The sequence below is a fragment of the Chaetodon auriga genome, chromosome 4 (genome assembly GCF_051107435.1).
Source record: "Chaetodon auriga isolate fChaAug3 chromosome 4, fChaAug3.hap1, whole genome shotgun sequence".
In the NCBI taxonomy this organism is placed as follows: Eukaryota; Metazoa; Chordata; class Actinopteri; order Chaetodontiformes; family Chaetodontidae; genus Chaetodon; species Chaetodon auriga.
In genome coordinates, this window is record NC_135077.1 from 16,623,759 (window position 1) to 16,761,309 (window position 137,551).

The 137,551-nt window shown below is 42.1% G+C and overlaps 8 protein-coding genes across 9 annotated transcripts; 3 read left to right on the top strand and 5 right to left on the bottom strand.

Annotated features, from left to right (window-relative positions):
• Nucleotides 1–16,892: 16,892 nt before the first annotated feature.
• LOC143319045 (uncharacterized) lies at nt 16,893–22,261 on the bottom strand. Its single transcript, XM_076727612.1, has 2 exons — nt 21,384–22,261; nt 16,893–20,177 (listed from the first exon to the last, which is right to left on the bottom strand). Exons 1-2 carry the CDS (start codon nt 22,259–22,261, stop codon nt 19,181–19,183), a joined length of 1,875 nt encoding a protein of 624 aa, XP_076583727.1. The 3' UTR covers nt 16,893–19,180.
• A 35,903-nt stretch (nt 22,262–58,164) lies between these two features.
• Nucleotides 58,165–67,398, top strand: LOC143319084 (beta-1,3-N-acetylglucosaminyltransferase lunatic fringe-like). Its single transcript, XM_076727677.1, has 8 exons — nt 58,165–58,684; nt 62,570–62,618; nt 63,068–63,170; nt 63,252–63,405; nt 64,237–64,322; nt 64,425–64,584; nt 64,701–64,786; nt 65,779–67,398. Exons 1-8 carry the CDS (start codon nt 58,316–58,318, stop codon nt 65,843–65,845), a joined length of 1,074 nt encoding a protein of 357 aa, XP_076583792.1. The 5' UTR covers nt 58,165–58,315; the 3' UTR covers nt 65,846–67,398.
• Nucleotides 67,399–70,210: 2,812 nt separating this feature from the next.
• On the bottom strand, nt 70,211–97,100 carry ttyh3b (tweety family member 3b). 2 transcript variants are annotated; one of them, XM_076727675.1, is made up of 15 exons: nt 96,537–97,100; nt 95,052–95,237; nt 87,721–87,917; nt 83,049–83,160; nt 82,736–82,956; nt 81,948–82,043; nt 81,720–81,792; nt 81,510–81,585; nt 80,229–80,284; nt 79,988–80,080; nt 79,677–79,769; nt 79,447–79,583; nt 76,810–76,983; nt 74,977–75,052; nt 70,211–73,300 (listed from the first exon to the last, which is right to left on the bottom strand). In XM_076727675.1, exons 2-15 carry the CDS (start codon nt 95,175–95,177, stop codon nt 73,166–73,168), a joined length of 1,665 nt encoding a protein of 554 aa, XP_076583790.1. In that variant the 5' UTR covers nt 95,178–95,237; nt 96,537–97,100; the 3' UTR covers nt 70,211–73,165. The 2 variants fall into 2 exon arrangements, with proteins under 2 accessions (XP_076583790.1, XP_076583791.1); XM_076727676.1 differs by lacking the exons at nt 74,977–75,052; nt 76,810–76,983 and having other exon boundaries at nt 96,537–97,079.
• Nucleotides 97,101–97,606: 506 nt separating this feature from the next.
• Nucleotides 97,607–103,570, bottom strand: LOC143319082 (uncharacterized). The gene is made up of 4 exons (XM_076727674.1): nt 102,839–103,570; nt 101,947–102,687; nt 99,030–99,770; nt 97,607–98,945 (listed from the first exon to the last, which is right to left on the bottom strand). Exons 1-4 carry the CDS (start codon nt 103,077–103,079, stop codon nt 98,857–98,859), a joined length of 1,812 nt encoding a protein of 603 aa, XP_076583789.1. The 5' UTR covers nt 103,080–103,570; the 3' UTR covers nt 97,607–98,856.
• An 842-nt stretch (nt 103,571–104,412) lies between these two features.
• Nucleotides 104,413–107,056, bottom strand: LOC143319086 (uncharacterized). The gene is made up of 3 exons (XM_076727679.1): nt 106,806–107,056; nt 105,999–106,655; nt 104,413–105,830 (listed from the first exon to the last, which is right to left on the bottom strand). Exons 1-3 carry the CDS (start codon nt 106,975–106,977, stop codon nt 105,700–105,702), a joined length of 960 nt encoding a protein of 319 aa, XP_076583794.1. The 5' UTR covers nt 106,978–107,056; the 3' UTR covers nt 104,413–105,699.
• Nucleotides 107,057–109,045: 1,989 nt separating this feature from the next.
• On the bottom strand, nt 109,046–119,928 carry iqce (IQ motif containing E). The gene is made up of 21 exons (XM_076727673.1): nt 119,517–119,928; nt 118,966–119,007; nt 118,770–118,821; nt 118,534–118,683; nt 117,883–117,984; nt 117,557–117,627; nt 116,529–116,642; nt 116,398–116,448; nt 116,238–116,308; nt 116,080–116,152; nt 115,735–115,775; nt 115,447–115,598; nt 114,566–114,621; nt 114,248–114,477; nt 113,927–114,034; nt 112,595–112,871; nt 112,389–112,475; nt 111,638–111,765; nt 111,447–111,538; nt 110,558–110,656; nt 109,046–110,251 (listed from the first exon to the last, which is right to left on the bottom strand). The coding sequence occupies exons 1-21, from the start codon at nt 119,586–119,588 to the stop codon at nt 110,127–110,129; spliced, it is 2,193 nt and encodes a 730-aa protein (XP_076583788.1). The 5' UTR covers nt 119,589–119,928; the 3' UTR covers nt 109,046–110,126.
• A 4,248-nt stretch (nt 119,929–124,176) lies between these two features.
• Nucleotides 124,177–130,440, top strand: LOC143319696 (fascin-like). Its single transcript, XM_076728840.1, has 5 exons — nt 124,177–125,217; nt 127,198–127,354; nt 127,466–127,587; nt 127,830–128,000; nt 128,962–130,440. Exons 1-5 carry the CDS (start codon nt 124,398–124,400, stop codon nt 129,165–129,167), a joined length of 1,476 nt encoding a protein of 491 aa, XP_076584955.1. The 5' UTR covers nt 124,177–124,397; the 3' UTR covers nt 129,168–130,440.
• A 4,306-nt stretch (nt 130,441–134,746) lies between these two features.
• LOC143319856 (ras-related protein Rap-2b-like) lies at nt 134,747–135,730 on the top strand. Its single transcript, XM_076729100.1, has one exon. The coding sequence runs from the start codon at nt 134,836–134,838 to the stop codon at nt 135,466–135,468; it is 633 nt and encodes a 210-aa protein (XP_076585215.1). The 5' UTR covers nt 134,747–134,835; the 3' UTR covers nt 135,469–135,730.
• Nucleotides 135,731–137,551: the final 1,821 nt, after the last annotated feature.

The following is a 137,551-nucleotide window of genomic DNA, read 5'->3' on the forward strand; positions in this document are numbered from 1 at the left end:
CCTCTTGGATGCCCTTATGGTAGATAAAAGAGGATGAAGTGTACTTCCAGTATAGAAATTGTGATCATACCCTGACTCTTCCCATAATGATGCATTTTTACATCTTACAGAGAATAATATGGATGTGAAAGCCACATGAAGCCATTATCTGGGATATCTGTGCGGTGCATTAATGAGGAGACTGAAATGTAACAGAAAACACTGAAACATGTTCTTCCTGTCGGTAGGTTCACATTCATTTCCAGCAATGACTCTGGGATGACAGATGAAAGTAAACATATGTCTTATGTCCTTACTTCAAGTGTTGTTTTCCTATGAACTACCAGCTGTGCTTTGTGTAGCTGCAGATTCATCTTTGTTACTCGTTGACATTACTCAATAACAACAGGTTTTTGTCAGTTGTACTGATGCACCTGCAATAACCTTACCTTGAGCTGCTGTAGGAACATATGCTTTGTGTTGTCTGTCTTCCAGCTATTAGTGGGCCCACATTAGTGAGTCAGCACATGTGCAGCAAAGCAATAACTGTAGTTACACCCAAGAGGTTATCTTGAGACTTTCAGAATGAAGATGAAAAAAAAAAAAAAAATTTTGCTTGCAGGTGTTTGCATTGACTTTGCTAGCAAACAAATTCAGTGTGGAGAATGAAACTTTCAGAAATGTGGGATCTCTCTCAGAACTTAAGTGAAGTCAAAGTAAATGGGAGAGTTAGCTCACTTTTTTCTCACTGCTATTCCCTCTACTGTCTCTCCTGTCAGAAAAATGGACATTGACGCCACCACCACTAATAATGGTGACCCCATTTATGTCCTGGTGGCACTGGCTTTGGAGAGTTAAACAAAACATATTTTCTGATGACTCAGCCTGCACTAATGAATGACCTGCTGCCCTTTGAGCCCTGTTGAGTCAGCAAGCCAGGATTAACCTGTTAGGGGGGACCTATTGGCCCCTCACTGCCACCTGTATGTACCCTGTTACCAAGTTCTCATTAAGATCACTGCACACAGCAGCATAGCAGCTTACGTATTTTCACAGAAACCAACCACTGCTGCTGTGCTGGAAAACGACCAGGCCCATGCTTTTCTATGTGTCTGTCTGTGGTAATTTGATAGAGCACTTTAATTTAGGAATATGTACCATGTGAACACAATATCGACTCAAATAAATAAAGCTGCTATAATCAATATTTTTATATTAACTATGGATCAAATGACAATGTGGGTGTGAAGGATGCTGCGTATAGTTACAAACCTGCAGACTCTAATGGCTGCTGGCAGTTTTTAGCTCTTTCTGTCTTTCTTTCTTTATCTCTTTCTTTCTCTTTTTGCTCACCCACCACTCTCAGCAGCATCGTTACAGACCCAGCTGACTGTTTTCAGTTGAAAACACCACATGTCCAACAACAGCCAGCAGACAATAGTGGAATATTGAGATGGAGATCAAAACAAAGTTAATATTTGACTTACATTCAGCATGTAAACTCAAACAGTGCTCCACATGAATGTTAATGTTGTTCCATGTTTGCTGGATGTGTGAATAAACCACTGGCTGTTCCTAGATTCACTATTTCAAAAGGTGATAATATCTCAGTGTTGTGTTTCCCAAAAGTACCCAAACAAACTGTTATATATTTGATTTCTAAGATGCCCTAAAACAAGACCTGTGTTGTATATTTTGTTGAGTTGTGTGCTTAATTATCCCAAATGTTTCCAACAATATTCAAACCAAGGGAAATGATTATTTTTATTCAAGGTTTTATTCAGGTATCATTTAGTCGGAAACACCACATGATATCTCAGATGAATGTGTTTACACATTACCTTTCCGCCTGAGTTACGTCAGGTAGTTTTTCACCAGCAGTGGTAGTTGTTTAACAGCGAAGACAATTGCTCCCATGATCCCACGGTACTGATTGAGAGGCCCTTTCCGGCAGAAATCACATACTGTGGATACAAATACAGGTAATACAGGTTGAACGTCTTAAAGCTTGATTTTGGTAGTGTGTTCCTCACCGAGACAAGACATAAGATTAAGTAATAATGCAAGACTCACCTTAGTTAATGAACTTATGTGGCGCATTTAATCAAAGTCATTGATTTTTTAGCATCTAGTTAATGATGACGTAATAAGTTAATCTGATTATTATTACTGATGACTTACACCATGACTTGTGATATCTCAAAAAATAATTTATTACTTACAATACTGTATGTAAGTTATTTCCAAAAAATATTATTTCATCATTAATAAGTGACTCTGTGTACTATTTCGAACAGCTCGTGAATTTAATGGATGGAGCCACATTTAACCCCAGTACCCCCCCCCCCCCCCCCCCCCCCCCCACACACACACACACTTTTCCTCACACAAAGACTGGCATGTTGCCAATTGTGAAGAGCTTTAGAAGATTGGTTTGAACGAAAGCCAATTCACTCCAAGCTAACCTCTTAGGAAATTCCTGTGAAAGATGGTGATGGTGTGCAAATTAGTACATTCACCATACGATCTATATGCTTAATACCAACTGCCTCTACTGTACTTCCTTCTCACATGTATGTACTTCATTTCAAATGTTGCTAAATATTCTAATACAGGATTACACGAAATCCCAATCACTCGTACACAGGAAACAGGAAACGCATGGAAAGATTAATGCAGGCCCACTGGGGTGTGAAATTACCTCAGTGTTATTAGCTAAAAATGTAAAAGGGGCTTGATTATTTTCACTTTAAAAGCTATAATTTTATTCTTGTCTGTGAGTCTTTCATGAAGATCACAGTTGAAAACCACGTGACTGTGGGGTTTAAATCTGGCCTGGAAGGCTTGTCGCTCGTCTTTCTCTTCCACTGGTCTGTCTTCATGAATGTTACTAGCATTAAAGCTAACAAGGCAAGCACACACGTCAATCACACCTTAAAGAAGGCATAAGGTAAGTCACAAAATGGTGTGACGACAGAGAAATCAGAGTTTGAGTGTTTTCTTTGTTTACTGAATACTTTAACTTCTCAGTCCAACCACAACAGATTTACAAAATGTTTATTGCCAGTGTTTTTCAATTTAATTCTTGCTCTTCATCATATTATGGAAGCAAAGAGTCGGCGACTGGAACCGCTTTCAGATAAAGGAAAGATTGCTGCATGGTTAAATAATTCATAAGTCATCTAGACATGGTGACATTTAAGGGAAAGTGTTTAATTTCCTTGTTGCCAAGGGCTAAATGAGAGGACTGATACCGCTCTGATATGTCCACAACATAGCTGTGGCCTGGCTGTGTAGCATGCCTTACTGTGGTAATTAGCTCAAAATGTTCTAAAAATAACACAAATGCTCCAGTGAAACACTTATGCTAATGCTAAATGCTAAGCTGCTATATTTAGCTAGACTTGTGTTTAGCATTTACCATTTTAACAGTACAACAAGTAGAGACAAGGCTCATAAAGTCAGCAAACCCGCTCAGAAATGTTCATCATATAAAAACATATAAAAGCTAACATTAGCTAACATTAGCCACCGTGGGCTAATAGTCATTCCAGACCAACTAAGGTTGCAAAAGTGTATTGAAGGGAGCAAAGATGTTTTTTACTGCTTATCAATTCAACCTTTTATTTGAAAGAGAAAGAATGAGTTATTGCTCAACATCAGAACTCATACATTTTTATCACCCAGGGATAAATAAAGTACAGAGAGCCAGGAGAGAGAGGGTATCCATTTTTGATGTGTGTTTGTGATTCAGAGCCTGTTACATGTTAAATCTGTTCTATTTCTTCTATTCTTGTAAAGAGCACCTGTAATGAAAACAATTTCCCCTCGGGGATCAATTAAGTATTTCTGATTGATCTGATTTCTGATTCTGATTCTGTATCTACTTCAGTATAGTCTCTGCTATTCTTACTGAGTGCCCAGGTAGAAAAAAAAAAAACACAAAAAAAACACAAAACACCCAACTACATTGTATTGATAGTGATCTGTGTGAATTGAGGCGCTTTCTTTATTGTGCTGAAGTCCTTTTAATGCTGAGATATGGTCCAACATGGCTCAGGGCAAGGGTGTTTACACCTCCAGATATGCACACACGAATACTTTACATGCCCAGCGGCAGTAACAAAGAGCAGATTAAATGGGAGGATAATTGAGCAGTTTTGTAAGAGCTTATAAAATAATAATAAGATTTTTCTTATGAAACGGCAAGGTAAATTGCAATAAGTGATGAGTCAGAATATAGGAGGATGAAAAAGTGAGCGGTGTGGAAAAGATGATGAAGGGAATAAAACGTCTTTGAGATCCAGAGTGTGGTACAGGACGCTGAGCTCAGGGTAAGATGACACAGTCTGAATCTAACACAGGTGCCTTGAATACACAATGACCATGAGTGTATCATCCATGAGGGGCAGGAGGGACATGTCCACCCCATTTTTACAAATCACATTTTTGTCCTCACCACTTTTTTTAGCGCGAGGAAGCGCTGCAGTCACTCTCCAGTGTCCTGTATTCTAACACTGACTCCACTTGATCAGTCTGAATACTCCGGGGCAGTGGACTTATCAAGTCACAGATGTTCTTATTTTACATTCATTTGATGGGAAACTTCACCCAGCTGATGCCCCACCTGCATGCGGCAGAAGAGTAATGAAGTGGACCCACTCTTGGGCTGTGAGTCACAGACAATTTGTGACTGGAGTGGTAACGTTACTGGTGCAGTTTTAAAAGTCGTGCTATAAAGTAAAGCTATAAAGTTTTAGCCTAGTTCACCAGCCTGTCACATTCAAAGAGGAAGATCAGGATGAAATGAATGACGAATGAGAACAGGAGGCTTGTGTCTGCTTGTGTTAAGTGAGGAGAAGAGAGTGGGCAGCACGAAGGGATTGTTTTGGGTTCATTATAACATGTTTGAAGGGAGAGATTGAGGAACCGAAATAATCTTTCTTTTTTTTTTTTTTACAATAAAAGCTAGATAAACTGACGTCTTTTAGCATCTTAAAATGTAAAAGGTAAGTAAGGACACATGAAGGTAAGAAGGATTATGTTCCAATATACTTTAAGTTTTTCAGGTTAAGACTTTGCTGTACAATGCTTTTGTTATGTTTATATTTTTTAAAAAGGCATGTCTTTTGAGTTACAGTGAGATGGTATAATTATAATGTGCTCCACACAGTTTCACAATGTGTTGCTTTTACATGTGAATATGATCAAAGCATGAAGAATTACAGAAAGAGAACCTCCACATTATTGTGTCTCCCGCAATTTTCAAATAAATGTTAGGCCCTTGGATTAATCTACACCAGGAACGAGTGCTGATATGCAGACCACCTGAACAGCCTGGCTGCCTCCATCAACACACATCTGTTAACTAAGCTGGCTGCATGGGCAGCTCTCCTCTCCAGGGTTGTGCATGGCCGGTGTGGATATGAAACAACAAGAGGGAAAACATTAAGCCTGTGTTCAGACAAACATTAGCACTGCTTCAAAAAACACAGCCAACAAAACCCAGAGCTCTGGCACAGCAGGAGAGCAACACAGACGGCTGAGGCAACATTAAATAGCTGAAGTTTTGCCACACAAATGCCATCACTGTCTCAATTGGATTACCTTGGTATATACCATAAAGCAGTGTGTCACCTCTGCTGTTTTCCTGACATGCATCATGATGAAGGAGGAAAGTAGAGGGGGCCACACAGCATTTTGTGCGCCGCTTCAGTGTCTCATAAGCCTTCAAACTGGACTTCCTACAGTTTCTATTCAATTTTCTTGCTCATAGCAACAGACCTACACCTGCACAGACTGCTGAGATTTTTAATAGTGCTATTTTGGTCTGAAGGCAGCCTCGGGGAGAGGGAGTGGAGGACTAGAGGGGAGAGACAGAAACAGGCAGCTGTCACCTTTTTCTGAACAGCAGTTTGGATGGATGACTGTCTGCCGGGGTCACTTCTGCAGCCGAGGCAGAGGGCTGGTGGCGTGGACCCGGGCCAGGAGTATTATACCTTTTTAAGGATCTCCTCGTCATTTAACAAGCTGGCTGCAGCCACAGTTCAAAGACATTAAAAGCTGCTTATAGAGGATGCTACCAATTATCATACTGCTGTTGATAATGGCGGGTTCAGACTCATCCTCTTCTTCCACAAAGACTAGGAATGATGGCAGTAAATATGAAGGATGTCAAGAAAACCGTTAGCTACAACCTGTGCTTTCCCAGAAATCACCTCTTTGGCTTTTTCAGGAGATTTCATTCTCTGCATCCTGTTGCTGCATTTTCACAATAATTTATGTATCCTGTATATGAGCGGGATGGAGCCGATCTAAATAATAACCTCAGGACCAGCCAGTCCCAGGCTCCGTCCTCTTACATCCGTTCATCCATCTTTTAAACCGCTTGTGCTGTTCAGACTCACAAGGGGCTTGAGCCAATTCCAGAATACACTGGGCAAAAGGTGAGACATGTCACTGCTGCGTCTCAGTGCTCTACACATGTGGACTAACACTCTCAACATTAACTCCTACTGGCAGTTTAGAGCTGCTGCTCGCCTGGAAGAAGTGCTGCACCTGCTTGTATGACCTCACATACAGAAAATGAGTTTTTCTGCAAATATCAAAACTTCATGGAAGCAAGTCAATAATACAAAGAAACCAGCTGACCTAGTGTGCAAGTTGAGGTCCTGTCAACAGTTCTGCAAATGAATCTCATCCCAATCACCACACCCACTGTACATAATCTAAAACTGGATTGTGCACGACTTGTAAGGACATGAAAGGGCAGTCCCACCAATGCGACTGCGTGGGAGGATTTTGTCCCGACAGTGTGATTAATACAAACGCATACAGAAACAGACAGACTTTCACACGCTGGTGAAGTAGTCTCAGCCCACTGTGTCACATTCTGTGAGTCAGTGGTGAGTTCATACAGCAACACTGGACAGGAAACTGAACAAAGATAAACACACACACGCACACAAAGGCTCATAAATGTACACTCAGAAAGCCATGTTTGATCTATGTGTGTGTGTGTGTGTGTGTGTGTGTGTGTGTGTGTGTGTGTTCAATCTTTGTAGCAAATTGAAAAACCATTGATGCAATGGTGGTAAATCTCTGCAATATCAAACCAATAAGTGAGACAAAACTGTCTTAAGACCTAGAGTCTGACATCTCTGTTTACACACTAAATCGTCTTATAGGTTGAGGTCATTGTGAGCAATTTATACTTCTATTATTTCAGCTTTCTTTCAGTGGGAATGAAAACATGGTCCCACAACATTATAAAACACTGTGAGCATAATGGGCCATATGGTTGGTTCAGAGCACAATAAATCACATCAACTTAAGACTATATCCAACCAGGTATTCCATAACATTTCAACCTTTATTAAATATCTGCTTATTCTGAATTTGATGCAAGCAACACGTTTCAAACAAGTTGGGAGAGGAGCAACGAAAGACTTGGAAAGTTGTGGAAGGCTCCAAAAACACCTGTTTGGCCCCTTTTTCACTGCAAACAGCTGCCTGCTGACAAAAACGACACCATGATGGGCAGAACTCAAAAAGGACTCAAAAGCAAGAATCACATACAAAAACAAAACTGAATTCGAATCCAAAAGTCTCTGTGGTTATTTAATAGCTTGTGATCATCATGAGTCATAAACTGAGAAACAACGAGGCAGGTGTAACGGCTGGAAAGCTAATCTGTGAGGAGAACTAAGACAATGTGGCAAACAGGTGGTGAACAGCCAGGAGTCTAAGCACTGGGAGGACTGATTAGACAATAGAGGACATGTGAAACTGGGGACAAATTGAACAATGTCAGGAAGTAAAACAAACTGGAATGCAAGGTGGTAAGTTCTACAAAATAAAACAGGAAATGAAGCCACGAGTGTGGTGATTGCTGCAGGTGTATAAACAATGACACTTTTCAATTATCCTATCCTACCTTCACACAGAGCACCGTTAGAGTCTTTCAATCCCATTTTGGGGGATTTTCCAGTCAGGACAGAATTACTGCATCACTACTGCAGGAAAATATTTTTCAGCTTTTTTTTTTTTTTTTTTTTTTAGTTGAAAAACAGGAAACAGCTATTTCTGGAGCTCATTAGTCTCCATTACTGTATGAGGATTGACTGCAGCTCTATGACCAAGCCAATCTCACCAGATTGTCTCTTTCTTTTGGCGCCAAGTCGGAAAATCTTGTGGTTTCTGCTTCACTTGGTTTGGATATTGAGTATTGGAAATCGGTGATGGAGGTGACACACAACAGTATTCCGCCAGAGCCTGCGCCATCTGGGGAGCACTGCCTTTCACTTCAGGCTACGGTGAATCCATCAATGAGGAAAAGCTGTCAAATGTCTGAAAAACGATTTTTATCCCTCCTAGTAGCCCCTTGATCCTCAGATACAGGCACAGACATATGCAGACACACACACGCATGCTGGCACAGCATCCACCTCAGACCTTATCTGCTCATCTCAGAGTAACGCTCCCAGTGCCCTGCTAGAAATACATTTTAAGATTTCACTTCTATTTATCTCTTTGTGCTGATGAATGCGTTGGCAGAGTTTGCTTCCTTGACCACTTATGTCCTCCGTGTACCAGCTTGTTCTGTACACTTTATGGAATCATTTCACACACGCCAAACACCTTCAGGTCTTTTGTGTTTGTCCAGACTATAAATTGGGAAGAGCAACAAACGGACAGCTAAAAGGTTGACTGCTGGCTCTGCTGATATGGTCTAATGCTCAAATCAGCTTCGGATGAAGTGAAAGTAGACCTGACAGTGTGTGGAAAAAAGGAGAAAAGTGAAGCTGAGAAAGAGAATACGTACGTGGGTATGCAGAGATAAAATACATGTGCGTGTGCTTCTGTAATGTGAGCAGTTTGTACACCTGTGAGGGCTCAGCAGACCACTGTTTCTGTGTGTGTGTGTGTGTGTGTGTGTGTGTGTGTGTGTGTAAAGAGATAACAATTACAGGGCAGACCTGTCCACCAGAAGTGTAGCCTTGAAACACCTCTTACTTTAAGATTGCAGTAACTACAGTTTGTGCGTTAGCAAAGCTCGAGGTGATGTGTTTTGCTCTCAGTTTTTCCTCAGTTTGTTCACTACAGCAGCCGCTTTAAATGAATTGAACAGCAGTGCTGTCAAAGCCTCTGCTGGTCGCTGGAGAGGTTCAAACACTCTTACTACAGTCAGATTTGCCTTGGGTCTAATGAAACACTTGTCACCTAATCAGAGAGTCATTTCACAGGTCTGACAAAGGCAATGAGGAGACAATGAGCAGAGCGATGCTGCAGTGCGCTGTTGTACAAAACAGGGTGACTGACCGTGGCCAGAGTCAGCGGCTCCTCCATCCTCAATCATCACAACAGCATCGTCGTCACACCTTTTGGTGAATTTGGTAAAATTGGTAAAATTGTGTGATCTGAACTTTGACCTGATGGAGCTCCAGCTGAATTTGTCTGTTGAGTGATAAATGCTAATAAATTTTGAAAGAAACGTAATGATTAGAGAGAATCCTGTGTGGTTCCCATGGGAGTCATTTTCACTCTTCATCACATCACTGGAGAAATAATCAACAGGAGCCGGGAATCAATATATCAATGGGTACGCTTTTAAACATATATAAACATTCAGTTCTAACATGAATAAATGCTCTTTTCTTTATTTTTAACATAATGCTAGTTCTTCCATTGCCTCGTTTTAATTATGTCCCTGTGATTTCTGTGCAGTATAAGAACATATGTGTCAAACCACTGAGTAGTAGTACACATCATTTTTAGAGGACTGTGAGTCTTAAGTCCCGTTCAACTTTCTGGGCTTTCAAGTCATAAAAGTGGTCATTTTCATTGTAACAGAGGATATTCTGACAGCCTTTCTGCATTCAGCTGTGCTCAGTGAAACATGCCCCAGTGAGTAGGTGGGAGGCAACAAGATTTCAATTCCAGTCCCAATTTTATAGCAGGTTCAACCATGATCCCCGGGAACCTGGACAAACGACAGACATCCGTTTTTGTATCATCAGGTAGAAGAAGAGAATAAACAGGCGAGTAATGAATTCATGTGTTCATTGCTTGAGAACTAGAGCAGAAAAGCACAAGGCCCAGAAAATTTAGAGCAGCTTGTGAATCACTTTCCTCAGAGTAAATCTATGAAAGGCTACCTCTTCAGCCCCAAAGCCAGGCCTAACCCATAAAATGTTTAGATGGAACAATAAATTTCATTTAGTTGAAGACACATCAATCCAGGACATCTGGTAATGGCCCTGTAATGGCTTTCCTGCCCCCGTGTTTCCTCAAGGATTCAAAGTAAAACACCTGAACTAGAAAACACAAATGGTGAGTTGCAAAACTATCAAAGGAGGGATTTTATACAACATACTTAGTTTGTTTTTTCAATACTCATTTATGAAATACCTGCTAAAGTGACCATCCACAGCTGTACTTTCTCTTTAGAGTTAATTAGCACGTGTTAGCATGATAAAATCAGATGATGAGCATTAGAGCTGCTGAACATCAGCATGTTAGCATGCTGACGTTTGTATGTGGTGCGGTGCTGCTAGCACAAGCTGTAGACTCTGCAGACTCACTTGTCATGTTTACCAGATAGATAAACAAAAGGGGGATTCACTTAGCTGATCGGCACTGGGTTAGTATCGGCAACTGCTGACCTTGTGGTGCCGACCACTGACTCCACATCAGTTCAAAAGTTCAACTGAATTTCCATCCCAGTCTGTCAAGAGCATTCAGTTTAATTCATTCACCGCTCATATAACTCCAAGACTTCTTAAATTGGTAAATTATGTTAGTTTACTGGCATCAAGGGAAACTAACAGGGGTGTTTTGGCTCAGCTTTAACCTTACTACAGCTGTGTTGCCTGTGTTGCCGCAACTTTGTGACTGTTGAGGATTATCTGTTTCAGAAATAATGATGTGAAAGTTAAGGGAGCAGCTGGGAAGTGCAGTTATGATGGACGGATCCACAACTGCAACCTCTGAAAATTCAGGATCCTGAGTTTTCAGGATCACAATCCTTGTTTTCAGAATGACAGATTACATGTAAAGCTGCCAACTGAGTGAAGCTGCAACCGCGACCTGCAGTTTAAGAGCTGGCTGAATGTCTGAGCCAAAGCTGGCAGAACGCTTTCATATTTCAATTGTTTATAATTACTATTATCATAATGGTCCTGTGTAATTATAACCCATTTTTCAGTAATGAAAAAGTGGCATCAATACGGTTAAATCCATTTCACACTTCTTGGCTTCCCCTATGCTGCACGAACACACGAACACACAGAAGGGATTTGGCTCAGATTCAACAATTAGGCCAAATAAAATGGTTATGGAGAAAGTTACAGATTTCAACCGTGCCAGACTTACATTAGCATCCTAAATTTAGCAGGATAATGTCGTCTATTTATTTGGGTAAATTACATTTGGTAGAACAATGACCTTCTGCACGTCTGGTCAGATCTCTCGTGTCTCAGTAGTGGCCTATTAAATTTGTTTTTTGGGGGGATGATGTGATTGAGGAAGTCCAGAATAGGATTGTTTCTTTCTGAGGTATTAAAAAGTTATTCCAGCCATTGCTGTGTTCATACCTCCTGAGACTTCTTCAGCATCCTGCCACGTTTATCCGCCTGCTGAGCCTCTCACGGTTTGATGAAGTGCTCTTTAAATCTGGTGTGTCAGCTGTTTCAGTCAGCATCAGGGTTGCTGTTTTGGTTTGTTTTATCATGTGGAGTGCATCAATACCACAGCAGCATTTGACTTGGTGTAAAGTGAATGTAAAAACAACTAAAATCAACAGCAACAGCATAACCAAACAAATGATTCCCAATAATTGCCCAAGCAACTGAGTACATGAGCCATGAATAACAAAGCTCAGTCCTGAAATGTTTGAGAACAAACAGATATTTGAAGTATTTGATGCCCTATTTTTAAAAGCTAATTCTCTGGTTTTTGTTGTAACAGCCCAAGTCCCAATATTTTAACATTTACATATAGAGCTAAAGTAATTAAACAACTGATCAATTAGTGGATTGACAGAAAAAAGTGAACAGCGACAGACATATTTCACTCTTTTATTACATTAAATAGAACAAAATGATTAAGCAAGAAAATAATCAGCAGATTAATTGAGAATGAAAACAATCATTAGTTCCACTACTTAAACACACTGATATCCAGTGATGTTTTTTTTTTTTTTTTTGATACTTTTTAGGATAAAATGTACATAGCTTTTATAGTTGATTTTCTTTTGTATCTTTTTTTATTGATCTGTTTTTTTCTCGTTGTTCTGTTTTCTACCCCTCCTTTTGTATTCTGTTGTTGTAACAAGAAAACTTCCCAGAAATCAATAAAGTCTTATCTTATCTTACAAGTTCTTTTAAACCATGAGCAGTGAGTGGAGAGGGGCGACCTGCTGGTGCCAGCCATGAAATAAAAAAGCCCCAAATTGAGTCTGAACTGGGACCTTTGTTGTGTCATGAAAAAGTGGACAGAAAATGTAGGGATTTGGGTGCAGAACAGCAAAATCCAGATGGATTTAGAAACTGGAGGTCTGGTCAGTCTGAGCTTCAGAGCTCACACACATGTGAGCATCTAAAGGGCAATTGAGCCTTTTTGACATGTCAAAGCAGGAAAAGTGTAAATAATAACTCTGACTTACTGACTGAGGTCTTGCCTACAACATTTTTAGATTCCAGTATTTTCCACTGCATATTGTCCACATGCAGAGTTTTTGCATCACTAAAACTGAGATATTTGAAAACTCAAACAACAACAACAACGGCAGACCAAATCTACACTTGGTTAGCAGTTAGGCCGTGTGCCAGAAAGGTGTTACATAAACGGGAAGAAATAGATGTCAAATAACTAGAAGTTACTACTGCCAAAGAAAAATAAGCTCACCCCACATGCTCTTCTCTATGTCACGTGTGGTTGATGTAGACTATCGCCACCTACTGGTCCGGCATGATTGTTGTAGTGTTTTTGCTTTCCTGTGTGTAAACACAGGGGCAAAATATCCTTTCTGAAAAAAATGTACATATATGTAGACAATACCTGAGTTCTGGTAGTGTTCATGCTGGCTCATTGTCACACATACAATGTTAATATTAGTAGTAACACCTGAGCTTTTTCCACGAGTCAAACAAGCCAAGATTTCTGCTGTGAGAAGGAGCGATCTCCTCCTCCTACGCTCACTTGAATCTACCAAAATAAAATGTTACTGTTGTTATCTTTTTCACACTGAATCAGTATTTATGTAAATTTTCATTCTGTAGTATGTATTAATCCATGCAGGTAGGTATGGCAGGTCCAGGCCAGATCAAATAGATTATATACCATGGGAAACAAAATATTATATGATATGATTATATACCATACTGTGTGTGCAGAAGAACCCTCTGGCACCAGCCTTTGCAGTACAAAAATGAGCCTGAGCAGATGGGCATAGCATTAAAAAGCTTTCAGAAATGATCTTGTCTTCAAGCAACATTAACAAACTGTGAACCCTGTGATGAGACACAGCATTTCACAGTCTGTTAATAATGTTTTTTTTTCTTTTTTAAGTAAAATCAATGTGACATGAACAGCAGAACATAGTTTCTGTGCAGAAATGTCCCTTCTTTTATCAGTGTTGTCGATGAAATATGTGTATATTATTATTCCAGCATTTTTAGTTCACTGTTTCTGTGCCTTCAGTGTGCATTGCATCCCTCCAGCTATGCTCTCTAGTGTTAAATGGCCCTTGTCTTGTCGCCAAAAAAGGAAATATGAAGATGGTAATGAAGGAATGGGAAGAGAGAGAAAAGCAGGCTATTGTTAGCACAAGTTTCTGACACTGGTGCAGCAGTGACGCAAGGAGAAAAGAGATGACCAAAACGGAAAGAAACCAAAAAAGAGAGGCAGAGAGGTAGAGAGACAAGGCAAAGGGGGGAGAGAAAAATACAGCATGATGAGAGGACACAGTGAAAAGATCTGAGAGAATCAAAATGGTTGGATGACTGAAGAAATGAAAGCAATCATGAGTTGAAGTGCCTCATCATGAGTCCTGGGGATGTCTGAAATTGTGGACTAAAATGTGTGTGCATGTGTGTGTGTTTGTGTTTGCTCATCACATCCTTGCAGGTACTTCAAGAGTCAGATGGCAATTCACAAGCGGGGACATCTGCAGTGAACTCAGGTCCCTACAAATAATACATTACATGCACCTGGGATGATGAAACGTAATCAAACAAGCATTGTGGCTCATATACTCTGTGGATAACAGGAAAAATATGCAATGAGGAGGGAGAAGAGGGAGACACATTCAGAACCTGATGATTTCATACTGAAATAATGTGCTGGAGGAAGAGGTTTTTGACCCGCTCTTTATCAATGATGTGATTCAACACTCTTTGTAATAGATTCTTCATGTCTCCGGCATTCTGCTGGAGAGATGAATACCATTATTGCAAAAGGCATGTCGTCATTTGGTGTGAAGGTCGCTGCTGATGACGTTAATGTCGTCCTGAAGGAGATCGCCCTCTCAGACATGTTTAATTAAAAAATTAAAGCGATCAGTCAGAAATCTTTGCATTGATTTGTAGCAGCACCAGTTATTTCAGTAATTATCCAATGCTGGACGTTAATGCTGAAAGAGTGGGACCGGCTGTAGGAGTTATGACTCTTGTCGATTGGACGCTGAGGGAGCAGTGTGACGCTGTAGAGCCACAGAGGGAGGAGGTCGTGGTGGGTGGATGGGTCAACAACATGTCAGCCGTGTTGGCTTTCGTTTCCCACAACACTCAACGTTGGTTTCTTTTTACCGTGGCCACAGCTGTTGGCTATAACCTCAACTCAATGGTTGAAAAGCAAAAATAGATTACTAGCAACTGTCTGAAATGGGTGAATTAATTAGTTTTCATTTTTTAAGCACTTTTTCATATGACTTAAAATGAAGCTACATAGTATGAAATTAAAATGAAATTAATCTATTTTGTATTCGTTCTACCATCCAAGCCGTGCAACATGCACTAATTTAACCCCAGTTCCACCTGATCCCGCCTCCATCCAAAACACGTAAATGGGTACAAAAATGACACAGAGGGCAGAGTCCTGAAACTAATAAAACAATGTGATTCATGAGTGATTGGCTCGGTAGCCGTAAACTAAGCAAAGTGTGGGCAGAATTATTTTTGCAGCTGTGATTTGTAACAGTTTTCAAAGCCGCAGACAAATTATGTCACCCTGCCAAGAGGCACGTCCAATCTGAAAACCCATTTAGGCCTTGTTCTGGAGCACATTTAATTTGGAGAACTTCTTGGCCACACATGTACTCACCCACTTGTCGAGATTATGGCAAAAAAAAAAAAAAAAATGACTCAGCTGACGATATGACTTTTTTTCTTTGTGACTGAAGCTCCTGCCATCTGTGGCCTAATTATAAATCCACTTTTAAAGTGACTTGGATCTTTTCCTCTTGCCATCCTGATCCAGAATCAAGTATTTGCATGCATGGCCACAGCATAGTGACTGTTACATTTCGGCCCTCATTTACTCAGGTTTTTCCTTCACTCGTCACCTGTATATGTTTATGTTGATAATGACATTTTTGGTGATGATTGAAGAAGCATTTTTCTGAATATTTCAGTTTGAATAAACATGGTATCATTATCAATATTATCAATTAATCCCAGACCATATGTGGTCTCATATCACACTATCCAACTCATTGCCAACTCATGAAGTTTACGGCATTATTAAAATTACCCCGTGAAGTTTTTGACCACTTGGCTACAGAGCGATGTTGTGATGAGTAGGTGTCCATTTTGTTTTGAGAACATGGGTAATGTGATGCACATTGCAGCCACTGGCCTCACATCCTTCCACTGATCAACCAGTTGTAGTAATGCAATGTAGTAATGAAAGGAAGCTACTGCGGCAAGCAGGGATGCAGTTAATGCAGGTTGTTTTTTTTTTAACCAGTTAGGCCTCAAGGAAACACACAGCGCTTTTAAGTGAGAAAGGGTTAATGTTAACAGAACTTTAAGAAGAAAACTTGGGCCAGTGAATAAATTTCACCTGAAACTTGACAGATTACAGTACAACCCTGAGATTCCACTGGGCGCGTCTCCATGACCTCGAGTCTGCATCCTCCACATGGCTGGAAACCCCAGCAGATGCGTTTCAAAGACGTTTGCTTGCCTGTTTTGTTGACTTGCTCAGATTTCACTGATTTGGTCATTTTCCTTGATATTTGTCCATGGGTAAGTAGGCTTCATAGTTAAATGATTGGAAATTGATCAAGAGACTGCACGGGGTGTTTTATTTTGAAAGTTTGCCAGATCTCTACACCATTCCTATGCCTCACTTTCCGTTTCAGTCGACCTGCTCTGTGCAGACTGACGATCGATTACTTGTCCCTCTTTTTTCTGCGTATGGGCCTGAACTTAACTTAACGTTCATCAAAGTGGTTTCATTGTCTGAAATATGCAAGCTAACTTCCTTATGAAGAACAAGTCAAATCATCATGCCAAACTTGTTCTACAATCACTAATCAAATTCATGGTGGAGCGATGTCCATTTCACAAGTTTGATGAGGCTGTCTTTGAATCTCATCCGCCCTCAACTTCTTTTGTAACTCGTTTGATAAAGGAATGAGAGCTACTCATAACTAAATTCAGACCCCATTAAGATTTAATCGTCTGCAGGAACATGAGGAGAATGGACAAAGGGTCCAGGACCTTTTAGCTGTCTGTTCCAGGCTTTCTTATGAACTAAAGGCAGCTTAAACAATCCTCAAACTTCTTTTAGGAACCACTGTTTTGAAGGCTCTTTCAATTGTGTGTAAACCCTGGGACCTTTCAGTCATTGATACACGTGACCACAGACAAAGTTTTTCGCTTTTTTAATGAAACACCAAATGCGCCTTATTTAGTACACATGCCCTCCATTGACACGGTGCAAAACTGAGAAAGAGAGAGAGGTAGATGAAAGTAAAGAGAGAATTAGAGATGAAAGACACAGTCACAGCATAATGGCATTGAGATTTTCCAAGGTAGAAAGCAACCTTATCCAATAGCATAAATAGGACAGTTTCAACACTGTTTGATGCCTTGAGTGTTGCACCACTTCACTTTTGCTGCAAGGACAAGTGTGATGTCACAGCAGTTCATGCTGTTCACCACCTCTGTCTTGCACAAAACTGGAGGAAGCCTGAGGGTAGATTAGATTTTGTTGTCTGTGTGCATGCATCTGTGTGTGTGTGTGTGTGTGTGTGTGTGTGTGTGTGTGTGTGTGTCTTATTTCTTTAACCTTTAAAGCTATTTTTTTGGCACCCTGTTTCAGTCCTTAACTCAACAAGGCATGAGCTGGTTAACAGGCAGTGTCTCTGGTTGGGCCAAAACTCTCCTGTTATCAAATATTAAAATAGTCTTATATGTCTCTTGTATTTTTCTGTAGCTGTTCACACTACAGTTAATGTGATATAATCAACAAACAAAATGGTTTAAGGGTCAGCTCACCACAAACATTTTCTCTGACCTTTAGCGGTATCTAGCATGCAGCTTTGTCTTGGTTTTGAGATGTCTGTGCCCCAACAACTACGATCCAGAGAAGCAAACACACTCATATCCAAGTTATGGATCTCTGATTTATTTACGGTTTCAGATAGGTTTGGTGTTGCACTCACCGACACTTGTTGCCATGGTTGGAAAAACAACTATACCAATCAGAGCTTTGTAGGGGAGTGAAGGATTTCCAATATTGGGGCATTCACTGTGCAGATATAACAGCTCTTCGAGGGTAGTTTTTGACCACTCACACCAATGAGTAATGTTTTTATGAATAGCTTCCCATTTTGTCTATGCCTCATTCATGCACAAGAGCACTCGCACGGTGCACATTCCTGCCAGTGGTGTCACATGAATGCACCGAAAAACACAGCAATGTGTCAGCTAAATGCGGGGAAGAAGACCGCTAGAAAGTAAAGTAAATGTGGATGCAAGCAATGCAGAGACGAGCTTTGCCTTGTGTGGAAGGAATATTTCAGCATATTTGTTAGACTTCAAGGACATACAGTGCATTCTGGTGAGTAACACTATGACTGTGACTTAAAAGAAGAAACTAAGAAAAGAAAGAAGAAAATCCACAGGGCGCCCTTAATTGGAAAATGATGTTGGCAGGATGAATCTGTCATTCAATACGTATGTGGGTGGCATCAGAAAAGTCAGAGATGGTTAACTCAACACCAAGGCAAATTAAACCTCAGCTATCTTCATGGTTAGAAACCACTTAAGGTATACAAGAATATATATATGTGGTTATTTGGGTGAGCCGACCCTTTTGATTTCCTCTTTATAATGCAACCCTGCTTGTTTTGGTCTTATTTCAGATGACCTGGTCTAGCTTACAAAAATCTGATGAACCCGAAAAGTTATTTCATACCAAATAGCAATATCACAGAATGCATGACAAAACCATTTTCTGTATTCTGAGTTTTCATTTTCTGCTTCATACTGCAGTATGTCTCATATTCTTTGCAAATTACCTGTATGACTGCACACATGAACACCTGCTGCTACATAACATTTCTTGCTGCAGACATTGATGGTGGCATTACCCCGCAAAGACCCGTCAGAAACTCTCTACACATTGGTGTGTGACACATTGCACTGTAACAAAGGGTTTGACCTTTTATGTGAGCAACAAATACAAACAAAACCATTAGCAAAGCAGTAAGAAAGAAAGAGGCAAATGCAAAGAAAAGATTTTATCACACAGATATGTCCTGCTAGGTTACTGTCTCAAGCATGTTAGACACAACCATGACGGGCAGCTTAATCACTTATTATATGACTTGCATGTGATGGCGCAGTGCTGCAATCCATCCTTCTTACTGATAACTGGATTTCCAGCGCAGGACTAAATAACACTCCAAGTCTTCCCCTGCAGGGTTGACTCCATCATTGCTCACTCCACCTGCCTTCGAAAACCTGACCTTGTCTTGCAAACACTGTCCCAGGATGCCAAGCTTATGATGACACAAGAGAATACTACACAGAGAAGACGGACCATAGGCCACGTCGGTTTCGCCTCAAGACAAACAATGGCTTCTGCAAGGGATTAACTCACACGGTCAACTGCAAACTGTGAATCAGGAGCTGTATGTGACAAAAAGAAATGATTCCTCCCTGCTGGTACATCAGATTTGCTGCAGGTTTCATAAGCTGGTTATATCGGTTGTTTCGTCCTCCCGACTGCTTACCAGAGAGTAGGTTTGTAATGTTTTACTTCTGTGCTGTCCAGTATTACAGAGAGTGTCTCTACCCATGGTAATGATGTCTCTCTTATCAGTTGACAGACCATATATTTTGTCCCCTGAATGCCTCCTCAAAGGCAGCATGTCTATTTCCACGGACTCCATTCTTAAAGGTAAAGGTGCAGCGTTCTCATTCACTGAGTGTCTTCTTGCAGGCAGGAGGTCTGCTCTTTGTAAGGAGTGCTGGAGTGTGTGGAGCTGGCAGGGGAACAAGGAGTTGTCACACACACTGGCATTGGACCGACACCAGTCTGAGATACTGTGGTCAGATCCTGCTCGGCTGTCTGAACTGTCTCCGACCTTCTGCCCCAGTCCCTGGCCTCGAGCCAAGCTCAGCAGCCGAGGGAGCGTAACAATGGGTGCAGACGCTGCCACAGCAGCGGCAGCAATATGGTGGCGCTCAGCTGCAGTCACTTTGGTGTCTGTAATCACTGCAACAGGAGATGCCACTGCAGCTGAGCTGGAGAATGAGGAGGTGCTGAAGAGAGCGGCGACTTTCTGGTAGTATCTTGTCCGTATCACCTTTGCTGAGCGGTACAGATCCCCAATGAAGCAGTAACAGATAGGGTTAAGGCTGGAGTTTGTCAGGCCCAGCCACTGGGCAAATGGCCGCGTCTGCAGGAGCCAAGATGGTGGCCTTTGCTCGCAGTCGATCCAAAGGTCAGCCAAGTAAAGCGGCAGCCAGGACACTGCAAACAGCAGCACCAGACAAACCACCATCTTGGCAATCTTCTGGCGCGTCTTGAGACGCGAGACGTGCAGTGCTTGGCTGCGAGGATCAAGATCAGCGAAAGTGGATTTCTTCCCTCTCCAAAGCCGCCTGCCGGTTAGGAAGCCGATGGTGAGGTTAAAGGTCACTGGCAGGCAGTAGAGCATCACAAACAGCAGCACATTGTATCTGTGGAAGAATAGAAAATGAGGTGAAACACTAACAAAGTAATTTTACGTTGCTGGAGCCGTAAAGTCTCTGCTACTTAGAAATTTGAGGATATTTTTAGAATAACAGCAGTCTTGGAGTAATGGACTGCAGCCTAAGTATAGTTATCAGGGACACAGTGGACTCCTTTCAGTACTTTTTAATATGCTCCTGTTTTCATCAACAACATACAAAGATCAATATGACAAAATTTTAACCAGCAGGCCTGTATTAGCACCCTCAAGAAAATTTGATTTGAGCGTATCTCTGGATGATTAACACAATGTGCTGATGCTTTTCAGCACACAGTTGCGAAGTGATTGAATAGACAATGAAGCAATAATGCCATATCAGCCCAAATGTACAGAGGCTGCACAATCCAAGTCATTCTGAGACATTTGACAACACAAAATTAAAGATGACAAAACAGGGAAATTCTGAAAAAGGATCAAATAAAGGATAAAAAAAATGAACAAGTGTCTCTAAAGCTGTGTTTTATAGTAAAGAAGATTGGTGCTGAATTTGAATGCGAGCTCCCCAGCACAGCATTTAAGAACCTCACAGGTTTGAATGGCAAGTGGGTCCCTGTATGAGAATCTACTGGCCTCTGATACGCCAAAGGAAACTGTAAGAACAAGCACAGGCAAATGCTAACTGCAAGACACTGCAAAGACTACAGACAACAAAACAACCTGACGGCCGATGCAAGTTCTTGTTCTGGATCTAAAAAAACATCTCAGAAAGATAGTGTACATCTTTATGCCACTGAAAAACTTCATTATATTCTCACAACTTCAATTAGTATGTGAAAAAAGTCTCAACTAGCACAATGAAGTTTGACTTTGTTTTGTCCTTATTTCACCAGTCTGTGGTCTTTCATCTTATGAGGAAAAACCCAAGGAGAAAACACCTTAAAATTATGCAATTACAGATTCGCTGGACTGAACATCCAATTAGAGAGCTCTCTTTTCATTGACAGCCTCCTCCAACTCCACATGCTCAATTACTGCTGACAGAACTGGACACACAAAAACTACCGATGATGGAGGGCCATGAAACACTAACCATGGCCCAACCAGTGGCTCGCTGTCAGCTTGTCGTGTCAAGACCCTCAGGCTGCATCATGGATTGTAAGTGGACGTTCATAGTCTAGATCTAAGAACCCTGGCAGTCTGTCAGAGTACCTACCCCTGTTTCAGGCGATGCTGAGGCCACTCCTCCTGACAGACCAAGATGGCAAATGTCCCAAAGCTGATCTCCCGTCGCCGGTTCATCACTAAAATAGGAGCGCATATGATCGAAGACACTATCCACACTACGGCGACGGTCGCCAAGATTCGACGGCGGGTAAACATGGAGCGAGCTCGCAGTGGTGATCGAACACTGTAGTAGCGATTCACACTGATCACTGTCAGCGTTAACACACTAGCGGAGACTGAAACAGCCTGGGTGAAGGGTACGGCTCGGCACAGGAGGTCGCCGTAGACCCAGGCAGTGTAGATCTGGCTTCCCAGGGTGATGGGCATGCACACACACACTACAGCCAGGTCACATACCGCCAGGTTCACCAGGAGACTGCGCGTGGCGCTGACGCCAGCAAGTCGCCGGCTCCGCCTGTTGGTGAGGACGCGCAGAGACATTAAATTCCCAACAAATCCCAAAATAAAAGACAGACAGTACATGATGGTCAGAGCGATTGTGCCAGGCTCATGAAGAGTCCAGAGCAGCATGCTCTCCAGGTCCGTCAAGTCATTAGAAGAAAAGGTGCCCAGGGACAAAGGGAAGGAGGAAGAGGAGGGTCGGTAGATAAACGTGGATGCTTGTGGAAAGGATGAGGTGGCGATGGTGGAGAATAAAGGGGAGGAGATGAGGGAGGAGGGTAGCAGAGAGGGCACTGGCTGATGGAGGGAGGAAGTAGGTGAGCTGAATGTGGAGGGCAGCATCATAGCACTGTGGAAGCTGTAGGTGTGGTTGAGTCTTTCCTGAGAGCCGTCGTACTGTAGCAGTGTAGAGAAGCTGGGCTGGACTGAGCTCCAGTTCGACAGCTGGTCCTGGGACAGATCCATGCTGCTGTCCCAGTGGGAACAGAAACACAGCAAGAGGGGCAGCAGAGAAGGAAGAAAATCTCTCGACTGTCAGGCTTACAGTGCAGGTTTCCTTTGGTCCTCATTAAAATCCATTCATAGACACGACTGAGAAAAAGCAAAACACCACAATCAGAATCCACAGAGGCAGGAAATCCTTACCAAAAACATCAGGTTCCAGCTTCCAGTCTTGAGGTCTGCGGCTCCTTCGTTTCTGTGTGGATAGAAATCTTTGTAGAAAATGTAACTCATGGTTCCCCCCTATTTATGCCACATCCTATGAGTCCGATGATGCTGGTGCCAGTGCTGTCCTTATATGTACATTCATTCCTCCAGGGAGTGGCTGTCCGTCAGCTGTTAATAGACTTTCTCACCTCCAAGCAAAGCAATTCTCACGCAAACCTCCCACCTCCTCCTCCTCACTCTGTCTTCCTCCTCACACCTTTAGTCCATCAGAGGGATGCAATCAGATCTGTTTAAAGAAACATCACAGATGTCAGAGGCTGTCCCCACCTGCAGCTGCAGGAGCAGCTCTGTAGCAGACCAAACAACAGCAAATAACACACTCCTGGAGAGAAACAGGCTGAAAAGCTTTTCACATCCCACCACCATGTGTTTGGATCACAACTGGTCCCAGTCAGAAACATTTAGTAAAGAAGAAAGGGAGGAAGTTATCTGATATTTATGCTAATTTTAAGAATATAGACATGGTAAAGGAAAACATCTGCAGTAGAGCTTTAATATTAATTATTCATTCATTAAGTACGGTTAGCAGGATGTCATTCTGAACATATAGTATTTCGTAGATGTAGTATTTTTTTTACATTTATGATCACAGCCGGTTGCATCAAATTTTTGCCACTGGAAAAAGGGGAAAGTTGCAATATAGAAACTTAAAAATGTCACCCCAAACACATCCTCCTATGAAAGGCAAAGAGAAGTAGCTGTTTACAAGGAAAAATATATGAGAAAAACACCTTAGAAAAAAAAAGCAAATTCAGCCAAATATCAGTTGGGCTGTTGTTTACTGACCGTGCGCGGCTCATTTGATGCTGAAAGCCTGAAGATGTTGAAGATGCTGCCAGGTGCTGCCTGAATCTGCGCAAAAGAAGAAGAAAAACAGCCGAACACAGTGATAAAGTTGATCCTGAATCGCTCACAGGAGGTACACGCGCTTTAAAATCCGTCTTTGAGGCTCAGAGGGATTTTTTGTTGGAAGACGCTCTTTGTGTTTCCGTCTGCGTCTCTTTGACACCAAGAGGCTCCTCAGACGTCTGCGCTCCTGCCTGCGGGAGCACCGAGCCCATCCGCCACTGCAGGACTGAGCATGAGGGAGGGATAAAGTCGGGGAGGGAGCAGCTGCTGCCGCACGCACGCACACGCGCACAGCCACGCGCTTAACCGCACAGCACCTATGGCACTTCTTAGACAGGATGATCAATCAGAAAGTGACCATCACTTCACTCCGTTGGCTTCTGCTTCACTCGATGTTTCCGTTGCGAGCCGACAGACTGACGGATGCTTCCTTTCCTGACGCTCAAAAATCGGGATAACTGGATTCTTCTCTCTTCTCCGATTGATTATGAGACGCTGATAGAGTATTGACTCAAAGTTTATTGTTCTGCCATCGTTTTCTCAACACCGACGACTTCAATCAAATACATCAGTGATTGTAAAAAAAAATGAAGACATGAGAAAATTGACCATATTTAATGTAGAAATACACAGAAACCATGTGTGCTGTAGAATGTATTTTGTATATTTTATACAATATGTATTGATAGTGATGGAAAGAAAGTAAATTTACCTAGTAAGCAAGTACTTTCCTTGCGCATGTACTTTTTCCTCTATGTGACACCTCCACTTCATTTCATCATGGCTGGATTAACCTGCTTGGAGGCCCCAGAGCAAATATTTGTAATGGGTCCCTGTTGGCCCACATGGCAGTCTTATTATTTCCAAAGATGGTCTAAGACCAACCAGTACTCTTTTGCTGGAATGACCCTGCCCCAAGTTTTGTGTGGGCTAATTATGGTGAACCAATTTGTTCAAAGTCTTTTTTATGCAGGAATACGACATTTGAACAGAATATTAACTAAATATTTATGGTCTTTAAAGTAGATTTTCACACAAAGTCTTCTACAATGTCATGTTATATTGTGCAAGCACTGCTCTCCATGTTCCCCTTCAGCTCTGCCAATGTTTGCTGCCCTTCCACCATGACAACAACACAATAACCACCTCACCACTAAACTTCACCATTGCACAAGTTCAACCATGAGTCTGATCCATTAGCCTCGGTCTCACTGCCCAGAAGGCCACAAGATGTGAGGTGCGAACCATAGTTGCAAAGTAATAACAATATTAATAATCTTCAATTATATAGCACTTTTCATGATGTTTCAAAGTGCTTTACAAAACAAAAAATAAAGCAAGATAATGCATATAAAATGAGAAAAAGGTCAATGAAATGAGCACTTAAGGAGTAAAGACAAGACAATTGAAGTGAATAAAAACAGTATAAATAAAACATATATCAAACATTTCAGCTTTCACAAAAAGAAGTTTAAAGGAGCAATTTAAAAGAAGCCAGGCAGAGAGTTTTCATAGTGTGGAGGCTCTAAAAGCAAAAACCCCATCACCCTTAGTCACAAACGCAGACCTGGAGCAACCAGCAGGGCTCCACTGTGAATCTTAATGGTCGAGGGGGCACATGTATTCAGGAGCAAGGCTGTTTAAGGTCTTAAAAGTAAGCAATAAAATTTTAAAATCAATATGAAATCTGACAGGGAGCCAATTTAGGGAGGCAAGCACAAGGGTGATGTGATCATGCCTTTTTGTTCCAGTAATGAGTCGAGCAGCAGTGGTCTGTACCAGCTGGAGAGAATGGAGGGAGCCCTGCCTGATACCACAGTAAGGTGCATTGCAGTAATCAAGCCAAGAACAGATACAAGCATGAACAACGTTTTGTGGATCAGCAGCGAATAAAAAATGATCTAATTTTAGAGACTAACTTGAGCTGGAAGAACAGTTTAGCATCAAATATTAGAGCCTAGATTCCAGGCAGTCTGCGTAATATTATTTGAGAGACCACCAAGATTAGCACCAAAAAAGCTACAAATGGTAAAACATGTCATGATTTTGAATAACTTCACCAAAATGTAGCATGTATATAGAGAACAGAAGTGGGCCAAGAACTGAGCCTTGAGGGACACCACAATTCAGCTGAACTGTCAAGGAAGAGGAGTGACCCAGAGTGACAGGAACAGTTCTGTTGGAGAGGTATGTGCATGGTAAACTTAGAGCTGAGCCCCCGATGTCTACCAAAGTCTGCAAAGGATGTAAGAGGATACTGCGATCGACTGTGTCAAAGGCTGCACTTAAATCTAATAGAATTCAAATCAAGCTGTTGCCTCTGTCTGCACTTTGCAGAAGGTCATCGGTAACCTTAACAAGTGCTGTCTCTGTACAGAGAAGTGCTCTAAAACCAGAGTGGAAGCTGTTAAAAACACTATCATTATTCATAAAAGATATCAGTTGGGATGAAATTACTTTCTGCTGAACGGTAGATTGAAAAAAGAGGCAGAATTGAGATTGGTCTATAGTTACTTAAAGGTACGGGTTCAAAATTTGTCTTTTAGCAGTGGGTGAACGACAGCAAACTGTCTGGAAAAAAAACACAGAGGTCAGAGAGTTAAAAATCTGCACAATAACAGTGCGACCAGTGGGGAAACCTCGTAAGCAGCTTAGTGGGGATGATTTCTGAGATGCTGGAAGAGGAGTTCATAAGAGTGAGAAACTTTTTGGACATCTCAGTTTCAGGTACAGGAGAAGAAGTGGAGGGTCCAGTAAAAACAGAATCAAGTACCTAAAAGAGAACTTTAGGATTGTGGTTATTTCTAGATAATCTTAAATCCTATGAATGCTTTCTGATATATTCATATTTAGCTTTCAGGCAGTTATGTGCTATTTCAGACTTGTTGAACTTCCCTTGTCCTTTAGATTTTCTGCAGAGTCTCTTAAGGCCTCGAGTGTAATCATTCAGTCAGTGGAGGTTATTTTTTCGTTTCCTGATTTTAAATGGTCCAATTTGGTCGAGGGTGGATAAGCACTGCTTGTTAAATGAATTGAACGGTGCATCTGGATGAGAGGAGATACAGTGGAATTAAAGGTTGATGAATTAAAAGTATCACAGAATTTAACTGTCGAACCAACGCTGAAAATGCAAGAGTATGTTGGATGGGAGCGACAAGGAATAGAGAGCTGTAGTGAACATTAAAAACAACAGCTTCATGGTCAGTTACAAATATTTCCATCAAATTAAGACACTCGAGGGAGAAACCAGATGACAGTACCAGATCTAAAGTGGGACTTTTACAACGTGTGGCCCCTTAAACAGATTGAATGAGGTAAGATCTAAAAAAATTTAAATGTTGCCAAGCAAATTAATTCCTACATTTGAATTTCATAAATTTCCTTATCTATATGTTACCTTCGGAGCATGTCTCTTGAGTAAATTTACATACAGCCGAAAAATCAGCATGTAAAAACAGTTATCAGCATTCAACCTACTGCTCTTTAGTTGGCTTCAAATGAAGATTAATGGTCACAGTTTGTCTTGATTGTCCCTCAACATTACAAAATTAGTCCAACATCACTCCCAGTCTTTGGAAGGAGCCACATTAGCTAAGGCTAGCTAAGGCTAGCGCTGCACTAGGTTATAAACACCAAAAAGCAACATGAACAAAGATTTATCGGCAACAAACTTTATACTCTCATTATTTAGTTGCCTTCAAATTGGGCTTAGCATTCACAATTTCTCTTGATTATCTCTCAATATTACAAAAGCCAATGTGGAGATATTTCAATCAAAAACAGAGTTAATCCACAGGGTCAATGTCCTCAGATAGTAGGAGTAGATGAAGACTTTTTGCAGTCACTAACAGAGGTATTGGCTGCTTTGCTCACGATGTTACCTTTCACATCTTTGTACAGCAATGAGGTACTGGTTTACACAGTGGTGTTGACAAATAATTGAAGAAAAGGCCAGACGACTGACAAGGCTGTTCAGGATCAGTGTCTTCTGTGGGGAGAACGGCTCCTTTTGGCATGGACCTTGAGCTCTGAAAACTTTTTACATGCATAAAAAAAACTATATAACACGCTAAAGGAAAGGGAAAAACTCAAAACGTATAATATCGCCTTTTTAAAAAATAAATGCTGGGGTGGTAGTAAAGGGTAAAATTAAGTGCAGTTACCCTCTGCAGGTTGGTACCTACTTAAAACTAAGGTGAAGCATTTGGGGAAAAATGGCCTGGGCATTTTAAACTGCTCTTTTGTTCGTCGATGACTTTTCCAAAGGGCACTGGTGTGATTAAGAGCAGCAGGTGATTAAAGTTGTGGCAGTAAAATGTTGAACTCAGACAATCACGGTGAGCTCTACTTTTTCGTGTGCCATTTCTAGCCTTCACCCACAGATGAAACTCCCATTAATAAAGTTCCCTTGAACATGTCAAATCACTGCATCATTCATACTTAAAAGGTAATACGAAGTGGAATAACAGTGCAAAATTTAATGGAAACGCTAATGGTTTACTTTCTGCCTATTAAAAGTTCACATATGTTCCTTGCTCAAAACAACATTAATGAGACACCCATAATGAAGCTTGGCCTTATCTTCTGAGGCCGTGATATATTGTGTCTCCCTTGTTAGACAGGAGAGGAAATGAGGTGCAGCATTTCTTTCAAAAACCTGCCTCTACTATGAATTGCTGTAATTTTCGTTTTTGTTCGAATTGATTTCTGTTTAATGAGAAGGAAAGTTTATCAAGACTAATGTTTCGGCCAGAATGAATCATGACCAAAACAGTCTCAGTGTTTCAGGATACTATAGCATTAGCATACAGATGTGTCGTAGATTGCATAAAATAAAGTAAAATCTCAGCTGAGTCCAATTTTGAGTCAATGGATTGAAGATTACTATACGAGTTATACGGTATACACATGAAAAATTTGGACATCATTAGTAGAGTCAATCTCCAAAAATATTCCCATATTTCCCAAAATGCTTTTATTAAACCATCCCATAGACTATATTTAAAGTAGTGGATGCAACCACCATGACGTCACCCATTGGTTTGTGGACTACCATTTGGATCCTTGAGTTTGGCATTTTGGAGGTCGCCATCTTGTTTTTTTGGAACCAGAAGTGACCATATTAGGACAACAGGGTGGAGCTGCCATGGATACATATTGCTAAGCCTCTGTCCTGACTGAGGCCATGGTGGTAACCTGTCAGTCATATGGCAGCCACAATCTAAAGCCTACTCTGCTTTGATCATCTATTTCACTCTCAATGGAACCATTATTTACAAAATGATCCTGTTGTAGTCAAGAAGACTTGATCTGCTAACTGAGATCACAAACTCATTAGGAAAATGTTAACTGAGGTAATGAATCAAGTGAAAAGTAGGGTCATTTTCTCATAAGCTTACAAACAACTGGACATCTTTTTGCAACCAGTGGAGTCTCCCCCTGCTGGCCATCAGAAAGAATGCAGGTTTAAGGCACTTCAGCATTGGCTTGGACCGCCCCTGCCTCCTGCGTGCCAACTTGCCTGAGACTCCACACACTCCAGTTTGCACCACTTCCTGTCGTAAATACTTACTCTGATGGCATCATCACAGTCATTATTTCACTTTTGCCTTGGGGAGGGAAAACTCTCAAGCATATGTTCAAATAAAACCACACAAAAACTAATCAAATATCATTAGGGCAGATGCTTCTTATGGCCTCTTATAAGCAGCCAGTAATTCAGACTGTGTGAGGCCAAGCTCATGTTTTTATCTGCTGTGGTAACATAAAAAATGCATTTAAATTAATGAAATGGGATGGAATAATTGGAGAGCTCACCGATATTGACCTCAAAGACCTCTCTGATGACTGCAGAACCACATGCACCCTGATAAATGTGAAACTGGATCATATAGAGAAAAAGCCTTTTCGCCTAATTAACTTCGAAGGTTAAATTAAATTGTCATGAACTTGAACCACTGGGCCTCAGCCCAATATCAGTGAATTAATAATTCCCTGTCATAAAGAGTTTTGATCAAATCGGCTGAGTTCCAGTTCATGCGTACCCTGCTGTCATTCTCAGGTTGACATGTTCTTTCTCTTGTCCATTTATAAACAGTGAGTTCATGGCTGATGGCAAAATCACCAGTTCTCACATTTTTAATGTGGGCGAAACCAAGCAGCACATTTTCTTCTGAGCAACAACGATGATAAATTTAACTTTAAGTGCAACTTGCTAGTGTTTTTCAACAACTTTGTTTAATATTAGATGAAAAAGACAGGCATCATAAAAATTACCTCCACAGCTTTGAAACCAGGTACATCAAATATCAGATTTTAATATAAAACCTATATAACTATAAAAGAGAGGAAAGAAACCCTGTCTGCAATATTGACAGCCAGACCCAAAGTTGGTTGAACTTATGAGTCAGCTTAAGATATTTATTATTTAGCTCTGTTATAAAGACTGAATCATTTATGTTTTTCTTCCCCATATTCCCCTGGTGAATCTCAGATCTGTATCTAACACAGACAGGCCCAGATAACATTTTAATTAAACCCCTTGTATTTTTTTCACATGGTGTTGATTGTGTTGTTAGTTTCCACATTAATCCACAAGATCAGGTTAGAAACTGCCAGTATCTTTTGGATCTGCAATATCTTTTTGGATATCTTAAGATTTCTCCTCTCTAGAAAAAATACTTTTGCCTACAATTTTGTCTGATATTAAGATGAAAAGTAATGTGAAAATGCAGTTAATGAAAGACAGAATTAGTACATGAAGTCAACAATATTACGGGTTTAAACAGTTTCCAGTCCTCTCTCTCTTTCTTTTCCCAAACAAATGAGCTGCAGAGTTCTTTTTTGATGGGTGCTGTGAACAGGAGTGCTTCCTTTTATTAAGAGGATGAAAACCTTTGTGTTACCTTGAACTGCTGAGTAGAAGAAGAGACGACTGTGCCAGATTTGAATACACTTGAACTGGAAGTGCTGCAGAGTAAATGCCATTTGGGTCCTTTGTAGCTAAACTGGTGATGAGTGTTAGCCGCACCTTGTTTAGAAACTCTGTCTGTGTGTTTCAGCCTGAAAAGGGCAGCAAAACAAAGGGGCAGTAGCATTCAGCCGCCTCCTCATGCGGGTATACCTGTGAGCTCAGTTATAGTTTGGGACAGTTCTGAACAACATGAGCAAGGCCACATCGACATGTTTGTGTTACTCATTTTATCTTTAAGATGGCAATCACAAAATTTTAGGTCATCTTTAAAACAATTTTGATGCCACAAGTTTATAGAAAAATAATATGATACTGGTGAAAGCTGGTGCAATCCACAGATTTTGTCAAATTCGACACACGGTGGCTTTAAATGGTCAGCTCTTTTAGTGGCACCTAAGCAAGCAGATCGTTTTATGTGAACAGATTTTGTATTAAAAATGAAAAATGACATTTAAAAAAACACAGTAGCAGCAGTAGCAGCAGAAGCAGCCACTCTCTAAATAAACATAGTCTCCACTGAATTGTCTTCACTGGAACTACTTGAAACTTGAGAAAAATACTCCCTGTTTTTGCCCCACTTACTCCACTTGTCTTTCCTTCACACTTTAAAGATGCTATATGTAAGAATTTAGTTTAAAACATTCAAAAATTAACTAAAAGCATCAACAGAATGTGAAGAAATAACAGAGTTGACATTATATCAAAGACCTCTATGTATTGTGTTGAAGAGATATCTACTGAAGTTAGCATGCTAACCAATTAGCCCTTTCCCATCCTGTCTCGTAACACCACGGTGAGTCACTGTCGCATCCAGAAGAAGCATCACTGTTCCCAATGGCATATTCTAACCTCTTATCAATCATGTTGCCGGTAGGATGTGTGGGAAGTGTGGGAAGGATGTGCATTTCGTTGTTTTTCAGGCTGAGTGTGAATTCAACAGGTGACCAGTTCTTACATATAGCACCATTAAATGCACCTTTATCTTCACTGTGCAGTGATGCACTCAATGAACCAAGGTGACGAAAAAGGATTTCTTGGCTTCTGAATTGAATTGTGCGACGATGAGTCATTTAGCAACATTGTCACACGCAAAGCATTCCAACAATTAGAATTTGAAGAATTTGTTGCTGTCATAATGGCAGAAAAAATGGTTGATTCTCGCACTGACAAGTCGGAATGATTTCGGAGAAAACCTCTCACATACTGAATGAGCGAGCTGGTGATCTTTAATAAGCTCATAGCGCAGACAGGACTATATCAAACACAGCATAATAATAAAACCACGACATACTGAAAATAAAACATATAAAGATGCACAGTTGATCATAGATAACCTATGACCTTAATGTGTTGTTGAAGAGCCGCAGGTAATGTACTTCTTTTGAATCTCTTAGATTGAAAACAGAGTTGTGTGTACCTCCTCCCAGAGGGCACCTCCTCAAAGAGGGAGCTGCTGGCTGAGAATCGATGTTCAGAGCATTTTGTGACAGCCAAACATTGTAAAATGAAGAGGGAGAGACGGGAGGAAGTGACCATTCATTTTAAATGCAGTAAATTTAGTTTCTAAGTATAATTTAGGAACTCGTCTAAAATTGATTTATACTTCAATGGACTGAAGGGAGTAACGGCAGTCCTGTTGTACACACACAGCATAAGTAATGATTCATAGTTGGAGATCTGCAGCACAGCAACGCTGGATGAATGTATTGTATGTAAATAGGACATATTTTTCCCCTCACAGTAACTGTGCTCACATTCATTCAGGTTGTAGCTTATATTTCCCATATGTCCTTTTACTGACAAAGGGACTACTGTCGTGCAGTTGCCACGGTTCAGTTCTGTCATTCACCTTGGAGAGCACTGTTTGGTGAGCAGGGGGTTTGCAGTGGAGACGTGAGTGGATATAAATTAGCCTGGGGTGCGCAAACTAAGATACATCTGCATGAGTTGAAAATGTTTCTACTTGAGTGGAAAATTCATATTATTTCATAAAGGTAGAAAAGAAAAGAGACAAGAGGAGAAATGAGAGAGAGACTGGAGGAAAATGACAGAAAGAGCTGGAATTCATGATGAAGCACCCAACCACACAGGCATGCACCAACCACACACACTGCCAGCAGTTAGCTAGCTTACGGCTAATGTCAACTGTCGATGCATTGGCTGTTAGGAGTGAGCAGACTGGACAAATGGTCTTTCTTCAACTCATGGTTTTACTTGACATCTCTTGTCTTAAACAGCATCAGAAATCACATTTTTTTGCTGTGTCCATGAGGAAGGTGCATCGTAACCCCTTAACGTACAACCATAAGTACAGCTTTAGTTTACAAGTGAAACATTTATACCACAAAAGTAAAGCTGATCATAATGGAGAACCACAGATGAGATGGACCCGAACCACTAAACAGCAGAGCATAATCTGCAGTGACATGCACAATAAATCATGTCGTCCATGTTTTCAATTTGATTTGAAATGATTGATTAACTGCAAGCAAAACAGATCTGACAACTGAGCCAAACATGCAGAGCCTAGGAGGAAAACACGAGTTCCGAACAGAAACTGTAGCACAGATAAATGTAAATTCAGTCTGAAAGTGAAATCCTGCTGTCAGCCAGCTGCTGCAAGCATAATCTATCACTGAGAATGAAGCAGTGGTCATTCTCTGCGCAGCTGAAACAAGCTGACTTGATTGCTTCAGTCAATAACTTCTGCCCTAACAGCAAGCGTGCCGTGGCTTTCTTGGAAAAGGATAATGGGTTTTTGAGAGCAGTAGATGGTCCACATGGCCCTTGAATTTACTGAAACAAAGACGTAATAGTTTAAATGAGGCAAAGAGAAGAAAATAAGATGCTGGTATTTGTCCTTAAAGTGGCATATTTCATTCTGAGTACACTTTCATTTTCACTTCAAATAGAGTAGTTTACTGTGTGTGTGTGCTGGTGTGCCTGACAAAGTGTTCCTATACATGTGTGTGATGACCTGAACCCTTTCATAACTGAATGGTGCCCCACTGTTGAATGAATACATGTCCTTGAATATGCCAATTTAAAGAATGTACTGTAGATGTGCACAGCAACCCACCCACACCCACACACATGCATGTATGCATGCATGCGCAGACAAAAGCTGTCAGGACTGTCAGTCTATCCACTGTGCCAGTTTGTTTTCTGTTTTAAGAAGTCATCAGTTTGTCTGGTTTGCAGAAAAAAAAAATGATGGCAAATGCATGTTTGTGGACCAACTGTGGTGTTGCAAATGTTCATACATGCATCATACATAATAATGAAAGACACAACAGACACAAACACTGAGTCGTGACATGACGTCTTGGAGGAAACATATCACAGAGACATCTCTGAACTTTCCCTGTTAGATGCAAAACACACAGTCACCACCCACCACTGTGCAGCGTTACTCTGAGGCAACACAGCAAAATCTGGGTGACTGTGGGTCAACATTTAAAAGTCTAATGATGAAAGCCCAGTCTGTTTCACCAAAAAGCAAAGCATCTGCAGCAGGCAGTGAAACACACAATCACATTTAACAAAGCAATCTTACGTCACGGTCCATTTACAAGACGAACTTTCAATCAGTTCGCATGAGCCTCACCAGCAGATGAGTCTGCCTAGTTTTCATGAATTGCAGATGTTAGAATTTTCATTTTCTCTAACGACTTCTTTGTCAGGTTGGGTTAAAAGTTGAGCTTATTAATCTTGTCTCACCCTAAGGTCTGTTGAGTAACTGTTCCAGTGTGTTTGTGTCATAAACATGCACATATTCAGACCATATTTTCAGGATCTTCTCTTATGTAATCTCGCACATTGCAATTACTTCCCAAACACTCATTACACAAACCTTAACATAATTCTTAACTAAACCTAAAACCAAATCTCAGCCCTCTAACAGCCTCTTTAACACACCAGAAAGCAGTAGTTTATTCTAGCTGTTGAACTACTGAACGAAGCCAACCAGGTGCAATTTAGATTTGTAAAAAAAAACAAACCCATAGGTTCTGAGGTACTGGTGCCATATGTGTTTGAGGTTAATTCATGTGATTTCCTGTCCTAATTTTCTTGTGGTATGCTATGTTGTGGTGCTCCAGCTGCACATGCTGTGACTATAGCTCCCCGAGTTATCTATCTTGCTAATCACCAATTAGCCAGCTTGTTAGCTCAGCCGCTACATTTATTGAAAAGGCATTTGTATTTGTACCACTGACTCTCATAACTGTCTACAAACCATGCAGCAATTGAGAGCTAAATAAATGATTGAAGTGCTTGGTGGAACACTGCTAACGAGCTCCAATAACTCTATTCACCCAAAGGTCAGCATTATCTAGATGGGTCGCAATTTGCGCTAATTTCCTTTGCCCTCCCTCCGTGAGTGAATCCACCGTTTGTAGCTGTTCCATTAAAATGCGTTTTTCAAATGTCGTCGTGCCGTGTGTCTGAGGAGGGGAAGAGGGCGGGGCAGGGTTCATCAAACCAAAAGCTCAATCTGTCAAATCAGAATTTGTCAGTGTTTTTATGAGTATTCACTTTCTCTGTTTTATTTGATGTTTTGTGTTTGTGTTTTCTCGGTGAATGTATGAAAAAGCATATTACTCGTTTTATGGCAGAATAAAAGCAAACTAAATTAATCAGATTCATTTTGATTTGATTTGGTTTCTAGGAGTGAAATTTTAAAGGTTTTAAAAATCAGTATGCCAAAATATGGCAAATAGGTAATATACAGCAATAGCTGCAGCACAAACAGTGCTTTTATTACACTGAGCAGAGACTCACTGTATTGCAATTGTGATGCCGTTTTGTCTTTTCCCTGTTCTCCGTAGCTGTGACAGGTCGATATGATCTTGAAATGAAGATTGACCTGGACCACTGATACAACCTGAGATCAGTACAAATACACACGCGCGCACACACGCACACGCACGCACACACACATACACACATACACACACACACACACACACACACACACACACACACACAATCTCTCTCTCTGTAATCATATTTTATGTTGTTTTTCCTGTGGGGACAGGAGGTGATTATCATAAATCATTAGAGCTTCTTTCTCTGTGGTAACGCTGGGATTCCTGCTGATGGCACACATGAATCATGTTCCACATACACACACACACACACACACACACACACACACACACACACACACACACACACATGCACAAACATGTACATACGATGCACATGCACACAGTATAATCTGATTTCCATTATTAATTGAATCTCTTGAAGCGTTTAACAAACCATCTCAGCCATCACGATGTGTTTATGGGGACAATCAATTTCCAGGGGCATTGCTAACACACACACATACACACACATATAAAGTGCACATCATTGCACTCTCCCTTTGTCCATGTGCATTCAGTTTCTTTCACTAACTGCCTCATAATGGCCTTTCACAGCTGCCTCTGAACCCCCTTCTTCTACTCATCTCACAAACGTCCCCACTTCTATCAACACTACAGGGAATGCAAACTTACAGCTGCTTAAAATGTAAATCATTAAGTTGACATGCAACACTTATTAGACACGACACACGTCCTGAAAATTGATGTAACAGCCTATTCCTCTTCTGTTTCCATGTTCTCTAGCCACTTCCTCAGTTTAATATGAGTGATTCAGTACAGTGTTGTCATGACCTTTAGCATGTGCTGCCACAGCAACATTAACAGTGAAAGAAAAGGCTAAAAAATGCCACATTTGTCAACATCCCAACACATTTCAAACCTCTGCATCTGAGGCCTAGTTTCTTTCCTGAGGGACATTATGAGCTTTATAGCTTAGAAAACATTATTAAAGGAAATTCAGCTGTGGAGCAGACTTGTGGATATGCCTGAACAGCGGCTCATTAGAAAGATCTTTGACTGGGATATTTGCATTGGCCACATCTGCAAAATTGACTCATGAAACACCACTACATGGTTAGGGGTGGAACCTTAAGAGAAGCAGAATCAAACCAAATGTCAAAGATCTCTGTGTGCACAGTGAAGTTAAGGTAGATTAACATTATCTGTAGAAACAGGCAGAGCCTCAAATAGTGCAGTGCTTGTTCCTATCATACCGCTAAATGGCATCATTTGTGTGTCACAGTTTGTTCTACGATGAGTATCAGACATAAAGGGTTCAAAAGAAGAAGAACAAAGGAAGCTGGTTAGGAATTGATGATCAAGGACAGTTTGGGCATCATCCTTCACAAGTCATTTTCACAGTACGTCCCAGATCGCTGCCATCTCATTGGCTGTGCATTGAAAGGTCACTGATAAACAAGGTCAAAGCTGACTGAACTGATGATGAAAAAGATGGCCCGCCCCAGCTCAAAGAGATTCTGTCGATGGTGATATGTAGAGGGTCTTATACAATACTACATGATGTGCAAAGTATTTATAAATCATATTGGATTGAATACATATAGAATAAGATCAGTGCATGTTACACAGCATACCTAGTTTTGCTGTTATTAGTTGTTTCCCACTTTGACTCCCCAGTATCACTGTGTGCTCGGCATACAGCAATTTTACTCATTTTCTTCCTTATGAACAAGCAAGGTGGCCCGTCCTCTTCAACATGAATCCAATTTCCTGCAGAGACACCTTGTACATCATCTTCATCACTGGCTTTTGGATGTGTTAGTCCAAGTATGGCCACCTGCGCATGAGAGTGAGTGTGTTTTGTGCGGGTTACAGAGGAAATGGATGATTTTAAAATGAAGAGCAGCTACTTGATGAGCCTGGGGCGATTCCTCGCTCGCAACCCTTTGCTTTACATTATGAATGTTTCATCTCTTCTCCGGTCACCTTTGTTCTTGCCCTCTCCTGCGTGTGAGAGAGTGTGACTCCTGGATTACCTTTTGCTTGTCCTAATTGGACTACAGTGGAGATGTATTCATGTTTAAATTATTTTTCCTCTGGAATTGGCATGGAGGAGTGCTGAACTGACAGCATGTGAAATCAGCGTCACAAGAAAAAAAGAGACGACAAACGAGATGTAATATCAGATTCAAAACCCAGCAGCTGGCGTACCCAAAGTGACTCTCATACATGCAGGCCGTAGTTCAGCGCTGTATTCCAGACATGCACGCTTTGCTGTGCCCTCACTGTGGCAACCTGGTCATCTCTCAGTCTGGCCTTTATCGTCGCCCCCCCCCCCGCAGCATAAGCACTCACCATATATCTGCAGCTACAAAACTCATCTCCTCAAGCAACCTTTCACATCCTCCTCTCACTGTAATTTATAGCCTCCTGTCTTCTCCTTCCCAGTTTCCCCACTGGTGGTCATGTTTGAGTTCAGCTCTAGTCGCACAAGCGGGATGTGGTCTGAAGGTTGGGACACAGGTATTCCGGAAATTATTGAGTGAAGCTCAGTAATGAGGTTACTGAGGAAAAGCGGATATTGAGTAGAGCACAGTGATGGTGTGAATGTGGAATTTCTGCCCTGTAAGTGACTGCAAGAAAGTCAGCTTTATGTTTCACTTTGTAGTCTGCAAGCACAGCATAATATAAAAATCATGCCGGGAGGCTGCGGGAATCAATAACTTTAACTTTAACAAGACTATAACAAAAATGATGTTTCATTTAGACACTTATAGGGTCAGGGATCTATGTGGAGTGTGCATGTGATCCTCCTCAGATATTAGAGAAACGAATGCACGGTGTCCCGTCAATGAACTCACAGCCAGCCTGTTTGTTGGACAAACGTTCGGTTGTCAATCCTCCTGTGAGCTTATAGATTCTGGCGGAGTGGTGTCTCAAAGCAAATCTGACTGCAGATCTGTGACTCCGTCTTAATTTCTCCTTTTATTTTTGTCTTCATTTGTCATCCAGTGCTGCAAGCGAGGGGGAAAACTGCTAACTATGACAATTCTGTATCTCTTTTCTGATACCTTTGGCCTCTCTTAGAGTCATTCATTGTGTGATCAGAATATTTTTTTATCTATGTAACTTTGCAAATGTTACTGGGCACATATTAATCAAATCTTTTGCCAGAAAATGAAAACCTTCATCAGTTAGGATGAGAATTAAACACCTGTGTATAAATATATATATATATATAGTTACACACATGGAATATGAGCAGATTTGGAATCATGGTGGGTTGACGTGATGTTAAAGTGAATATATGAATATAGAAATGTGCAGGTTATAAAAACATCAAATGAAGACTGATATAAATAGGACTTAACCGAGCATGTCATCCTGCAAGGTGATCATTCCATATGCATCACTGTCCTCTCTCACACTGTGCAGACATGCTGTGCAATAACGAGGGTAATATGGAGCATCATCGCTTGTTCATCTTTGAACTCTAAACCTCATCCTGTCCTGCTGTACATAAGACAAGTTACCACCAACGTCACAGGAAAAGCACAGGCCTCTTTTATCTGTTGGCTACAGGCTATAGGTTTTTCCACCCTGGCAGTTTCTGGAAGAACACTGACACAAACAGCCAGGGGGCGTAGTTAGAAGAGAAAGGATGGAGGGAGGGTGTAGAATATGGATGTGCATGCACAGCGTGTGGACGAGGAGGATGGAGGAGGCAGAGGAGACTAAATGTGCCAGTGTAATTCCTTATTGCACCACAAGATGAATTTTTCACTTGAGAGTTTCTTTCACACATTACCTCGTCGATGAGTCCCGGTCAGTTTCACAGGGAAGATGTATGAAGCTGCGTGATGAGCACATTTTATCAGTTGAATGTGATGTGCTCATCCCAGCCTGCGCGACCCGTCGCCCGCTCTCTCTGTAGGATTTTCAGGGTAATAATAATGGATCCACAAGTGCCTTTCCATACATGCATTTGTGCGTGTGAGAGTGTTTATTTTCTTTTAATTATCTGTACATATTTATTCAAACACTAAAATCTCAATTCCTCTGTTTATGTATATTTTTTGATCATACTTGCTTGGGTAATGTAAGCATTTGTGTTTCCAATGCCAATAAAGCCCCTTTGAATATCAAAATTTGGTCTCTGAATTGAGGAGTGTGTGTGTGTGTGTGTGTGTGTGTGTGTGTGTGTGTGTGTGTGTGTGTGGGAACTAAAAAAAAACTGAACCTGCCTTTTGATGATTTGGGCACATGAATGTGACATGCTACAGAAAGAGGCTACAGCACCACCTAGCGGGGAGAAATGCTATGTCACGTTTAAACATGTCCGCATGTGTCAAGCAGCAGTGAAGTTCCAGAAAACATCAAACTGACTTGCGTGTGAGGAAGTGGCCTGTTACAGTTTTATGGAGAAAGCTGCAGACGACAGAAACTGGCTGAACGTGAATGATGATAAATGAAACTCCCTGCAGAGAACGACTTGAGTTCATACGCTGAGGAGAATAATGCAAGAGGTTAACTCAAGTATACTGTATGTGTTTCTTATGGCTGACCCCATCACACCACCAATCAAAACATCTGTCTCATCTGCTGTTTTCTAACGTAGTTTGGTTTGATACAGTGACATAAATGTAAGCAGCCATCGTGTCAGTTCTTTAATACACTGGTAGGTGGTTTCTACAGGCCACATAATGTGTGTACTTTACTGCGTGAGGAGAGCGTGATTGTTGAATAGCCTGTTTCAGAAAAGTTTCCTAGTTGATTTGAGAAAAAGTTGATTTGCCTGGAGGTTACAGATGCTGCTAGAAAATCTTTGTCTCAGGATCAGAATTGCTTTCTTCACCAAATTTGCCTTGGTGATACAGCGCAGTGAAACAAGAACATCAAAAATTGGTGCTGATGGAGCTGAACCTGCGGCTGAGCCAGGTGTGATGGGAAGCGCCCTCTAAAATTCTGTGAAATTAACTGGACCTCTAACAGTACAAATTAAAGAAAATTAGTACTCAGCTTTCGCCTGAAGTTTGGGGAACTTTCAACACACAAATCTGCACCATTGACAAAGTGCGACCACACTTGACAGTGCTGACCTTTGAGGGAACAGAGAAAAAGTGAGTGCAAACTGGAGGAAGCTATTAGCAGCGTGCACCATTGTTTCAGTGCACCCCTGCTCTGCTGGAGTATGAGCTGCTTCAAAAAGAGATGCAGCATCTTTTTCATGAGTGGATCATGCTGATGCTCCATTCCTTTGAAATATCGTAAGTTACTGTCTGATTAGCAATCCAGAACTTGTCAGCACCATGCTAACAAGTTTCCAGCGCAACGCATTTTGCAAGAGTGCACAAATAAATGATACTCTGCCACTTTCTGTAGTGAGAGAGCTGTAGCTGAGACGTGACTAAAATGCCAGTATTGTCACTAGCAGCTAACAGGTTGCTTGATACCTGCCCTTTAATGATCAGTTGGTTTGCCAGAGTTGAGCCAATTCCTCAGAAAAGCTGTACATATAACACTGCTTGTCTTGTAGAGCAGATCAATAAGTTCAGCTCCGGCTTGAAGGAGTCAGCTGGGAAAGCCATGTTGCTCTCTAAGGGCAGCTCAAATAAAAACACTCAAAGTATTTCAGAGGATTAGAGCAGCTTTTGTCTACAGGACTGTAAAGTGCCTGGAACAAACTCCAGATATGGTCTCAGGGTCAGCGTGGATTAGTTTAATCTGACCGGAGGTTTGCCTGTAGATCTGCTCTGAAGCTCAAAGTCATCCTTTAATTGGTTTCCACTGATTCGTCTTGTCGTGTTTGAGTCCTGAGGAGAATTAAACCCATAGATGGCTTCATTTGGAGGGCTCTAGGTCTTAGACAAGGAGGTTTTAAGAGAAACGTTGCCTTCTCACTGTAAAGAATTTTAGGACTTAATGTACACGCATTCATGTAAGCAGAATACACAGAGAGTCAATCAAACATGCACAGAATGCTGAAGCAGTGCTAAAAATGATTCAACGCGTCCCTGGGGTTGTTTGCTTATCAGTGTCAGTGGAAAGTGTTGCACTATAAGGGCAGCTGATTCTGTGTGTGCGTGCGTGTTTGTGTGTGTGTGTGTGTGTGTGTGTGTGTGTGTGTGTGTGTGTGTGTGTGTGAGAGAGAGAGCTGTTCTTCTCACACTATGATGACTCACTGGTGACAGCAGACACTGCTCTGACTTACTTTGGTATTACTTATCCTTGATTTGATTTGGTCTGCCAAGCAAATTGCATCAGGGTTGCCAACTTCTGACTTCAGAGTGGAGAGAGATTGCATGCGTTGACATGACTGAAATCCACAGTCGGTGATGAGCATGGTGCACAGACAATAATTTAAGAGCCTATACACATAAAATCCAGGGTTGCAGTACATAATCATCGTTTTCTTGGTTTAATCGTTTCTGCACCGGAAAAACTTCACATTCGTCTGTTCATCTGTTTTTTGCTGTCGCAGTGTTTTGGTGTGAGAATTGTTTGGGCAGCGTGAGACTGAAGGTGAAAGCATGTGTCACACGGCAGAAGCATGAGAGCTGGCAGCCCTGGTACACACACACACACACACACACACACACACACACACACACGCACACACACACACACACACAGGATCCCACACATACTGTTGCTCTTATGTTTACTCCCTCACACAATAGAGCACAATAAATGTTTCACTCAATATTCCAGCATGAATAGCTTAAGGTATCTTTCATCCCACAACATTGTTAACAGTGGTTGCCAGTTTAACTAAAAAACAAGAAGTATTTCATAGCTGAAGGACATTTCGCACAGTGAGTAACTGGACTGAACACCTTTTGTTTTGATTGGCCACACATAAAGGAACTTGTGCAATCACAAATCAAAAATATGGATGTTTTGTAGCTTGATTCTGAATGCTATAAGGCTTGAAACCTTTCAAATGAGTGATTAACTTAAACTCCAAGTTTTGAGTTACAGCTGCTCTTCCTCTGTCTGGTTTGAAAGCCTATAAAAAGTTGAAGAGCAGTTAGGGTTAAGGTTGGATTCTAATGCTGCCAAACAAAAGAACAAATCCACAGAAACATCTCAGACTACTTCTCCATTACTCCACTCCACACTTCAGAGCCCTACCTACTTAACCTCAGGCATATCATTGAAGGGTTTGAATGTAAAATATATCCACTACTTCACAGATGCCATTGTGCATTTCCCCGATGACACCAAGGTGTTTTTTGCATTTTGTGAATAAGTGAACGGGGGAGTGAGTTCAGACACGGCCTTAGAGCTCCAGCAACAAGACTCCACGGACCGTATTCATAAAGCTTCCTTGTACAAAGAGTTGCTCCTACTGAGGAAAGAAAACTCTTCGAATTCTGACATTTTCTAAGGATTTCTACTTACAGTTCAGAGCAGAGATCCTGGTTAAGATCAAAGTTATTCACAAAGTATCTCAACACTTCAGAGAGCTCATACAGTGAGAAGGAGCAGGGAGGCTTAAGAGTTTCCCTTAGCAGGGGAGAAAATGGTGGAAAGACAAAAATAGCCGAAATATTCTCCAAACACTGATTGACAGCGAGTTAAAGCTGCAGTAGGTAAGATGGAGAAGAGAGCAGACTTAGCCTGAAAATTTGAACCAACACAAGTTCCACGTCACTCCCCCTCCCTCTCCGCTGTACTCATGCCCTGCCACCAAGCGCCTCCTCCCTGCGGCGTCTGCCATAACGTTAGCCTTAGCAGCAGAAACAAGCTAACTCTGCCCAGCCGCTACATCACAGTCGCTAACATACCGTACGCGCTGCGGAGTGTTACTGTAACAATCACCATATTAGCTTTCTGGTTATTTGTTGTCTTAGCCGTACATGCTGTTGTTGGCGGTGGCGGTATGGGCACTTTCTCCTTTGCGGGTGGCTGTTGCTCCACCATAGCTTTCACTAGCCTCCTGACGCCGCTCACAGAGCGGTTTGACTGAGCGGCAGCCGGCAGCATGAGCGGAGGGAGGGGGCGGTTCACAGCGTATGTGAGTAGTGATTAACAGATGTCAGACACTCCCTCAGACACTCCTCTGGCTCTGATTGGTTGTTTTGTGTCGGGCGCGGTGGATTCTTGCAGATCGCAGTAGGAGCAGTAGGTGGAACCAAAGGAGCCGTTTTTTTTGTTTTTTTTTTCACAGATTACATGTTTCATGTACTGCTGTCTGGGCACAGGGACAGTTTTAGCAAGTATGACAAAAAAATACTTTTATACAAGTTACCTACTGCAGCTTTAACAAAACGGTGGAGCAGAGATCATGTTTGTGATCAGTCTCATTAGAGATGCGCTCACTTCTCCCAGCCAACACAATAACACTGGAATGCCAGCATTCTCAGAAAGTAATGAAAGCTGAGCCATTTTCCCTGTTAACAGCCCTATCCAATAGATAAAGTACTAAAATTACAAGCATGGTGAAGAAATCTAAGCAAATGAATAGAACAACTATCAGTATGAGAACAGTTGTTGTGCATGGAAGCTTGTGTTTTTAAACATTTTGTAGACTACTTTTAAAGAACGGCTTACAATTTATTCAACAGAAATGGTCATTATATAAAACTGTATTCATAATTACGACATGTCTTAATAGAGATTAAATTCTACGATTGGGCCACTGTCCATTCCTGGACAGTGATATTGATCTTCTCACATAACTGTCAGCAAGAAAGTCACAAGCATATTTCACTAAATTTCAAACTCTTCCGTTTAGTTTTTTCAGCTGATGTTTTGATGTTTTTTTCCACCATGACAGCTTCTCAACACTACAACCCTTTGCAATGTAGCCGTGAGGATGAATTACAGAAACTGTAGAACCTCTAGCTCCTCTGACCTTTGGCACAACCACCAGGCTCTGGACAGAAGCAAATGATTAATGATTTACACACACATCTGATGTTCAAAACAGATTCACATACAGCATTAGATTAAGGGGGAAGTAAATTAGGTGTGTCTCTTTCTAGTATTATTCATTCCTACTATTATTATTCAGTGTTGGGGGTAACATGTCACAAAAATAAATAATATTCAAATATCCCTCTCTGATCTGGAGAAGACTGGGAGCACTGTGATAATGTTCTTTGATCATGCTCAGCTCATCAATACACACAGGGATGGAGCACCACCTCACAGGATCATGGACCGCTTCACCAACCAACCACAGCATGTAACAATGCAGGACTGAGTATAAAATGGTTTTCTGCAGCACGGTGGCCCACAGGGAACCGTCCAGATTCCCCTCCTCTTCGCCCGTGAGCAGACTTCACACACAAATTAGATAAAAGTGCTGTAAAATGACTTTCTAATCGCTGCTGGCTGCACCGTGGACACTGACCACAGAGAAGTCTGATGTTATTCCGCATGTTTGTTACTCTCAACAAAACCCACGAAAAGATCAAAACTGACACTGTCTGTCCCTCTCTCAATACTTCTAAAGCTGGCTGTAGCAGGCAGCCCCAAGCACATCCATTCCCAGTGAAGACATGAATCCTAATGAATACAGATGCAACACAAATACTGCATATACAAGCTGAGCCATGTGGCTTTTAAGCATTTGTTAGGGAACATTTTCAGCTGCGGGTTAATATTCACAGCAGGATGATGTATGTGGGATTGACTCGTGTGTTCATTGTAAAGAAAAAAACATGTCACCCAGTGCGACAGTGCGGCTTATTTATGTGTTTTAAACATTAGATAGAGCTTTATAACACAGAGGAATAAGCTCTATCAGGTTTAGGCAGATGATAATTAGTAGAAATACATGATTGCTGATTTTTGTCTTTTCATGCGACACCAAGAAAAATAAAGTATTACAGCCTTAATCTTTCTAAGCTGGGACTCCTGACAATACATTTCACTGAATCTTTTATAGATTGAAATGGATTATATTGGGACTTTGTGCTATAAAAAAGCAGGTGTTTATAAAGTACCACACGGCACACGCTTGTTTCTCAGACACCAGCGCTGAATCGTTTATGCCTCCAGGGATGTCTAACAGGGCTCAAAGGGCATAAAATGTTTCAGGTGTTCTTTGAGTTTACCTTTCTGAAGTGGCTAAAAGGACTGAGAAATACAGGGATATACAGCACTGAGCATGACTGACAGCACACAACATAACAATATATTAATGAATGCAAGTTATTCAGTACAGCTTAACTGACGAGATTTTCCCGGATCAAATTTTCAATTGGAGTCAAGCTCTCAGGCAGCTCATCCTCAGTATGCCAAAGGCAACAGCAGACAAGTCCAAGTCATGTGGATTTTTCTTATAAACAAACAAACTGTTACTCACCAACACACACTGTGTGAGTCCTTGAGGTCAACCAGCGTGGTGAATATATCCTTCCTCATTTAAACTTTGCTTAAAAGTTTGAATCCTTTTACTTCGTGGCAATCTTCTTCTTCCTTTGCTGGCTCATTGCTGCATATCTTGGGGGTTAACCCTAAACCCTAACCCTATATCTTGGCACACTATCTCCACCTGAAGGTCAGTGGAGTAACGTCCTTGCTTGGGATCACGTGTTACCAATCAACCTGTTTACCTGTGGAATGTTCCAAACAAGTGTTTTTGGAGCATTCCACAACTTTCCCAGTCTTTAGTTGCTCTTGTCCCTACGAACATGTTGTTACATCAAATTCAGAATAATAATATATGTACAAAAGGTAGGTGAAACATTAAATCTATTCTTTGTACTGTTTTCAATTGCATATATGTCAAAAAGGATTAGCAAGCTGTCACATTTTGTTTTATTATATTTTACACAGCGTTCCAACTTTTTTGGAATCATGGTTGAAAATAAACCATTGACAGGACGTCGCCCGTGTCCTCATGCATGAGTTGCTGTCCTCATGTCAGAAGCTCCTCGGGGTCCCTTTATGTCTGACTCCAGCTCTGACTCTGACATCGTCCTCTTTCAGCTGACAGAGGCTGAGGCGAACCACCAAACTGGAACTTAAGAACAAGAAAAACTCACCAGAGTTGCAATTTTGTCAGATCTGTAGATTGAGTGATGTTCAATGTGAAATTTAATATTAACATTATCCCAGGAATTTTAACCTTAATTTTAATTTTAAATCAGATTTTTAAGCTCATAATGTCAGTGACATACAACTTATTATTGACTGTGCAAAAGACAGATGTCATAATTGAACACATGTTAATAATTAAGTGATACAACTGAATATTTTGAGTCTTCTTGGCAGAACATAGATGTCAAGAGGATTTGACTTGAGGCTCCAGCTGCTGTGAGGCTGACTTATAGTTTTGCAGATTCATGGTTGTGTTTTATTTGTTGTCTCTGCTTTTCCATGCTGAACCGGGTGATTTGTTGGGGGGAGTTCTGCTAGAATTACATTTTTATAGCATGACATGCTATGTGTATGAATCCATGTTCCCATGCAGCCACATTTACAGCACACACACACACACGCACACACACTCACAGGGAGGTCACCAGTTGCTATAAGTGTCATATGTTGTAAAATAGAAAGTCTCTTTTAGCAAGTAAAATCCTGCTCTCACACGCTCAGGGGCCAGGAGACAGTTTAACCAGATACTTATGTTTAAGATTGAATAACAGCTGGAGATTTATCAGCCTATGGAGGCAAACAAAAAAAAGTGACCTGCTGCTTCATTTTCCCGTTTCTCTGCCACCCTCTCACTCAATTCAGCAATCAGTCACAACATATCATTAAAGGCCAATTCCCGTCTCAAATCATTGCAAATCTTACTCGTAAAAGATTTTGTTTCAGTCAAATCAAGGATAAAAAGAAAGCGGAGACGTAGCACAACCGCAGAGGCGAAATGGGTGTTTCGATTTCACGTCAGTTGGACAGATTCACTTTCCAGTTTCAGAGGATGACAGTGACACCGTGACCGTGCTGAGGCTCCTCACACAGACTGGAGGCTCCTCTGCATTTGTCATGGCTGAGAGTTGGTTGGCTGGATTTCACGGAGCCTGGGGATGAAGTCCAAGCTGCTGAACGTGTGTGTGAATGTCAGCGTGTGTTGAAGGAGGTCAGGGCAGAGGGTTTGGATTTCAGGGACCAGGAAAGCAAGGGGTTAAGGGTGAATGACTGGGGGAGGGAGAATATATCAGACATTATATTTCAAGGGTTGGAGGGAGAACGCTGGGGGCAGAGGCTGGCTGAGGTAAAGGCAACAGGGTCAAAGTTTTTAGTTAGAGGTGACAAAAACAAGTTTAACCTTTTAAGCCCCTCTGACCAGCTGGATGGTTGCTACAACTGGTGCAGTGTGCAGCCAAACATTGTTCAAATTCAAAGAACTTTATTTGTCATGGAGAAGCAAAGGTTCCCAAAGGAGCCGGTAAGTGAGTTTGAATTTGTGCTAAATGTTTTTGAAATGATGCACAGCGCATCTGGATGCATTTGAGTCTTGAGTGTGAACTTTTTACCAAGTGAAACAGACTCTAACAGGATATAGATGTTATACTGTCACGCTGGAATTAGATGGGAAATAAAGACAAACACAAACACCTTCTGTTTCAGTCACGCTGCAGCTAAATGGTCCAAGCTGTTAAGTCCAGAAACGCCTTTGTTACAAATAAAGTGTTTACTCGAAAATGTAAGGCCGTCAGTTTGATGTCGCTGTTGAGTTATTCAGCAGGTTCCATAACTGCAGTGGATAGCTGGTAGTTGACAGCTTCATTAACTGAGTCGCCACTCTCTCCACAGGAGTCGCATTCACCACCTCCAACTGATGAAATGTTTCTGTGGACACTCAGAGCTTTACTCAGAAGCTCATCACAGGGGAAAACAAAACAACAAGTCATAAAAAGGTTTATCACATGCTGATGGATAAAGCAAAGCCTGAGGCTGTTTGAGTGTTTCAGAGCTTTCAGACTGCCACTGGCTAAGTGACCTCACTCCATTTATCTGCTCACAGAGAGGTGGATGATATAACACAGTGACATCAGACAATAGACACTTGTAACTATAAAACAGTTTTCTTTGCCATTTTGTATGCTGGTCCTTTAATATCTACATTTATTAGGCTATTATGGGCAACTTTGATTTTAATCTAATTCACTTACATACACTGCAATGTGATTATTGTATCTATAAAATACATTTCTGGAAAATTAACTACATATACAATATATTATTAATATTAGTCTATGGAGTTACATAGACCATGACAGAAGATTTCATCTAAGTCCTGGGAAAGTGTTTGCATTCACCACCAGACACATGAACCTCTCGCCTTCATATTCTCATGTTTTCTTTTCATTCATTTGTTATTTTCCCTTCACCCTTTCTCCTGTGTGTGTGCATGTGTGTGTGTGTGTGCATTTATGTACGTGTGTGTGTGGTGATATTAATCCAGACTGATTAGATGTCTTTTGGCTCAGAACCAAATTAAACAGCAGTTAATTTCCACCCTTCTTCCCCACATTATTTGTCTTCTTCAGCCCTATTTGTGTCTCTTACCCTTGCTGCTAAACTCAAACACACATACACACACACACACACACACACACACACACACACACACACACACATACACACACACACACACAGGGCTTTATCATCATGTCGCTGCCTTTAATGTGAGCGATAATGTGGAGCTGATATTCAGTGGGAGGTCAGTGCAGCCTGTGGGATGATCGTGGGAGAGGTGATGGCAGGAAGTGAAAGATGTGATGCGAGAAAAGAAAACGCTCTCTGACTCTCGCTGGTGTGCTGCGTCAAAGGGTGTTCACTCCAACTACTACTGCACCGCTGAATGAATCGAGCTTGTCTTCATTCAGCAGCCCTGTCGCCTTTCACAACTGCTTTACGACATTTCTCACCCAGCAGTTTCATTTTAGTAACTCCTGAGTTTCTCACAATAGCTCGTTTCAATCGAACATGTGCACACTGTTCAGAATCCTGAGAGCTTCTTGAACACATTCACATACCTTTAGAGATGCTTGATAAGAGACCAGAGATACTGCAGATGTAGCAGCTGTCACATCAACCAGGAAGTTTGGGTTTATCTCAGCTGTTAGCGAGGAGCGCCAACTGGCAATGACAATAATTGGAGTTATTAGATTAACAAATGTGCCAATCACACAAACAAAACAATACAAAAACAACTGTGACGATGAAAGCAGCTCAAAAAAGCTCCCCTTGGCTGCATGGAGCTTCATGGTGAGACTCAGCTCATCGTTTAGCAGTCTGGCCCACAGTTTCTCTGTTCATGGTCATTTTCGCCGCTCTTTGAGCCAGCTGTGGCTCAGGAGATGGAGCGGCTCATCCACTAATCACTGGGTTGGCGGTTCGATCTGTGGCTGCTCCTGTCCACATGTCGAAGTGTCCTTAAGCAAGATACTGAACCCAAAGTTTCTCCTGATGGATACGCCCTTGTGTGGAAGCTCCATCGCTGCGTGAGTGTTTATGTGTGTGAAGTGCTTTGTCTGTTAAGGTAGAAAAGTGTGGCCCATTCAGTATTTATTATCTCATTTCCAGCCACAGCAGGCTGTTGTTTTCAGCAAAAAGCTCTAAAAACCCACTGTGCCGAGGACCAAACAGCAGAGAGACACAATTAGCAACCAGCTGGTGAAAGAAGTGGAGCACTTAGCAGCTAAAGAGCCAGATATTTCCCTCAGGAGTTTGTAGAGACCAAAATAGATCTACAAGGAGAGTGAATATTGGATTTACATTCACCAGATGGCCATAAACATTAATCTAAACAAATGCTAATGTTGAACTGTTTGCTAAGATGTTTGTAATTTACACATAAAGGGATAATATGTGGTGTTGCATTCACAGTCCATTTCTACCGTCCCCAAGTGGACAGAAAAAAATCAATAAGTGCAGGTTTAAATTGGTGGTAAGAGCTTATCTGGGCTTCTGAAAACAGGATTTGATGTTTATATGTGCAAAATATAACTAGGATACTTCAGAAACCATAAGCATAACAATAAAAAAAAAACCCCTGAAAACAAATAAAAGCAAGGATTGAGAATCTTTACTTTGAGGCCCTGAAGCAGCGATTTACTCGCTCTCTCACTCTGTCTCAATCAGCTGTGTCGCCTCACACTCTTTCTTTATTAAGCAAAGATCAACAGACTTTTTAACACATCAGCAAGCCTGTTAAAGTCACATATGTCATCAACTTACATTATCTGCCTGTCTCCATTTCACTGTGCCTCTCAAACAGACACACAAACGCACACGCCGCGTAACACACACAGTGTACACAGCAGAGTCATTGAAGCAACTGCTGTGAAATCTTGTGATCAGGGATTCTGCGCTTCAATTCCCCGCGGATCATACACTGTCTCCAGCAGCTCCTGAGAGGCGCCTTTGACCCACACACACACACACACACACACACACACACACACACACACACACACACACACACACACGCAGTCACACACAGACACACACAGACACACACACACACACTCTGGGTGGTATGTGCAGTTGCGATATCATTTAATGGACTCACATGGTCCAAGTTAATCAGCTTTGCGTAAGTAGCTGCTAGGTCATCCATGAAGATTTATTCCTGTTTTCGATTAATCATATGATTATGACTCGCCTTTTTCTTGGAAACTTATGTGGCTCTGAGTGTTTTGTTATCATCATCATCATCATCAGCGGCATTAGCCTTAGTACACCATTATCTGCCGTGTAACACCACGTCGGGCTTAAGTATTATTGACACAGTTCATTATTCCAATTGAGTTGAGACTCTAGTCAGAGTCTTTATTAGGATTTTAACCATTAGCAACAGTAAGATAATGCAAAGACCACACACACACACACACACACACAGAGAAAGAGAGAGAGAGAGAGAGAGAGAGAAACAGAGAGAGCACTGCTTTTCTTTAACATATTGACTGCAGTATCACTCCTTTTACTCAAAACTGAGGGAGGTATTTTAATGAGAAGCACATGACTGTACAATCCTGGTTAAGATGACAAGACCTCTTGTTGTAGCTGCACACACACACACACACACACACACACGCACACTCACACTGGAAACTGTCAAGCATCCCATGCCGAAAGGAAATTTCTCTTGTCTGTTGGTTTATTCATCCAGGAGAAGAAACAGAAGGTCTCAGATAGATTAAAAACACACATTTCACTGTAATGGGGTTTTAATTGCATTACAGTACGAAAACAGGCAAATGATGTGAAACACAAGTGGCGAACAGGGAACTTTTGCCAGGACCACACGGTTGTCCGCATCCCTCCTCAGTGGTTCAGTGGTTCACAGTGGAAAGTACCTACAGTGGCACCGCATCAGAGAGGTGGTGAAGCACAGACACAGGATGAGACCATGAATCTGCTGAACAAAAGCAAGTGGATGCAGAGACTCAAGAACAGGAGTCTGACTGTTCTCGATAAAAGATCTCTGTTTCTCATTGCCTGTCCTTGAGGGCAATAAATTGCCTTCTGTTAAATGTCAATACTTTCCACTTCTCTTCTTTCCCATTCTCTCTCAGTCTGTCTTTGTTTCTCTCTCTCTCTCTCTCTCTCTCTCTCACACACACACACACACACACACACACACACACACACACACACACACAAAGCACAAAAGCTGTGCAGGTTTTTCCATCATCACGAAAACATAGCTGATCACTGCCTGATGAGTGTGGGTGTCTGTTCGGCTCCATCCATGCTGCCTCTTTCCAGGAATGTGGAGCATCTAAAGAAGTCACATTGTAAAGGAACCTATCTAAAAATCTAAGTTATAATCAGGCTGACACTTTAGTTTGAAGGGTGGCTTGCGAAAGTGTGTAGTTTTCTTTTCATGGAAAACAGCAGCTCAGACTCAAAGCAGCAACAGTTCATTCAAATGACGACCAAGAGTCAAAGAAATAAAAAGCATCAAACTTTGCAAACCACTCCTGCAGATAGTCTACCTCTCTATTTATTATCAGTGGGTTTAACATGCTCCACTCATACATTTATTCCTTGCCATGGCTTTGAAGCACTGTTGGAAGTGGCATATTTAGGGATTTATGGCAAAGTGGTGATTATTTGGAGCTGTCCAGTTAACATGTTATAGGGTTCCAGGGGAAAAATGCCCAGATAACAGCTGCTAACCCCCTGCCTTCAGTCTTTATGCCTACTAAGCTATCCAGCTGCTGGCTTTAAATTCATATTTAATGGACAGATGTAAGTGGTGCCAATCTAACTCTTGGCAAGAAAGCGGTAATAAGTGTATTTCTGAAAATGTCAAACTATTCTGTACCAGGTATTATCAAGGCTTCATGTGCATCCGATTATCCTTCAGTAACATTGTAGATCTTTGATTGTTTAGTCATTTCCTAAAAAATCTGCAACAAATCAATTACAAACAATGCTGAAAGCCTATGCTAACGGCTCTGTGGAACTGTACTAGGGAACACCTGTGCTTTGAGCTAAAGGCTAATGTAAGCGTGCTAACATGCTCACAATGACAAAATTAACATGCTGATTATTAGTAGGTATAATGTTTACATGCTAACCATCTTTAGTTTGCCATGCAAGCATGCTAACATTTGCTAATTAGCAAGCACATGCCACTATACTGCCATCCATAAGACATACGCTGCTAGCATGTCTAAAAACTAACTGACACTCAGTGCACCCACAATTTTTGAGCCTCTAGGTGTGCGAGGCTCTGGACTGTCCCCTGCTCTTCCTGGTTGGTAATTCAGTCTTGTGCACTGAACTTATGGATCAAGAGTGGACAGCTGGATTATGCTGCAGGAGCAGTTTGAGAAGTTTTCCTGTGAATCCGCTGCTGTCCTCCACAGAGCATACAAGCTACAAAGCCACCCTTCAAGGCGACTAAAAAGACAGATTTTCAATGAAGCATTCCTTTTAACGCACACACAGGCACAGATACAAAAGCAGACAGATTGTTTCCTGATCCTCGTGTGTTTTGGGGGCAGAGAAAAGCTTTAATCAATATCACATTGTGGCTCAGAACCCCCTGATCCCGTGACTGACGCCATGATAACCACAAAGCCCCATCCCAGACTGCGACCTGTGACATATCTAACTCCCTCTCCTCCTGTCCCCCCAAACTCGATTGCTGGTTCCCCCCTCTCACCCATTTCCCCCCTCACCACTCCATCCTCCTCTTCTCTAGATGTGGTCTGAGAGCGATCCCCTGCTCTGGCAAGAAGAAAGGAAGAACACATCCTTGTTGTTTGTTCTGCTTCCCACTTGCAATCACACAGCTCTACAGTTTCTTCTTTCACGGGAATAACCACATTTAAGCAGCAGTTGATCTTCGATTAATTTCAACATGGAGATTAAAGGGACTTTGAAGGCCGGGGAATGTTTTTTTCTGTCTGTTTGTGCAGATTGGAGAGTGAGAGGAAACGGGGGGAAAAGTCCCAACTTGAGGCTTGGAAAACTGTGACCTTGCACTCTGAATCCTGCAACATATTGACGACAAAATGAAACAAGAGGGGAGAAAGTGAGGAGGGAGGGAAAAGAAAGAAAGGACGAGAGAGAACGAAGAGAGCCAGATATCAAAGAGAGGGGGATTAAGCTTTGAAAGAAAAACAGAGCTCAACTGTCCTTGTATGTCACTTTTGTACAAATCACACACACAGAGCTTAAGACAACCATTGTTTAGGTCTAAACACACAGACAAAAGGGGAACACAGCAGCACACACACAAGACTATAAATAGAAATTCTTCAATCCGCATCTATTCAACAACCACAACGTCCTCCACATTCACACCACCACAGCTTCAGCTCACACTGTGGCTGCCCTGATATGGGCTCATAGGAAATTAAAGCCATCACAGAGAGGGGAACTTTGAGTGTGAGAGCTGCTGTTTTGCTCTACATGATCTCCAGTCAGATGCAAGTGAAGAGAGCGAGCTGCTTTCATCTGTGAAGGGAAACAATAAAGTGGTTTTCAAGACAGAGAGAGGCAGTGGAGGACAGACAGACGGGGAGCTAATGAGAGGTCTGGCTTTGCTCTTCTGCTGCTGATTCTCTCAATATGTGTCTGTTTCTTTAAGCTATCAGCAGCGTTTCCTCCATGTGTCATTCAGAGATGAGATGAGAAATACAGAAACAAGACCTTTCCTTTGTTCACATTTCACATCCTGTGTTTAATGTTACCACTGCTGATACGGGTTATGAGCTCTAATAAGAGCACATTTCAGATACATAACATTTTGATGTTCTTTCCTAACATGTGAAATTGTTACTGCATTTAATGTTGTAGTTTCATCGTGTCTGTTACTGACATGCTGCATTACTTCTGTTGGTGACGTCAAAGCCACTAGTATGGTGACCCTGAGAGCTCAACACACCGATACTAAACACGAGCAAAATAAGAAATCATTTTTGCAAAGCATGCAGGAAAATGCTGCAAAGCCAGAAAACACAACCACACACAGAAATGCTGCAAGTGGCACAAAAAAACAAGGGAAACTGTTTCCAGGGGATGTTTTTTGTCTGTTCGCGTGTATCTTTGTTGCAGTGCACTGAGCTTTCTGAGCTGCTGTACAATAACTGTAAAGTGGAGTTACTAAATTTGTGGAGCAAACAGAGACAATAGATTATAACCTGTGGCTTCTCATTTTAGCAGTGCTAGCTGTGTAGCTTTAAGCATGGCAGTAGGCTGGTTGGCCATTGCACCACTTTGGTCCAGAATGAAAAAGTGTGTCTCAACAAATGTTGGATGGGTTACCATAAAATTTTGTACATTCATGTCCTCCCCAGGATGAATTGGATGAACTTTGGTCCCTAAACCTTTTGTCCAGCGCCATGATCAGGTTAAATGTTACATTTTTCCAATATGTGAAATTAATTCCCATCAGCCTCTGTACTTTGTGTTTAGTGCTAATGTTAGCATGCTAACACCCTAAACAAACACAAAACATCAGCATGCAAGCATATTTTTCATTGTGAGCATGTTAGCATTAGCTCAAAGTAATGCTATGCCTAAGTATGAGCCCCTGCTGGCTGTAGATTTAGTCTTGTTCATACAAAGTGTTTAAAATACTGATCTATTTCTCACTCTCCATCTTATTTTACATGAATTTTCTATCCCTGTTTTATGTTCGCTCTTTGTCTTTTTTATGTGAACCACTCTGTTTTAAAGCATTTTGAGCTGTAATTCTTGTATGAAAGGTGCAATACAAAGAAAGTTTTTCATTATATTATTATTATTACTATCAGACTCAGGCAAACAGACTTCAGTTTAACTGTGATAAATACATAGAAAACAGAAAAAAGAGTCATGAAGGCGTAATCACCAGCTCACCAATGTTTAGAGATAATCTGTAGTTACAACATTTTTAACTGATCTGCTCCATTCAGACAACGTTTCCTGAATCCGTCATCTTCAATGTGTCTTTAAGTTTGATTGTTTCCTGTAAACAGGATGACTCACGCTGCCGCCTAACTGATGATTGAGAGTGAAATAATGATTGTGTGAAATAATGTGGCAACAGATTCCCTGACAAAAAAAACACCATGGAACAAATATAGAGCCCAAGGCCAGCTTTATGAACACCAGAAACAAGGTCCTTTGCAGCAAAAAAGGGAAGCAATCATTGAATGTTTACTCATATTTGTAAGTGCTGAGTTTCAGTTTTGAGAAGCCGTAAAGTTTCAGTGTCTTGTGATGCAAAACAGGAAAGCGTGCTAATAAGCTAACAGTGTTTCTTGACAAAGATAACCCAATTAAATCATTATTGGTACCATGTTGTTCAGCACAATGTGAAGTATTGATTATGTTATGATGCTTGTATGTTTCAGTATGTTGCATATTACATCAGTAATATATTCATTCATTCATTCATCTTCTGTACCGCCTATCCCTTTCGGGGGTTGCGGGGGGCTGGAGCCTATCCCAGCTGTCAACAGGTGAGAATCAGTAATATATATCCTCATTAAATGTTTTAAAGGTTGACCATTTATTCTCCTCTTTGGCATTTCCCAGAGCATTTAATCAGTTCACATGATCAGTTCAGTTCACATGGTCTTCATCAGTACAGGGACTTTGTTTAGTTGTCATGGAAATCGAAATGTTGAACGCAATCTCAGTAGCTCTTATAATTTCATTCGTGGCACTTTCAGGACTTCTCAGTCCCAACACAGTCCCAGCTTGAAATTCATTTACCAGCTTTTTTGAGCTCAAACTGCTGCTTTCAAGGTGAAAACTGTCATGCTTCAAAGATACAGTTTGGAGAAACAGCAGGAGGAGCAGTTTAGGAAGCTTAGTCATGTACTGCTGTAGACTGTCGGCAGCAGTAACATGTTTTTGCCACCAAAAAAAAAGGCCCACCTAAACAAATCTACATTATATATTTCAGTTACTTTCACTGCCACCAGACAGCACTTTCCAACATGAGCTGAAGCTGATAATATCGCTCTCTCCAAAGCGAGGGTGAAAACCAGACTGCATTGACAAAAACAGTAATTGTACCTTGCAGAACAGGGGAGTTCCTTATCTGCTGCTGCCTCGACTGGATAGTTTGTTTCTGTTATTGCGTGACTTTGGTGAATCCTAATTAAACCTTTAAAACACAGAAGTCACACTCCCAGTAAAATGCTGCTTTTCAGCCCGGTGTTAAGTTACACTTTAAAATCCTTCTCATACTTGATGTCATTCCTCTATTATTCTCTCTCTAGAAGTTCTAAATGGACTCATAGTTGTGTTGTGGCATGTGTAATAACTAACATGTAATATTATACTGACTTTCCTTGAAGGGTCAGCACAGATTATGCTGCACAGACAAACTGCACATTATTAGAGAGGATACATTCCTCAGATGGTTGGTGGATCTGGCAACCTGGCAGCTTGGCATGCCAGTCTTCTGTGTGTGTGTGTGTGTGTGTGTGTGTGTGTGTGTGTGTGTGTGTGTGTGTGTGTGTGTGTGCGCGCGGTTGGCAGCACTACACACACTCCAATGTCACGGTCGTCTTCAACATCTGTCCACTTGGAGAATAACCCGCCAAGCTTCCACATGAAGGATCTCTGGGCATGTTGCTTTCCAGTGAGGAAAAGTTTCATTTTCATCAAATCCAAACACCTGTGATGTATCCAACATATAACACATGAAAAACCTGTAATAATCGTCATATTTAACCCTGGTATGGTTACGGTTGTGAGTGCGTCAATAGCAGTGAGGTACAGGCTTATACAACCCATGCGTTCCCTTTAAAAAGCACATATTCTGTGTTGCTGACTCCTACTAAATCACTATCAGACCTTGAAAGCACCTCCACATGATTACACACAAAGACATACACAGACACACACAGATACACACAGATGCCACTAAAGTAAAGGAAAGAAAACTCTGAGTCAGATGCAGATGCTTCCACACGGGCATCACTGAATCTCTGAAAGAATGAATCATAAACTGTGGCCTTCACAGTCCCAGATCTCAACCCAGCTGAACACCTTGGAGAGGTTTTGGACAAAGATGTTAGAGAGTCCCTCATCACGTCATCAAATGAGGGGATTTCTAGTGGAAGAATGATGGTGTTCCCTCGCTGGTGTCATAGCTTGAACACCAAACAAAGCCTCTTTTTGGTGTTATTTCTTTCCTTTAATTTCTCTGCCTGTTTTGTCAGGGTCAAATCCGTCCGGATATCCTCACAGACTGAAAGAGAAAGTATTTAGTTCAGGGACTTGTGGCTGTTCCAAGGTCAATGTTGAAAACTTAAAATTCCTCTAAAATGTCAGAGAAGATAAATCCTTATGTTTATGGATTGTGCACTGTGTGTTTTATATGTGGTTAATATAAGTTTGGATTTTTTTTTTTTTTTTTTGCTGTAAAACACTTTGTGTCTTTCTACATACGGTAAATGAAGTTTGCCTGCTTGCTGCCATGTGGACGTTCATCCTGAGGCCTCGCTGCTTAACTCCGCCCGCACCGAGCGCTCAAAGCGGCCATTGGTTGAACAAAGCCGCGTCCTGCCCACTGGTGGAGTTTATAAGTTCACTGTGAGCTAAAGCGGCGAGGCACACACTGGGAGGTCATCCGCTGAAGGGCACAAAAGGAGCGGATCTAACTTGTGTCTGTACCGCCGAGATGTTGTAAACTGAAGAGAAGAGTTTCCCAGATTTTCCTCTGTCCATGAATGAAGTTGTAATACCATCCACACCGTCACAATGTGGAAACCCGCCGGTGGAGCGATGAGCACCCGCGGCTCAGCAGCAGGACCCCGCGCCGCAGCCGCCGCGGTCACCTGTCTGCTCGTGACCGGGATGCTGGTCGTCACAGTCGGACACCCTAGCAGCGGAGACGCGGTGGAGCCACCGGTTGCAACGACGAGCGGGAAAGTTTTCTCGGCGTATTTCAGGAAGCTGACCCGGGAGAGGAGGGCGATGAGCGGCCCCCCGCGGAGAAGCGCTCCCTCTGAGCCGGTGGAGCATCTCTCCCCTGCTGACCTGTTCATAGCGGTGAAAACCACCGGGAGGTATCACCGGCAGAGACTGGAGCTCCTGCTGGACACCTGGATCTCCAGGAACATGCAACAGGTGAGCCGGCAGTGAAGTATTAGTGGATATCTGATCCCTGGGAAAAAGAAAGAAAGAAAGAAAGAAAATCAGCTGACTTTCTTACAGGAAAACATCTGAGATGAGGCCACACTTACAGATCTTAATACTTTTAACTTAAAGATAAATGAACCAAAACATGATTATTGTAGCTAAAGAGACATCGATTAGTGCATGCTGCAATTTGAAGAGTTCATGTAAGTCCAAACCAATCAGAAAGTGAATAATCAATTGTCTATACATTATGATTTTTGTGGAAATCCTGCTCACACACCAGGAAATAACCAGGCTACCAGACTAATTTTAATTAACTTGTAAATGACTGAGGTCTTGTTGTGTTTGTGTGATTTATCAGCTGGGTCATACACAGTGAACATGTCTGATAACCTTAGTGCTCAGATGCACATTATCTGGCCTCATGCAAAGTGTGATCCACAGTCTGTAAATAGTTCCCATATCAAGAGAAATTGTTCCCCTCATCTCCTGCTGCAATTGCAAGTTGTAAACCCCCCGAAATGTGACTGGTCTCCACCGGCTCTTTGATCCTGCCAGTGAATCGTAAAACAGAGATAGAGGTCTTTGTAATGCATGAGAGGGACATCTGAGGGCTAACAGGCTGCTAATGTGTTGACATAATACAGACAGGGGACGTGGAGAGTCACTGCTGTGACTCAGATGCGTGAATGAACTCTGGATTTCGTCAAGTGGTCTCAGTGAGATGCAGATTTGGTTCGAGGCTGCAGAGACAACAAAACACAGTTGTTCAGTGCTTCAGAGCGTCGTCCACAAAGCCAGCAGAGACTCACTGTCGTCTGCATCATAAAGGCCAGCCTCAAACTGAGAAGTCATGGCTTTGAAATGGTGCAGGAAGTTACATTTCAAAGTGCTTTGCAGTTTCAGAGGTGGAAGGTAACTGAACACAAGTGCAGTTTTAAGGTACTTTACTTTTATACTGTAGGTTTAAACACCACTAGATTTGAGAGACAGCTTTAGTTACTTTTGTGATAATGATTTTACATTTAAAACATGTCCTGTTAAGCATTACCCAGTAACTTAATGCTGAAAGGAGCCATTTTTCAGCCTGAGTGCTTTCACTTTTGATACTTGACTGCTGATATTTATGTTTTACTCAAGTACAGCATTCAAACCCTGAGAAATATCCAACTTTTATTTGTTTAAACGCTGAAAATTATTAAAAATGTCTGTTCCCAGACTCCAGGATGCTGCCTTCAGGTGTCTTTTTTAATCCAACCAACAGTCTAAAACCCAAAGATATTCAGTTTACTATGATAAAAGTTGTAGCCAGGTTACTTTCAATTAATCGACTAATCGTTGCAGCTCTAAGTCTGAAATCTTCCTGCGACTCGAATCATATTAGGAACCATCTTTTCCAAGTCATTGAACCAAAAGCGCTCTGATCTGGAGGAGTTATAACATGACTACTGGATTTGAAAGAGAGATGTTGGGCACGGGGGGGGGGGGAGTTTCAGCTGTGGAGCCGCACAGAAAAATATTTGAGATCAAACGCTGTGAACAGGCAGCTTTTTGGTCTGAATCACAGTGGTGAGTGAGTCAAAGATGAATCTGTTGCTCTAAAACACATGGGACTGTGGTAAACTGCACCCAGTGGCTTCAAAGCTCGTAATCGAATGCAGACACGACTGTGGAGCGCACAGCGGTCGCTCTGATTTCCATTTAAACCTCAGAGGACACGTTCAAGTCTCATCTCATGCTGCACTGAGACTGTTGACATGTAAATAGAGCTCAGTTGGGGAAATCAGCTGATGCGTGTGTGTGTGACGCAATCCTGCGTCTGCTCTCACGGTCAGGTGTGTGTAACTCTAGCCTACCTGTTTCCCAGACACACCTGTAAACCATAAGACTGCTGAGTAATGGAAATGCAGCAACACACACACACACACACACACACACACACACGCTCTCACAGTGTTGCCGTCACAAACACACATGCCCTGGGAACTCACCAGATTTCTCATGGGAAGTTCAAAAAGTGTGTCATCACAAGAGTACACACACACACACACACACACACACACCACTTTCTCCTGTCTCAGTTGTTGTTTCCTGTGTCGTAAAGCTCGAGTCCTGGTGATCCACCGCCTCATTTTCTCTCTTCACTCCCCCCACCTCAAGCAGGAGGCGCAGAGTAAAAAAAAAAAATGACAAAAACTCACAGCTGGCTGGACTCTCTGGACTCTCTCTCGACCACAGGCAGCGGTGTGATCACACAGTAGTTGGACCAAAGATTTATTATTGAATTTGTGCTGTATGGCAAAGTGGAATCCCTCTTTTCAGGTTCAAGTGTTGGGACGCATTTTGTCCTTGAACTACGGTACACAATATTCAAGTTAAAGGAAACTTCAGTCCTCATATATATTATTTGATGTCAAGACCTTTGCGGTCAGCTCATGTCTGAGGGATAAAATACACAAACATAAGCAGACTTCTGGCATCTTCTCCGCTGACGTTCTGCCAGACCTGCACTGCTGCAGCCCATTAAGTATTGATCTGCTGGTTTGCAGGTCGGAAGTTGTCTTGGCGTCTTATGTTGAGAAGTGGAAGTTTTATAGATTTCAAGGGCACATAGAGCCCTTTTAACACCATTTAAATGACTGTATTTCTTTGCTAAGTGTTTCTTGTCTAGACATTGAGATACAGTCCCTGAAGTGCTGTTGAAAAAACAGTCAAATATCGTATGTAACCAAGATGACTGAAAAACTGTTAGAACCGAACTTAGCCCACTTTTAAGTTGGACCATGGACCATTGTCATGAAACTTTATAGACACATTCTTTGTGATGAATTGTTATAACGTTTGTGGTCCCTTCATTTTTCATCTGCTCCATCATCAGGTCAAATTTTTCATTTGTTCAGTTCTGTGGTTCCCAACCAAATACAAGCAAAACTAATGACATTCCCATCAGTCTCAGCTGTGCAGATGTTAGCATGCTAACGTGCTAAGCTAAGATGGTGACTGTGGTAAACATACCTGCTAACTGTCAGCATGTTGGCACTGTCACTGTGAGCATGTGGCCATGCTAGTGTTAGCATCTAGCCCAAAGCACTGCTGGGCCTCAGTGCAGCCTCACTGGTCTGCTGGCATGGCGCAGTGTTTACTGGTCATCGTTACCTCTTGTTGCTTGTTTTAGGGACTTTTTCCCTTAGTTTGGTCTTCAGCAAAGGAAACTTCTGGACTTTGAGTTTGGACTGAGGTAATGTGACGTGTTATGTTTTACACAGCGTCCCAAATTTTGTATATTTATGAATCATGACATTGTGTGTTTTCCTGCTGCATTATCCTCAAATTTGGGCGCTGCAGTGTGTATAAAAAGGACTGCACCGTTCACCCAGTGCGGATGTAAACAGCCTAAACTGAAAGCTGAGATTCAGCAGTTTCACCTCATTGTCAGAGTGAGGACAGTATTCACAGACTGCTCTGTATGTGCACCCAGGGTGTGTGCTTACTTCCTATGGAAAGTCGAGGGGTCTGCATGGCTTCCTGAGTGCGTGGTGACCCTTAACCCTGTCACTCATCACACAAACACTCATGTACACACACACACACACTCACACTGCTACAGGGCTGAGACCAGCTGCTCTGCCGCTGATAGACAAGAGGCTAACCTTTGTCTTGGCCTCCATCCAATATCAGCATTGCTTGCTGCTTCTGTGTGTGTGTGTGTGTGGAAGGAAACCAGTGGAGCTTCACCTGAGATCATAAACAATCCTCCACGAACAATGATGGTGGAGCAGCGAGAGCCTCTGTGTGACGGTGTTTTTGTTTCCCTGCTGGTCACCGCAGTCTGCTGGAATAACACGATCTGCGTGTTTGTGTTTTTATTCACAGACGTACGTGTTCACTGACGGAGAGGACGAGAAGCTGAGGAAAAGGATGGGTGAGTGCAAACACACACACACACACACACACACACGCTCACCGAGCAGTTTTGCTGAGTTGCAGCAGTGTTATCTGCAGTCTGTGAGTAGGAAAGCAGGAAGCAGGCTGCTGACTGGGCAATACTGTGTTTCCTTGAAGTGCAGGAAGTCACTTCAGTTTAATCAACTGGCCGTTCCTCATCTCACTCATGGAATTGTTTTACTTTCAATGCGGTATTCTTCTCACCATCGGGCACATTGTACTTGACAGCTCAATGGACAGAAGTAAATTGTAATTGCAGGTTTTAATAGGATCAAATTTTGAAACGGCTTTGTTGCTTCTAAAACAGACATTCAGTCGAAGTTGCTTATCAAATAACCATCTTCCTTTACCTCTTCCCCAGTCAAAGTCTTTAATTATGACTGTGTCAGGGCTGGTTATTGATTTTTGCTTGTCACTGATTATCAGGAGCTCACCTGATCAACACCAACTGTTCAGCAGCCCACAACCGTCAGGCCCTCTCCTGTAAAATGGCTCTGGAATACGACATGTTCATGAAGTCGGGCAAGAAGTAAGACACACAGTAACACACACCGAGCTCACAAACACACACAAAGAGCGTTTTCCTAACGCTCGGCCTCGTCTGTTGCAGGTGGCTCTGTCACGTTGATGATGATAACTACTTGAACGTCGTCTCCCTGCTGAAGCTTCTGTCTCAGTACAGTCACACGCAGGACGTCTACCTCGGCCGGCCGAGCCTCGAACGACCGATCGAGGTGGCGGAGAGGCTCGGCACCACTGACATGGTAACCTTTTACTTTTTATATACTTATTTTCTATCATGCCATTATTATTATTTGTACATTATACCTGCATTTTACACATACAATCATACACTTAAACGTGTGTGTTACCAGATTTCTCTTTAAACATTTAGTTGTTACACTAGTTTAAATAGCGTTAACTGCATGATGATATTATTATTGGAATTATTGTGACTGCACTTTCATCCCTGTTTGCTTTGTGTTGTTTCATGTGTGTACGGCTGAGCTCTGTATAAGTTTTGGGCAATGCGTTCAAATTTTCCAGCTACCAAACGGCGATTGCCAACATGTTCGTGCAGGAGTGATTCAGCTGGGAGATGTGTGTGAGCGGGCAGTTCGCTTTTTTATCTGTCGCATAGATAAACAAAATAAACATACAAAATGTCAAGACAGATAAGCTTCCACCTATTTTCCTTATTAAACAGTAAAATACATATTTCTGCATCATTGAATCTGTGACATTAATTTTTAGTGTTTTGTTTGTGCTCCAATCATAATAATAATAAAAATAAATTCATTATAACATCCCTTCTGCCCCATACTTAAAACATGCACATGCACCTCACTCCCTGGGAAGTCTCTCACTTCTTAATTAAAAGCATTCTTGCCTCCTGCACAAGGGGAGTAAAAGATGATTGAAGAAGCATCTGTTTGCTCTGGTTTTCTCCTGGGCTCAGCTGCCTGAGCTGAGTGAGGTCTCCACTGATCTCCTCTTCACTGGTCCCAAGACTGAAGCACAGCTTACTCTGCTGTGTGATTACTGCACCTTCACTCATGCTACGTGTGTATGTGTGTTTATGTGTGTGCGCGCAGAAGCAGGTGCGTTTCTGGTTCGCCACAGGAGGAGCAGGATTCTGTCTGAGCCGCGGCCTCGCTCTCAAGATGAAACCCTGGGCGAGGTGAATCTTCTCTTTGATCACTTCTGAGATATTTTTGCCGCTGTGTCAGCTATATCATCAAACCTCCTCTTCCTCGTGCTCCCTGTTTCTTCCTCTGTGTAGTGACGGCGCTTTCATGGCAACAGCTGAGCACATCCGTCTCCCGGACGACTGCACCGTCGGTTACATCGTGGAAGCGCTGCTCGGCGTGAGCCTCATCCGCTCAGCGCTGTTTCACTCCCACCTGGAAAACCTGGGACTGGTGTCAGACATACACAGCCAGGTACACACACACACACACACACACACACACACACACACACACACACACACACACACACACACACACTGATCTACCAGCTGTCTAAACCGCTTGTGTTTGTGTTGCCCCCCCTTTAGGTGACGCTGAGCTACGGCACAGTGGAAAACAGCAGAAACACTGTCAACCTGAAAGGAGCATTTTCAATAAGTGAAGATCCTACAAGGTAAATATCTGTTTGTGTCTGTTTATGACAGATATGCTGCAGGAAGAAACACAGTTCAAAACAGTGAAACATCTGGGGCTACAACTCACGATTATGTCATGGTTAACCGATTGTTTGGTCTATGAAACGCCTGAAAATAGTGGGAAAAGCCTGAAGTGATGACACCAAATATCTTGCTTTGTTTGACCAACAATCCAAAAAACATTAAGACATTCAGTTAATTATCACATAAGATGAAGAAAAGCATCCAATGAAGAAGCTGGACTTAGAAAATGTTTGGCATTTTGGCTGAATTCATCGGCTGCTGTCGGTAAACCAACCCAATTAATCTGTGAACAGTTCCAGCTCTAATTGTGATTATTCTCCTGTCTCAGTGTGCAGCTTTAATTCTGTTTAAATATGCCTTTGCTAACACAAGTTGGCCTTCTCTGTGAATATTTAGAGCACAGGGGCAACATCACCACCCAGAACTGACATTACAAGCAAACGAACACATGCTGCGTCTTCCTGACATTAAGGGGATTTATTTTTCATTTGTCCCGCTTCCCTTCTTTTGCTTTTGCTTTGTCCTCGACAAAGTAATTGTATCATTGTGTATTGAGTTGGGCTAAATGTCCTTACTTCTGTACTTTGTCAATTGACACTGGTGGCAGTGTGCCTAGAGGCAGAGAGGGAGGGCTGGAGATAACGAGATAAGCTGGGCGACCTGTTGGTGGATGGGCTAATTGAGAAAGATTAAACGGCTTTTCAAACAATCAGTAGTACATTCAGCTCTGTACTGTGTTTATCTGATTTGGGAACAGCTTTAAAACATGTGTACTACATTTCTCCTTTATGTAAGCGCTTCTTGTTGTGAGTGTTTTACTACTGTGACAAGTTTCCTGGCTTTGTTCATTGTGTGTGTATGCGCTAATTGTATTCACGGTCTTATTTTGAAATCCCCAGTTGGCAGCTTCCAGGCATTGTGACACTCATTTCCGCCTCTTTCTCAGGTTCAGGTCAGTCCATTGTCTGCTGTACCCAGACACTCCTTGGTGCCCTAGCCCCCGGCGACTGTAACACCCATTCAGAGACAGGCAGGCTGATGGAGGAGAATAAGTAAATGTCTGCCTAAACTCAATTTTCTCAGCTGGAGGAGGAAATTATTGCAGACATCCAGAAATAAGGAGATCTCACTGCTGCTGCTCTCCACCGGCTCCTCAGTGCTGAAGAATCTCTGGACATAGACGATTTCCCCAAATCCAACAGCAGCCTGAGCGGAGGACTGACCTTTTGGGAAAGTCTGCCATGTTATGAGTTTGACACTTGGACTCTGCTTGTTGTCAATTGAAGGTCAATTTCAATGACGGTCAATCTCAATTTCGGATGGCCAGTTTTCTCGGATGGTCAATAATAATAGTCAATAATAATCCCATTGCAGTGGAAACTACGAAGTTGAGTCGAGTCAAAGTTGAACCAGAAAGAAAACTTGCTGTTGGCCTTCATTTTCTCTTCTGAGTGAGTTTGACTAACCCGGTGGTTTGTTTAAAACCTGTCTGATCTTTCGACCATTTGTCCCACTCTTGACCCGTCACATGACATCCCATGTTAACTGTATAGGAGTTGAGTCTACTCAAAAAGACGCAAGACTCTAAAGTTCTGCCCTTGAATGCAGCCTGTTACGCTTTCCCTTCCCTCCACTTTCTCAGCTGTGACAGATGGTTGTCCCTACATGCTCCAGTGTTAACCAGTTTGGATTCAGTACATGAAGTGAGGTAATCAACACAGAAATGCAGAAGGAACAGTCATTCATTGTCATATCACGTTGTCAGCGTCAGGCCAAAAACATTGGGGGGGATTTTGATGGTTTTATAGAATCCAGGCTTCATGTCTGAAGATTTATCGTTCCAGTGTTCAGTATTAGTCTCTCTCTGAAGTATAACATAACGACTGAGCACTTTTGCTGTTTTATTTCTGCTGTTTGCAATTCATCATATGATAAAAGGACATTAGAGATGGACATTTTGGGAAATCTGCTCATTCGTTTTCTTAACGACAGTAAGATGAAGCCACCACTTAGTGTAGCTAAACGGAAACAGCTGGCCTGACTGTCCCACATGAACCCTCTGTGAAAGTTTGTTCACAGATCTAATTTGTTAATTAGTGAGCTGTAGAGGTGCTGTTAAGTAGATTTTGTTACCTCATACAAAACCAGACTAACTGTTTCCTCCTCTCACCAGTCCTTGGGCTAAGCTAAGCTAAGCTAAATTAACTGGCTGCTGGTTTCACCCTCATGAGGGTGGCTCCAGTCTTCTCGTCTAACTCTTGGCAAGAAACCAAACAGCAGTATTTCCTCATCCAGTCAAAACATTCTTCAAAAGGTTACACATTAGCAGTGTAACAGAGATATCCACTTTGAGCTTTTATTGACAAATGACTCATGTTGGGTCGTCTTGTATCTTTCTGTGCATTGAAAGCAGTTGTTACAACTGAGTGAAGGTCATTAAGTTAAATTCTGTCCCTCCTTAAATGAATTTATATGATGAACTGCCGCTTCTGAAGCGTACATGCTCTCTCCAGTATCTGGACTGTGTGTAGACATCATGGTTGAAACTAATAAAACTTTTTTGATCAAATACGTGAACGTGAGATTGTCTGCTGTTTCACTTTGGGGGATTTTAAATGAGGTTGTAAGGAACACCGCTTTGACCTTTAACCTCTGACATTGTTTGTGAGCTGTTGGGTTCCTGTCTGGAGACCAGCCCCTCCTCCTGCACCCGCGAGCCCACAAAACTCCACAAACACACAGTCTTATCTGATCAAGCCATACACATGGCCCTGGAGAAATAAAGGGAAAGCATTACTGGACTGCATGCCTGTGTGTGTGTGTGTGTGTGTGTGTGTGTGTGTGTGTGTGTGTGTGTCTGAATGTGGTTGATACAGTCTGCATTCAGGGGACACCTGGCATGAAGTCTTGCAATAGAGAGGTGACTCATGTTTACTCAAAAAAACATTAAGAGACGAGATCCAGTTAGGCATACAGTGTATTTTGCTGCAGTGTGTGTGTGTGTGTGTGAGTGTGTGTGTGTGTGTGTGTGTGAGCCAGAGAGTCAGTAGTGAATTTGGTGAGTTATTCTAAGGTTTAATATGTTCCTGGGTGGACAGTGACACCTGCTGGCTGCTTGTGTTACTGCAACAAGTAAAAACTAGTTTTGTTTGTTTAAACTGGCTAACTGCTTCTCCTCCCCAGCCATTTTTACTCAACAACTATTGAAAACTTAGAAGGCTTCATCAAACTTCAGTATCCCACAGTTGTTCTCAGGTCTTTGTAAAGATCAACCCATTGAGGGCAGGATTCAAAATCACACCGAAAATCAAGGTCTGACAATTGCTCTGAGGATTTCATCCTGGTACCTTACAGCAGTCAGGGTACCGTTGGCTTTGAAATGTAGGTCATTTTGTAGGGCTCTGGCAGTGCTCCGCCTCGCACAAAGGAGCAGATACCGGTCCTGCTGATAGGTTGATGCGCTTCTACGGCCTAGCCAGCTCTCCTTGTGCAACGACCTCCTCCTCTCCTCCATCCTCTTGAGACTGTGCTGGGAGACACAGCAAGCCTTCTTGCGACCACACGTATGGATGTGCCTTCCGGGAGGAGCTGGACTACCTGTGCAACCTGACTGGGCTGCAGGCACCGCCTCATGCTACCAGTAGTACCTAACAGAACTCAAAACTAGAGAAGTCAGGAAGGATAAACAGAGAGCAATTGTCTGTGGCCACCACATGCAAAACTATTCCCTTTGTGGGGGTTGTGTTGCTTTCGCCTCTCTTTTGCACCTGTTGTCACTTTCATTTGCACCACAGCAGGTGTAATTGAGTCACAATCACTTGTGCTTCCTAAATGGACAGATCGATCCCTGAAGTTTAACTGACTTGGTGTTATACTGTGATGATTAAGAGTTCCCTTGATTTTTTGAAAATGAGCTTCACATGCCATATATCCACTTGGTCTCCTGAGTTTTTACTTAAATTGGTCCAAGTACTCCTCAAACTGCAGACGATGCATTGTTGACCCACCTGCCCTCTTTCTCCTAATGTTCCCAAATATCAAAAGTAAGTTCCCACCAGGCATGATTGAACCTGTGAAATGCGTTGTATGCCGACTCATGCTGCACAGAAAAAACAACTCCAAATCTGAAGAGCTGTCACTGAACATATTTGTTTTTACTGAGCCCATTTGCTTTGTGTGTGTGTGTGTGTGTGTGTGTGTGTGTGTGTGCGTGCGTGTGTGTGTGTGTGCGTGTGAGCTTCAGGCAGCAGCTTAAATTTGATTCTGTTGCCTTTAAACAGCATGAAGCATGTGATGCCAGAGGTGCAGTCCATGTTGTTTCAACAGCTACACCAAAGAGCAAACGAAGCATACTGTCACATGAATGTGCCATAAAATCAGCTCACTGTGACTAGTTTATTCAAAAACTATAAGAAAAACAGACTTGACCAGGATTGGATGTGCTCATTTCAAACGTAGATAGGCTTATTCATGATCGTTAAGCCATGGATCTGATTTAAAAACTGTCTTTTAAAAAAGTAATCTGAAAAATTAAGATGAAGGAACACAGAAATTATTGTTGTGAACTGAAAAAGTGACATTAAACCATTTTACCTAATGATGGGTTAAGATGAATATTTGTATTTGGTGACACAAAGTGTCCCAGCTAGAGAGGATGATGTACTTGAGCTACACAACCACCAGGTGGAGACAAAGGTGAGGCAGTTTCTTTGATTGTGAGGTTCAGTGTGGGTTGATGATATAATCTAAATTCCTGGTATCACACCTCCAACAGCTTAAAAGAGCTACATGATATCAGGAGGTAACAGTGTTTTCTAAAAGGAAAAATGCATTTACTGATACAGAGAAAATATATATATAGATAGTGTCACCACCTGGGTCAAAGGCAGGGCAAGAAATAGAGGACCACACATGACCATTTAACTTGATATTTATCTTAATATATCTTAATATCAATATAGTAGTGTAGTGTGTGTTGGAAATGACATGTAATGAACAACCAATGAAGCCTAAACCAAACAAACAAAACACCCCCTCAGAGAGACAGACTGGCTAATTCCATCAGCTTATATAGCTGAGGAGCAGTCAGCGCAGGTGGAAGTCATCAGACTGATTGATGCTGATTACAATTGATATCTTTCTACGAGCTAAGAGTTCTTTTGTATCCTTTCATACTTTAAGATTCAACCCAGGATTTACGTGAAATGCTAGACAGGGGCTGGAAATTATGTCCCTGAGTTCAGGAGTCCAAAACGTAAATTACACTGTATTTGGTCATCTTCTTTTGGTACTTTTAGATGCACATGAGTCCCGATAACACATTGGCAGTTACATCAAGTAAAAGATTCACATTAAAAAGAATCCACAGGCTTGATCAGTACGTTAAAGTTGCTTTAATTCCTTTTTTAAAACATTTATTCCAGGCTGAATGATATCATTACCACAGTTTCGACATGTACATCATTAATATCTTAGTTAAACCATCAGAAAATAAAAACAGCCATAGAAAACATTGTTTGTCTGTCACATCTGGACAGAGGTGTATTTGAAGTCCTGTTAAGACCACACATGCACACAAACATTACTGCCTCTTAAACACAAGCGTGGACCTTTTTTCCACCAGGACACATCGGATCAGATCGGTTAAATTCCAGAAAGCATCGCACAGGAATTCAAATACAACTTTCAGTCAGGTGAGCAGACGACACTGGAATAGTTTTATTAAAACATTGCAAGACAGAGAGTCATTCACCATTAATAAGAGAGGAAAAACGCTGCTCTTGCCTTTATTCTCCTACAAAACAGCTAGCTATTATTTTATCTTTAAAGTTTGATTTTTACAAGACAGAGAAAAATAAAAAAATCATGTTGTGATATGAAGTGTTGTAAGAGTTTAAAAACATTATGAAAGGCCATTAATCAGTGACTAGTCCCACAGATCTTAACATTGTTTGCATCAATGGTGCAAAAAACACTGTAAAGTACTAGACCATAGGTAGCATTGTTACCATAACATGGACATTTTCTTTCTAGTAAAATCACACATGTAAGATTGTCTCGCTAAAACGAGAAGTGGTCATTGATTAATAATAACATATTAAAATGCTGTACAGGTCAGGAATGGTGGTTCAACGGTGTTTGCATGTTAGGGCTCTGCTCACTCGGCTAATTAGATTGCAGGTTTCTACCTACGTCATCACCCATGATGCAAATGGTTTTCAGTGTGATGTCACAGCTGTGGGAGGGCGTGTGGTTACTACAGCTCTAGAAGTGGATGTACAGGAACAAAGTGGGGAAAGATGGATGTTTACAAGAAACCGTGGCGCATGTGCTGAATGTGGATGTCTGTACAGCATGTGTGTGTATCTGCCTGTGTTTCATTGTGTGTGTATGAGGGCATGCGCGGCGTCTGTGTAGGAATGTCTCTAGATAGGCTGGCACTTGCTTGCTGCCAGTCAGACACACTGATCACTGTACTTGCACACAGTAACACCGAGATAGAGCAATAGCCAATCACGCTGCAGTGATGTCACACACACGGGTTCACGAATACAGTTTTTATACACTGTACAGAGTTTTAGAGCGGGAGGAAAAACCACGGGCAGTGTCCCAGGCAGTTTCACTTCCCCGCCTCGCAAAGTCACCTTGAAGAGAAATTGTGCTTGTGGGTAAAAAAATAAAAGACAGAAAGACTACTGGTGGCTCAAGCTCGATCCAATATCACCAGTTAACAAAATAAAAGCACAGGAAGTAAGAACAACAGTATATAAGAAGAAACAGAATACTACAGTTGGTCACAGTATCACATCCCGAATTTCAGCTTATGATAAACATAAAAAAACACCCACTTTCCTCCATTTTAACACTTTTATGGAACGTTACTGATCAGGGACGTGTTTTTTTCAGGTTTTCAGGACACAACTCCCATTCAGTAATGATGGCAAGCTGTTTTATTTTTTTTTACTGCTATTTATATTCCTGATCACATCCCTGAATGAAAACAAAACATTAAAGTCACAGAAACATTTCCCGTCCCTCCTCAGTCCCGCTGGTCTTCTGGGACTTTGACTGGCTTACATAGCACCTGGCAAATGCCTAGTCACGATTTTCAGTGAGTCTCATTCCATTTCTGTCCATCGTTGTCCTTTTTCAAGTGTCTTTCCTGTTCCCTTGGTATTTACAGTCTGAGGGAAAACATTCCACGTGGGTTTTTCCCCCTTTTTTTGAGACATCTGGAGGCAGTAGGAGAAGAGGACAGAATCAGGCATCCCTCATTATTCAGAGTTTTTTGGCACAGGTTGAGCCTTCTTATGTCCCTTGTCTCTCGCTCCAGTTCCCAAAATTCAAACAGTTATTCCACAACAGGATTCCTGGCTCATATTCAAAATGCATTAATCGCCACGTGTACTGTATGTGCACGTAAACAAATATGGAAAGAGACATGGACACACTGTTCAAGCTCACGATTCAAGTCTTAGTTAGACGACTATGTTAAGATAGTGAGAATGTGGATGTGTTGGTACTGTTTTCATCTAAACATGGCTTTCTGATTTACTGGCTTAGTATTTGTACATGTGTATCTGCCTATTTGTGTGTATGTTTGTATGAGAGATACAGCAAAAACTTCCATGATAAACACGCAGCACACCACATTTACCAGTAATGATTCAACAGTCTACGTTTCATGAAATCAGAGTAAAGCACACGTTTACTATTTACAGCTCTGTACAGTGTGTGTGTGTGTGTGTGTGTGTGTGTGTGTGTGTGTGTGTGTCTGTGTCTGTGTCTGTGTGTGTGTGTGTGTGTGTGCTTGTCTGTGTGTGAGTGTGTAGTCTGAATTAAGTGTCACGGGGTTGAGTGGTGAGAGTAGCTGTCTCCACCGGAGGGCAGTGTACGGACCCCAGTGGAGGTGGACAGAACTGAGAAGTAGAAGAAGAAACTGGAGATGGAGCCAAGGCGCTTTAACTGCTGTGCATTGTGGGTATGTGGGCTGATCCATCACAGCGGTGGTGGATCTAGCGGAGGAGTAGAAGCTGTGATCTTCTGAGATGAACTTCGATTTTTGGATGATTTCGGGTCAGAAGTGGAGGTTGACCTTCAAAGTGCAGTCCTTCGCTGAGGTGCTTGGTTGATGAGTCCTGGCTTGCTGTGCTGTTGATGGTGAACCGGTCAGTGTTGGTGAAATTCAGTGGACCTTGAGAAACCGGGGTCCTGTTGATGCTTCAAAATGCTCAGCTCTGGTTGAGCTCCGGTGAGCACTGAGTCGGATCTTGTCACTGGCTGTGAGAACTGGATTCAGGCAGTACTGGGGTGGACTGGTGCGGATCTGGTCTCTAGTGGACCGAGGACTGTGGTCGGGCAGTGGGGTGAGGCCGGCTAGCCGGGTCCAGTTGGTCGTTGGGAACGGAGCGTCGGTTCTGGTCCGGTCGGTTGGTGGCCAGATACTTCGCTCTCATACTGGAGGTGTACTGAAGAGATGGAGGACAGTGAGGAAAAAGGGAGGAAGGAGGTGTAGAGCAGCGGGTGACAGAGGGAAATATGTCGGGAAAGAGAAGAAGGAGAGAATTAGAAGCAGGAGGGAAGACAGAAACAAGACAAGAAGAGGAAAACAGCTATGGATTATGATCACGTCTTATTCACAATGAATGAAAGTAATGCAGAAACAGTGTCACAGTCAAAAAATGTACATTAGATCAGGAAATATGAATAGACAGACAGACAGATAGATAGATAGATAGATAGATAGATAGATAGATAGATAGATAGATAGATAGATAGATAGATAGATGTGTGTGAGGCTAACGAACACACAGGTACAGCAGAAACACTTTGACCAGTCATTTGGACAGCCGGGGGTTTGATTACAACAGTCATTCATTTTAAACAGCTGATCAGGTCTGGATGATGTTATAAAATTAGCAGATGTGGTCCGTTTTGTCAGTGATTTGTAGTTAGTGCTCTAGTTCTGATGTAGTAGGTTAGCCTGGTATGAGTTAGTGGTCTCTTGTGAGCTTGCTAGCTAGTTCCTGTTGGAGGTTCTCTGGGTTCCTCGTCCCTGCAGACTCTGGTGACAGGTGAGCTCTCCGGGACAGGACGGCGGCCCGGCGGCCTAAGAATGATGCATCGTGGCCATTTTGGTGGCTGCTACAATTGGACAGTGGAGGCGGGAAACACGTGCTCCTGTGGCTGTTTAATGGTGAGGGGTGAGGGGGCACAGAAACAGAGGACACATACACCTCGACAAGAAAATGCACACATAGACACACTGTGGGAACAGGGGGGAGGGAGCAGGAACTTTAGAGGTTTTGGGCTTTTTTTTTTTTTTTTCTCCAGCTTCACTGCGGGGTATGGAGCAAGGAGCGCATCCTGAAAGATGTTCCAGAGTTATAATGCTAGATTTATATCTTCAATTTTCTTAGTCCACGGTATTGTAGCCCCAAATGTATACAGTTGATACTGCATGGAACAACATCCACAACTACAGGCCCAGCAGCACATTGTCAAAGCCAGAATAGTCAACCTGTTTGTGGCCAATATTAAAACCAAGAATCTCCAAGACTGGCAGAGTTATGTCTGTTGGTATTGAAGAAGAGGCTTGACACTACAGTTCTAAATATTAAAAAATACCACGAGTGACGTCATGTGCTGTTACGTGGTCTACACGTTCTCCTCGCATGGCACTGACAGCCACAGAGAAACCAACCAGACTTTTCACATCAGAAGTAGAGGACAACGTTGAGTCAAACATGACCCAACAATTACACTTATCAAAAGAGACAAGCCTCTCTTTTGAAGTGCAAATCCTCCTAACAACAGGCTTCTTTTCAAACGTCCAGATATCCCAGGCTGCCAAAATGACCTTCATAAAGTCGATCCATGACCACGGTCTAGTTTGAGCACTGAGTACACTTGCAGTGGTGTAGGGAGAGGGGACTACCTTCCAATATCCACACTAGCATGCTATGCAATAACGGCATCAGACATGAGATACACGTACATTTACTAACACCGTGCTTCTTTCATTACAGTCTAAAATTATAAAATGCCATCGCTGTGGGTTCTGAGGTTTTGAACATGTCCCAGCTGCACTGTGGGTATTGGAAGATAGTGGAGGGAGAGTGTGTTCTAGAAAGTGTGCACTTACAGAGGGTGGAGGGGACTCCCTGCCAATCAGGGGGGTGTTCTCACACCGAGGATTCTGAAAGTTTGCGTTCTGGCTCCTGCATTATAGAATAAGAGGTTACTGCATGTGGTCACCCTGCCACTGGTGCTCAGTTGTTGAGCTGCTGATCTGTGGTCTGCTCATCGTTACGACTACATGACTCTCTGACAAATGGCCTCAGTAGTAATTACAAGTCAGGGACTTAAGCTTGGTGGTACCATAGAGCCAAGGGTGAAAGACCTCTGCCACAGTCCAGCATAGTTAACATTCTCTCTTAACAATGCACAAAAGACAAATATTTAGTCCCACAATGGGACACTGGTTCAGTAAAATAATACTCTTATCAGTGCCTTAGACACAGATTTTTAAAAAGTATAGATTTCAACTATTAAAGGATTAAAAAATAAGATAAAATATTGCTTAATGAAGCTTCAAATGTCCCTTGTTATTTAGTAGGAAGCCAAATAAGAGCCATTTCCTCAATGTTTCATCTTGAACAGAGCAGCTGATCATTGACGTTAACAGTGAGACATACCTGAAGGAGATATTAAAAATGTTTGAAAAAAACTGAAGGGACATGCTTCAATTTACAGTATTAAAGGAAAGAGATATGTAAGGGAGGACACCGCAGTTCCCACGAGGAAACAGTCCAGTTTTACAACTAGCCAAATATTTTTACCCAGGTAGCTTCATAAAAACAACACACATTAATCACTGTTCAGTGTTTACAGCTCTGTTTCAGTTGAAATAAAATGCAAGGTCTGTATACTAAAAGGACAGTTAAGAGGTTTTCCATGTTTTGGACCATTAACTATAAATGTTGAGTTTATATTACTGCCAAACCATATTCCAAAGTATAGGTCTGCTGTAAATTACTGAAGTTTTTTCCTAGGATGATGTCAATCTGGTCCTTTGGCAGCCGGTAGTCTTGCTGCTGGCAGCTGACTCTCATTCTTCAATGTCAGATTCCACAAGCACGACAAGGAAAAATATATGCTCACAACTGTATTATCATGCAATGACAGCTTTGACTAAAAAGCAAATACGAGCAACATTCACTGTAAGGAAGTTCTTATCTCAGGCAAGTGTCAAGCCTCATGCCATTCTGGACTGTCTGACTACATGGAGGAGAATAAATCACTAAAAAACTCCATTGTATGCTGTGGAATATAGGCATTGGTATTGTTAATATCCAGGATTTGTTAATGGTCCAAAACATGAAAAGCATGGTCCTTCTCCGGTCCAAAAAAGTCAAAATGCCACATGACTTTCAGAATAAAGGTACTGTCTATTTTCTGACTTCTTGCTGCACAGTGAGTTCTTTCCTGAGCAGCAAACACCACATAGTACTTGATAAGCCCACAGCTAAAATAGTAGCAAGCAGTGGCAGACAGAGATATATATGTTTATTTCTTTTCTCTTTTTTGGTATTCAGAGCAAGCAGTCCTGTGGCAAACTGTAGCAAGCAGGGTGAAATAACTTAGACTATGGCAAGTGCAAGCCTGAATTCTCTTTTGATAGAGTTTTTTTGTGGGCTGAAACAGGCACGCTGGCTGATACAGCTGGCAGCCATTTTTCTTTCAGCATCAGAGGGAAACACTAGTGAAGGGTTCTAACTCACTGAGTGCTGACAGTGTGTCACAAAGGACATGCGAGCTAAACATAGCAAAAAGCTAGCTATTCTAACTCATCGTATCACAGGCAGTGAGCGTTGCTATGCTGCTAGTCTGGGTCACGGGGGGCAAGCATCAGCTACCTATGGCAGGCAGTGTATTGATCCTGCTAGCCTCTAGCTAGCGATGGGTGCTAACTCACATGTATTCAGTGACGGGGGCATTGCTGACAGTGTGGGCTGTAGCGGGCAGGCTAGCTTCGCTACCGTAGCTGGAGCCACAGCTGTAGAGACTGGGCATGTGAACGCGGTACAGGTTATCGTGCACACCGCCCCGTGAGGCACCCGACTCGTCCTCTCCGTCTTCCTCATCCGTCCTTCAATTGGTCAGGGTAAGGGCAGGGCACGAGAGGGCATGATGGATAGGAGGGGAAAAGGTAGAGGGGAGGGAGATCCGAGAGAGACAACAGAGTGTAAACAAGTGGCTGAAGAGGAGGTTAGGAGAGGGGAAGGTGTACTTGTACTATGTAGTACAAAGGTACTGTGTGGTGCTATCTGGTACAAAAAACTGGTTGAGGCCATGCCTTCAGCCCCAAAGCAGCTGAACAAGAAGAAAAGGAACATGGGCAGCATTCATCTACAAACAGGTCCACTACAAATACAGTACAAGTCTGTAATTACTACACAGCCCAGAGTGGACCCATGAAGCTGTTTCTTGTTGCTGTGTGTGGGTACATATAATTAAGCTGTATGACTGTTCAATATTCTCAAAGTTCTCTTAAGACGTAGAAACATGCAGTCATTTTCTTCATGCAGCCATCACTCTTGATAATTACTGTCCATTTCAAATTGTCCGAACAGAATCGAATTTCAAAAATCAGTTTTCTTTTAAGTACTTCATGCATCACTGAGTGCTCCATGAAACTTAAAGCAAAAACATCAGGAAAAAAGGAGATAATATGGCTGGTTTGGGCAAACCATTTTCAGACATAAAATGGTCAAAAATGTAAAAACGGCCAGCAACGCAACAGAATGAGGCATCAAATAAGATATGTGCTGATTTGGAAGTTTGATCTCTGGCTACAGAAATGTACTGGCTTCTACAACATTGGGTCAACCACATATCTGCAATATGTAGACCCTATTATTTAGACTATTTATTTTCTTTGTTGTTTTTGGAAAGTCTACACCAGCTGTCCACATACTAACAAAATCACATCAAGCTGGTAATGTCTCAAAGAGGGAGGGAGCTGTATGGAGAACATTTAGCCGGCCCGATGTTAAAAGAGACAAAGGCACAATAGAAGTTACTGCATTGACTGGCCACCAGATGGAGGTGTTTCACTCAGGCAACCAAAAAGGAGTTCAGCTGTGCAGCCGGACAAACAGACTCAGCAGTTGCAGCACAGTCAGCCTTAATGAGCAACCAACCCCATGAGCAGTTTTTCTTTCTGAATTCGGGGATATTACGGATTATTGCTTCATACCTGCTGGGCCATACTTTAGCATTGCTGGTAATTCACACCCAACAAACAAGCGTAAAACACCACTATCATGGCGCAGCTGTGGTTCATAATTCAAATCTTTCATCAGAGTGAAACCTGTCCCTGCATGTATAGTCTAAAGCTCTTTGCGCTGAATTTACCATAGAATTATTTGGCTGTTTGAATGGCTATTTGAATGAGCCGTTTATCGGACCGTAGGGTCGTTTAATTTCCTCAATATCCACCATCATTCGCTGAAGCCCAAAGCATTTCCAAATCAGGACAGGGAAAGAGGAGGAAGGGACGGAACAGAAGGAGGAAGTGGGGCACAGAAACAAAAAAAAAAAAAAAAAAAAAAAAACGTGGTGATACACAATCTAACACAACAATGGTGCTCCAAGTCCACAGCGGAGAAAAGAAAATGAGAGATATGTACAAACATAGAAACAAACAATCAGCCAGACTGACAGTGCCAACGGCAAACAATAAAATAAACAACACTTGCAGAGAAAACTTGATGGATTCAAAGACAGGCAGGAAGACGTAGGAGACAACAGCTCAGGAGGCAAATACACTCAAAGAATGACATGCATGGGCACCGAGTAGATCCTTTATGAGCTTTCAGCTGTTTTCAGGTCATAAGATGAATTTAGTTAGACAATTAAGAAGTTAGAACTAGTAAGATGTTAGCTGTTAGTGTACAGATTAACTAAAGAGACAGATGCAGGAATGTAAAGGCTTGTACGAGTTGTGTGTGTCTGTGAGAGAGAGACTGTGTCTTAGGGCTGAAAAATCAATCGAAATATGATCGAAATTGCAATATGACCAAGTGCAGTATCCAAAGGCAAAATGTGTCACAAAATACCATTACAAGTGAAGAATTTGGGTGCTACAGAGATGCACCAGCCTACAAATCATACCCTTCAGACATAAGGGAACATGCTTATGTTCCCTTATGATCTACAATTTCTTACAATTTTTTTACAATTTCTTTCTTTTTATTTTTATTTAAATTCTCACTCTTTTGTATATACTGTTTTGTTTCTAATCTGCATTGCACTTCTTATATTAATCTAATCTTTACTGATGCTGCTGTATTCTGAAGTTTCCCCTCGCGGGACAAATAAAGGAATATTGATCTTGATCTTGATCTTGATGCTTCTTTTGGTACACATCCCAGCAAAAATCACATCTTTATCATTTTTATATGTTTTTCAGTGAAAATTAAAAGCAAAAATGACCATTCCCACTAAAATCGTGACATATTGCAATATCTGTCAAAATAATCACAGTATGGTTTTTTTTGCTTATCAATTTTTTTTTGCATTTTGTTCAGCCCTACTGTGTGTGCGTTACCTCTTGCCAGGCCAGGTGTGTGGCACACTGCACACAATGGAGGAGAACATCAGGGCAGTGACGAAGGAGAAGAGAACCAGGTAGATGAGACCCTCCACCCCGTCATAACACAGCCCAGTCAGTGCCTGAACGTAGTCCTGCACAGAGGGAAACAAGAGAGGAGTCAGTGGTTATGAAAGTCTTGGATTTGAGGACTTTTCCCCTCTAACACAGCACATGAAGTGACTCACCATGTGTAGGCTGCGACAGTCGACCAGAGCAGTCAGCTGGTGAAGACCAACCTCGGTGGAATTCAGCACAGACTGGATTTGTTCAAGACTCCCCTGCACACACGGGAAGCGAAGGTTACACATGCATGTTCGAATATATATATATATATATGTATCCGCCATCGTGCACATCCACACTGCGCACACACCAGATAAACACGTGTGTTCTCGCACTTTTGTAACTGCCTTTTTCATCGCACTTCCACTGCTGCAAATCCGCTCATCCGTGGAAATAAAGACCTACAGACCAGTGCACAGACGAGCACACAAACCTTGGTGTTGGCATAATCACGTGTTGCTGATCTCAGTAGCTCTGCCACATCATCCTGCATCTCCACCAATGCCTTGTGACTCCCTGACAGCCTCTACAAAACACACAGAGAGACACAAGAGACACAAACAAAACACACACACACACACAGAAATACATCTGGTGGTTATGTAGTGGCTTTACCAGTTTGAACAGGCAATAAAGAAAAATGTATTGTATTAAAAGGAAGAGGGTGAATTTACCTGCTGGAAGGGGTTAATCTGGCCAGAGCTGCACCTCAGGTAATACTGCAGGATATCTGGAAAGGCACCAACAAATACATGTCAATAGAATAATAATACATACATCTAAAATATATAGTTAAATGAAAAGAGAGGAAAACACTGCAGGTAACAAGAATTTCTACGTCCAGTCAATACAGAGGCATGTTAGCAGTATTACTCAGGCATATTTGTGTGCGTGTGTGTTTGTGTGTGTGTGTGTGTGTGTGTGTTGTGGGGACAACTCTGTTTACACTGTCACATTGTGGGGACACCTTTTCCTTATGGGGACAAGAGTCATAGCATAAATCATTACATTTTCAGGTGAAGACTTGGGTTGAGGTTAAGGTTAAGGTTAGGGAACTAGTAGTTATGGTTAGGGTATGTTTCCAGGAAATGTATGCAAGTCAATGTAATGTCCTCTGGAGTGATGGAACACAAGTGTGTGTGTGAGTGTTCCAGAGGCAACATCTGTGCTCCACAGAGCGGAAACAACTGACAGACAACAGAACTCATTAGAGGAGTGAAAAGAGGGAAGTGAGGGAGGGAGAGGGCGAAAGGAAGCAATTGAGAGGTAAAGAGGGATATAAAAGGATGAAGAGCGAGAACAAATCAGATAATGATCCTAAGTGAAAAAGCAAAAATGTGCTCTGAGTATATAAATAAATATATATTTTTTTACATCTGGGACAAGCAGGAGGAAGAGCGAGCGGGGTGTGTGCAGGATTGCTGATGCACTGCAGTCAGCAGAGAGAGAGTAAGAGCTTTTAGATACCAGAGTGTCAGTCAAACACAATCCCCTTGGATGCACACACAAACGCACACGCTTGTTTCTTAAAATAGAAGCAACATGTCAGGGTGAGATCCAACTGTCAGTGTGGAAACTCGAGTCTATTCAAGATGTTTCTGCCTCTTTGTGTAAGAGCAGTCGTTGACCAATCACCTCTTATTCCTTCCTTCTTCGGTGTCCCACATTGTAATTAATAGTATTAATCACACATTATGAAATTTGTTTGGGAAAGGAAACGGCTCTTATGAGATACTGGTTTGTATTGTGTCCTCAGGAAAAATGTTCAAATAAACCAATCAGAGAAGGGCATCTGGTCTTTGGTTATTTAACCTGTGACACGTGTTTGCATGTTTACACTGCTTTGATTTTTCAATTCACATGTCTAAAGGTTTGTGTCACACTGTTTTCTTGCACGAAACCCCTTAAAATGGCTGCTACCAGTTCACTGGTTGTGTATTTTCTTGTTTGCATACCTTGGTTGATGACAGCGTTTTCCTTGGTCACCCTGGTGACGTAGGTATCTGGGGAAACGCAGAAGTCGCTGGCTGACTGTAAGAGGGTAAACACACATGAAAATCAGGCTACAGTGACATCCACGCTGAACACATGCACTCAAGCAGTGGGAAAAGATTACATCACTGCAGAGGCAGGGAGCTCGGCCATGTTGCCATGGCTACACTTACAGCAGCGACAGCCAGTTCCAAGCCGAGAGACCCCCAGCTGATTATCAGAGTCAAAACCCCCAGCAGACACACTCTGAAGGACAAAAAAATACAGATTTTCACGGTCGAGGTTCAGCCGACCAACACGACATGCATTTCACAGTTTCACTTAACACAGATTCAGAGTCGGGAAAGGATTTGATTCGTCCAATAGGAGCAACGTCTGGAGTATGATGTGCAGTAACTTACCCAATCAGAGTGCCTCTGGAGTTGCGTATCAGGCCGAAGAGCACCAGAAGACAAATGAGGACATCGAACAGCAGGAGGCCAAGGTACCCCAACCACCTGTAAATGTACTGATTTACCACGGTGTTTCATACAAACGAGGGTCTTTCACAACCAGCGGTGGAATTTAACTAACTAACTAGTTTACAGATTCAGATTATTCATATAAAATAATAATCAACTGACATATTGATCTATTTTCATATATGAAGCTGCTCAGTAGTAATTAAGTAACTATTCAAAATGAACCCCACCTTTTCCAGGTGCAATATTAAAGTGACAAATATATGAATGCATCATAAATTACAGTCCAGTAGTTCAATATATATTATCCTGAAATGAGCCATTCTGCACTTAACGTTTGTATTCTAAGTATATTTTGATAGCAGTCTTCTGGGACTGAGCTACTTAATCCTTAAACGTACACCATGTAGGCCAGTTCACATATAGCAGAGTCCTAACTGAGAGCTAATGTTTGTTAAAGGTTCTGGACTCAGCATTACATGGCTACAAAGCAAAAATTGTCGTGTTGTTGCCACAATTGGTTAACAATTTTATGGCCACTTCAATGGTTCTGCACCCTCCAGCCATTCTGAGAGACGTATTTACCAAGTAGTAGTCGGAGAATACAGTATCTACTGTAACGTAAAAACACCATACCATAACGTTGCTGATTCCTTAGAATCAGGATCAGTAGATCCAGCAAATCCTTTTGCATCATAAAACTTGTACTGTCACTTGTTAGTACCAACCTGTAAAAATCAAAAGCCTCCGTCTTGCGGGCCAAGTCCTCCAGGGAAATGTCAGTATTGGACCAGAAGGGAACATCCACCATCAGCCTCACTAGCTCGTCCAGCTGTCCCTGCAGCTTTTGGACGATGGACACGTAGTCTGTCTGTTCCTGAAAGGCTGTCTCCAACTGGACTAAGCTCTCTTCCACGGTCTGGTTTAAGGCTAGGGCACTGTCTGACACCTGGACATTCATAGAAAGAGGAACTGCCATTAGACACATTGTTTTTCATTGGATTGTGAGAGACAAGTGTAATGATACAGCAGGTAACTTACAAGTTTCTCCACCCCGGATATGGTGCGGTTGGCATGCCGGAGGGAGTACGCCAAACGACTGGCTCCATCACTCGATTCCCCATTTCCGTAAAATCCCACAGCAATGCCAGCGCTGGGAGGCAGAAAACAGAAGGTGCCAAGTGTTAACACAATGACTAATTCAAAGATCAGATGGCATCGAATTAATCAATATGGATGAATGAGTTCAATATTTTTTCCCTCCTTTTCTCATAGTCAGACACACACAACAGAACAACAGCAGTTATCAGGTGCAGTTCCTGTGTTAACCAGCAACAGGCGGCGCTGAGCTCTACATTCTCTGATTTGGTGTCACCCTCGGGCCTCAGGCAAGCACAGGACTACCAGGAATGATTCACATACACACACATACAGAGTCTACACAATAATTGGGTCACCAGACCGCACATAATATGATCCTTCTGCAGCTCTGCATCCACATTCACACATGACACATGCAACAATATCTGAGGTTCTTTGCCCCAGCGCCCCCTCGTCCAAACCCTAGCACTCCCTCACCACGTTCACACCACTAACTAACCCCTCTCCCACCGAACACCACCACCTCCAAAGAAACCTCCTTTACACTTTCTGCTTCATCTCTTTGCCCACATCGCCTCTCCCTCACCCTCTCCCTGAAAAGCTCCTGTTGCCCCCTCCTCTCTCTTTGTGTACTGTAAGTGTGCATTTGCGCATGTGTGTGTATGACTACACTCCTTGTATTGATGATGGCTCTGTCTGCGCACTAACACCAGGCAGACTGTAAAGGGAAATTTATGACCATTGTTAAGGCAATTCATTCTAGCCCATTAGATCTTGAGTAGCATCGTGTTACAGTGGGTTTATAGACACACACGGCTTTGTCGAAGTGTGTGTGCGTGCTTTACGGTGGACTTTATGTGTAAATGTGACATAAAACAACAAATACAGAGGGAGACAGGCTTTACAACAGGAACAGAATAAAGATGAGTACAGGCAGGGAGGCACATTTATATGTTACTGTAAATATCTCCTCTTTTATTGGTCCATTTCCTCACCCATCCCACCATCTTACTCCATCCTCCATGTCATCTCAGTTTTAACAGTAAATCATCAACCATCGCTCTTGTTTACGCATCCTCTTCTTCTCTCCTACCAGCCATCCTCTCTCCCACTCCTTTCTCTCTCCAGTTCCTCGTGCATCCTCTTCTCTGTCCAGCTCTCTCACTGCTTTAATACCTGCTGCTCCCATCAGCGGATTTCATGACTTCATTAACCAACAGCTTAGGATATGAGACATAAAAGTTCAAAAGTCAAACAACAGACAGCAACATTGGCCAGCTTCGCTCTGATTTAAATAAAATCCCACACAGAAAAACACACACAGATTATTAAGACATCATTTTTCCTTTGAGAAACAGCAACCTGTTCTGAATGATGCTAACTCGCAGAGATAGAGCACTGCTTTAGTCTCTGCTTCAGCCCATTTTCAGATGAAACGAACTGACATCATAACGCTAAAGATGCTCTGCAGTACCTAATGGCCACACTGAGATGCACTCAGCTGGAGCTCAAATGTTAAATTCAGTCAAAACTGGGTCCATGAGTTCAAGTCTGAATCAAACTGATTCACCTGAATCCAAAATAAATGCATCCAATTAGTGGAACAGCCAAATGGAATGTCGTATTTTATACTCAGTGTGTATCCTGAAAACACAAACTGCTGTTCCACAAAAACAGGTGGCAACATCCAGACACCTTGTCCCACTGCGGAAGACAATGAAAAATATTCTCAGCACTTTAAGAGTAGGGCGGCATACTCATGATTATTTTCAGGGATGCTGCATTTAATTAGCATGCTGGTGCTTTGATCATTACTGGCATTCCCATGCTGGATTAAAATCACATACTTGCACCAACAGTAACCACAGGTGTCGCCAAATCAACCAGGACTAAAAATTATAACTTAAACCAGCTTCTTTATCATTGAAGTAATATGATTCAGTGTTCTTTCTTTCAGTCGCAACCAGCCACAGAAACCCTGCACTCCTTGAATGAATTCCAAGCAGGATGTAGATTTTGAATTTGGGAAAAGATGAGCACTGATGTCAGATTCACTCCATCACTTTCTAGATGAATAAATGAATCATTCTGGCTATAAAATGTTAGAAAATAGGGAAAAATTACTAATAGGTCTCCACATCCCAAGGCAACATCTTAAAACTACATCAGTAATTAAAATTAAAATACTCAGTTTAGAGAAGCTGGAGGCTTTTCTTTAAGACTGACTTAACTAAACCAAGACGCAGCTGCTTCTGTGTAAACACACTGCACCTGCACACAAATGGAGGAAGTCCACATGCGGTTGGTGCTGTGCCAAAAATAAAATGTGATGTCACATTAAATTGTGGACAAAGAATCACATGAGCACAACAGCGCGCGCACACACACACACACACACACACACACACACACACACACAAACACACACGTTCAGATATCCATATCAAATATTCAATAAGAAATATTATAGCTAATCATAAAATATTAAAAACCTGCAAAAAACACTCTTCAGCACTGAGTCACACACACACACACACACACACACACACACACACACACACAAACACACACACACACACACACAGACATCGCTCCCCCTGACTGTATAATTCATTTCTCGTCTCTGCATCAAATCTGCTTCTGTCGCCATGGCAACCTTTCTAGGCCAAGGAGAAGGCCGAACAGTGAGAAATAATAAATAACGGAGAGGGGCTAACAGAGATGAAGAAAAGAGGAAGAGGGGTAGATTTAGAAAAAGTGCTGAGAGGGTAAACGAGGAGGACTAGTTTGTATGTTTGTGTGTTCATTTGTGCGCCAAGAGGAGCAGAGTCCACACAGCTCGGCACCTGTGGACGAAATGCACTCCGCCCTGCTGTTGGGTCACCTGGGTGAAAGATCTCAGAGTGTACACACGGTCCTCAGAGTCAGACAAACACAAACAGTGGAGTGTAACCACCTGGCTGGCTCCCAGTAACACCACATGGGCTTTCTTGCTTAAACAAGACCGACTGGACTGAATGTAGGTAGAGTCACAGTCATGTTGTACTTGTGGCTGCTGTGGTGTGAAAACCATGCAACGCATTTTTGACATTTTCAAATAGGTTTTAATGGGTTTCCTCAGACTGACCTCCTTCTACTTCTGTTTATCATCCTCACAGAAGAGCAGATCTCCTTTTTTACTGAATTAAAATACAATGATTTCACACCATAATGGCAAGTTTTAAGCTAATTTCTGCAAAAAAAAACATGAATGAGTGTGCCTTTACGTGACCTAGAGGACATGACAAAACTGCACAATTAATTAAGCTCCAGTGACTCTGATATATCATGGCATTTCATCGCTGCTGCTGTCATAATCCACCTTTACGACACAGTCTTTTTATCAGCTGCTATGGTGATAGAGACAGGGGTGATATACAACAAGGTCTCCTATCTGGATTACAGTGAATAGTGAAATGAATTCTTTGTCTGCAGCAGAAGCAGGTACCATGACATCAAGGCTGCCTCCATTAGCCTTTATTGCATTTCTGGCATTTTTTTTTTTTTTTTTGCATTTCTGGCATTTTGCCATTGTTTATTATGTGCAAATTGAAAATGTGCAGAAAAAAAGGTAGAAGGGAACATAACCACTGATTAAAGGACACTAACAGTACCATCAGGGCACATAATGTTAATATAGGTAACTAAGTAACTCAAGCTACATCCACACTGATGCATTGTGATTTTAAAATGATGTTTTCAATCAAAATCGATGTCTGTCCAAAGGAGCATTTTAGCACCAGAAACACTAACACACCTGAAAACGCATATCACATGACCATTTATGTATACTGGTCATGCACGCACAGGTGTTTGGTGTTTGCCTGCAGTGCATGTAGGAAGTAGCTGCATGATAAAGCAGCTGTTAGCATAAACAACAAGGTCAGCAACATCTGTAATTGGTTACACATGTTGTATTAACTGCTGGTACTCAAGGCTGATAGATATATAGATCCTGATGTTGTTTGATTTCTTCTGGAAAAGGGTCATGTGATACAGGTGTGACGAAGCGGGGAAGGACGCATTGTGACTGATAAGAATCAGTCAGGAAGTGAACATGAGTGTCTGCCTCATCGTTTCCAAAAGTCTCTGTTTGCACCCAACAGGACTTTTTACATGTCTACACATAAATGTACAGTTACTTTGGACAAGACCTCAGACCTCTATTTCAAGCGCGTACCAGCACTAGCTTTTTTCAGGCTTCTGATTGGCCAACATAGCTTTAGGGTTAGGGTTACATAGCCACCTGTTGGTTTGGCATGCTCTTAACAGCGCTTCAATTGTGTTTTCATATGGAAGGAGATGTTTTTAACAGTGCTTGTGTGGAAAGGATTTTGCTTTGAGAACAAAAGAGGAAAAACCCTGCTTAAAAAAATACCCATGTACGTATATGTGGACTGGGCATTAGCAGTATGGTCTATATAACTGTTCAGCAACTGTCTTATACAGAGCCAGCAAATAGAGTCAGTGCTCCCCCATGAATCCGCAGAGAACAGTTACAGTCTCCACTTTAGGCTACAGAGCCATTCTTTTAATAGTGAATAATGATTAGACCTTTACTATAGCCTCTCACCTGCAGACGAGCGTGGCAATGATGACGCACCAGGCGGTGCAGCAGCAGTCAGCGCTGGGCTGCTGGGAGTGCGAATGGGAGTGCGAGGAATCGTCACTCTTGCGTCGCCGGCAGCAAAGCCAGAATGAGTAGAAGAGGAGGAAGAGGAGGTCCAGGCCGAGACACAGCAACGCCACGGACCCAAGCAGCAGAATGGACTAGCAAGAAGAGGGATAGAGAAAAAATACAATTAGTGGATAGAAGACATGTATGATTTCATAACACAGTTTACGCTCTACTGTTTCTGTCCAGCTCTGAGCTTGATTCATTCAGCACACACACGTATCGTGTTTTAAGAGTTGTCCTTATCACTGGGAAGGAGACAATTTAGGAAATGAGTTAAATCTACAGGAAGCAAACTAGCTGATATGAGCAGAAAGCAGACACACAGACAGAGCGCATGATTTCGTTTTTCCTGTGTCGACGGACACACGCAGATACGCAAACTGTGTTCCCTTCTCCAGCTATCTGAGACCACAAAGTAGTGCCTGTTAAATGGGTGTTTGATAGATACCATGAAAAACACATTTGCACACCATCAAACATGCACACCTCCACGGAGAGAGCGGAAGCGATGCTGTTGGGGAGCTGTGTGCGCTAGAGACCCACCACACAGATCACACACCCTTTAAAAGCTTTGAAGTGTAAAAGAAGGAAGGGGTGGTGGGGGCAGACAGAAGGAGGAGTGGGGAGGGGGGGGTATATGTGAAACAAAAAAAAAAGAGACAGGCTGGAGAGACAGAAAAGGAAGATGTGAAAGCAGATGACTAAACTGAACACTAAAAAGGGAGAAATGGATAAAGACAGAGATGAGGGCTGTTACAGCAATTTGCCTGCAACTGAATCTTTTTTTATCACACACTCTCAGACACACACACACACACACACACACACACACACACACACTGCAATGTTTGTTTTTCTATCCCCTCTGGGAGCGTCTGGAAAAGTCATTGTACTGCAGGACGATGGAGAGACAAAGGCATGTTTCTGGAAAAACCAAAATCTCCACCTGCTAGACTCCTTATGATGGACAAAGGAATTCTGCCACCGTCACTCAGAAACAGCAGCAGCGTGATTCTGGGGACTTCTCCGCGAATGATAACAAAATCTGACTCCACCTCTAAGATCCTCGCAGACTTCCTGGCTTCCCAGGCTTTCAAACTGCTGGTGACCTCAATTTTTCCTCACTGCCAGCCAGCAATTTCCTCACCCTGCAGCAGTTTATGCACCTCTGCAGCATTTGTACGTGTGTATTGTAGTGTATATGTGCCAAAACTTAGATATATTCAAAAATGCATCAAATATTATGTTTTTTGGTTTCATAAAATATATTGGGGTGGCGACCTTGGCAACGTAAAGTAAAATTTCCAGGACAACAATTCCTAACATGGAGATCAGGATGAAACATATTTTTATTTGTGAATTACTGACTTGTGTCTTCAGGCCTTGAAAAATTATTCACTAAATAAGAGAATTAAACAGAAATGAACTGGGTAAATGGTCACAACCAACATATATGACATCATGTAAAAAATGCAATATAAGTAACAATTTTAGTGGGAATGGTAATTTCTGAATATTATTTTTACTGAAAAATTTCTGAAGATGATGATGATGGTGTGATTTTCGCTGGGGTCTGTACCAAAAAAGCACGTTTCCTTACATCTAAAGAGAATCACTTGTATGTAGCACCACGATGCTTCATTTGTAGTGCTGTGCCGTGACAAATTTTACCTCATCGAAAGAAGACATTATTCCATTTTGAGGGTCAAAAGCCAAAAAGGTTGGGAACTCCTGCTAGAGTTAATGACACTAAGATTGTACATAGTGATGCCTTGAGCTAAATGTTTACTTCAAGATGCCAACATGCTAAAAATGACAATGCTAACATGATGATATTTAGCCAGCACAATGTTTACCACGCTCACCACTGCAGTTTACCATGTGAGCATGTTAACATTCAGCACAAAGCTGAAAGCACACCTTAAACTAATGGGAATGTCATTGGTTGTGCATATCATGTAGCGCTGACCTGAAGATGAAAAAAAAGAAAAGTTACTACACTTCATCCTCTGAAGACCATGAATGTTTGTACAAAATTTCCTGTTCATCCATTTTATAGTTGTTGAGATATGGCAGACAGAAGTGGTGGACCGACCCAGCAACTGACCCAGACTCCCATCCCAAGAGATTTGCTGGCTGTGGCTAAAACATAAACACTGATATCTCCCAGAATTTTGGATTGTTAATACAGAATGTGATCTGTTGCTTATCTGGAAGATGTCTTCTTATCCCTGTGGCCTGATTTGACACGCTGCTTTCCGAGGAAATTCTTCAGAAACAGAAACATCAAAGAAATAAGTGTTCAGACGAGCCAGTCACACTCGAGCCAGCTGATGCGCTGTCACTAGCTTGTCTTGGAAGGCACAAATCTCTTTTCACATTGAGGAACAATGCAGCCTTATAAGGTCTGCATTTCCACGTAAAGTGATGATGTATAACCACAGGCTTGTAAAGGGCACTGGATCACATCTGGAGGGCTGCAGCCAATCTGGCCAGGATAGTGGGTCACTAGAACACTACAGTGGATAGCATAGAATATGAAATATAATAGGATGTGACCTGCAGTAGTGTAATGTGACATCTGAAGGGAGAGAAGAGAGCCAATTTTCTAACAGCAGTCCAAACCACAAATCTCAGTCCCTGCTGAGGCATCAGTGTACGTCTATTGTATGAGGTCTCTAAGCCTACAGCTAGGAGATGTGAATTAGAGGCATAACAATTAACTTAAAATATTCACACTAAAGTGACTGTGGCTCTATCCCATTACAACCTGGAGTTACAAGCTGCACGATAATCAGAAAGGAATAGTACATTATTACTGTCTCTTGGGAAGCAGTTGGGAAAGCCAAGGCTGAGTGAGAGGAAATCAGTTGATTGCTTTTTCCCAGACTGCTTTTCTCCAACAGGTTAAAGAAGATGAGCTGAGGGTGGGAGGAGAGGATCCTGATGGGAGAGGAGGGGGAGATAAGCTCTGTAGATTCCTGGTCTGTGGTATTATCCTCTGTTATTATCTGCAGGCTTAGTGCTAGAAGCGTTATGCTATAGTAAAGGCGCACTGTGCTCCACTAATGTATTGTTTGATCTCCTGTGCCTTTAGTATTAACATTAGGGCTTAAACTGTATAGTGTAAGAGCCATTAAGCTTTGCAGAATGAGAATGAAACCTCACACCATATAATGATGGATGTTTTTCGTGACTTACATCCATCACAAATCATGCCACAGGGGCAATGGGATGACACAGATACACAACGATATTGAGGAAGGTGATAAGATAGAGAATGCATTATGAATTGAACAATCTTATCAATCGATGAGACAATCAACAGCGAACTGGCAGGCAACTATTTTGATAATCAATTCATCTTTTGAGTCGTTTTTCAAGAATTCTTCTTCAGATATGATATTAAACTTAACATTGTTGGGTTTTGTCCTCTCGGTTGACAAAACAAACCACATAACCTGTAGCTTTAAGGCCTTGGACTGTGGGGAATTAAAAATGGCCTTATTTTTTCAGATTTTCTGAATTTTATGGCAAAATAATGAGCAGATTCATCTATTATTACAATTATGTTAAAATGTGTTAGTTACAGCCTTATAGAACAGCTTTTATTCAATTGATCAAATTTATCTTATTTTTCATTATTTAAGTAAATGCACATCAAAATTTTTAAAAATTCAAGGTGTTGCCTTCAAATTGCATCTTTTCTCTCTGACTGCCACTGAAAAGACCGGAAGTGCTCAATTTGCTGACATAAAACAAAGACAAGCAGGGAATGTCTGCATTTGAGAAGCTCAATGTCTGGCATTTTTGCCCGACAAATGATGTTAACGATTAACTGACAGTAAAAATTGGCAATCGACTAATCACATGCACATAAATCAGAATCAGAATCAGAAAAAGCTTTATTGCCAAGTACGATTTTACACATACGAGGAATTTGTCGTGGTGAAGTTGCAACAAGTAAAGCAACAAAAACTGATACAGCACTGTCGATGTGTGGTACACTCTGTTGATGTCTGGTATATTGTCTTAATATTATGATCTGACTCAGGACCAGGTATTCTACAGCCACTTCACTCTCCTCCCACTGTGTATGATGGCCGCTAGATTAACTGCTGGTCTGACAAACCATCAGAGCAGATTAAGCGTGGATCAATTAGCTACTAATAAGCATGGTGAGCTTGGCTGTGCATGTGTGTATATGTGTCGACTTAGATGTAAGTGTGTGTGTGTGCCCATCTACGCTATTGGAGATCAGCTTGCAGGCTGGAGGAGGGGCTAAATGTTAAACGCCCAGGCACAGTGATCTACTTTCAATCTGTCTGTTTAAGTGTGTGTATGTGCACGCCTGTGAATGTGTGCGTGTGTGTGTTTGACCTGACAGGATCAATCACTTCCACTTCAGTGAGTTGTCCTTGCACTCTCCCTGCCTGTGTGTTACTCTGTAGTGTGGCCTTGCCTACGATCCTCTCAACTTCTTTCCTGAGGCGCTGACTAACCTCAAGTTCATTCTGCTAATATTCACCAGCACTACTGGGTCAAAGGGTAAAGCACAACACTCAAGGCAAAATCTGTATTCAGACAAAAGCCTTTAAACCCAAAAAAAGATTCAAGAGTGGCACCTTTTGTGTTTGATCCACTGTGATCCTTTTCAAAATGCTATGAGATAATGTCTTCCACTGTTCAAACCGTAGCACGCTATTCAAAATACCAATTACAGTCTTACTTTCCACAGCTGGGAATATACGGTATGTGTGTGTTATTACAGGTCACATGATTCCTCTGTAATGTTCTGCAGCTGTTAAACTGTGGCTGGTAGCTGACTCTGCGATTCTACCATAATGCAAACAGAGGAGCGCACCAACACACACACACACATGCGCACAGACAGACATACAAGCTACTCCAATGCCTTGCAGAACCTCAGGATGAGAGCTCCAATTTCAGCTCCTCAGGAAAAAAAATAGCACAGTTTTCTTGTAGAAAGCCATGGAGTCAGCATCCCCAATGGAGGCACAGTCATCAGAGACCAGCGGCTCTTGTGAATGAATGCTGAACAGTGTTATTTATTTAGTTTAAGAGGAAAACTTCTGCATAGGAGAGAACAAGAACATGAGTGAGTGAATGAGTGAACGACTGAGAGGCATTGTGTGAGAAGAAAGTTTTGAGCTGCTTCAGCACTCAGGAGCTGAATACAAATGAACCTGTGCCAAATCACATCAGAAAGAAAAACACTACACAGAAGAATCTCTCTCTATTGTGCGGGAGTGTGTGAGTGTGTGTTGTGCTGTGGTGACGGACTGAGTGCTCCAGAGGACACTGTGCAGGGCCTTGTTTGTGTGTGTGTGTTTGTGCGTTTCTCAGCTGGATGAGTGGATGCATGAAAGCCTTTGAGACAGATATACTGAGCCAATCTAAAGACGGGCTTCAGTGAAAGAGAGCATTCTTTCACAACAGACTACAGCCCTCCCCTTCCCACTCTTTCCCCCCTCCTTCCCTCCCCCCTCACTCCCTCCCTCCCCCAATCCAATTCAACCTCCTTCTTCTTGTTCTTCTCACCCTCTGTCCCTCCCTCTTGCTCCCCCCGTCTAGCCAGAATTAATGATTTCACCCTGAATAGAACCCCTATATTCACTCACTCACTCACTCACACACACACACACACACACACACACACACACACACACACACACACACAAAACCCCTAAGGGAGATCTGTGACCTCACCTCAACAAACAAGACCAAGTGCTAAATACGCACTGACACAGAAAGTGAATATGCTACATGTGACATATGCCGTATACATACAGCACAATATGTACAACTACTGTACGTATACATTACGTACAAAACAACATATGATCATCTGCAGAAAGCTCAGTGACATAGAAACAGCCCCGTCTGCTAAAATATGTCAGGATGTAATTAGTCTAAAAAGGGGGTCCTTAAAATTCCAGTGGTCACACACATTGACACACACACACACACAAAGGCCCTTAGTTAAACATTGAATAGCTCGCAGGAAGTGGCTATTTGGCAATTTAGAAGCACCTCCCATGGCTCATCGAGCCTTCTCTCTCCCCTCTCGCCTCCAATCAGTCTCTTTTTATCTTTCTCACTCCTCCTCCTCCTCTCTCCCTGCTTCTCTCTCCAGTTCCCATCTCCCTCCCTTGTTCATGGCCGTGGGTGCCTTCCCACGCTCGGCTCTTGAACTTGCACGCCCTCCCTCCTCTCCCCAAATATGTCAGCAAACTACATTGAGGGGTGACTGCAGCGCATGAAATGTGGGATTCTAAACGATGTGTCTCTTGGCTTTATGTGGGTTCGCAAGCCTGTGTTTTCTGGTGCAGAGACCTGAAAGTCACCTTGTTTGAGGATTCAAATGAAATGCAGCAAAACCGGGCCAGAGTCCCTCTTTGAGATCAAGCTGCTCTCTAAGGCAGCGCTGCCAACTCCGAAAATGCTGTCCTCAAATTGTCCAACCAAAAGTCCAGAGCCTATAGGTATTACATTTACAATGATATACATGCAGAATATCCTAACACTTAACAAACGGCAACCAGGAAATGTATGCTATTTCGGCTTTATAGGTGACTTTAATTTTCAATCTACTATCTACTATCAAAATATTTGCCGATCATTTTCTGTCCATTGACTAAACCATTGGTTCCCATGCTTTTTGTCTCATGTCCTTTAGAGAGCCAGACAAGCAACGTCTACTCGCTACCAATTATCACAGATTTCTGAGCCATGCTTCCTTCTCAGGTGTCTCATTTTAATCATTTGTAGCATCCTAAGAGGTAAGACTCTGTCGTGTAGAGAAATGCTTTGTCTTTTTCTTTCCCATCTTAGTATTAATCTTGCAATTCCTCGAATTTATACTGCAGCCACTATGGGTCCCTACCCTCAGGTTGAGAACCATCTGACTAAGTGACTTCTGGTTTCTGCACCGCGTTTATCCATAACAATGATGGAGCAGGTAGGGGATCAGTCTCTTGTCTCAAGGACATTTCTCTCTCACACACACATGAAGAATTGATCAGTGCATGGAGGGATTCCACAACTCTGTGGTTGCAGGACAGCCTCAGTCACCACTTGGCCACTCTGCTGTGAAATTACAGTGTGGGCAGGTGTCAGGAGGTGGGATGATAAGATGATGCTGCATGATGAAGGGGATGATGAATTCTGAGTGGGAGGTTATTATTCCCCCGTACTTGTCTTACCTTCTGGTACTCAGAGTCCTCCGGCCTGAAGTCACTACTCACAAGCTGGAATTCAATGTTGAAATGGGGCAACCGGTGGAGCAGATTCACCCACCAAGGCGGAGAGTAGTTCACAACGGCCGCCATCCTGATCCAGCTACCTGCTGGCTGTCACTTCACTCTCAAAGCCGATTCCTCACACAGACACTGTAGAGAAATTCACGAACATTGTGCGTTAACGGGGCATAGAAATGACTTCATGAACAATTCATGACAGGCAGAGCTAGAGAGCATCCCTGTCATTTCACCAAACATATTAAGCAAGATGAAGGTCCAGCATCCACAGTTCTTGCGGCTGATACCGCTTACAATCAAAACTACAAAACCTGCTTCTAGCAACTGGAGTAAGTACTGTTGACTAGCACTATCATGCGGGCCAATGTGATGAGTTATCAGTGATTAGTCACCAGCAGGGGTGAGATAAACATGCCAATCAACACCAACATGCAAAATACAGCACGCACTCTTCTGCAATTTGTTAAGATACACTTATCATATCATGTCCTGTCATTTTCACACAGTAATTACCTTTTTAATTAACTTGCACAGATTGAAAAGACTGCAGATGAGAGACACAGGAGTATGTCTCCACCAGGGATTGGCAGATCTGTCTTTTGCATGTCTTAACGTACCGATGACACAATTGTACATGTCGTTGTGTGTGTGGTTGAAAAGGTTAAAACACTGCAATGACATAATACCTAATTTCAGCTTTATTTAAAATGCTGTTAAATTGACAGTCCGTCGTAATTAGTGGATAAATATAATCATTTTGTCATTTAATGATTGTTTTCCTTAACAATTAATGTTGTTCCTCGGGGTACTGGCTTGTAATATGCAATGTACTGTATGACAACTGCGGGCAACATGCTAACTCGGTGTCATTAAACATCTCACCTGTCAATGTCATTCCCACCCTAATAAACAATAAACCATTGTTGTAACTTGAAGGGCATACTGGTCCGAAAAATGAAAATTTAAGAAATTATTAAACCTATGAGGTTACACCGTGTCTTAAACTACATGAATGATGGCACAACAGCATGGCTGACAGCTACCTCGCATCACCCAATTTACGCCCAAGCGGCAGGGCACAGGCTTCGTGAGATAAAATGCGTTGTGAAGGGTGAAATGGCCGTTATATCAAACCCCACACACAGCCACGACTCCGTCTATTATATTGACTTTACTGTACCAACACATGTAGGTCAACTCGGTCGAGGGTGTCCTCGTATATTGCAGCCGCAAGCCGAATGTATTCTTATAAATTGTTAGCAAAACCCGGATTAGCTAGCATTAACCTGCTTTGTCCGTTAAAACTACCGCAGTCTCATTGGGTCGTCAAGGCAACGCGGAGGAGAAAAGACAAGAATTCGCTTCAGGGCTTCACGTCTGTGGCCGTCAGCGCTTCTGTGTCTGCGGGAGAGGAACCGTGTTACAACCTACCTGCTGAAGCCAAAGCGGATACAGACTCTCGTTCAGTGTAGTCTTGGGAATCCAGGCCGGCGTATATTTCACCTATTGTCTTCCCGGATCCGGTGGTGGATTTGAACGCCACAGCCGTGCACTGCTGCATCAACGCGGCCGTACCGAGCTAGCTGCAACGACCGAGTCGGCTGCAGTTCCAACCGCATTGAAAACGACGGAATAGCGGTCACATTTCACACACTGCGTTCACCGAGGCGCCTTGCTGTTCTGACTACCTTCCCCGAAAGCAACAAAGCTACGGCAGATTAAGGGTTAAAGTCGTTGACCCGCAAACCAGTATCTTTCTGTTTTTTTTTTTCAGTTTGACGATGCCGTCGTTTCCTTCTAAATCATAACGGTTTGTGGTCCGCGGCGCTGTTCCCACGATGGCCGTCGGTTCATTGCATTTAGTGCTGCGGCTCTTCAATTGGATGATATAGTTGGAGCGTGAAGCAAACACGGTGTTTAAAAAGCCCTGGAGGATGGGGCTTTGCGGCAGCTCCAGCTCTGCGAGAGTGTGTATGTGTGTGTGTGTGTGTGTGTGTGAGTGTGAGAGAGAAAGAGAGAGAGAGGTGTGCGTGTGGGAGGGAGAGAGAGCAAATGCGCAGAGGCCGCCCCCTAACGGTGAAATGGTGGTAGTACACGTTACAGTAGGGACAAGCTGTTGTGGAAGAAGTATTCGGACTAAACTTCAATTAAAAAAAATGTAGGGATGGAAAAATGACTGGAGTATTATACTCAAGTAAAAGTGCGGTTACTTGAAATACATTTTACTTCGGTAGCTTACAAGTGCTTGTGTACAAAATATGCTTAAATAACAGTAACAAGACGATCTGTTAAAATGTACTGGAGCGAGTAAAAGTTACTGTGTTACATTTCTGAATGGGGGGTGTTGCCTGTTTTTAAGAGCACCTTTATGATATTGAGGCTACACAGTTGCCTCAATAGAATTAAACAAAAAAAAGAAAAGCTGGTTTTTGACGTCGTGTATTTATTATAACAATAAAACTCACGTAATAGTACGAGATTCACACTGAAGTCTAAAGCTCGGAAGGTCCAGTTTAAAAAAAAAAATCAGATTTGATGTATTTGTGCTTTCAGCAATTTTATTTTATATACATTCTTCTACTTAACTAGATTTCAGAGGTAAATGCTTTTTAGGCTATATTTACTTGACAGATACTTTGGTAAATATGATTTTACATATAAAACAACTTGATTTTTCTGTGAGACAGATGCATAACCCTGACTGAAAACAGAAGGAAAACTTACTTCCACTACTGCTGTTTTGCCAAGTTTTACCTCCCTGTCAAGAACTGCACACAGCTGTGATGATTTCTAAGGCAAAGTAAACAATATCATTTCCTTTGTTGTGTTTACAAATGATATATGATGTGATGTCTATAGTTGAGAGCCATGACTCAGTAGTAGTAGCAGCAATTCCTTAACACAAGTAGTCTGACATTTGCAAGGTTTCTTTGATTAATCTATCAACATTCTGTGGGCCAACTCTTTGGTGTCTATTGACGTGCTACAATGAGGCTTGTTGATGCAGAAAAATGAATGTCAGGAGTGTCATCAGAGAAACTTAAGAGGTGGATACATTACTCGGGAGAACTGACATTTGTAGGTGCCAGGATTTGCGTTCCATTACTTCAGCCAGTAAAACTGTCACACATACGAAATTCAGATGAAGCCAAAATGCACAACCCTGATTCCACAAAAAGCTGGGATGTCTGTGTAAAATGTAAACCAAAACAGAACGCTATGACTTCCAAATCCTTTTTGACTGATATTCAGTTGAATACAACACGAGTATATTGAATGTTCAAACTAAGAAATGTTAGTTTATGTATAAATACACTCAGAACTTGATGCTAAGAACACTTTCCAAAAAAGTTGGGAAGGGGCCTGTTCAGCACTGTCTGACATCACCTGTTCTTTTAATAACACCCGGGAAGTGTTCAGGAACTGACACGAACTGAAAGTGAAATTCATTCCTGTTCTTGCTTGATACATGACTTAAGTTGCTCAACAGTCCGAGGTCTCCAGTGTCACCTTTTGTGCCAGTGAACACATTTTCAATGTTCGTGAACCACTGACTGCCAAATCAGGTTCTTCCACGGGTTCTCTCCAGTCTGGGCTCTTCTCACGTGGACCATCAAGGCACAATTAACTCTGAAAACCTTCTGATGTTTTGCAGTAATATTATTTTTTACCTGTGTGGGTTCTTCTGTGCCTTTTCAAGCCTGACATCTTAGAGAATCTTTTCCCGCAGGTCTTGCAAAGGTACGGCTTCTCACTGTGTGTGGATTCTTCTATGAGAGGTCAGTGCTGACATATGACGGAATCTTTTCCCACAGGTGTTGCACAAATATGGCTTCTCACCTGTATGGATTCTTGCATGAACATTCAATGTTGATGACGAGGAGAATCTTTTCCCACAGGTGTTACACAAATATGGCTTCTCACCTGTATGGCTTCTTCTATGTGAGATCAGTCCTGACATCTGTCTGAATCTTTTCCCACAGGTGTTGCACGAAAATGGCTTCTCACCTGTATGGACTCTTAGATGAGAGTTCAATGTTGATAACCAGGAGAAACTTTTCCCACAGGTGTTGCACAAATATGGCTTCTCACGTGTATGGATTCTTGCATGAACGTTCAATGCTGACGTCCAAGCGAAGCTTTTCCCACAGGTGCTGCAAGAATATGGCTTCTCACCTGTGTGTTTTTTCATGTGATAATGAAATTTGCACTGATATTTAAAAGTTTTCCCACATATGTCACACTCGAGAGACCTTTTAACTGTCTGAGCATCACTGTCAATCTCTGATAAACTGAGGTTGTGTCCGTTGTTAGTGTGACTTTCACTTTTGTTACGTCTTTCCTCTGCTTTTGGCTCTGCTTTCTCAGTTGATCCTGAATCCTCATGGTTGTCTCCTTTCTGATCTTGGCTCTCAGCTCCATCACAGTTGTGGGACATGGGCTGATGGTCACTTTCCTCACAAGTAGGAGTCAACATGAAGGTATCAGTCTCCTGCTTCAGTACAAGCTGCTCTCCCTCCTGACTGCTGCACACTTCCTCCTGTTCCTCTTTAATCTGTGGAGGCTCTGAGTCCTCTCCGTCCAGACTGGAGCTCCTGTCCTGCTTACAGAGCTGCTGGTCAACGGGAGCCTCCTCCTCCTTACAGACATGTTGCTGTGGGAGCTCTGGAGGGACACAACAAAGGGAACAGGACACGACTGTGATGCTAAAGAAAGAATACAGACATGCAAACAAAACAAGTCCCAAAGTATTTGAATAATATGTAAAGCAAATTCCTCATTTAGCTTAATTACGTTATACACACCTATCTTGCGCATGCTAAAGAAAGAATACAGACATGCAAACAAATAAGTACAACTTAATATTCAAAGTACTTGGATAATATGTAAGGCGAATTCCCCATTTAGCTTATTTACGTTTCACACACCTATCCTGTGCAGTTTAATTTGGGGTTTCCAAACAATATCCAGCAGTTTGCGTTGACGATCGATCTCTTCCTCGTACTCGACGACAGTCTTTTCAAAAACTCCGAATATTTCTTCGGCAGCAGCAGTTAGCCGCTCGTTAACAAACTCCCTCAAATACTCGACCGAAGACATTGTTACCGAATTACTAATTCAATAATTAGCAGCGGGACGACTTCAATATTGCCCCCTTTGTGAATTAAACACTTGAACTAAAACAACACTTTAAGCGCTTATAGATTTTACTTCCGCTAGATGTCACACCGGAGCGTTCCGACAGTGGGTGTGCGGGAGCTTTTAGTTCCGCTTTCAGTTGACGGCTTTTTTTTTTTTTTTTAATTCTCAAAACTTGTCTGCTGAATCAGTCGCAAGGATTTACATCGTACGTACGTACCCTTATCTAAACTAGCAGTTTGACCAAAGATCCATCTCTTCTATTCCTTCACAGATAGTGTTCATTATAAAAAAAATAAAATAAAATAGACAAGCAGTGGTGGGAGAAGTATTAAAATGAGGGAAGTAGAAATGCCACAATGTAATTCAAAACGTTAGGTGAAAGCACAGTTAGACACATTGAAATAATCATTGTGCAGAATGACTGCTGACAATGCCAGATTTTATTTTATTTTTTGATTACTGACAGGCCATGACATTTATTGTGTAGCAGCGAGACAAGGTGGAAATGATCTTGCCCATTCTACAACCTTTTGGTTTATTTAACAGCACATCTTATTTTATACACTCATCTGACATTGGAACTACTGGGAAAAATTTATTAATTAATTTAAAACACCACAAGACTCTGGTCTTTTGAAAAATGAACACTTATGACATTCAGGGACTGGTCTTATGCAAACAACAATCAACAGTCATGCACATGACACCATCTGTCTAACAGCCACCACTGTGCACTCACTGTCGAAGATTCCCAAGATAGAGGACCATGACTGTTCAGAGAAATGCTGTTGCTCAAACATAGTGTAAAATATGTAAAGATAACCTTATGGTTAAACTGTGAATTTATGCATCTTACTGAACTGAAACCTTTTCTGCATATCTTGCAAGTACACAGCTTCATAAATCAACATTTGATGGAACCAACAATCAAGATTACAGCATCACTTCATCAGCTGCTGCTTTCACTGTGAAACTGATGTTTCTTCTCCATTTGGGAGATTGGGATTGTTTCATAGAAACACTGTTACTGACAGAAGTGTCATACAGTCATGAATTATGAATGGAAAATTCACATTAAGATATTGACATCTCAGCTTTATAGAAAACATTTGACATTCAATTACGGAGATGTAGCTATTGCAAAAATGTGTTTCAGTCAGTTGGTGAACACATCTCCACAGGTGTCTGAGCTCAGTGGTTTCTCCTGTGTATACTGGTCCTTTATCAAGTTTGTGATTTGAGTCCAGCTTTTCCAACAACTGCTGCAATTATGAGGCTCCACACTTCTGAGTTCTTCTTTGCTTTGACCATGAATCAGGAAAACTGGACTGTCTCCCACATGTTTTGCAAATACAAAGCAACCTGCCTGTATGTGATCTTATGTACTTTGCTAAATGACACACATCAAACTTTTGGCACAAGTCGTGCAGAGCCACAGGTTCTCTCCAGTCTGGGCTCTTCTCATGTGGACCATCAAGGCACAATTAACTTGGAAAACCCTCTGATGTTTTGCAGTTATATTATTTTTTACCTGTGTGGGCTCTTGTGTGCCTTTTCAAGGCTGACATTTTAGAGAATCTTTTCTCGCAGATCTTACAAAGGTACGGCTTCTCACTTGTGTGGATTCTTCTATGAGAGGTCAAAGATGACATCTGATTGAATCTATGCCCACAGTTGTTGCATGAGTACGGCTTCTCACCTGTGTGGATTCTTCTATGAGAGGTCAATGTTGACGTGTGACTGAATCTTTTCCCACAGGTGTTGCATAAATATGGCTTCTCACCTGTATGGATTCTTCTATGAGAGGTCAGTGCTGACATCTGAATGAATCCTTTCCCACATGTTTTGCAAGAATATGGTCTCTCACCTGTGTGGATTCTCACATGAACGTTCAACGCTGACACATGACTGAATCTTTTCCCACAGGTGCTGCACATAAATGGCTTCTCACCTGTATGACTTCTCAGGTGTCCATAAAATTTTGACTGATATTTAAAAGTTTTCCCACATGTGTCACACTTGAAAGACCTTTTAACTGCCTGAGCATCACTGTCAATCTCTGACAAGTTAGGGTTATATCCATTGTTTGAGTGGCTTTCACTTTTGTTACGTCTTTCCTCTGCTTTTGGCTCTGCGTTTCCAGTTGATCCTGAATCCTCATGGTTGTCTCCTTTCTGATCTTGGCTCTCAGCTCCATCACAGTTGTGGGACATGGGCTGATGGTCACTTTCCTCACAAGTAGGAGTCAACATGAAGGTATCAGTCTCCTGCTTCAGTACAAGCTGCTCTCCCTCCTGACTGCTGCACACTTCCTCCTGTTCCTCTTTAATCTGTGGAGGCTCTGGGTCCTCTCCGTCCAGACTGGAGCTCCTGTCCTGCTTACAGAGCTGCTGGTCAACGGTAGCCTCCTCCTCCTTACAGACATGTTGCTGTGGGAGCTCTGGAGGGACACAACAAAGGGAACAGGACACGACTGTGATGCTAAAGAAAGAATACAGACATGCAAACCAAATTAGTACCACTTTATATTCAAAGTACTTGGATAATATGTAAAGCGAATTCCCCATTTAGCTTATTTACGTTTCACACACCTATCCTGTGCAGTTTAATTTGGGGTTTCCAAACAATATCCAGCAGTTTGCGTTGGCGATCGATCTCTTCCTCGTACTCCACGACAGTCTTTTTAAAAACTCCGAATATTTCCTCAGCAGCAGCAGTTAGCCGCTCGTTGACAAACTCTCTCAAATGCTCAACCGAAGACATTATTATCGAAATACAAATCCTTCTTCTTCTTCGTCTTCTTCTTCTGTTTGGTTTTACGGCAGCTGGCATCCACGATGTTGCATTACTGCCATCTTCTGGATACGCTTTCCATCATGATCCAGGGGAGATACTGTAGCATCTCCCTAAATCTGTCTGTCCAGCGCAGTCGTTCTGAGAAAACGGGAAATCCATTTCCTCCCTTGCTCATTATCCCCACACTCTAATATATATTTAATGTTGTCCTCCACCTGCCCTATTTTCCGTAGCTGTGTCATCATAACTCGTGTCTCGCGTGTAAATTTCCTGCATGACATGAAAATACGCTCTACAGTCTCAGCCTCGTGACACTGATTGCAACTGCCTGTTGGATGTTGTCCCATGATGAAGAGTGTGCTGTTAAGGTTGCTGTGGCCAATTCTCAGTCTGCCTAGTGTGACTTGTTCCTTCCTCTCTTGTCCCCTATTTCTTGTAATACCCACTCTGACAATTTAACACTAACTTCAACTATTTCTTAATAAATCCATCTACACCACTCGACTTGTCATAAATCTTCTCTTCGCTCTGGGTGTTTCACTCTTGAGTTCCGACAGTGGAATCTATGTTTTCTCTCGTTCCGCTTTGGGTTTTTTTTTTTTTTTTTTTTTTAAAACTTTTCTTTGAGCCTTTGCGTCGGAGCTGTAAAAAGTGAAATGATTGAATGAGCTTATTACAAACCTGCAACAGCCACAGATATCGGATTATCTTTTTAGTCAGAGTGTTTGATTTATTGATCTCTGTCGGAATGTCAATCGAATTTCAACAAAAATAACAAAATGCTTGTAACATTTATTACCGACACGCTTCAATTATTGGTTGCACTCGTTACTTTTACATGTGTCAAATTTGTACTGCATTTCCCATTTCAAAGCTCTCAAAATAAATCTTATCCATGTTTAATTTAGTCGTTTATTACCTACTTTGGCTCTGGTTTTAATATTGTTCTTCTATGTTGTATTTGTGGAGCAATTGCTAATACTCATTCATTATATTTTTGGTTAATAAAACAGATACAGTACTTTTACTTGTGATTATTAAAATCTATATACACCCTATACCCTATCCACACATGGCTTTTTACAAAGAAGCTGCCACAAGGCAAAAACAGCTGGAAATCTTCAGTTTAATCTTCAAAAATGTGTTGCATTTTATAAGTTTCCCATGTTTGTATGTCAATACTTCATTTGAGTAATAAGCACAATCTTTTGGTCTGAAGCGTAGTGGGATACAAGTATAAAATATAATCATGCAAATACTCCAGTAAAGTACAGGTACCTTAAACTTTCCTTTAAAGTTGAACACTGTACTTCAGTATGTACACATAGAAACAAGAACTACATCAGAAACGAGAGGTTTCATTGTAGAAACAGCATTTTATTGAACGTCCCAGAAATTAAGTTACACACATCTCGTGAAGAAAACTGCATTCATCCATTGACTTTGTTGACCTACAGGTTATCATTTGTCTGCTTCAGAGCACAAACATTACTGGCATTAAACATACAGTCGCTGTGTATCCTCCACTGAACAGCAAAGCAGTCTTTGTAAAAACTCTGAGTATTTCCTCAGCAGCAGCAGTTAGCCGCTCGTTGACAAACTCTCTCAAATACTCAACCGGACACATTGCTGCTTGACTACAAATTCAATAATTAGCAGTGGGACAACTTCAATGTCTCCTGTTAACTGACCACTCAAAGTTAGTTAACGGTTGCAGCGCTTCTCTAATTTACTTCCGCCGGATGTCACACTGTAGAGTTCCGACAGTGGAAGTGCAGGAGCTTTTAGTTCCGCTTTCCGCGGATGGCTTCTTCATAACTTTAATAAGTTTATTATCAGTCGCAAGGATTCACATCCACCTCTCTTCATTGCACAGGGAAACTTTGTACTCTTTTCTAAACTAGTAGTTTGAGCAAAGATCCATCTCTTTTGTTCATTCACAGACAATGTTCATAAAAACACAATTAAGCAGTGGTTGGAGAAGTATGAAGATGAGTGAAGTAGTGCAGTACAGGTATAAAGTGGATCTCAAAGGCTTATATTTGTGCACTGTTGATACGTATCTATGAATTACCAGTACTCAAATACAAGTACACAGTATTTAGGATATGTATATGTGTATTTCACTGGATGTAGTAAAGTGTTTAGTGGCAACTTTTAGTAGTAACGTCACTGATGACGTTCGAAGCCTCGCTAGTTCAGGAATTGGTTCGAGTATCGGCGCGATTTGTGAACATATATATACCGCAATGGATCCGCTCACACTTTGTGGGTTAGTGTCGGCGGTTTGGTGGTTTGTGTGTGACATAGAGGTGCATTTTATTATACTGGGAAGTGCCATTAGGGAAGGTTAGTTTGGGGGTCTCAACAGCTGATCCAGTGGCACTGGGACACGTCCAGGGCAGTGTGTCAAATCTGTGCAAGGACGCTCCACAGTTTAAGTAATCCCATGTATAAAAGTCTGTCCATTTTCAGCAACATATATAGGGGCTGCTATTTGACTTCACTAGTGTATAAAATAACAAAAAGAAGGTAAATTCACCTTTAATAGGACTTTGCCAAATGACACACATCTAACAGTCTTTTCCCTCATGTCTGACAAAGCCACAGGTTCTCTCCAGTGTGCGCTCTTCTCATGGGGACTATCAAGGTACTATCAACTCTGAAAACCCACTGATGTTTTCCAATTTAATGACTTTTCACCTGTGTGAATTCTTGCGTGCTTTTTCAGAGTTGACATCCAAGAGAATCTTTTCCCGCAGGTCTTGCAAAGGTACGGCTTCTCACCTGTGTGCGTTCCCTCGTGGACTTTCAATCTTGACATTTCAACGAATCCTTTCCCACAGGTGTTACACAAGTATGGTTTCTCACCTGTATGGAGTCTTATATGAGTTTTCAGTGCTGAAGTCCAAGAGAACCTTTTCCCACAGTAGGTGCATCCATATGGCTTCTCACCTGTATGGGTTCTTAGATGAGAGTTCAGTGATGACATCTGATTGAATTTTTTCCCACAGGTGTTGCATGAATATGGCTTCTCACCTGTGTGGATTCTTATGTGAGCATTCAACGATGATGTCCAACGGAAGCTTTTCCCACAGGTGCTGCATGAATGTGGCTTCTCGCCTGTGTATCTTCTCAGTTGTCCATAAAATTTGGACTGATATTTAAAAGCTTTCGCATACGTGTCATATTTGAGAGACCATTTAACTGTCTGAGCATCACTGTCAATCTCTGACAAATTGAGGTTGTGTCCGTTGTTAGTGTGACTTTCACTTTTGTTACGTCTTTCCTCTGCTTTTGGCTCTGCATTTTCAGTTGATCCTGAATCCTCATGGTTGTCTCCTTTCTGATCTTGGCTCTCAGCTCCATCACAGTTGTGGGACATGGGCTGATGGTCACTTTCCTCACAAGCAGGAGCCAACATGAAGGTATCAGTCTCCTGCTTCAGTACAAGCTGCTCTCCCTCCTGACTGCTGCACACTTCCTCCTGTTCCTCTTTAATCTGTGGAGGCTCTGAGTCCTCTCCGTCCAGACTGGAGCTCCTGTCCTGCTTACAGAGCTGCTGGTCAACGGGAGCCTCCTCCTCCTTACAGACATGTTGCTGTGGGAGCTCTGGAGGGACACAACAAAGGGAACAGGACACGACTGTGATGCTAAAGAATGAATACAGACATGCAAACAAATAAGTACAACTTAATATTCAAAGTACTTGGATAATATGTAAGGCGAATTCCCCATTTAGCTTATTTACGTTTCACACACCTATCCTGTGCAGTTTAATTTGGGGTTTCCAAACAATATCCAGCAGTTTGCGTTGGCGATCGATCTCTTCCTCATACTCGACGACAGTCTTTTTAAAAACTCCGAATATTTCCTCAGCAGCAGCAGTTAGCCGCTCGTTGACAAACTCTCTCAAATACTCAACCGAAGACATTGGTGCCGAGTTACTAATTCAATGATCAGCAGCGGGACGACTTCAGTATCTCCTGTTGACTCAACACTTCAATAGTCAACTGTTGTGGCGCTTCCCTAAATCCCTTCCGCCAGATGTCACACTGTAGAGTTTCGACAGTGGAAATGCGGAAGCTTTTAGTTCCGCTTTCAGTTGGTGGCTTTTTTTAATCACAAAATTCAAAAATCAGTCCTAACAAGGTATTTCAAAGAAAGGAACAGAAGGGATGAAATTATTATGACAAGACTCAGGGTGGGACACACGGGACTGAATGACACAATCGTTATCCTGGGGAAAACAAATAATGACAGGTGTGAGAGATGTGGAACGAAGGAAAAGGTTGAACATGTGATATTACACTGTGCCATGTAGGTTACACAGAGAGGGAGGCTTCAAGAAAAGGTCAGAGAGGCAGAGAGGAATACTGGGAACAGAAGGAGAGGGGATGAGAGACGTCAGGAGGGCACTCTTATTTAGGTAAGACAAGGCTGGCAGACAGAATATACGTGTTTGTTTGTTTGTTTGTTTGTTTGTTTGTTTGTTGAAAATCAGTCGCAAGGTTTTACATCTGCCTCTCTTCATTGCACAAATGAGCATTGGTGGGAGAAATATCAAGATTAGTGAAGTAGAAACACTCGTGTAATTCACAGTGCATTCAGATGTTAAGTAAAAGTAGAGAAGTATTATTGGTAAAATCCATTTGAAGGCAGACATATTGAACTAACCATTATGCAGAATGGCTTCTATCAATGCCAAATTGGATTATTTTTATTATTGTGGAGGTATTGTGTGGGTACTGGGCAGAGTACACAGGCTTACATTTGTGCACTGTTGATACATACTTGTATACATGACCAGTACTAAAATTCAACTACACAGTATTTAGAATATGTATATTTTTATTTCACTGTATGTACATTATACATCAAGTAACTTTTCAGTCTTACAACTGTCATTTAATCAATTGGTCAGCAGTTAAAAATGAACATGACACAGGCTTTGCTCAACTTAACTCCTTAAAATTGTCATTAACTGGCAATTTAATTTGGGGTTTCCAAACGATATCCAACAGTTTGGTCTGACGATCGATCTCTTCCTCGTACTCTACGATGATCTTTTTAAAACTCTGACTCTTTCTTCAGCAGCAGCAGTTAGCCGCTCGTTGACAAACTCTCTCCAACACTCAACCGAAGACATCGTTATCGAAATATAAATGACTTGAGACTAAACTCTGCTAATTTAATAAATCAATTTACACGAGTCGACTGGCGCCAATGCTTTGTTTACTTCCGCTGGATGTTGCACTGTTATGTTCCGACAGTGGACTTGGTGTTTTGTTTAGTTCCGTTTTTGCATTTTTGACGTTATTTTTATTCATTTTGTTTTCAAGTTACGTTTTTATTCACTTTTATCCATTTACATTTTGCGTCAGGGCTGTAACGACTTGTTTCAGTCTCATTTGAAGGAAAATGAAAACGTCTGGGTTCAGACGTTTCATTCGGGCCAAATGATTGGATGAGTTTGTATTGGCCTAAAACAGCCACAAACTCCGGATTTTATTATTATTTATTTATTTAGTCAGAGTGTTTGATTTATTGATTGCTGTCGGGATCAATAGAATTTCAAAATTCCAAGATTCATTGATGCTCATTACACTTTAATGTCTAAGCAATAATAATCCAATGACCGTCTGACAGGAGGTGTTCTGCCGCCTACTTTTACTTTTGATTAATTAAATCCTTATACACCCTGTACCCCATCCACACAGCTTTTTACAGAGAAGCTGCCACAAGCCAAAATCTTCAGTTTAATCTTCAAAAATGTGTTTCCTTTTTTATAAGTTTACCATGTTTTTTATGTTAATGCTTCATCCGAAGACTAACTAGTAATTGTCAATAAATCAGGAGTGAAAAGTTCAATCCTTCTGTCTGAAGTGTAGTAGAGTACAAGTCTAAAATATAATCATGCAAATTTCATATAAAACTATAAAACACTGTACTTCAGTATGTACACATAGATACAAGAACTACATCAGAAACGGGAGGTTTCATTATAGAAACAGCATTTTATTGAATGTTTCAGAAATTAAGTTACACACATCTCGTGGAGAAAACTGCATTCATCCATTGTCTTTGTTGACCTACAGGTTATCATTTGTCTGCTTCAGAACACAAACATTACTGGCATTAGACAAACACTCGCTGTGTATCCTCCACTGGACTGACTGTGTGTTTAGTATTGCAGCAGACTGATCTATAATTTATTCACAGTTTGACTCAATAGTGCATCAGCTGAGAATCATCCCTCAATCAAACCTCAGAATTAGCCAGAATCTATTAAGCATCGCGTAATGATCTTTGTGTGTTACAAATCAGGCCTGTCAAAATGTGATTCATTCATTATTTCAAGCCTCCAAAGGGAATTCACAGTGATGTGGCTCACTGGGGCCAGTTAGTTTGAGAGAAATGAATACATTTGTTACTGGAATTTTAATTTCAATATCCACGCAGGAGGAACTTTGGCAAACAAAACAGTCACTAGAAAACTCAAAAAGACTAATTGGAAAGGGCAATTTGGCTGAAATGATAATGGCATAATAGCCTAGAATTAAAGGGGGGAGTGTTGATTTCGTGCTCATGTGAGACTAACAGAGAATATCCTACAGCCTCACATCAACACTGGGAGTCATGGACATACCATACTTTGACAGGATCCTAAATAACACCATTACCAAAGTGAGGTGTTTATGTGCCTCTTAATGAAGTTCATGTGGTGAAAGACCCTGCAGCCAACTTCCCAGAATATTCTGGTAATTAATGTAGAAAAAAAGCGCTTAGACAGGCGACAATCAGCAGACAGCACATATTGTATGTGTATCATCCTGCCGAATACTGGAATATCCCAGCTGTCATTTGCAGGTTCAGTAAGAACCTAAATTCATTCATTCAACCTTTATTTTAACTCGGAAATACATAAATCATAACGATTTGGTACATTTGACTGTGCAAGTCTCTGACATTCAGGCTCTGAGTCGAAACACAGGCAGGAATTCTTCCTGCCTACACTCTCTCTCGCTCTCTCCCTCACACACACACACACACACACACACACACACACGCAATCCAGAAGGTCTATAAGATTAAGACTTCTCTGCTTCTCAGAGGACGTGACGGGGACACAATGATGTCATCAGAGTCATCAGAATCAACTGCAGCGGCTCCACCAGACTCAGCTGTGCAGTGAAGCTCTGTCTGGTCTGAAGGAGGTATACAGGTATGATTGTGCTTAATCATCTTTCCATAATCCCCCCCCCCCCCCCCAAAAAAAAAAACCTTAATGAGCACCAAAGCACAAAAGAATTTTACGCTTGCAATTTGCACATTTCAACATGAATGATTCATGATTTCATGAAATTGGCTCCAATTTCAGCATATTTTCACATTAACATTGAAAATCACATCATTTTCAAGTTTAGACATACACGTACAAAACTAACTGACCTCAAGATCCTGCTTGCTTTAAACAGTCAAAACATAAAGGGTATGTGTCATCTCTCTCTAACCTGTTGAGGGTGTCACCCTCGAGGAGTGAGTGCCAGAGACAAGCCAGATGTCTTCTTCCTCACCCTGCTTCTCCTCTTCTTTATGGACGGATGCAGCACCTTGGCAACAAAACAACACATTCAGTAACCAGCCACAATTCAGACCCATCCTTGACAACATATTTACAGATGAAGCAGCTATGGTACTTTCATCAGGATGCATTTATGCCTTTATATCTGGACCTTGTCGGGTCATGCTTGAATTAAAGTTTTCTTTATTTGCATTCCGCATAAATATTCTGTTTACGTTTAAAGACTGTACAATTTAAATAGTTGCTCATAACTGCAAGAGGAAACTCAGACATGTGCATTAAATACATTCACTGAATACAGCAGGTGAAAGCATAAACACATCTGTAATAATTTGTGTGTGTGTGGATGATTGAGAAGTATTTTTTCTTGCAGCGTTGAGGCAAGCGGCATGAAAGAGCTTAATCTAACTTTAATGAGAGATTCTGCAGTGTGATGTAGCAATCCAGCTGCCTTGCAAAGTCACATGATTAGTGCAGCAGGACTGCTTACCGCCTTCTAATGTGACCTGAGTGCAAGAGTCGGTGGCGATAATGCACCTCTACTGCATCTGTGCTGCTCTCATTTGAAACCTTAAGGCTTCCACTTTGAAAGAAAGTTAGCTTTACTGATTTGAGTCTCATGTGAAGAAGATGTTGTTGGAAAGGAAGCTCCTAAGAAAAGAGGAAAATAATGTAATGTGATGAACTATGGTATGGTTATTTAAACCATTTCAAGGTGATTCTATGTACCACATGGTCAGTGTGAATCAGTTATCTATTTTTTTTGTTTGTTTGAGTTTTGTTTAAACTGATCACAAATCAGTATGCGTGAACCTCACCAGTTCTGCTGGCTGTGTGTGTTGAGCGCGCTCTTCTTGGTACCAGCGTGGGCAAACTGTTTCCCATTAGAGAAGGCACAGAGAACCCTGAGCTAATGCACAAACACACACACACACATAATGCAGCAAAATGCACTGTAAGTTTGACTGGATCTGGTCTTTTAACATTTTTCTGTGCAAACATGAGTCACCTCTCTATTGCGAGACTACAGCGAGCCAGATGTCCTCTGAATGCAGACTGTATCAACGTCACAGCAGCCACATCCAGCTCTCCTTCCACGGGCGATGCAGCATCACTGTGGTTTGTCACTTCTACAGCCTGAAAGGAGGAGAAGAGGAAGAGACAGACCAAAAAGGAGAAAGAGACAGGAAAACATGGATGTGGTGAGACAGATGGAGATTACTCAGCAGTATTGCCCATGGCTGAGACAAGAACATTCATGTACATTTAAGACTTAGTCTCAATTTCCACATCCTTCACTCTGCTCTCAGGACCAGTGCTTCCTGGAAAGCACATTGTGATTTCCATCACACATCTTTGTTCGCCTTTGGGGTAGCCTCTGTTACTGCCCTGTTAGCTTAGCTCTCGGGCTAAATATAAAAACCTAAAATTTTCATTAGCTGTTAACAGCTTATTAGGCTTTTTGTCTTTCAGGATGAGGACAAAAACCAGATGCTGTGCATACACTGTAGTGTAATACTATGTGAATGTTTGCTTAAGCATAATGCTCAAAGAATGATTAAACCCTAACCCCCCAAAATATGACTTTTTTATTACAGTGGTTTCAAAAAGTACCTGTGATACTGATATTAGGAGCAATACTGATGGATTACCTCACCCGAATATGGTTAATCAGAGGTGTAACATGATTCAGTGACTGTGCGTCTATATGGAAGTATTTGGTGTGTGTGTGTGTGTGTGTGCGTGCGTGCGTGTGAAACCTTATTCTGTGTGTCTTTCAGCAGGTTCTTGAGCTGAGCCTCTCTGAGGAGGTGGCCTCTTAAAGCCGACTGCAACATCACAATGTCCTTAAGGTAGAATGCAGAGAGAGACGGAGGCAGAAAGAGGAAAATTTGGGTAAATGTATGAATATTTGGATTCCCACACATCAATCGTGTCTTCTACATAACTGTGGTGTGAGTCATACCCTGTTTCTGTGCCCCCTCCAGTTTGCCTGGATGACCAATGCTGCTTTCTCTCTTTTTTTCTTCTCTGTATTTGTACCCAGCTCTTCCTCTCCTTGCTCCTCCTTGTCTTGTTTGCCTCCTGCGTCCCTCTCTTCTCCCTCTTCTCGTCCTGCTGCGAACCGAGTGTCCTCATTGTCCTCTGGCGATGTGGCAGAGACAGAGGAGAGCTCATCTTGTGCAGGTTTACTTCTGTCTTCCAGAGCTTGGATCCTTGCCCACAGCTGGTCCAACTCCTGTCTGAGAAACACACACGCATAAATAACACACAGACAAGTGACAAAACACAATTAGCTGCCATTGTGGGTGTTCTCTAGTACAGATTATACAACCCTGAACAGTTTTACGAAGTGTTCCTGAGCCCATGCAGTGATATCGTTCATACAGTCATGTGTTCACAAAGTGGTGAACCTCGCTCCATCCTCGCTCGAGAACGACTGAGTCTTTCCAGGATGCCCCTTTCATACCCAATCATGACACTATCACCTGTTACCAATCAACCTGTTTACCTGTGGAACGTTCCAAACAGGTGTTTTTGGAGCATTCCACATCTTTCCCAGTCTTTAGTTGCTCCTGTCCCAATTTGTTTGAAAGGTGTTGCTGCACCAAATTCAGAATAAACAGATATTTACAAAAATCAATGAAGCTGATGAGGCCAAACATTAAACATATTGTCTTTGTGCTGTTTTCTTTTGGTTATATGTCAAAAAGGATTAGCAAGTGATCACATTCTGTTTTATTTATGTTTTACATAACATACACACACAGACATAGTGTGTGTGCAGTATATCAGACACACCAGCAAACACATCAAGTAATAATTAGCATTAGCATTAGCTGGCAGTTGCATGCCAGCATCAACATCAGTTTCTCTGCTAACAGCCTGCAGACTTGTTAGTTATCCAGATGGTTTAGGTTAAACAAACTCAGTCTGAATATTGACATGACCATCACCCACACTGCCACATTTCTTTCAGCCGTCTCAGTTTGTTGCCTGGCTGTTATATATTTAGATGCTATTTGCATACAGACAATTCTCCAGTGGATCTTTAAGACGATGCCAAAAGCGTTTGCTGGGACATTTCTGATGTAACTATACAGTATCTCTATAAGAAAGGCACCAGCTGTGATCTGTGTCATGGGCTTAAGAAGGTTTCCCCATAAAACGATGCTTTCAGATGTAAATCCGACAGCAGTCTAATAACACCAGGACTCCGTTTGATATTAAACACAAGCAGAACTTTACAAATCATGTAAATCTCAAGTTCTCAAGGCACATCGCAGCTGACACGTACTTATGCTGCTGTCTCTCTTTGTCCCGTTCTTTTGTCTGCTCAGCTCTCCATCGCTCTGTCTCGTTCTCCAGTTCGTCTCGCTCTGTCCTCAACTGTCTCAGTTCATCACTGAAAACACAGACAAGACACGGATTCAGTCTCAAGAGCAAAATGTCACGGCTTTGTGCCCACAGCAGTTCTCACAGGTGACATGAAGCTACAGCTCCACGTGAAGTTTTCTCCCTCTTTTCTGCATGTCATGGATTCACATTATGCATTCACTGAACATCATGTAGAAACCCTGGACGTGAACTGAAGGCTCTCAGCTTGCTGCTCACTCACTCTTTCCCAGATAGTGTCTCTTGAAGCTCCGCCCTCTCCTTCTCCAATTGGCTGAGGCGTTCTGTCAGATCAGAAACATCCTCCCCATCCTCAGTGTTCGTTCCCACGGAGACCCCTGCCTCTGTTGCCATGGTAAAGCCCACAATCTCAGTGGGCATGGCCTGGACCTCCTGATCCAATCGGCCAATGCTCTTTGCGGACTGGGCGTGTCTTCTGCTATTCTCCAGCCTCTGATAGGAGGAGAGGGGAGTCAGTTTGTAACGAAGCTTCTGTCTGTTTAAGACAGTGTTGACATGGACAACTACAGTTTCCTCTCACCTTCTCCACGTCCAGCAGCCTTCTCAACAGTCTCTGTTTACTCCACTCTCTGTAACCTACGATACACACACACACACACACACACACACACACACACACACACACACACACACACACACACACAAAATTGCCACGATTGCCTACAAGCCAGTTAAATACATAGAACTGCATTAATTAATCAGACTGCTGTAGGACCCTGACACAACGAATGACCTGATGTTGTGCAACTGTTACTTAGTCTTTATGTTTTATTAATTTATGTAATTGTTTCCTTACATTTATTTATTTCCTTATATCATTTGTTTTTTTTGTTTTTTTTTAGTTTGTACATCACTGTATGTGCACTGCTCTTTACATCCCACTAATCCATTGTTACCAAAAAAGAAGAAATATTTCAATTTATATTTCAGTTCCAAACTGATTATAAGTTGTCACAAGGCAATATTTTCTTTTTTATTCTTTTGTATATACTGTACATACATAGTTGATTTTATCTTGTATCATTTATCTATCTATCTTTTTGAACCTCTCCTTTCCATCCTTGCTGTCTCGAACAAGTAATTTTCCTGGCATGGGATCAACACAGTTTTATCTTATCTTGCAAATTTCTTGCTGAGATTCCAGGATCATAAAGCTGTTTGATCGACACTGATAAGCACAAAGCTGCTTTGTCAAGTGTACTAGCTCTAGCTGCTCTACTTCTATGATAACTGTGGGTTCTTTGAGGAGAAATGTTTTTACCTGTTTCCAGAAAAATCTAGATAAGTGATATTTTCTTGTTCTCCAGGCAGATCATTTTACTCATTTTAAGCAACATGTCCCTAGTTTTATTTTTGAGAGGTGTCTTTATGCAGTGAGGGGCTGTCAGTGTGAGAATAGACCTTTGATTCCTCCTGCAGGATTGTCAGTGTTGAGCTCCTCTCTGAGCGCTGTGTTCTCCTGCTGGAGCTGCTTCAGGTTCTCAGACAGACGATGAACCGTGGAGCTTAAAGCTTTCTGCTGCCGCTGGGAGCATTTACTCTCCGCTCGACTACTGTGGGCAGAGAAGCAGTGAGAAAAACAGAGGACAATAATAAATGCAGAGATGGCAGTATTTTTCAGCATTCATCACAAATTCTACATTCCTGTCTCCTCTGACTGATCTTTGTGTACATCAAGCAGAGACATACCTCTTCTCTGCAGCTTCCAGAAGCATCTTCAGCCTCTGGATCTGAAAGACGAGCACACGAACATTCGCTTTACTAGTTAGGTGAGAGCTCCTTTTCCACAGCTGAGCTCACACACTGCAACCAAAGTAAACGTGACGATAACATCTTCTAACACGGCGAGAAAACAGAGCAGTCAAGGAGCACATCTTTGATCCAAACAGTATTTTTAGCGTGAGCTCCTTTCTCTCCTTCCCTCAGTGGTTGTTTCAGGTGTTCTGCTTTGGGAAATCTGTACGCGGAAACATGCCAACAGACTTAATGACTTCAAGAGTAACAACGCTTTGCACTGAGAGGCACAGAAGTTACCTCTTCATAGTAGGTTTCTACTGTGATCTTCAGCTCCTCCAGGTTGGTGGTCCTCAGCTCACTTTGTAGTTTACTGGAGAAAAAGCAAAGAACCGCAAAGTTATGCTGCTTCACACATAAACCAAACGGAGTTACTCAAAGGTGGGAGTGTGTTCTACCTCAGAGCATTCTCCTTCTCTCTGCACTGCTGCTCCAGCTTCAGGATTCTCTGTTTCAGCCCATTGAGAACCTTGATAGAAAGAACCAATGATACAAAATCTGTTAAAATCAGGGCTAAAAATAATCTGCTATGTTCATCAGCAGACTGGACGTACTCACCACACTCCCTTCTTTTTTCTTATCCACAAAGCTACGAGTATATTCAGAGCCCTATGGAAAAAAACTCAGTGTTTTAAATGTGTCTATCCAAAGTTTCTATGACGAAAAAACAATCAATTTAGTGATCATACTTTAGTGGGATCCAACAATTCTTCTATCTGTTTCTCTCTTTTAGCGTTATCTTCCTCCAGGCGGCGTAGCTTGGCTTTCATTTGCTGGTTGTCACACTTTTGTGCCTGGAGACTCTGTAGGGAAGAGCACTAGTGTTTAACCACACATCAAGAAAAGAAAGGATGACAAGAACATGTAGAGTGGATATGGAGATCCTAAATTCCTGTCTGAAGAGGAACAAACACCTGAGTCAGAACAGAACAGCACATTAGAACTAGTAGGTAAGTAATGCACTGCACAAGGCCATTTGAGTAGGCCAAAGACGTCATGTTACACTGAAGCTTGATGCTAAAGTCTCCCGCAAGAGAAAAATCTCTGTCCTCTCTAATACTGATAATCAGGGTTTTCCTGTTTAACAAAAGATCTGTCTCTGTAGGGACCACCTCCATAATGTTGTCAGACACTTTATAGAATAAAGAATAACAATTTGAGTGTGTCAGTGGCACAAGAAAGCACTTTAGTGGACATACAGTACATTGACGGTGCTCAAATGCCCAGAGGGATCACATTGCAGCCTGTTTCACGGCTGCAGTGCTCTCACTCAATACTGAACCAATTTCAAAATCTGTTGTGCACATTAGTCACTTGGACACAAAATCATGGGAAAATAGAGTCCATAAACACAGATAATATTAGACTGGAATTCCTCCCATTTTACACTAAAATCTTCCTAAAAAAAACTCTGTTGAATATAAAACCCTAATGTGCAAAGTGTTGTATCAATGTGCTTTTTTCCTAAGTACAATTACAATTAGTGATTTGGCTGATGCTTTTATCCAAAGTCACGTATATATGAATTCACACACCAATGGCAGCATCAGGGGCAGTTTTGGGGTTCAGTATCTTGCCCAAAGACACTTTGGCATGTGGACTGCCGAGGCCAGGGATTGAACCACCGACTTCCTGATAGGTGGACGACTGCTCTACCTCCTGAGCCACAGCCGCCCCAAATACCAAACAGACAACTTTCATTCTGTAACCCTTTTACCTTCTTGAGCCGAATGATCTCATCATACATGTCCTCCTTCTCTCTGTAGTCCCCTGTGTTGAAGGCAAAGCCTGCAACATAAGGGAACAAATGGGAAGACGGTACTTAATCACACAGACAGATTCACCCACATACTTGCCTTGCTGTGATGAGACACCTGGTGGAGGTGATAGCATGTGACCCTCATTCTGCTTTCTGATTCGGTCTCCTGAGACTATCCTCAGCCAGCTCCTCTGTTTAGCACAAAATCTGACCTTCAGCTTCACACCGTCTCTACTTTTTCCTCACTTAGTTTCTCACTCTGACACACCTACACGTTCTCTCACCATTGGATCCAGAGTGGAGATGTTTGTGTTTCCTCATGCTCAAGGTCTGTTTGAGAAGCTCCGGTGTCACATCGTGCTCTGATCTCAGCGTCTGGGATGCATCTGGAAAGGAGGCAGACAGAGAGATGTTTCCCAACACAAATCAATACTCCATCTGACTCATGCATTCAGCACCCTTTGAGAGGAAGCTCCACTGATCCAATGTTTAGATATAAAAATGGATCAAATAACAAGGGGGCATAATGCAGTAAAGTATGGAAAGTAATGTAGCCAGAGAGAATCTGTAACTCTATGGAGCTTTTTAGTCTGCTTTCTTTTTATTGTGCAGCCTGCAATTTCCCCTCAAATACCCAACCCAAGACTCAGTGTTTTCCAGGTAGCTGTGGAGTTATTTAGCGAGATCTTTGCTTCTCAGAAAAGACGAAGCTAAACAGCATATTGTTACAACACTCGCACAGTTGCTCATCCTCAGTTTCCCAAACACGTCAGCACTGAGCAGGACACCTCCAAAGTCAGCCAAACAAACAGAGTCTGAGTCTCCCACTCTATCATCTCTCTTTCAATCTGAGCTTCTGCAGCCTCTCCTCCCGCCATGCCTCCTGAGGACAGGCACAATCTGCAGAGCGTCGGCTCTGTTTGTACGATGCTTACCGTGCCCGTTGCTGAGGGACGTGAGGCGAGCTGAGCCGCTCTCCCCGGGTGTGTCCCCTCTGGTGTCCCCCAGGGAGGCCCTCGGCAGTCTCCAGGCCGCCACCGCTGCTCTCCTGGGGTTCACATTCATACTGGAGAGGTATGGAGATTCTGCAATATACATACTGCATATTAACAACCATTGGAGTGGGTTTCTTCTGCAATACATCCACACAGAGCAGGTGAGCAGGGCTTACTTGGAGAAGGAGGAGGCTTGGCAGAAGATCTCTTCCTCCTCGTTCTCTGACTCTGAACAAAAGCAGAGGAAAGGTGTATTCATCAAAGTAATTCCGTGAGGCAGAACCTGTACTGTGTCCACCGCATGGCTCTGAACAAAGAAATAAACTCCATGTCATGTCACAAATGGAATTCATCATTAGTTTGTTTGTTTACCTTTTCCAAAATGTCAGCGGAGAAAGAGAAGCCATCGTCAACCTGGGATGGACAGAGGAGTGAGTCAGCGAGGAGATATTTTGAAATGCTTACATTATTAGTTTCTTGATTAATCGATTAGTTGTTCGTCAGAGAACGGTGAAAAATGTCAGTGTTTTCCAAAGCCAAAGATGACAATAAAGTAACAGAAAATATTCACATTAAATGAGCCCGTTCAATTAATAGTTGACAGATGATCGATTAATCGTTGCAGCTCTAAAATGGACAAAAAAAAAAAAAAAAAACTAAAGGGATTTGGTTTAAATGCTCTCAAAGTCACAACAAGCTGACATCGCTTCGGTTTAAGGGGTAACAAGCCAAAAGTGTTGGAAACAACCGCCACGAGAAGTTTTGTGGCTTGTCACAGGATCGATATGGACACAAGAGTGACAAACGGCACACCTACATGCTTTCAGTAAGTACTTCGGTTAATGCTAAAGCGTCCTCACAGAACTAATTCACGAACTGAACCTTCAGTTGTATTCTTGATCTAATTAAAAGTAAGGACTCACCAGTTCCTCGCAGTCTTCATCTGTCTGAACATCACTCGCCTCCAGAGACAGCTTAGTAGTTGCACTGAACATAGCTGGTGAGCAAACGTTACGTTAAGTTGAAAAACTTGACTTTATCCGCGTTTAAACCTCTCATTGTTTTCAAGTCAAAAAGCGCACTTCAGGTTGCCCCTCTTGCTAGTGGTGAAAACATGGGGCAACAAAAGAGACGTTAGCTATGCTACAACTCGGGTTTTGGTACGCTACACTGCGGACTGTCCCCGTAACAAGCCGGTCCTTCACACTGTTGACCATAGCTTCGTGAAACCGTTAAAATTCTGTTTTCTTAAAACACAGACGTTACTGTTTTCACATCAGTGTCGCAGATTGAGTCGTCTAGCAACCAGGCAGCTGTTAATGGGCTGCGTAAAAATAACTAGAATAAGTCAGATTTGTACCGGAAACTGTACGAGTATGCCTTCAGAATTAAAGCATGAACAGGGTAAACCATAACAAACTTCTCTGCAAGTATAGTTAATACCATATATTTAAATTAAATCTAACTTTTCATGAAATGTATTTTTAAATAGACCAAACATCTGTGATAAATTTAGGAAAATGCTAACGCGTTTTTCGATAAGATATTTAATTTGAAAAATTAAACCAGTTGTATATGTTCAAATTTGACCAGCTTGACACAGCTAATAACTAAACCACAGCCCAGGGCTAAGCGTCAATAGTTTAGCTATCCCTCCTTGATTCTGACTTATTTCCTCACGCTTTCTATTGGTAGAGAGGTGCTTAAAGGCGGGACTTAAATTTATTTCCTCCAGTAGGACGAGAGAAGGAGACGAGGAAAAGGGAAGGTAAAGAAGACTGATCTCGTGTTCCGTGTTCAGTTTGTTAGCCTCTGACTTCAGCAAATCAACATGGGACTCCCATGTCGTACAGTACACAACATAACGTTTTACATGCAGAACATGATTGCATATAAAAAACATAGAAAAATATAGAAAATACGTAGTTTTTACACATACGTAACTACTTTTTTACCGAATCAAAGGCCCAAACCAAACTGCCTGCATTTTTTTCTTTTATGTGTATGTATTTATTTGTTTGGTTTTGATATACAGGTGTACGCCTAAATGTAAATGAATTCAGCATCTTACACAACGCACTATAATAGTTGTAATAGTTTTATATTCCAGTAAAACACGGGTATAGAAGCAAATGTACAGCAGTATCTTGTCAGTTAAATATTTGCTTTACCACTCATTACCAAAGAGGAGGAATGATATCCTCCCCTGCGTTCCTCCTAGTCATTTGCAACTTTATGTGAATCTTTAGTTCACCTTATTATTTATTTATTTATTTATTTATTTTTTTACTCGATCTTGCTTTCCTTGTAACCTGCTGCATTTTCATCTCTTTCCCCATCACTACACCTTCCCTTTGGTCCCCTGAAAGCAGCATAATACAACTGATAAGGAAATGAGGAAAGTTCAAGTAAAGATTGACTGGATTGGACAGAAATGTCTTCCAGTCTCTCATGTAAACTGCTCATCTCTCTGTATGCAGGGTTCTTCACACTCTCCTCTTCTCTTGGACTCTGTAGAGAACACAGTGGCCTGTTGTTACTGTATCATATTCTCATTCACACTGTTTATACAGGTGGTGGACCCCCAGAGCCACACAGCCAGGCCAGACCAGCATACTTTGGCTCATGGTCAAAAAACCCCACTGCAGATCTCATTAAAGACATAAAGTTATCCAGCTTTCTTATAAAGTAGTTAAATTAGTTTCATCATCTCATCTCCACAGATATGATGGGAATATAAACCTCAACAAACATGATTTCATAACTTTTAATACAAAATGAGCTTGTCACCATGGCTGTTGTTGTCTGACATCCACATCTATTGAAGAAGAGTCACCACATCAGCTGTGTGAGTTAGCGAATAATCAGAATCGGAATCAGGACACTTTATTGATCCCAGAGGGAGAATAGGTTCAGTTGCAGTTGCTCCCATTGCAGAACAACAGGAAGTAAGAAATATCTTAGACAACATGTTAAGAAACAAAAAAGTGAACATTTGTATGCAATACGTCTAGATAAATCAACCATAAATAATAAACTATATGAAATATGTAAATGCAAATTTGAAAACTATGTCTATTATGCTACATCAAATAGCAACCATATAGAAATATGTCTGCTGTGCACTGTAAGTTATGTCAAGATAAATTACGTATATATGACTGTGTGTGTGTGTGTGTGTGTGTGTGTGTGTGTGTGTGTGTGTGTGTGTGTGTAAAATGTTGCATAGCAGTGGTAGCATGTCTGCCACCTAGTGAGTGTCAAAGTACACTGCATGTTTCATGGGGGTCAGAGAAGCTGGAGGGCAGCAGCAGCAGCAGCAGCAGCAGCAGCAGGGGTTTAATATTTGGATGCACAAATACTCCATAACTTCAATTATAGCTATATTATAGCTATATTTTTAATTTGGAAACATACAGGAAGTGTAAACTTAATAAGCTGCTTTGGTTTCAGGGTCCTGGTGCTGTTCATGCTGCGTCTCTGTCACACAGTTGTTACTGGGACACTTGAATAAAATGATGCCATCGTTGATGTTACAAGTAACACCTTAACTTTTCCAGCTCTTTATTGCTTTGCTCAGGGGTAGTGGATGATGGGATATGTCAAGGACTCTCCTCCCAATCTGATGAGGAAAAACCCCCAAAGTCTCTTTATCGGAAAACGGTAGAAATCTGAGGATTAAACCATTCCAGAGGGGCTCCCTTTCTAAGGCTGTACATACAATATGCACAGTCTCTGTTTGTATTCAAGGTTGATGATAACAATAAATAAATAATAATGAAAAGAAGCTTGTTGTCATGTAACACACAGGTTCATATCCTCACTGTTGTTCTCTGGATGCTCAAATGGGGGCAATGTGGTTCATTATCCAGCATCGAGCAGACCAGGCCCAGACCAAGCTTTTTCCAAATGCCCCACCTTTACGTCTCGTTCCCAGCCCAGCCTTCATATCCTGTCCACCAAAAAAAGCTGACACACACAGTTTAAACAACCTTTGCCTCACATGTAAATCATGAGAGTCCAGTTTCCTCAGCGGTTCACCTGCTGCTTCTGTTCTGTTTCACTTGATATGTAACTTGAACATAAAAATCCTCATTGACTAATTTCAGTTTAATGGCCTTATAACATGCATACAAACACACACACACACACACACACACACACACACACACACACACACACACACACACTCCACATATGCCATGGGCTTAGCAGGACAGTCATTTGCATGAATATTGACAACTTAAACAGATACATACAAACTTGTGCAAATTAGCTTTCTGTGAACCGCTCATGAACCTTCCCATCTTTGACCTGTAGTGTAGAATTTCCACTAACAGAAAACAGAGGAAAGTGTGTCATATTTCCTCAGATGACATTCAACAGTGTAAATGCAAGTTTTTAAAGCTTTACAGAGAAGTTCTGACCCTCGTGAGAATTCAAAGAGTAACTTAAGTGGCTATTAAACATCACTCCACTGGTATTATTCAATGAAGCAGATAACTTTGCAAATGACTACATAAAACACGCCAATCAGATATTTCATTGACAGTCAAAACATCAAGTCATCAGAGTCAGATTCAAGCTGCTGAAGAGAAGAAACAGAGTAAATTGGCTTTCGATGGGGCTTTGCATTATCCTGTTAATATTATTATACGAGGTGTGAGGAAAAGATTAGCACACACCCAGTAATACTCTCTCCAGAATAAATAGAGGTGGATGTGCAGGCAGGAGTCATGACAGAGGGTGGTGGAGGAGGACAGAAGAGGCAGGCAGGCCTGACCAGACCATCGGGTGGAAACGGGTGAAATCACAACATCAGGAAACGACTGCAGCTGGTAACGGAAACACACATGTTGGGCATCTGATTTGCATTTGGTTTTGCATGGGGGGGTATAGGCTAGCAGACATACCCTCTCATCCTACAGCATGTTTCCATCACAAGATGTCAGCAGGGGCAATTAAAGGCAAACAACAGTAACTGTGTCTTTATGAACCTGGCTTTGTGCATGGGGCCTATTAATGTCATGTTGAAGAAGGAAACTCAAACTCCAGAACACAAAGTTGGTAGCACTCTCAGATGTCCTATGCTGTAGCATTGTTGCTTAATTGTAACTATAAGGGAGAGGGAAATGTCCACAGACAGGCCGAAAGCGCACAAAAGTGAAAGTGAATGGACTGACAGACGAACTTTTGGCCGCACATAGATAATCTCATTCTGAAAAACTTTGCCTCAATGTCTTCACAGCAAACCCAGCACGCAAGCCCTGCCATGAAGACAAACACTGTTCTGTGAGTTGGTGAATGGCTCTATCCATGTGGAAGTGAGGGTGAGCAGATCTCAATTAGAGGGAGGGAGTGTAGGGGGAAGTATGTGAAGGAAAATAGTTATTAATAATGATTGGATGATACTGTATATAGGGTCTGTGTGTGTGTGTGTGTGTGTGTGTGTGTGTGTGTGTGTGTGTGTGTGTGTAGGTGAACAAGGCTGCGTGGTTTGACAAAACTGCAGTAATCTGCCTCCAGCTCCTCTGCCTCTATCTGGGGCGTGTACTGCAAAACTCCCTGTCCTGCAACTCCTGCAGCTCCAGCGAGGCAGTCTGGATTTGCAGTCAGGGGAAACTCATCATCATCATCATCATCAGTCAGCACAGAGTGGCTCTCTCTCTCTCTCTCTCTCTCTCCCTCTCTCTCTCTCTCTACCGCAGACACCCCCACATTCACTCCCTCTCCTGTCCGTCTGTCCTTCTCTCTAAAACAAGCACAGCATCTCTTTTCTTTTCTCTTCTTAACACACGGCAATCATGTCCGCAAACGGCGCCGACGGGGACCTGCTGCAGATCCCTCTGGGGCTCATCAACAGCGCAGGGAAGTATCTGACGGCGGAGACTTTCGGCTTCAAAATCAATGCCTCGGCCAGCAGCCTGAAGAAGAAGCAGACCTGGACCCTGGAGCAGACTGGCGAGGACGGCAGCGCCGTGTTCCTCCTCTCCCACCTGGGCCGCTACCTCGCCACGGACAAAGACGGCAACGTTACCGCGGACAGCGAAACGCGCGGCCAGGACTGCCGCTTCGTCATCACCGCGCACGAAGACGGGCGGTGGTCTCTGCAGTCCGAGCCCTATGGCCGGTACCTCGGCGGCAGCGAGGACCGGATCACCTGCTTTGCGCAAACTGCCTCGCCAGCAGAGAAATGGAGCGTGCACCTGGCTGTGCATCCGCAGGTCAACCTATACAGCTTTGCGCGCAAACGCTTCGCCCACCTGAGCGCGCAGGAGGTATCCATAAACCGGGATATTCCCTGGGGGTTCGACTCGCTTGTGACACTGGTCTATCGTGACCAGCGCTACCACCTCGAGACATCTAACAACCGCTTCCTCCGCAACGATGGCACCCTTTCCACAAAAACGGACAAGGATACCGGCTACATGCTGGAGTTCCGCTCCGGAAAAGTGGCGTTCCGCGACTGCAACGGCCGCTACCTGGCGCCCGTGGGCCCCACCGGCACAATGAAGTCTGGGAAAAGCACCCGGGTCGGGAAGGATGAACTGTTTGGCCTGGAGCGCAGCCACGCGCAGGTCGTGGTGACTGCGGGCAACGAGAGAAACGTCTCCACGAGGCAAGGTGAGACTCTGCAGCAGCACAGAGCCGGAGAGAAAAATCCCATTTCACCACACAGATGAAGTCACCGCATAACTGGGCACACACCAGATGCAGCTGTTGCTTGATTTGTGTTTGAGAAAGTGCAGAACAAGAATTAGACTCCTGTGACTTCATTTTCCTCACACCATGTGTTTTTCATTATCATTGCTCTCACTTTCTCCCCCCTCCCCTTTTTTTTGGCCACTCTTTGCCTTGCTTAACATTTTTCTGCAGTAATTCTACCCCTGCATTGTGGCTGCTGGTTCAGGGTCAGCTTCAGTCTGCAGTTATCCATCATTCTTTATCTTAGAATAGACTGGGAATAGACAGAAAATGAGGAGGGATTTGTTTAGGAGACAAAAGGGATAAAATGGAGGAGAGGCAGAGAAAACGGACGACAAAGAGGGAGGTGTGACTCAGGCAGTCCTGCTGAATGTAGACCTTTATGCCACAGGAAAACCTTTGTCTTGTCGCCACTCGATCTCACTCTGTGAGCCATGCACATGGGACTGATCATTGACAGCATAGTTTACCCATGCAGTTTATTGATTGCAGAAATGGTGTGTGGGTGTGTCTGTGTGTCTGTGTGTGTGTCTGTGTGTGTGTGTGTGTGCATTCCAGGAGAGATGGATTGTGAAAGATCATCTTTCTAAATGAGGTCACTGTAGGGCAGTGACTTGTGACCTGGTCTGTCACTGAAGTTATGCCATCCAAGACAGTGGGGTAACACACATGCAGCGACGCCAAGGAGATAGTGTTGACCACACATTCAAATGGGATTTTTAAAGGACCACCTGTGTTTCTCGGTGTGGGTGTTCACAGGCATTTTCTTGGCCAACTGTAAAAAATAGGTTTTTGTGTCAGCCTCTTAATGAAGAGCAAGAGCTCTTTTTTTCAGGCCACTTCGATGGTGGAGAAATTAAGTAATTTGAAACAAGTCTATGTTTCACGTCTTTATAAGAAAACTGTAGGTCTTATCAGTCTCTGCTTTGAACACCTTTCTTTCAAAGCTGTGTAAAAGCTGCAGTAATCAGTAGCTTTATATCCAAAATAGGTCAAATGACTACCTGTAATATGAAAGGTGTCACTCATTGTGACGAATCGACTGAGTTCCGCTCAGCCGTACGGAGTGTTTTAGCATCTTGCAGCTCATTGTTTTGATTTCAGGACCCGCAACTTTCCTGTTATTCAATTCTCTTCATCTTCAGATGCAGCAGGCAACTGTTTTCAGTGACAAAGCTCTGATAATCCCCCTGTCCAGCACCCACACACAGTTAGCAAGTTAACGACAGCCTGGTGAACGTAGTGGTGGCACCAAAAGAGCCAGATATTTACCTCAGGAGGTGGTGCAGACCAAAATAAAGCTTAAAGTAGAATGAATATTGGACTATATTGGATTCCTCAGGTGTCCAGGAACATGACTCCAAAGGAATACTGATGTTGCTGCTGATGTCTTTGTAGACAGCTGGTTTCTAACACATTCGCCATGTCAACTTTATAAGGTGATGATATGTCAGTGTTATGTTTACAGCTTGATCTGCTGCCTCCAATATATACCGCTTTACTAGAGTTGTTACATGACTGAGAACGTGTCTTTTAATGCATAGGCCTAAGTACCACACTTTAACTGGACCAACAATTCAGACTTGTAATTAATAATGAATCCAATATTGTTTATGTGGAAAAACTTGCTTTTTTGCTGTTCTGCTATCATTTTCACCATCACTCCCCTCCCCTCACTTAGTCCCTTTCAGGACTTGCACACCCCCTGCATCTGTGCAGTAATACAACAAACCTGTAGGCCACACCTTTCCCAGCTGGGCTCAAGGAGCTCAGCATGTTCTGTCCCTTTAAGAGTCTATCTGGGGAACTTCATGAATTAGAGGGTAGAAGAGTTTCAGACAAGGAGAAAAACCTCCAGAGACAAATGAAAACTGACACCAGACTGCCCCACTTTTCTAGGCATGGACCTGTCAGCCAATCAGGATGAGGAAGGGGACCAGGAAGTCTTCCAGATGGAGATGAGCCGTGAGGACAGGAAGTGTGCCTTCAGAACCTCTGCGGGAAAATACTGGACTCTGACAGCAAGTGGTGGACTGCAGAGCACTGCCTCCACCAAGTAACCACACATACACACACATACATCATGTTGAATATCACACACTCTTAAGTTCACGCATGCTCATCCTTCACAGTCTGCTCGGTGAGTTCGTTATCATGTGTGTCACAGGTCGGCCAACAGCTTCTTTGAACTGGAGTGGCGTGATGGTCGTGTGTGTGTGCGTGCAGCTAATGGCAAATATGTGATTGCTAAGAAGAACGGGCAGCTAGCTGCTACTGTCGACAATGCAGGTCAGTGACGTTTCTGATGTTTCTGAACTGAGGTGGATTCAGGACAAAGGAGCATTAGTGGAAAATAACTAATTACAAGTGCTCTCGATAATTTAAGTAGAAAAGATCTAAAAGCATCTTCAAGTTCAGACAATCTTAGTGCCCTTGTATGTCTGTGGGCTACAAGCTTCAATATGAACCCTTACCCTTTTGGAGACAACCCCAGATCTGTTGGCACAGCCCTAATCAGCCTGTCTCTTCAGGGGAGGCTGAACAGTTCCTGATGAAGCTTATCAATCGTCCAATCATCGTCCTTCGTGGGGAGCATGGTTTCATCGGGGCCCGTAAAGCCGGAACAGCGACCCTTGACTCCAACCGAGCATCGTACGATGTTTTCCAGCTGGAATTCAACAACGGAGCTTATTCCCTCAAAGGTGGGCAATGAATCAAAGACAAAAACATAATGACTGAATAATGACTGCTGGCAATTTTCCAGAACATCTTAAACTGGTTAAATTAAAACCCGCTGTGTAGAAAACTATGTGAATATGGCATCGTTTGGCATCCTGATGGCCGATATTTTTGATTGTGCAAAAAATCAGATTTACCAGAGTGTCTTTTTTGATGCTAACACTTGGGGGTGCTAAAGTTAGAAATGTTCAAATCCCAAACAGTGACTTTAAACACAGCATTAACATACTAGAAACTATGGAAACTATATCAGATTCACATTATCCTATGCGCATGCACATTAAGAATAGATCTTAAGACAGCCCTGTTTAACTGCTGTTCTTCAGAGAAAATCAATGCTTTGAACATCTCATGATGAACAACTGTCAGTCATCTGCAATCAGTCAAATTATCACTTAACCATGCATCAATATAGTCTGCTGCAGATAACATTTAAAGAGAAAATACTAATTATCAACCAGCTTTGTATCGTTACAGTGTGTGTGTATGTGAACAGTATTAAACTTCGATCCACGTTGACTGAACCCAGAGCGCGCTGCTAATTTGCGAGATTGAGAGTGAGCCGGCTAATGACACGAAACTCAGGTCAAACTGTCAAACTAGGCCGTGCTGATCAAACATGAATCAAGATTCTGTTTGTGCATTGCTCATTTCACACCTCAGATGTTTCCAGAAACATACTTTAGTGCACCGTTTAGCTGTAATATGTGACCAGGCCATCTGTCTAAGGCACAGACAGCCCAGTTTTATGAAAAGATCTTCTTTGCAGTGCTGAAATACTCCTTTAACATTACGCAACTGAGACATTAAATGCAGTGAGAATCAGTTTGATTATTTAACCAGCTACTTTGACCGCATCAACACATCACCCAGCACTTTACTGAGTGTGAGTCAGCCTTCATTAAGTGTGTGTTGTTTGTCCAGACTCCCAGGGGAAGTACTGGTGTGTTGGCGACGACACGGCCGTGGTGTGCAGCAGCTCCACACCTGTCCAGTTCCTGTTTGAGTTCTGTGACCTCAACAAGATGGCCATTTGTGCCGTGGGGGGGAAGTATCTTAAAGGAGACCATGCTGGAGGGCTAAAGGCCAGCGCCGACTCCCTGGACAGCGCCACCCTCTGGGAATACTGAGAAAGCACAGCCGAACTTCTCCACTGTCCGATACAATGCTTCAAACTATTGATAGATACTGTAGGTAGTTTTTTTTTTTTTTTTTCGTATACGTGTGTGTGTGTGTGTGTGTGTGTGTGTGTGTGTGTGTGTGTAATTGTGACTTTGTCTGGATGGATGTGTGGTGGAAACTGAAGCTGATAAACTGGAAGTCATGGCACCAAAGCACTACCAGTGTTTTATTTTGTATTGTTTTTCTCTCTCAGTCAGGATCTCTTCTTACTGAGCTTTTTACTGGAGATTTGGGTCGACGTTGACTTGTTGTTTAATGAATGAATCATAGTGTGGTTGCACATTATTTGTTTCACTTCCAGTCAAATTTTTACACAAGCTTTACCTAAAACATTGGGGCAATTACTGTTATTAGTTGTGCCTATCTGTGGTAACTACTGGTGTAAACGAACAAGTGGAATGCTATAACTCATAACTTACAATATCTAACCTTCTCCTGCTAAATGTGCTGCTGGCTCTGTTGTGCTGCTTTCATCTCCTGCTCTCTTTCAAACACTTAAGCATAACACACATCGGATAAAGGGATGGTACTGATTTACATGTTTCTGCTGTAAATAAGGCTTTCTTTGTCACTGAATTCTTCAAAACATAATAACCATAGGAACATTTAAGTGCAAAAGTGTGTTAACGCTGCAAAGAATGAAATGGGAAGTGGGTGACAGATATGAGATGTTCTTCGCCTGTGTGCTACCTACTGCACCTCTGCAGTTTTCCTTTGTCACTCTTAGATGTGCAGGCACACAAAATCTGTATATAGACAGATGCATCTACACAATGTAGTCAAATGGTTCTCCTCTAGGCTTTGATCCACTCTGTTCTTCCTGGTTCCTTAGATTAGTGTGAGGTGTTTGAATCACACTTCAGGAGGAAACAAGTGAAGGGAGCTTTCTTAGAACGATCCTCCTGTCTGTGAGTGAAAAGGAGGGGGTGGGTAAGGCCAAGTTACTGCACAATCAAACGCACAGAACCAACTGTGACGCTTAATCTGCACAATCATGTGGAGTCCAACTGCAAGAAGTTAAAAGCACATGCTAGTTGTGATGAAATGTCTGCCTTAGATTGGGTGCTGCTGCTGGCGCGTAAACAATATGATGGAGTCAGTCATCTCTCTGGCTGTTAATGTGGCTGTGCCTTCCATGTAACATTTCTGTCTTTTACGTGTTCTTACATTTGAAATGAATGGAGTAAAAAAACCCTAATAAAATGTTCCCTCTAAACAGTGGACCTTCTCCTGGATATTTATTTATTTATTTAGTAATTGTTCTTATTTGCGTAGGTTTTGAACATGGATATTCCACAGACAGTCTTCATTAGATCTACTGAGAAACATACAGTTAAAGCCATAGTGCCATGCCTCAAGGCATGGCAAACTCAGTCATTCCACCATTTTGGTCAAGACTGAAACATCTCATCATGTAGTTGGACCTGCACCGAGCAGATATCTATGGTGCCCAGAGAAAGAGGCCGACTGACATGGATGATCCAGCTGACGTCTCCTCCAGCTCCACCATGAGATTCACTTCTGTGGTTTTGAGTGAATGCAATTGAATGGATTCACATGGATTTCCACTTTTGTGAAGCCCAGAAAACATCAAATTAAGGCTAAGGGCCAGAAATCTTTCTATCACCTTAATAACCCATCTGATCTTAAATAGCTGCAGTCAAGAGGAAAAGTAGCAGATCAGAGTTAAGCATTTAACTGAAATAATGATTGTTGTTGAATGGCTAACTCTGGTGATCTTTTTTTTTTATTTTTCTTGTCGTTAAATCAAATGAAAAGACCAAAACCATCAGTGTCCTGATGCTGTGAAGTATTATCTGTGCTTTCTTTGTGCCATAGAGCTCCATTGTTGTCCAAAAAACTATTAAACACACATCAGTGAGCCACACAATTTCACTGCTGTCATGTTCCTTCTCTTTAAACCTGAACAGAGAGTGAGCATCATGGCCTCAGTTCAGTGATTTGTCAGGGTTTTTCCAACGAGGCAACCATCTTGTTCTGATAAGAAAATCCATTGTCATGATTTTTGCAAATGCTGTTGTGTGTGGGAGAGGGAAGAAAGCGCCTGCATCATGTCCCCTTGAGGTTTCACTGAGCCAAAACTGTACAAGAGAAAGGAAGGCGAGGGTAGAGGGACGTGACCTACTCTACTTTCTCCGTCCTTCTGCGGAGGAAACTCATCCCTCCTCTTCTTTAAAAAAAACACACAGTCATCCTAATGTGAGCTGAACTTCACATGTGCGCTCTGATACAGACAGACAGGAACCGACCCACAAACATCTCTGATTCTCCACCGTAGGATCTGTGCGTGTTGCCATGGTAACAGCCAATGGCAGGGATGGAGCTTGAGGAGGATGAACGTTCAGAGATAGAACAGACACACACGGATCAATAATTTTAATAAGCCTTGTAATAGTCAACGTCAATAACTGTAGATTCGGTTTCTCAGGCACTTCAGATGAGACCCCCTGAGAGAGGACTTTATAAATAAAAACCTGTGCAGACACCTGATACTGCCTACATGAATTGGAGCTTCCTCTACGCTCACTAATGCAATAATAGTCCCATTCCCAAGTCTTTTCAGTCAGTCTGTGTTTGTGTGCTGTGTGTTGAAAACCCATCATCTGTAAGAGAAAACACATGGCAGCGTCCTGACAAATCTCCCCGCCAGGAAAGAAGCAAACATGGCACTTGAGTGGAAGAAGGGAAGAATAATAAGCAGACGAATGACAAAGCAGGAAATGAAAGAGATAGAGGATGAAAAGAGAAGATGTGCAGCAAAAAGGTTCTTGTTGACCAGAGTGAAGAGCCCTGAGCAGGTCTGCACTAAACACAAAGCTGAAGCTAGTGATGGAGTTTCATTAGTTTTCAGGTATTTGGTCATAAATCAAAGCAAGATGAAAAGTCAGAGGATAACCAAAATTATTATAGTCTCTCCTGAGGGGAGCATGAATGTCTGCACACCTTTTTGTTGAATAGTTCTCAAGACATTTCACTCGCAACCACAAATATTAACCTCTGATGAATCCTCTTGGAACTATGAATGTCCGTGCATGTTGGCATCATGGGCTGATGGTTGAGCTAATCTCAAACAAGCACACATCAGCTGACAACTGAGCAGATTCTCTGCTTCACACTCTATTGGTATAATTCAAACTGGGAGCTCTATTTAAGCTGTCCTAGCCTGCTTACGCTCACTGCATCCTCTGCAAGCCGTTTTAAACCCACCTCCACCCCAGCTCCACCTCTTATGCTCTGACTGACTTAATCAATGTCATTTCTGTTGTCATCCGTTCTGGGGTCCCCCTGCTTCAGGCTTTTCATGTAAGCATGTGGGAGGGTCCCTCTGTAGCAAATGTCATGACTAGCCATCCAACATTAGTTGTAAACATTTTTCCGTCTGAACCAAAGCGGTGAACCAACTGACTGAGTAACTTTACCATCCTGTGGCCATAACGTGGCTAAAGACTCAAAACCCATCAAGGAACATTTAATCCTTCATGCATTCACCATAGATTGAGACCACATCTCGTGGTCTTCATCAGTGGATGCAGTTTGCACAGAACGTCAGCGATCGAAAGCTCTGGGGAAAGGCTAATAAGAAGATGTGGAGTCGAGATTTTCAAATGTCAGGTTGAAACTTCCATGACCAAAACAGTTTGATAAGTATTTTTACAAGGCAGTAATTCATGCACATGTACTAAATATATTGAACATGACATGGTCTTTGTGGCTTACAGGGTTGTATTTATGAGCTGTATCACTGCCAACTCTACATGTATCACATGGAGTTCTAACACCAGTAGTTTTCCAGCATACGCTTCACTATTCAACCTCTCAACTCTACTACCACGTAATGTCGTCCTAATGAGTCTACTGCTGCCATCTAGTGATGATAATGTGACAGTGATTTTGATTTAATTTCATGTGTATGGCCACAAGTATGTGGACAACCTGTGGTTTTTTTTTTTTTTTTTTTTTTTTGTTTAAGCTGGTTCTGTTATTACCACAGCATACAATCATATTCTTAGACAATATGTGCTTTCAACTGTATGGAACTTGCAACGTTGTTTGGTGGGCACTCTCTTCTGTTTAAATGAAGTAAAGCCAGTTTGTTGTGGAGGAACTGGACTTTCCTGCACAGAGCCCTGACCAATCACATGCGGATGTAATGCTTAAATGTTCACACTTTGTTTGGGTGTCCGCACACTGTTGACCTTGTTTTGTACATTTAAAAGTTTATTACCAATCCTGACAGTACTGTTGAAAATGAATGGACAGAGAAACAGACATGTGACAACAGGTTGCTTTGCAAAAGGTTTCATTTGTTCCTGTCATATTTGCTCGCTTATATTAAACATGAAGCACTGACCTTCTTCAAGAGCAGAGATAAGAGAAAGGGCAAACTAATGCACACACCCAAATGCACACACATGTTGACAAATTATCACAGCATCTGTTTGTCCACTGATATCTGCATCCAGTCAGACAGTATGAGTCAGCATAGAGACAGAAGGGGAGACTTTTGTTCTGGAGAAAATAATCGGGAGGTTCTCTAAAACCCTGCTGATGACCTCATAAACATTTGACTGGTACTTCCAAATCCTACTCTTGCTACTCATCTGTAGTGTTTACCTTTACCACACTACTAAGCGCTTCTCAAGAAATCCATGGAGGCGTCGTCCACTCAGGCAATAAACATTTTTATCTATGAGATTTGATCAAAACCCAAACTTTGCCATACTCAACATCAGTCCAGAGTTTCTAATAACGGAAAGTGTGCTGCATGTGTACAATATGTGTGTTTTTATCAAACAGCAGGTCTTTGTGGAAGATGATTAAGAGAAACCTTCCATGACTCATACCTGCAGTAAATATGACTGCACGTGTCTGTATCATGCTTGTGTGTGCATGAATGACCACCTCTTTATGACTGCCGCATTTCAGGCTGTGGGTTCCCAGGAACACAATAACAAAAACTATGTGGGGATAATGAACCAAGAGCAAAACCAATGAGGGAAATGAACCAAAAATGGAGACAGAGTTTGACTGGTGACACATGTTGAGGTCTGATAATACAAAACAAGTTCAATGCACCTTTAACATGGAAAATCTGCAAAAGGCCTTAAACTTGGACTCTTTGCCATCACTGCAGCTGTCCAAACGCCTTATTTCACATCTTATTTTAATTGAATGGAATTATTTTTTTTTTAACTATACAGTGATTTTATCTTTTTATTACTCTTGCATCTACTCTACTTTATGCTTCATTGTTTTTATATCTTCTTTTTTTTTTTCTTTTTTTTTTTCTTTTTTTTTTCCAAGTCAGAATTATCTGAATCTGTCTTTCGTCTTTCTCGTCTATCTCAACGGGACATCTATAAACAATATGTTGTGAAAATGTGACTGTGTTGTTGAACCCTGCTTCACCGAGCTCGAGCGAGAGACGGGGAGGGGTTGCTTATTGGTGGAGAGCAGCGGCAGCCAACCTATAAATACCCAGAAACGCAGATGCATTGGCATAACGGGAGGGCACTGGGCTGTGTTCGCCGCCACGAGCCGCATTTTGCCCGACTGGACAGCTGTTCGTTCCGGGGTCATACAGAGCAGACCGGCATGTCTCCACCGAGGCGTTCGCACACGGTCCGGCTGGTGGTCCTCGGATCGGCAGGGGTCGGAAAGAGCGCGCTCATCCACCGTTTCCTCCACGACGGCTTCCAGTACAAGTACACGCGCACAGTTGAGGAGCTGCACTTGCTGGAGTACGACACTGGGTCCGGGAAGATGCGCCTGGAGATCTTGGACACGAGCGGGAGCTACCCTTTCCCGGCCATGCGGGAGCTCCGCATCCGACACAGTGACGCATTTGCCCTCGTGTACGCGGTGGATGACCCCGGGTCCCTCGAGGAGGTGCGACGGCTCCGCGATGAGATTCTGGAGCTGCGCGGCGACAAGGGAGCGCCCATCGTTGTGGTGGGCAGCAAGGCAGATCTGTCCGACACCGAGGGTCGCGTGCTGCTGACGGCTGATGTCATGGCCACAGTAGAGGGTGAGTGGCACGCCGACTTCATGGAGACGTCCGCGCGCACCGGTGGAAACACGGTTGAAGTGTTTCGTGCGCTGCTGCAGCAGGTGAACCTGCCGCACCGGTTGAGCCCTGCGATGTGGAGGCGCCGAGACACGATGCCCAGACCAGGTGTCAAGAAAAGACCACCACTGAAGAAGAACAGCAGCTGTGTCCTGTCATAGGAACATTTTCTCTGTTTGATGAAGGACTCTGCTGCTTGGCTGCGCGTGTTCAGGTGTTGCTAGTCATCACAGTATTCTACCTGGTCTGTCCAGAGGTGGAAAGCTGGACGGAACGCCCATATGAAACTTAACAGTCTCTGAAAGTGTGGATACTAAAGTTAATAATAGTTTAATGGGACCCCTGATCGGTACGGGTTTATAATGTTAAAGATTCAGATTTTTGTGTACATTTTTTTTTAAATCTTATGTCAATAAAGTATTGTTTGTGATTTGTGGCTGCTGTTTCATTTTCAATCTACTACACCTTTAGCTCAGTTTACTTTGTCCAGTAAAAGTGTATTCTGTTGAAGTAAAAGTACAGATCTCACAGTGTGAAGTAATTCATTACAAGTTAAAAGTAAAACATTGTGCCATGTCAGAGTGATATATATTGTGGGAGTATTACAATGGATACATTACAGCATATGTAGCATTTTATAGCTGGTTGACGATTATTTCAACTGTGTAACAGTGTATAATATATGTCACTGCACAAAATTTTAAATGTAAATCATGTGTGAAACCTTGATAAAATAGTGGGGAAAGTACAATATTTGCCTCAAAGTAGCTGTAGGATTCTGGGGTATCCTATGAGATGCAAAGAGAGATGTAGGCTATTTACAAGTATATGTGATGACAAATCTAATGCTTTAAAAATTGCCAAGACGTAATTTAACCAATGGCAAGCTTACCATGGTTCCTCCATGAATTCTGGACCCCTGAGTTCGTTCCCCTTCACACACTATCAACCATTTAAAATGTATTTCTCTTGTCACTTACTGCCAAACATGGACATCATTCTTGTTCTGATGAACGTCAACTGTCATAGCCTCAATGGATGCTGGAGGGAATATTTAGATCATTCAGCTCTTCATAAAAATAGCTCCCTTATTTACATGAAGCTACATCGTGAAGTTTTGGATGGTAAACACACACACACACAAAGACACACAGTATCAAGTGGAACACGGAATAAACGAACCCCACAGATCTCATGGTCTTTTCATTCATCTGTCCTCTCCTCATCCACTTATTCTCCTCTTATCCTATCCTCCTCTCCTCTACAGGTCTATAATCTACAACTGAAAACAGATGCAACACTGGCAAGAAAACATGAATATGGAAGAGTAGTAGTACCTCCTGGAGCAAACAATAATACATATGACAAGAGATGAGGCCCCTGAAATCTTGACGTTTCCAGTAGTGCTTCTGACGTATTCAGCCATTGCCATTCATACAGACACGTAGCAGAAGTTTCTGCAAATTTTTTCTCAGTCATGTAAATAAGGAAAAGCTTAAAAGAAAAGAAAATCAGAATTATCATTTTCAGAAAGATCATAAAAATTACACATTACATTAAAAAATCAGAAACAAAATTTAAAAAAAAAAAACAAAACAGAGCCTTTGGTGTGTGTGTGCAGATGTACTCAGGTGAGCCTATGACACGTATTGGCTCAGCACAGGTTTCAGCAGCAGGCCTATTGTCTGTTTCATTTGGACTTACATAGCCATTTATAAGAGTTTTATATGGGCACCCTACTTTGAAGTATATTATGATTAAGGCAACGATGATAGAAATGATTATTATCAGTTACAGAATGAGTAGGAGATGTACAACCAGGCTTGTACTGAAAGTCACAATGGTAACTGAAGCAAAAATACAATGTCCACAAGGTATAGTAACACCAGTAAGTTTGCATATGGCAGTACTGCAGGTATGCAAAAACCATGTGGAACACAACACCTAATCCTTCCACCGCAGTTCATGATGACAGGAATGGTGAAGGCGGAAGTTCATCTAAGTGAAACAAATACTACAATGTGAAAGCAGGCTGCTACATTTAAATTAAAAACCATGCATTCGAAAGACTAAGTACAGAAGCACCGTCAGCAAAATGTACTTAAAGTATCAAAGTAAAAGTAAATAAAGTATGTACAATGGCAGAAGGAGCCTGTCAGTGATATATCATTACAGACTGGGCATGTTTGGATCACACTGGTGCATGTAAGCAGCACTCTGAAAAGTAAGGTCAAATAAATGTGT

Bases quoted from the DNA above. Each gene is read 5' to 3' on its own strand.
- LOC143319045 (XM_076727612.1), bottom strand. From the start codon at position 22,261: ATGGATCTGTCCCAGGACCAGCTGTCGAACTGGAGCTCAGTCCAGCCC. The intron at 20,178-21,383 runs GTAGGTACTCTG...ATTCTTCCACAG, and splicing joins CAGCATCGCCTGAAACAGGG to ATACAATGTGCTGCTGTTTG.
- LOC143319084 (XM_076727677.1), top strand. From the start codon at position 58,316: ATGTGGAAACCCGCCGGTGGAGCGATGAGCACCCGCGGCTCAGCAGCA. The intron at 63,406-64,236 runs GTAACCTTTTAC...GTGTGCGCGCAG, and splicing joins GGCTCGGCACCACTGACATG to AAGCAGGTGCGTTTCTGGTT. The intron at 64,323-64,424 runs GTGAATCTTCTC...TCCTCTGTGTAG, and splicing joins AAGATGAAACCCTGGGCGAG to TGACGGCGCTTTCATGGCAA.
- ttyh3b (XM_076727675.1), bottom strand. From the start codon at position 95,177: ATGGCGGCCGTTGTGAACTACTCTCCGCCTTGGTGGGTGAATCTGCTC. The intron at 79,584-79,676 runs GTGAGTCACTTC...CCCTCTGTGCAG, and splicing joins ACTGTCGCAGCCTACACATG to GACTACGTTCAGGCACTGAC. The intron at 76,984-79,446 runs GTAACGCACACA...GACCAATTGAAG, and splicing joins CACACCTGGCCTGGCAAGAG to GACGGATGAGGAAGACGGAG.
- LOC143319082 (XM_076727674.1), bottom strand. From the start codon at position 103,079: ATGCCAGCTGCCGTAAAACCAAACAGAAGAAGAAGACGAAGAAGAAGA. The intron at 102,688-102,838 runs GTGTGTGAAACG...GTGTCCCTCCAG, and splicing joins AATTAAACTGCACAGGATAG to AGCTCCCACAGCAACATGTC. The intron at 99,771-101,946 runs GTGAGAAGCCGT...GTGTCCCTCCAG, and splicing joins TCATAGAAGAATCCACACAG to AGCTCCCACAGCAACATGTC.
- LOC143319086 (XM_076727679.1), bottom strand. From the start codon at position 106,977: ATGTCTTCGGTTGAGTATTTGAGAGAGTTTGTCAACGAGCGGCTAACT. The intron at 106,656-106,805 runs GTGTGTGAAACG...GTGTCCCTCCAG, and splicing joins AATTAAACTGCACAGGATAG to AGCTCCCACAGCAACATGTC. The intron at 105,831-105,998 runs GTGAGAAGCCAT...GAACGCACACAG, and splicing joins TCATCTAAGAACCCATACAG to GTGAGAAGCCGTACCTTTGC.
- iqce (XM_076727673.1), bottom strand. From the start codon at position 119,588: ATGTTCAGTGCAACTACTAAGCTGTCTCTGGAGGCGAGTGATGTTCAG. The intron at 116,153-116,237 runs GTAGAACACACT...CTTTTTCTCCAG, and splicing joins GAGAAGGAGAATGCTCTGAG to TAAACTACAAAGTGAGCTGA. The intron at 114,035-114,247 runs GTGAGTGAGCAG...CTGTGTTTTCAG, and splicing joins GAGACACTATCTGGGAAAGA to TGATGAACTGAGACAGTTGA.
- LOC143319696 (XM_076728840.1), top strand. From the start codon at position 124,398: ATGTCCGCAAACGGCGCCGACGGGGACCTGCTGCAGATCCCTCTGGGG. The intron at 125,218-127,197 runs GTGAGACTCTGC...CCACTTTTCTAG, and splicing joins AAACGTCTCCACGAGGCAAG to GCATGGACCTGTCAGCCAAT. The intron at 128,001-128,961 runs GTGGGCAATGAA...TTGTTTGTCCAG, and splicing joins CGGAGCTTATTCCCTCAAAG to ACTCCCAGGGGAAGTACTGG.
- LOC143319856 (XM_076729100.1), top strand. From the start codon at position 134,836: ATGTCTCCACCGAGGCGTTCGCACACGGTCCGGCTGGTGGTCCTCGGA.